The following is a 142994-nucleotide window of genomic DNA, read 5'->3' as shown; positions in this document are numbered from 1 at the left end:
ACCTAGCCCTGGAGGATTTGGGATCTGTTGTTTTTTCCAACCTGGTTTGTCAATTAATCAGATAATTTGCTATATCCTGTGTTAAAGATGTTTTCTTTCTGTTAGTTTTTTTACAGTTGATGTCTCTATTAATTGCTACACTCGGGTACTGATGCCAGTATTTCACTCCATTAAAGGTACTGTACAGTTACTTACAGTATATACTGTAGCACCTCACAACCTACAGTACTTTTATTAAATACTTAATAACAATAGAAGCTATGTAACCGAGAGCCTCTTGGTTTCCTAAATATTTCCTCACAGATGTAAAGTACTCAACTGATAATGTGTAGTGATACAGATATCCTTCAGGTGGTAGTTGTGTATATCTGTGTATATCCTTACCCACACTGTAAAGGTCCCCTTCACAGGAAGTCTCAAAAGAGTCCACCAATTTTTTGCTTTTATTAGTAGCATTAGCTACTGTCTGGCTGTCTTGTATTTGCATACAGTCTTGATAGCAATAAAATAGATGAGTCTGGATGTTTATTAATCCCCAGCAGTTGGTGTCAACTCATGTGAGTTACTGTATATGTCAGGATGGTCAGAGTAAGTGATGGGCACCGATTTTAAAGTTTTTTCTCTTTCTGAGCTTCTACAGTATGGAACTAATGCCAATAAAGACCCTCAAATGTGATTTTGCTGTGCTGTACGCACCAGTGGTGTCAGAGTTAGATTATGCCTGTCATGCCCAGTATACCTAGACGGCGCTCTACTTTCCTCCTGTTCCTACTTCCCTGTGATTATTCTTGTCTTTCTGGTGTGTCTTGTTGTGTAGCCTATTTATTTCCTGCTTCTGCTCTGCTACTCGCTCAGCGCTCAGCATTGACGTTCGGATGTCCTGAAACCCGCCTAGCACCAGGTCGCCCCACGTCCGCTACCTGAGGGCATAAGTTTCTATACGGCATTTCCTGAACAGCTGAGCCCGGGCTAACCCCCATCTCGCCGCTATGCATAGGGTCTTTTCGCTCTCCTGCCGTTCCACGGTTCGTCCTTTCCGACATCCCTGACAATGCCTCTTTGCAATTCATGCAGAATTTCTGTTTGCTAATTGGGCCTTGAGTTTGTTATAAGGAGGTAGACCCTATAGTAATGGCAAGCATGGAGGAGGTGAAAGTTATATGATGTAATCTCCTGCATTAAAATGAACAGTGAACTTCCAAGCTGTTAATTGATATTTGCACATGATTATTGACTGGTGCTGAAACAAGCTCAGATCGACACAGAGGGCATAGGAGGCAGGAAATCAAGTGTTGCATGCCTCAAAGAGCCTTTAACAGGCTACTCTGTCGTTTAAGATGTGCCTGTCAGCTTGAAGGACGCATGGTGAATAAATTGAAAAATATAGTCAACCTGTTATTTTGTTTTAAATCTGTTTTTTACAGGAGTATACTATGTAAAAATCACAGTTAAGTGTAATAAAGAAAAGTGAAATGGTGGTAGAATAGAAGGAGGTGTAGTAAGATGTACAGTAATACAAACTGGGGGAAATTGTATCAGTGTACAGTAAATGCACGTACATTTGCGAAAACTGCTAAATCAGTGCAGATTTACTGTGTTAGACTTTCTTATCAAGGATTACAATATGATGTTAGGAAGAGGCAATGCAGTCAGTCCCAGTTCCTGTGCATGATCGTTTTCCTCATCACACCAAAAATAAAACCATATTGTATCCAGTCTATTGCAATGCAGGTGGAGTTGTGTTGGAGCTGATGTCTTGTGATAGAAATTAAGAGATTGAGAGATGAGGCATCCACAATGCAATGGAGTACAAAATGCAGCTGTGCCCCAACTGAAGTGCACTATATAGATCTCTAGTGCATTGACACCATAGTTTAACTGCACTGAGCTCACGCTATACTGAGCAGTCTGAGAAAAAAGAAATTAGATTGAATACAGAGTGACAGCAAATGGAAACTGTTGGCATTAGTGCTTCTGGCAAAAATCTGTCTCAGTTTTTAAAATCTTGTTGAAAAAAAAATTTGTTTGAGAAGCTTTTAAAAAGTAATTTAGTCAGCTCCCTGTGTCTTATTGCTGGCCTAATCTGCTTTATTATGTCATATTGCATTGATGTCTTTTCTGCTGTGCTATTGCTGGAGTGAATTTTGAAACTCTATGGTAGTTCTTTTTTCTGCAAGTTTAAGAGGTTGCACTTCAGCAAAACAGCAAGACACGTTTGTGATGCTAATACTTGCTGCAGTTTCTGAAGTGTATCTTTTCTTGAACTGAAGTTATGTACAGTATGTAGGCTGCACTATGTGGATTCGCCCTGTTTTTTACCCTGACTGATTGTTGCCTGTTGCATCAGTTAGAGTCCCTTAGGCAAACTGTCTTAAACACAAATTCTCTCTCAATGGAGTCAGTTGGTTAAATATATTTAAATAATATACCTCGTATGGATGGGGGTTGAGAGGGGTGTTGTTCGGCATCATAGCTGTACAACAGCTGTTTCTATCAATAGCTGCAGTAGTCTGACACTGTGATTTACCTTAGAACCTGCCAGAACACAGCATCTGAGCAGCATGCTGTTGTGTTAACAGGCAGGGCCTATTGCAAGAACTTTAAAACAGCAAGCAGAACCTTCTCTACCTCCTGTCCTGTTGCGATGAAGCAGGATCCTAGCACAGCAGAGATATTGTAGGGTTGGTAAATATTCATGAACAGAAGAAAAAGGAAAAGCAACAAAGAACCACTCCAAAGAACTCTTAGCCAAACTCTGAATCTTGTTCAGTAGCCTGCAGCCCCACAGCCCACTGCACAAGACACTGGCATCAGACACATGACAGTGGCATCAATGTGGGTTAGTTAAGTATTGGCTTTTTCCACACTCCCACAACCCTTTGTGTAACGAAATACCCCCTGTTCTATGTTTCAAAATCACTTCCACAAGAAGTTTCCATCTGTGCCCAGCTGTGGTCTGTGTTTCACTTTATTTAAAATTATTTTATTTAGAGTGACTAGATGAAGACTCTGGCAAGCATGCCTCCACAGCTACTGTATGCTCTTTGGTGCCCTAGAATGAATTCTGATTTTCTTTACCTGTATCTTGTGTATCATATTATTACACAATTGTGGGGTGCTAATAGGTAAGTCTTTTAAATTAAATTAGATTTAATTAAATCACATACCTCAAATTGATAGAAATACAACCCTCTAACACTTTATTATTGAACATTTTCATCCTTAATTTTTTGTTTGTTTGTTTTGAATTGTCTGGAGGCTAATGGTTTACCGTGTTCACATGCTGTGGGTGCTGGTGAGTTCCAGGGTGAGCTTTCTGAGAGGAATTGTTAACTGACTGAAGTCAGCTGTTGAGTGCACTACAGCAGGGAGTACACATTGTTGCACTGCCTTTAAAGGCTTCAGTCACTGAAATTATCTGCAACAAAATTTCCTTTTGCTCTTACCCTGCATGTTGAAAAGATATTGCAAGTTATTGCTTTTTTTAAATTCACTTATTCGTGACTGTGTGTCTCCTCGCAGCATAGGAATAGAATGTGTTGCTGGTTTCTTCATTACTGTATGTATTGAATGCTAGGTTTCAGAACTGAGACCACTGGTTAATTGGTTTGCTACTGTTATAAAAGATAAACTAGGGCATTTACTGGTCTTCCTGTGCTTTACCTCAAACAGTGTTTCACACAATGGAGTTATGTACTGTACTGTTCAGAATGAGACAGACTGGCACGTCCTTTTACCTGAGGAGTTTGTGTGTTTGTGTGCCCACCTCAACCCACTCTCCCCTGTACAACATTGTACACTGGGCCCACATGTTTTATTATGCTTCTCATTCCTTCCTGTTTGCTGCTAAACAAAAACAACCAGGGGAGTTTAGGTCATTAAAAGTCCATGTTCTTTTCACATCAGACAACCTCAGTGTATCACCACAGTGTATCAACAATAAATCATTTAACCTCCCCAACTAAAGGCCGTGTGATGTGCATGACTGTAGACTGCAGTGTATCTCACCCTTCACTCTCTCTTTTGTTCTTCTTGTCCTAATGAACTTTTAACTGCCCTTGAAAAAATAGGCACAGTGCATATATCTATTTCCTTGTGTATACTAGCAAGAAAATATATATATTATTTTTTATTTTTTGCAGGGACCATTAGAAACAGGAAAATATCAGAAAGAAGTGGGTCATGTCTGTCCTCTCTTCCAGGCCTGCTCAACCTGGAGCGCTTGTTGAGACAGTTCCTGATCTCCAAAGAAACGCTATCTGTGCGCATGCTGGATGACAGCCAGGACCCCACTCCACTGCTGAAAGAGATCCGTGATGACAAGACGGCCACCATCATCGTGGACGCTAATGCCACCATGTCCCACATCATCCTGCAGAGGGTAGGTAGGCCTGTACAGTTGTCACCACAGCTTTGCCAAGGGCTGGATTTTTCACAGGATATGGTTCAGGTGATGCCCCAGTCATCTGCCCTTTGGGACCAAGACTTTCATTCAGATCCAGTTTGCAGGACATCCTGGGAGATTACCATGCACAGCATGACTTGGCCAGAGCTCCTCTTAAATTGTTTGGAACAAAAAAACATTGGTTGATGTCTGAGCATGTTGTCAGATCAGAAGGGGGAAAATTCAATGTGACACAGACAAAGTGATTAATTGCTGTTAGCAGGTCATGTTCACTGCACCACAGTGGGTCTCATTTCTTTGTGTTAAAATGTGGAAGAGAACTGGCAGCTCACCTGTGTACAATTTGATCTTAGTTGGATTCACAATTTAATTACATACTGAGAAAATACATTGTAATAAAAAATAGAAATTGCTGATTCCAGTCAAAACAAGGTGACTTGGAAGAGCATTAAGAGCAGGATGCTACTAGATCGATGCTGCTACTCGTTAAAAGAGGAACATGCAAAAAGATTGGCAAAGTAGGTAATGAAATTTGGCACCAGCTCCAAGGTTGTAGGATTAATCTTGATGTGACTTTATGAAGCTTAAACTCTTTAAGTCTTTAATTCCATGCCTTAGCTTGACCCTCCTCCCCTGCTTCCTTAACTAAAATTCTTTTTAAGGAATGCTGAACAAGAACCATCAGTTTTAATGACTAAATAAGAGCATGATAAACTCGGAGCTTATTATTGATTTTTATTTCCAGAGAGTGAGGCAAACAAAGGAGGAAAAAAAGATGCTGTAATGCAGTTAATGCAGCATCGTACTCTAAAGAAAGAGATGGCATAATTAATTACTGTACAAGCCATAGACAGGTGATTGTTATTCCATTGAAATGACCCCATCGCGCCACCCCAGCTTAATTAAACTGCACTGTAGTGTGGGCATTGCTGCTTCAAAGTCCTTGATTGAGTTGACAGTGACTGTCACGGGATGGCATACATGTGGTATCATTTAGATTATTCACAGTTTGTGAATTGAAGGTGCTGTCAAGAACAGTTCTTTCTGGGCCCTATGCAGACGACACAATCCGGAGAAGTGAGGAAACACTGGGGGTAAAGTCATGAAGAAGACGGGAACGGAGACAGGGGGAGTGAGTCCGGGACAAACAATCCAGGAAGAAGTCCAAACGGGGAATCCAAAACACAAGCATAAGTCCATGACCAGGCGATCCATCCAGGAGATTAAAAACTGGAACCGGGTCGGGACCAGCGGGGGGAACAGGAACAGAAAGTTAAAAACATAACGGAGCCAGACGTATCAGGACCCGGGCTCACATGAACTGGGAGTCATTGTAGAGCCCCGATTATCATCTGCGTCTGGCTTTTAAGGGGGAATTGAAAAGGGGCTGGAATAAGGAACAGGTGCGGGGAATGAGTCAGAATGAGGAAGGGCTGGAGGGCCCTTAAGAGGAGAGGTAGCGATCGTGACAGGTGCAGTATGGTGCATGTAAGGTCACTGTGACAGGGTGCTTGCTTTCTTTCCAAATGAATGTTAAATACTCCAGTACTCCAATCCTCTACCCTTCCTTGTGAGTGTGTATGTGATACATGTGAAGTATGAATGATACCCCTTTTTTTACCCCCAAATCACTGCAGTGTTCCCCATGGGAGTTTGGTATTGTGTTGGGCTAGATAGCCACCAGTCACCTTTCTGTTTGAAGTTTCCCACAATACCACATCAGCAGTACTAAAAAGAACTACTGACCGTACAGGATAAGGTTACTGGTAGGCCATCCATAAATAACTGATGTATGCTTATTTTTTCTTGCTTAAATGTATAAAAAGCCTCACATGACTTTGTTAAAGTTTATAAGTTTGTAAGTTATTCTGAATGTGTATTAAGTTACTTTGTTTGTTTAAAAAATGTCCACATCTGTGAAAGATATGAGCAAGTCCCTTTAAGGAAGGATGGCCCTGGAAAGCAGCAACTATAAAAGGGACTAGGAGAGCTCAGTAGAGAGAAGGTGCCTTGGAGGGAAGGTGGACTGAGAGGAGCTTCTGTGAGGGGGTTATTTTCTTGGTAATCACTGTCTGAAGGCAATAAATCCAGTTTAGTTTGCATTTGAAGACTTGTTTTGGGAGTGTTTGTTATAAAGCCAAACCTAGTTGCTTGGCTAGTGACAGTCACCCACCAAAATATTTCAAATGAATTATTTCTGGCCTATTTTTAATATGATAACAGGATAGTTTATTTCCAGTAACTTAATTACATTATCTAAATTCATGGAGTATTGCCATCAGTATGACATCTTCTGTTGTCTTACAGTATGTGTTCTGTCATCTTCATATGTTCTAGTTCTAGGACCTGTAGCTAAACTATCATCAGATTGCAGAGTGTGTTTCACTGAGATAGTTGCCAAGCGACACCCTGTCCTTAGATCTTTTGCACTTTTGAGTGCGGAGTCTTTTGTGAATCTTTCACAAGATTAATGTGTGTGGTGGGGTTTTGACATTGTCTATCTTTAGACACTGCAAGGAATATGAATTTACTGAAGTCTGTGCTCCTAGTGAAACACATGGAGACACACAATATCAACACAGTTTATAAGAGTGCAACTGCAGGCAGGGGAAGCACGATGGTGCAGAGGATAGCATAGAGCCCAAGGGTGCTGTCTGTATGGAGTTTGACTGTTCTCCATGTGCATGTGCATTTCCTCCCAAAGTCCAAAAACATACTGGAGAGTTAATTGATTTCTGGGAAAATTGACCAAGGTGTGAGTGTGTGCCTGTCTGTGTTTATGTCTCTGTGTGCGCTGCAGTGGACTGGCACCCATTGCTTACAGGGATAGGCTCTAGCTCCTCCATGACCTTAAACTGGAAGAAGCTGTTAAAAAGTTGATGAATGCAATTGCAGGCAGACAGACAGGTAACTTTTCCATCCGTTCTGACCTTGGAAGGAATACAGAACATGGTCACCAGAACATTTAAATGCATGTTTCATTGTCAATGTTGTGATTCAGAACATTGTGCAGGAGTGAACACTATGGAATGTCAGTAAAATGATTCTTGCACATACTGTAATGCTCTTTGTTTCCTTCCCGTTATAATATAAATTGATGTATTTAAGCATTTCTGAAATGGCAGAAAACTAGAAGAAGTAATAAGCACCTTAATATAAAAAACATTCTCTTAGCCAACCTGTGCGTGTCAGAAATCCATATGCCCGCACAGTGACAGAGGAGTCCTGGAATTGCACATGGCAGCATATGGCTGTGTATGATTAAACTATTGCTTGTTTAATTCCTCATTATTCCTTGTGGAGACAGATTAATAGGCACAGTGGTGTTATAATGGAGGTAGTTATTGTGGAACGGCTGTTGTGTGTGTAATGTGGCAGACTGTTCCCAGTTGAGGTGAGTGTAAATCTTATTTTTGGGCAGCTTAAAGAAGTGCAGTTGGTTTTGAAGCCAGTTCTTGATGCAGAGCTGCAGGATGTTTGGTGCTGTTGTTGTCTTAATGGGCTTTCTCAATACTTGACTCCTAAACCAGCCTCCAACATTAAGTACAGGGGTTGGTTCAAGTCTAGTCAGGTCTGCGGTCATGGTTTTATGTTGACAAGGGCTTCACCCGCAGCTGAACCCTGCTGTAGGATAGGCTGGTTATCTCAAACACATATTTAATGGTGGCAGCTGCCAAGCTCACTTCCCATTCCATGTGCAACAACTTTCATTTTCTCTTCATTTAGATATATTGCAATAATGTTTATTGAATTAGAATTTCTAACTAAAAATACAACTATAATGAAAATTAAACAGTTCTCACTGCTGCTTCTCGAGTTGTCGTTGAGACAAACCTTTCAGTTCTCTTCATTCCAGCAGCCATATCTTTGGAAATTTTCCAGGGGTCCAGGGGACCATTGAGCAGTGGTGTCTGAATGAGAAGCCATGTTGTTCTGGGCTGAAACCTAAATCTGCTTTCAAAACCTGAAACCATTTCTTCTCTAGCCTGCAAGTAAGACTTGCTTTCTGGAGTTAATGAAAGATTCTGATGGTCGTCGTAGGCCTTTCTTTTGCTCTCTGGTTACCATGGAGACTCCTGGGCAGAGCAGAACACTGCAGTCTTAATGGGAATGAGCTGCACAGCACAAAACGGGGTCTCATTCACCTCCCAGCATAAAAATACGGCTGTACCTCCGGGGTATGGGGGAATATGCATGTACTTCATGCATATCCCCCCATCATTCTTTCTCTGCCTCTTATAGCCTCTCTGACCTTAAGGTAGAAGTGGAAAAGGGGTACACATTAAATCTGTCAAGTGGGCATACATCCAATTCATAACAAAGGTTTTTTTTTTCCTCAGCAAATTAAAACCATGGGTCAATAGGCAATGCTATATTCATAAAGATCCGTTAGATGCTGCTATTAAATGTGCAGAAAGTCTGCTTTGCAGTGTTGTTAGCTCTTGTTGCCTTATAGTCCTGGGTTCGATTACTGGAGGGCCTTCTGTGTGCACTTTGCATGTTCTTATGTCCATATGCGACATAAACGTGTGTGCCCTGCCCTCCCGGGGTTTATTCCCCGTTGTGTCCTATGCTTTCAAATTAGACTCCAGGTTTTTTCGACCTTTACCAAGAATAAGAATCTTTCAGAAAATGGCTGGGCAGATCACCTGTTTCACTTTCGGAAACTGTGAAGTGAACAAAGTAATGAACCAAAGCATTTCCATCCTATTAAAAAAAAAACAGAGAAGCTGCTTTAGTTTAAAAAAAGGGTTAATTCTCATTGGACACACTGTAAAATGCCTTCAAGCCAGAGCCCTTTCACACAGTTGAGTAAGTGTACTTACTCTGATCCTAAGCCAGCATCTCTGCAGACCATGCAGACTGACAGAGCACTGCATTTCACAAAGTACTGACTTAGGGACTCTGTTCTTCAACTCAACCCAGCAGCCCACAAAGATCTAGTAATAGTACTGCCTTTTTGCCATGCTTCTCTTTTAAGATTTTAACATCATTCTTAAATCCTCGATAACTTGAAAATTGCTTACTGAAAAGTTATGATACTGTAAATAAATGAGACTCAGAGCATCAGTCTTTCAGGTTTCAAGTCTGAAACAGTTTCAGCTTTTAGGAAACAGGCTTGAGTACAGGCAGGGTGGTCATAAACAAACAGAGATCAGCAGTTACTAGAAAAGGCCTGTCTTTAGAGACTGACTTTAATTAGAGGGTTGAAAAAATTTAAGACCTACTGTAGCAGCAAGAAGACTATACATCACTCTATATTAAACTAGAGGTGATAAAATGAGAGAGTTTATTCCCATGTGGAATTAAGGTGTATTCCTTCTGATTGTATACCAGTGAAATCATTTCGGTTTTACAGCTGAAATTGGAAACAAAGCATGTTTTTGAATTATTTGAATGGAAAGCAAAGCTGGTTAATGGTGAAACTGGCATCAGAAGCGCTTCAGTCATTAAAAACAGGTCAGAGTGCAGCGTACTCTGTATTTTATGTCCTGTTTTGCACTTTTCTAGAGCTAAGGATTGAATGTTAAAAGAAGAAATTGATCCAGCAGTGTCAACTCCACATTAACCATTCCAATAAATAAATAAGAACATAATTAACTTTAATTGATAGAGGTATTGATTGCAGTTTTCAAGGGAACAAGATAAATGAAGGCAGAACATGACGGAAGTTATTTTATGTGAAAAATGAAATGGACCACAGATATACAGTATAAAGATAAAGACTAGCGAGGGGGATTTAATTTTTTTTTCTGCAAAAATGATATCTTAGTGGGTATCAAAATGAGAAATAGTGCCTCACTGGAACACGTGGAACAGCCCCGAGAGACCACCACACAACAGGAGAATTACTGATGAATGCAGTAATGGACAGAGGGAGACGTGGGCTGATCAGGCTTCTCTCATTTGCAGTCTTCTTCAGGATCTTACAGTGTTATTGCAAAGAAGGAATGTCTGGGCTATCTTTTCTTCCTCCAGGTGTTTTCTGGAATAGTTGTGAAGAGAGATGAAAAAAAACACAGTCTTAAAAAACATCACGCAAGTACTGTAAGTCATTTCCCTTTTGGGTTTGTTTGTGAGGGTCTTTTCCCCCAAAGTAATCCCGGTGCAGGATAATCACAGCTCCTGATATTCCCTGTCCAGTGCCACCCACTCACGAGCAGACAGCATGTGACAAGCTGTTTCCAAAGCCACACTGATTCTTTTTCCTCTTGCTCTTCCTCCGCAGGCCTCCGAATTGGGAATGCTTTCCATTTATTACACCTACATCTTCACCTCTCTGGTAAGGACACACAGGCAGCACCGCTCTAATGGATATTAATGACATTGGTAATACTTTGCATTAATGATTTCATTGAAATGATTCATATCCAGAAGATTTATGACTTGTTAATGAGGCATTAGCTAGATGTTTTTGTCCGGCCTGTGGCTCGTTTCCTATTTGCTCCCTGGGAGAAAGCACGACGGTATGCAGGGTAATCGTGAGTAACGCCATACCCCATGAGTCATGAGGATAGACAGGAGCATGATCTCCTCCACCTCTGGACACTGGAGCAGTACAGCTAAAACATTTTGATGATCTAGACATTTACAGTGCTGTGAAAAAGTATTATATACTGATTTCTTCTATTATTGCAGATTTTTTACACTGAATGTTTTCAGGTCTTCAACCAAAATCTAATATTAGATAAAGTGAACCTGAGTGAACAAATAACACTTTTTCTTTTTACTTATTTCATTTATTTAATGAACAAAGTTATCCAACAACAACTAGAGTCAGCTGATTGAACATAGCCTGGCTTGATTACAGCCAGCCCTGCTCAATATAAACCTTACTTATTTTTACCCTTACCATCAGAGTCAAGTTGCCAGCACAAAGATTCAACAAGCACATTATGCCAAGATCAAAGGAAATTCCTGAAGAGATCAGAAAAAACGTTGTTGATATCCATCACTCTGGAAAGGTTACAAAGTCATTTCTAAGTCTCTGGGACTCCACTGAACCAAAGTGAGAGCCATCATCTCCAAATGGAGAACACTTGGAACAGAAGTGAATCTTCCCAGGAGTGGTTGGCCTGCCAAAATTTCTCCAAGGGCGCAGCGTAAAATCATCCAGGAAGTCACAAAGGATCCTAAAAAAACATCCAAAGAACTGCAGGCTTCTCTTGCCTCAGCTAAGGGCAGTGTTCATGACTCCACAATCAGAAAAAGACTGGGCAAAAATGGGCTTCATGGGAGAGTAACAAGGCGGAAACTACTGCTAACCAAGAAGAACATGAATGCTTGTCTCATTTGCCAAAAAGCACCTGGATAATCTCCAACCCTTTTGGGAGAAGGTTCTATGGACAGATGAGTCAAAAGTGGAACTTTTTGGACGACATGGGCCCCATTATGTCTGGTGTAAAGCAAACACAACATTCCACAGTAAGAACATCATACCCACAGCCAAACATGGTGGTAGTAGTGGACCTGGGCAACTTGCCATAATTGAAGACACCATGAATTCTGCTCTGTATTAGAAAATTTTTAAGGAGAATGTCCGGTCATCTGTCCGTGAGCTAAAGCTGAAGCGTAATTGTGTCATGCAGCAAGACATTGATCCACAACACAAAAGCAAGTCCACATCAGAATGGCTGAAAAGAAGCAAAATTAAAGTTTTGGAGTGGCCTAGTCCAAGTCCAGACCTAAACCCAATAGAGATGCTGTGGCAGGACCTGAAACGAGCAGTTCATGCTGGAAAACCTGCACATGCTTCTGAATTCAAGCAGTTCTGTGCGGAAGAGTGGGCTAAAATTCCTCCACAGCGATGTGAAAGACTGATATTGAATTAAAGGAAGCGCTTGGTTGCAGTCATTGCAGCTAAAGGTGGCGCAACCAGTTATTAAGTATGGGGCATTTTCTTTTTCACACAGGGGATTTGGATGTTGGATATCTCTGTTTATTGAATAAATGAAATAATCATAATAAAAAAGTATTATTTGTTCACACAGGTTCCCTTTATCTAATATTAGATTTTTAATGTAAGCATGCCTAAAGGGGTTGGGCAGCCACTTGGCCTTAGACCACTAGAGGTTTTTTTTTCTCCTTACTAAGTAGTTTTTGGTTTCTCTCTTCTGGTCTTTTCTGTTCTGTATTCACAACATGTCACGTGCATTGTTAAGCGCCTTGGGGCAACCTTGTTGTGAAAGGAGCTATATAAAAATAAATTGAATTGAATTGTCTAAAGATCTGAAAACATCCAGTGTGACAAATATGCAATAATAGATTAAATACGTTACCCTGTAACATTTGAAACATTGAAACATTTGCAGCATTTCCGTAGATATGACTTAGGCCTTATAGTTAAGTTGCATGATGATATTTTATGGAAATGTGCTGTTTGTTTTTGTGCCAAAATATAGAAGTGCTATGTACTGTGTACTGAAGCACCATGCAAATGGTGTTGCAGCATTTTGTGAATTGCATCTCATCTCAAGAAAAAAGGTTCAAATAATTCGTTCTCTGGGTGACACAGTAGTAAAGCTGGAGCTTTGACCTGCAACATCCTACTAAAAAGTTATTCTATTTAAATGCTGGTCCATCTTGCTTGTTTCAAACAGTTTTTTGTTTCTAAGAACAAAGAAAGTAATTACAGGAAACTTGCTCAGTGTTAGCCTTCATAGTAGCAGCACTTGTTATGGTCGTGACCTATGGTTATGTGGTTGAGAATGTGTTGAGAATGTTGCACTCTCTTATTTTAATCTAGTGTGTCTTAGCCATGCTGTGGAGTATACATGGGCATCTAAAATTGTTTTTTATACAGTGGGTAAGCATTGAGCTATCAGGGGAAGGTGTTGGATACTTGAAAAAGGTGTTTTTAAGTCCATGTTTCTTTCTTCTGCAATGTGCTGATGCCTGCTTAATAGTGACAGATACTGTCCAAGACAGAAGCTGAAAGATTACAACAAATGAGACCGTTGACATTTTTTGTTCCTTGTACTGTATTAGGCCTGCATGTTTGAATCTCAGTTTAAGCCCTCACTGCAATCTGTAGCTGATTTTATTTATGACCATACTGACTGTCGGGTAAAAAAAAAAACATTCAGATGAATAAGTCCTGCAGACAGCGAGAGGAGAACTGAGTGCCTTCCTGTACTGAGGTAAATAAATGTGTAGGTGGAGCAGTAAGAAACAACAAATAAGCCAAAAAATCCATGAAATATTCATGATGTGAAAAATGGATGAAAAGAAAAGATTTAGTGCTCATTTCAGAAGGTAGGAAATGCACAGGTAAGCGAAGAAGGCTGTTGCTTTATTGGGTAAAAAACTTTTTTGCTTATTCAATATAGAAATCCTCACATCTATAGTATGACACACAACACTGAGCAGCAATCTCAGTGATCTTTTTGCTTTTGTTATTGCCACACAGACATTTTCATTCATTGCACTGCAGAACAGTTTGAAACCCCCATGGAGCACCAGGCTGCACTTGTTTAACAGGATGAGTGGCTGCCCATACGCGGAACAGTCCTTCATCATGAGACTAAATAAAGCACACTTTCGTGCACATCCCCCTACATTCCTCACATGTCCCACTGGGGCCGCATGGTTTTGTTTTTTTGTAAATTAAAACCTGGTGATCTAATGGCAGGATAGGATTTTCTTTAATAGTTTTGTTGTCAAAGAAGCAAGATTGGCAGTGAGGGAATGAGCTCAAGCTCTGCGGTGCTGTCTAAGGGATGCCACAAGTGCCTTTCAGCGTCCAGTCTGTCTTCTCTTTCAGGTTCGGGCTGACCGTGCCCTCTGGTCTTTTTCTGGATGGGGACGGGACTCTGGTTAAATTCAAGCTCAGTTCCGGAAACAGTGGTGTGCAGAATATGTTTCAAAGTTCTTTGGGACGCACTCCATCGTGAATTTTACCTTAACTCAGACCACCTCATTTACTAGGGAACAGCTTAGCTCTTTTGGAATGAGCTCTGCCTCGTTAACCTTGCTTTTGTTAGGCATTTCATAGACTGGTAAGAATAACTTTTCCTCATTAGTGCTTGTTCAGGTTTGAAGTGGGTAAATTGAAGTGCCAGCAAATATCTGTGGACTGCAGGTATGTCACAGTGGCTGAGAGAGGAAAAGAAAATTGCGAATTCAATATAAGAGCTAAACAGAGAATTCAATTCCCGTTCATTAAATCTTAAAAACCTCAGACCATTTTTGATAAGATAAAAAGTAGTGTCACATCACCATTCCACTTTTACCGCGTCAATTGCTGGTTATCACGATTTCTTTACCCATCATAGTGATTTTTCATCAGGTCAGGAAAGAGCTGCACCCAATGAGAATGTGTCTGTAAAACACATTTCTTTTAAAGAAGTATATTATGGCCTTCTGGCCAAATTTCCCATTGACCCTTACCAATCATGGCCTCCTAATAACCCCCATCTATGAATTGGCTTCATTACTCTGCTCTCCTCCCCACTGATAGCTGATGTGTGGTGAGCGTTCTGGCGCACTATGGCTGGTGGTGGAGGGTAGTCCCCATTATCTGTAAAGCGCTTTGAGTGGAGTGTCCAGAAAAGCGCTTTATAAGTATAAGCAATTATTATAATTATATTTCTCTTAGAATTTTTCAGTGCCATCATCCAGAACTCCAAAAGTGACATTACTCCTCCATTTGTATTTGTAGTTTTTGGAAAATGCCTACTCAAGAGTAGTCCTGAGTGTACTAGGGACATATTTAGCATAACAGCTGTTACATTTTGCAGTTTTAGATATTACTCTATTACTCCTAGCTTCAGAAACTGGTTGCCTTTGCATGTCGTACAAGGCTGTTGTTCTGCAGAGCATTTAAAACTAAGATGCCCAGCGGCTTGTACCAGGCTCCTTGCATTTTAGACAGATGGCGTTTTCTGCAGCAATCCGTCCAGTAGGGCAGCATTCTGTATGCATACAAAAGCGCTCTGGGAGATGAAGAGCTCCGCTCTGCACTGTGGCCTCTTTTCAGAGATTACGCTCTTCAAGGCCTTCAGACCTGGTGAAGAAAATGCTCAAAAGGAGGAGGTGCCATTGTTTTCTGTGCTTTAGGGCCTTTCATTTCATCTGTAGAAATCTCTCTTAAAGGTAGTGTGGTTTTACACTGTAGTAGCCTCTGAGCATGTCTGTTGGATTGTTTTCCTTGTAAAACAATAGAATTAAAGAACTTAGATTTTAGGAGAGTCAGCTATTGACTCTTTTGAGGTGCAGTATGAGATCTAGTGAAGGGACACATTTGGTCATTCCAAATTGTGTAGAATATTAGAACATAAGAGAGGTTACAAACAGGAGGAGGCCATTGCACCCATCTAGCTTGTTTGTTAGTTAGAAGCTATCTAAGGATGTCATCTAACCATCTCTGGAAAGAAGGCAGAGTATTAGTTTCAACAACATCGCTGGGTAGCTTTTTCCAGACCCCCACAACTCTTGGTCTGAAAAAATGTCGCTTTTCTCAGTTTAAACCACACATCTGTGTTGTTTTCATTTTAGCCCTGTAGTTCATGTTTCACTGCTGATTCTGAAGAAAACAACTGGGTTGTCAGTACCTGTGAGGATATTGCATACAAGTGTCAGGTCCCCTCACAGTCCTCTCTGTGCCTGATTATAAAGATTCAGCTTGTTTGGTCTGTGAGACTTGGCTCTTGGAATATACGCCACTCTTTTTTCTTGTTACAAGACAACTGTACACAGTATCATAAATGTAGTCTATACTATACATCCACAGATTCTGTGGCTTTTTTTTGCTACATTGTGTAGGACATGTGTAGAAAGTTGAAAACTCAGTATTTCTATTTGAAACCATTATCTGTTATTAATATATCCTGTTGTCATCTTACCCTAATAGTTTTTTTTCAAGGTTCTGTAATTTTATATTTATAGTAGTGTACTTTTTCAGATGGGCTGAAGTAGCAAAAGTAGGTACAGTAGCTGTGTCAGCATGCGTAGGCTGCAAAGGAGCAAGTAAAGGTTAATTCCATGCTGAAAAGGGAAGAAAAGAAACACAATGTTTTGTTCTAAGGAGCCTTCTTCTTCCACACCCAAAGAAGGCTCCACAGCTGAAAGATGTTTCTTTTCTTCTCTTTTCAGCATGGAATAAACCATACATGATATGGTAAAGTGTATAAAAAATGGGAAAAGAGGATTTACCACTTAGAGTATTCTTTTGCAGTTTTATCCTAAACTTAACAGCATGGCATGAGATAAGGAGACACATTAAAATCAGCTCAGCCAGTGCGCTTGTAACAGTAGTAAAACACAGGTGTGTGCATTTTATTTCAGGCTGTCTGTAGTTTAACAGTATTAAAGTAAAAGCATTCATAACTGCTTTGGTAAACGTCTCTTTTTCTGTTTTTCCCAGGACATTAATATGCCCCTGGCACTTTGTGATTGGTATGTGCTCTCAGGGGGATGGTAGTATTGAGTAAGATCCATGACTAAGGCAAGCCAAGATCTAGAGTGAGCACACATCCTGAAACATGTCCTTCACCTGTTTGGGTTGACAGTGAGGTGGAGGCTACACAGGCATCATTAACAAACTCTTTATTGCATCACCTTGGCTGACTAAGCCATTGACATTGACCCCCTTATTTACAGAGCTGCTCCAATTAAAGCACAAAGCAGCCCTTTAGAGCTTCAATCAAGGACACCTGATGGAAACACAGTCATCAAACAGATTATACACATGAAAACAGATGGCTGTATCTCAGTGAGCTTTTTCTCGGTGATAAAAACTGTAATTAAAGCTGTAAATCAAATGCCAGAAACTCAGTTGTTTTGTATAGTGTTCACTCAAGAATGAGAATGGCTGTAGTAATGATGGTAGATAGATGTGATGTTTTACTGCTCTGCATGAAGTCTATCCTGATTAACTTCTTGCTGGATTAGTACAGTACTAAGAATTAGAACAGTCACATCTGCAGAGTCTCCTGAACACAGATAGTAAATAGGTCAATATTTTTGCACTTAAATGTAACAGTTTAAAAGGCAACATCCAATTACATGAATTACAGAAGCTCTGGAAATGCTGAACGGCTAGTCTGCCCCTCTGACCTACAGAGGAGCAGTAGGTCAGCAGTTGCTGGAGTCTGATGTCTCTGACTTCAGATGAGCAGAGGTGACTGCTGAGTCACTGGCTGCCTGACATGAGCTGGCGTGTATGAAACAAACAGCCATTGTAGCACAGCTTGTGGCAGAAGAAGCAGCTCACAATAATATGAACTAGTTTTTAATTATTTCAGTGTGAATATTAAGAACACGAACAGAGGGGCCATTGAGTGTGGTTGCTAGGCGCAAATTGATCCAAGAACTTTCCCCTGCTGTTTCTTAAAGGATCCCAAGATACAGTCTTCCCCAGTATGGCTGAGCAGCATATTTCACATACAGCACCCTTTGTGTAAAGAAGTGTCTACTGTTCTTCTTTAGGTCTTACATAAACTTCCTCTTCTTCCATGTCTAAATTTTGTGAAGGGTGCACACAGATAAGCATCTGCCTGAAATCACTCAGATCTGTTTCATTGTACTGCTGTTTTATAAAGGCTGCACCAGCCCCCCCGCCCAGACTTCTCTGGGTTTGCAGAAGTCGCTGAGTTAGTAATGCACAACAGCTTCCCCAAGTCACCAACATCAGGTCTTTGGCTGTTACATGGCACATATATATCCATTTCCAGGCATTAATCTGCAAAGAGAGACTGATAAATGAGCTGCCACTCTATTTTGTGTGCATAATTTGTTTTCTCAAATCGTTTGGAGTCAGTAGTCAAAGAAAGACTTTGCAAATGATATATACGTTTATTGCTGTAGAGCCAGCTGCTGTTTTTCAAGTGGTTTTTTTTTGGGTTTGTTTTTTTAATGTAAATTTTTCTGAGATGAATTGTCTGGCATGTTCAGTTGATTTAACTGCAGACAGGGAAAGAGAGGATGCAATTCTTCTTCAATCTCAGGAATTCGATTTCAAAGATGCTGCCTAACTCACTGTCGTTCTAATGTAGGAAGAACTTTCCAGCGGAGTGTACCAAAACCTTGGGCTGGCAATGAATGACAGTTTTACTGGTTTCCAAGTATCTCTGCATTAATTGCAAGAAAGCACTGAACAAGATTTTTTTTTGTACTAACAGAAGCTGAAGGCATGCTGTTATGGAAAACGTGGGTCCCAAAATCTCGAAATCCTATGTTGAAAGTTAAAAGGTTCTCTTCTTGATAACAGGACTCTGAACTTGTGTGGGCTATTCCATTATCTGCTGCCATAGCTTTTCATTTGTGATCTTCTCTAAAAATCTTACTTGCAATTCTTTGTTTGTACATTAATTTATAGAGAAATGCAGTGCCTGAGTGCCTGCTGCTTCCCTTAGTTATAAAGGTTATTCTACTCCCAAGCCATTCAGCAGAATTAGAACCAAGATTTGGCATTTTGGATTTGTTCTGGACACTTAAAATTCAATTTTCTGGGGGAACAAATGATCTTGACTTTCCTGTGGAGCTCATGAAAGGCTGTGTGATCGATCATCTGAGATTGTGGGCAAGTTAGAAACTGCTTTACCCAAAATACAGTAGGAGTAGAGTGCGATATCTGACCCCATTCAAATCAAGATGACTGACTTGTGTGCTTGCACTGCCTGGCACAAATCACCAGCCAGATTGGGGTGTTTTTTTTTGTTTGTTTGCATAGTTTCGCTTGTTTATTCATTTTTATTGGTTCAGTTTTTATTTAGGATTGTGAAGAGACGAGGGGGACAGAAGCAGAAATTTGAAAAGACCTTTAGACATCACTAAGATAGGTGGCTCTGATTTCTGCAGATCCAGATGCACCCTCTTTCTATCCAGCTCACATCACACACATGGAGGTGGACGGGAGATGTGGGGGCAACAGATGTCTCAATCTTCCTGAACCCAACCATTACTCCATTCTGCTGTTCTTAAATTAATAATCTGAATTACTTTTAGCTTTTTTAATAATCTGAGATAAGGCTTTTTAAAGCAACTAAGTATTAACTAAGCTCCTTTTTGGTGTTTGGCTTATCCTTTTTATCTTTAGTGTAAAGGCAGAGTAAATATATAAGAAATGTTACAAATGACAGGAGGCCATAGAGCCCACCTACCTTGCTTGATAAATCAAATAATTATCTCTGAAAGTAAGCTACATCATATCTTTTAATTTTTTTTAATTGGTGCAGGAACTGGGAATTTTTATGCTCAGAAAGTTTTATTCTGTTGGTGATGCAGCTTTTTCTCCAACCCCATCTATCACAGGATGAAAAAGTCTGTGTGAAAATGGCTTTAAATGGGTAGTAATCTGAATAAAACTACTATTTTATCATCAAATGCAGGAACCCTTTCACTAGCAGATTCATAGTTTTAAAAAGGTACATTTAAGCATGTTTCTGCATAGGATAGTCTAGAAAATGCTGAAGAAAAATTGTAAATTGACCTTCAAAAAGATACCTCTGCATATATTTACCACACAGTAGGACATCACACTTATACATCTGACATGTTGACTAGTAATGAAATAAGTAGTCTGCTACTCTGATAGCAAATTAACTGTACATGATTTTCAAAGAGCAAAAATCTGCTTACAGTTTTCTTTGAGGTTTGAGGATATATGCAGGCAGTATATTTACTTGGAAAATTATTTGGACTTTTAACGAAACTTTCATTCTGCGCTGTGTTGTGCTGGAGCAGGACACTTTGAAAGCAGTTACCTTTGAGATTCCCAATTACTTTATGGACCTGATCTTCAGGAAACCCCTGCACTCTCAGATGTCACTCTCCGACGTTTTGTTCAGTCTGTGAGTGCGACATGAGTATGTGTTGGTCCCATGCTGCTGAGGCGGGTTAAACGAATGACTTCATTTCTGCCTGCGCTCGATAACCCATCCAGCGAGAGGAGTGAATGTCATCTGAAGGTTAGGCGAGCAGAGATCGGTTCCTGGCATCAGTCACTCTGAGCTACCACGGGAGCCGCTGACACATTATAGTGATCGAGCCCTGACATTTGTACCACTTGTTTTGTTCTTTACGTGTCATTTACTCGCCGTAAACTTATGATCTTTTTTGTCAAAGCTGTCAGTATTTCAGATTGCACAGCACACGCATGCTATCCGGATGGTGGACGTGAGCCCGGTGGATGCAGGCCAGAACAGTCTTGACGTAAACACGCCCCTCCAGACCCCAACATGACTCCAGCCAAAACTGTGATCTATTGTATGTGCCTTAAAGGACAGTACAGGGTCTTACGTAGCAGTTTTGACAAATAGAAAAGTAGAAGAGATAAATCTGTTGTTTTTAAGCTAAGAGCTGATAATTTCCCATCAGAGACCGAGTACCTGCCGCCTGCTCGATATACATAATACATGAATTAAGGCTATAATTGCATCTCGAGCTGTTTAAAAAAAGTGTCGCAATTCATCATCCTGACAAGAAAAAGTCAGAACTGAATTTTATATGACTCTTGATAATCTGTGTAAATAATCAAATGCAACCTGCCTTCCTCACCCAGGGAAGAGGTGTTTTCAACCACCAGAAACTAGAACTGATTGAAACTTGAATGAATAGCACCAAGAAAGTATTTTGGGGGAAAATGGAATTTTGTTATCCATGTGTTTCGTGTATGATAATAATAAATGCTTGTGTGTACACAAATGCATAATTTAATAGTAACAAAATGTAATCTTATTGGTGCTCCAAGTTGAAAGAAATGTAAATTTTACTGTAACTTCATTATCTTTCTCTCATAGATTAACAAGCAGATGTGTTTCAGGTGGTTTTACCCTTACTGGGGAGTCTCCAGACAGCATGACGCTCCCATTCTCTCTGGGGTTCCTCAAGACAGCAGAGCCCAGCTGCGTCCTGTGTCCTTGTAAAACAAAGCAAAATGTTTTTCTTCAAGCTGCTAAAAACAGCAGCCCTTCTGTCTCTTTCATCACAAGAGTGAAGTACAGAGAAGTCAAAGCAAATCATATACAGTACATACACTGACCTGGTGGTGACCAAACCGAGTATAGGATGCTCTCACTGAGGAATGTCGTCTGCTTCCACGTTTCTTAATTTGCTTCATAAGGCTCTCCCCTGGGAGGCATTTATTGTGAGATGCTCCTGGCCCTGCTAACATCTCAGACTGCTGACAGGCTTTGGCTGTTCCAGCTAACGGCCCTGAGATGATCCTCGATTTTTCTTGTGTTGCCTGAGCTACCTGAGAAAGTGCAGTGCAGCCATACACCAGAGACAGGGATTATGTTTAGCAGAAAACTAAGACAAATGAAGGCAGATGCTGATACTCTTTCATGCTCAGTGAAGTCTGACTGATCCCAATTGACGATACTGTGTCAGTAAAATCAGCTTTTAACTGCTACAATTATTAAAGATTTGTCAACTTTACAAATTTAAAACAAGGCATGGATTAGCTGATTCAGAATGTCTTCAAATGGCTTTCTTGTACCCTGCATCCCCTGAAATCGATCATTAATAAATTAATACTTGCATTAGCTGGTATTGACCATTACATCAGATAAAACTCTTCTCTCATGTATGTCTCTTTTGATTGTGTTGCAGTGGTACAGTAAGTTTAATTCTTGTATAAAAAAAACGTTGATGTCAACCTGTGGCTTTCCTGTGTAAATGCAGAAATATTCAGCCTCCATCCTTGCATGTGTGTAGATTTAATCAGCTGTAGTGCTCTGAACCCTGAGAGTATGTTGATTAATTTAAGGTAAACTTAAGTTAATTCTTAAGACAATAATTTAGCTTAAGAATTTTCACTGTATTTTTTAAGAATTTTAGCTATTGCGCTACTGTTGAGCCCAGAGACACTGAAATCAGTTGTGTAATGCTAGCTGTGTTAAACAAGGTAGGGAGGTTCAGAATATTATGCTATAATACACATATTTTTCTTTTTTTCTTTTTTTAAAAAGGATATCCTGGAAGTGATATCCCAGAACACAGACCAGGTTTTGTGCCACCCATGAACCTCTTAATATGGTGTGAACACAAAACAAAATTAAGACCTCAGTGCCACCTAAGGACCTTACCTGTAAACAGTTGGTAAACTTTCACATATTGAGTATTCAGCTGAAAATACAAGGCCATTCAGTTACTGTCATTCAGCTGTGAAACTGTGAAAATGATTAAGTAGGTAGGCTGAGGCTCAGGCTGAGGCTAAGGCTGCGGCTGCCATTCAGGGGATTTCCTGAAGGCCATATCCATAAAGCAATTGGGAATCTCAACAGTAACTGCTTGGTCAAGCACAGTTCTTTGATTTCAAAGCAGCAGTGATAAAAAATACAATGTGTGTAGGATTGTCATGATGTTGCTGTAAATTAGTTGTCAGCAATCGATAAACAGAGCAGTTTTTCTCTGCACTTTGAAACCTGTACCTTAACTTCTGATGCAACAGAGCTCCAAGGTTAATTTTTCATGTTCAACACTGACCCCAGTTGTCATGAAAGAACTGGGCTGCAAAAGCAGAGACAGACATAAATATTTCAGCATGCTCTTTCGCTCTCTCCTCCTCTGTATTCATGTCTTTGCTAGAGTATTCTCATTCAAAGAGGTTGGTAATTAGTAATTCGCTGAAGGATTGTACTGCTCTTCTGTTCAAGATTCTGATGTATTGCAGGTTTTTTTTATTTTTTTGTGTCCTGCTGGGACTGGAATGACTGGAATCAAGTTATCATGAGCTCAATTTTGTAGAAAAATCTTGTAGTTTAAAATATTAATGGAGCTCCTCCTCAGATCACTCTTGCTTGAGTGCATGTGGAGCTATAATGCATATTGTAGATACATATTATAAGGGCAGTGAGCCTTAAGTGGCACAGTGCAGTTTAACATGATACTACAGGGCAGTCAGGCATGAGTGGCACAGTGTAGTTTAACTTTACACTACAGGGCAGTGAGCCTTGAGTGGCATAGTGCAGTTTAACATCAAGCTTCAGGGCAGTCAGGCATCAGTGGCACAGAGGAGTTTGGCACAAATGTCTATACATTATTTTATGTTTCTTTAATTGTAGTTTCGGACCCCTAAAGATCAGTGCAGTGATGTATGAAAAGCTCTCAGTTATGAAAATGTCACATTTTTCACTCACTTTCTCGTTGTGCTCACACCTTGTAATGTATGCTACAGTACCTTCATTCACTCCATAATCCCGTGCGTGACTTTTTAACGTGTATTTTGCTAATTATGGAGTACATTATCTCAGGGATTAGCACCCACCGATACATTCTGCTTTCTCTCTATTTTTATATCTTTCTCTGGCAGCCTCCTTCAAACAGTTAGAAACCTTGTCCTTTTGTACCAGACTGTTATAAAGATATAAGATTGTCGCCATTCTCCTCAGGAGGAAAGCTAGTTCAGGGTGAGACGTGAGAGCCATCAAGCTGTCTTGGAGATCTGATAGCTAGAGGTCAGAGAGGGGATTCCCTAGGGAGCTCATTATTGGAGCTACTAGCAGTAAACTCTTTTCACACAGATAAATCAGGGGAAAGATGTGTCGGCAAAAAAAGAAAACTAGCAAGAAGAGAATAAGAAGATAACAACAATTAAAAAGCAACACAGCCAAGAATCAATTGGTCATGAACAGCAGTCCTAGCTCACAGTATTGCTGTCCTGTTTATGTTGGCTTGCTTATAGGTGACATTGCATTAGGCCTGTTTCTTACTTGTCAGCATTTCATGGTTAATGATGACGGTCTGGACAGTCAGCTAAGAGAGAAAGACAGGTGGCTGTACCGGCTGAGGAACAGGACAAGTGGTCAATCTGGTGGAGCTAGTGAGCCTCGCTGTCCTGGTTCTTTTTTTCTGTTGTTCACAATTCAGTACAAACAAAGTAACACTTGTATTCCCTTACAACAAAAGCAAACTGCTGATGGTCACCTTTTAAGGAATGTATTTTTCAAACATCTGTAGAATGTGCATCTAAAAGCTTCTGAAACAATAATTATTTTATTCAACTGGACTGGGCTGAACGATTAAAAACCGCTGATGGAAAACTTTATGATCTAATGAAAAAATAATGGCACAGCATTGTGCCACAACCTGCCAGTAAGTTTTCTGATAGCTTTCTAAAGGCCCAGTAGGATGTACCAGACATTACCAAAAAAATGGTGAGAGAGAGATAAGTTGACTCCACACTTTCAAGGATACCTTGTAGTGAACTTTTAGTAGAGCCCTAAATGTTTCTTCTCTGCGACAATTCTGCACTTCTATATATATATACCACATATTTGGTTGGCTGGACTTATTGCTGGCAAGCAAACTAATAGTCCATTTCTGGCTTCCTCCTGTTCAGTTATGAACCTCCTGTATGCCAGTTATGCCCTGGCATAACTAGATGCTTGTGCATTATGTGCTTGCATGGATGTTACTTTACTATGACTCTTCACAGCCAGCATAAGCCCTGCTGCTTCTTTTGTCCTTGACTCATGGGAAGAGGCTGATGATGTGGTTGGTTGGTACAATTGTCAGGTGGTTGTGGCAAGCTTGTATAGCAGGTTCTTCAAAGTATTAAGGAAGATATGCAGTCCCTGCTACCAAGTTTGTCCATTATGTGCTGTTGTTTCATGTTCAATTGCCCATTTCTCTGTATTAAACACAAGCTTAAGGTTGACAGTCTGACACGGGTGAGTTGAAGTCTTCTAAAAAGTGCTAGGGATGCAAAAAGAATCAAATGGTTATCACAGTAGTTTAGGCTTAGTAGATGGGAAGTCTGTGTGACTACATTATTGCCACTATGCGACATTAGCACCATGGCTCGTTAGAGAGATAGCACTGCTGCAGCATGTGAAATAGCTTTTTTTTTAAAAGCAAGACATGGACAGATTTACATTGAGGTGAAGCTGAGCCGTGGCATTTATTCATTTATTTATTCAACACTCTAGGTGCTACATTTGAGTTATTTTTATGTAATTTATCTTGAGCTGCAGTGGATCTGGTGGTGCAGAATGACTGGTGCGTATAACCCTGGTGGAGCTTTACTTCAGGGGGGATGATGTAAGACCACTCCCCGCTGCGTAAACTACTTTGGGGTCCTTCTTGAAAAGAAGTGCAGTAAAAAACAAACATATTTTATCAGATTGAACTGCGGTTGTAATACCTGCTGATGTCTTCATTGGCATCTTTTGCCAAGTCAGCTGAAAATCTTGGCACATTTCTTTGTAAACACAGCAGTATGGTATGAGCAAGTGTAGCGGAGCTAGTGCGGTGACGTCATCGCCCTCACTGCGCGTAGCAGGGACCTCAGCTGCCTGGGCTGAGGGAGGTCTCCTTTAGCTCACGCGGTTGGTGCCCTGTTGTGTTATGCCAGAGACCCGGGCTTGCGCCCCAGGTGTGCAGGACGGAACGGGCGGCAAGGGGTACGACACCGCGCGGAACTGCGGAGATCACATTGGTGCCGTGACCCGGGCGGGAGTGTGGTGTGTCCTTCGCCGAGGCAAAGTTCAGCAGGGGAGGGTGTAGTGGAGCTAGTTCGGATACGGTGACGTCAGCGCCCTCACTGTGCGTAGCAGGGACCTCAGCTGCCTGGCCTGAGGGAGGTCTCCTTTAGCTCACGCGGCTGGTTCCCTGTTGCGTTACGCTGGAGACCCGGGTTCGCGCCCCAGGTGCTGCGGGACGGAACGGGTGGTGGGGGACACGACACCCCGCGGAACCGCAACGATCACACAAGCTAGAAATGAGTCCCTTTCTTATTAATGAGATCTAGTGTGACCTGGCCTGCGGACCTCCAAGTTTTTAGCCTTTGACAAGCCCTCTGTTGTTATAACTGCAGTTCTTTCTGCAGTAAATATTCAGAGGTGAAAGCATAAAAGACTCGTCAAACTCCAGGTAACCAATCAGTGTGTATTGTAGGGAATACTTTTGTTTTTGTGATGAGCACCTCGTCAAAAGCTGTGATTCATGATACAATCTGTATTTCTGAAACCATAAAGAAATCCCCAACCCCCTGAAGCTCAGCAGGTGTGAGCCTGGCCAGTACCTGGCTGGGAGACTCCTGGGAAAAACTAAGGTTGCTGCTGGAAGAGGTGTTAGTGGGGCCAGCAGGGGGCACTCACCCTGTGGTCCATGTGGGTCCTAATGCCCCAGTATAGTGATGGGGACAATATATTGTAATCAGGCGCCGTCCTTTGGATGAGACGTAAAACAGAGGTCCTGACTCTCTGTGGTCATTAAAAATCCCAGGGTGTTTCTTGAAAAGAGTAGGGGTGTAACCCTGGTGTCCTGGACAAATTTCCCTTTGGCCCTTACCAATCATGGCCTCCTAATAATCCCCATTTATGAATTGGCTTCATTACTCTGCTCTCCTCCCCACTGATAGCTGATGTGTGGTGAGTGTTCTGGCGCACTATGGCTGCCGTCGCATCATCCAGGTGGATGCTGCACATTGGTGGTGGTGGAGGGGATCCCCATTACCTGTAAAGTGCTTTGAGTGGAGTGTCCAGGAAAGTGCTATATAAGTGTAAGCAATTATTATTATTATAATTAATTGAATTAGGTTAGAGAAGATTTACTAAAGGTTTATTGCTAATTGATGTGCCCTCTTTTCAGCTGTAATTGATACCCATTAGGCTTTTAATTAAAGCATTTAGGAATTAAAGTGATGTCAATATAGTGGGATATTGTTGTTCTGTGTGTGTTGTGTAATAGCTGTGTTGTGTTTGTTTCAGAAAAATTTTAAAAAATTCTTCAGAGGACTGCTGAATTCAGTCAGCAGTAAATTAATCACCTGTGACTTAGACACTCACCTAAGTGTCTTGCCAGCTCAATGGAAGGTTCAGTGCTTTTGGGGGGAAGGATCCCCATCCTGACCTGCTCGCTCTTTCAACTAACTGCCAGGACATCTGGCAGTGCGAGCACCATCACTGTCCACCGTGTGCTTTCCTCACCGGCACTAGGCGCCTTTCTCTCCTTGTTCTCTTCTATCTGGATGCTGTTGCTGTAGAAACAGCTGCACCCGTCTGAAATGACATTTATAAAATCCCTTTAAACTAGCTGGATCATTGAAACCTGGCTCTGTGTCCCACTCTGTGTCCTCTAAGGCGCTGTTCCACCCCAAGCCCTGAATGCCTGAATTGGAACTACAGTATATTATCTTAGGAACAGGTAAAAGTTTATTTCATGCTCTAAAGGAAAGGAACACAATGTTTTGGCTGTACACCTGAAAAAGGCTCCACAGCTGTGTTTTTTTTTATTTCAGAATGGAATAAACCTTTACCTGTCTTTTTGCAGCCTAAGCATGCTGATGCAGCTCCCTCCCCAAACTTCTATATTAGCTTAATTACCCAGTGTTCATAGGACTTCAGGAGTGTCTAGAGTTTCGATGCCAATAGGAGAGAGGACCGTACAGTATCCCAGCAGCGCTCAGGAGATCCCAGGTTACAGGGGGCCTGTGTATAAAGAGGGTGTGGAGCCCCTGCTGAGAGTGGAGGGCACGGTTTTGAACCAGATGCCCTGGGGGCACGGTGGCGCACTCTGGGTCAGCAGACACAGCAGTGGCAGAGAGCAAGAGTCGCTGTATGGTGTTTTTGCATCTCTTCATTCCGTCTCTGTTTTACAGCCCCCAAGGGCGCCGTACTGGACCTCTTTAATGAACAGCTCACTTAGTGCTGCTTTTTATTTTAATGATCTATTAAACGGCAGTTAGAGAACGATTATGGAAGACCTGATTTTGCAGTTGTCAGGGGAGAGCGTTTAGAGGGCAGGGAATTGACATAAAAGAAAAGAAAAATAAGAAAGTGACAGCTCTGTAAGTGATGTGAAGCACAGGACACCTGGCAGAAGGAACACAAGGTTTGGAAAGCCCATAGCTGTGATCCAAAGGACACAAGAGTGAGGAAAGATCTCAAGGGCTGCGTTACACAGTTTTTGTGCTGTTTAGTTTCTGTAGTTACTAATAGAAATACTTTTCAGTGTAATTGCACGGGCAGAGTAAGAGTAAGGAAGAGAAGACATGTCATGAAGGCCCAGTATAATTCTGGAAGCACCTCAAAGTATCTCTAGGTTTAGGATCCTGAAAATCAAGCATTGTTCTGCCATAAGATTTGTCTTACTTCAGCACACACAGTTAAAAGAAATGTATGAGCACGCTGAAAGTGTTTTCAAGTTTCAGATCTTCAATGGCAACAATGTTTGATTGATCTCTGTTTTTTCTATAGTGCAATTAATTCCTGGTTTGGAAACCAGCTGGGAATATCAGGGGCTGCTAAGTAGGGTGATGAGTATCTGAGCCAGGCTGTCCAGCCATATAATGAAGCCAGCATGAGATCCTCTGCTCAATTAACCCCATGGAGAAAGTGGGCCAAAGGATCTCCTCTCATTTCTAATCTTTCCTATGTTCTTTTTTCTCATCAGCTATTTCTCTCCACCTTTCTTTTTTTCCTTGTCTGGTCATCTCTCTTGTTTCATGGGTGCGCGGCCCTGTCCACCCATCTTCCACCATCACTCATTCCCTCTATATCTTTACCCTGTCTTTGTCTCTGCTTCCCTGAGCCATCCCAGCTTTTCCCTCATTTTATAATAATAATAATTCTTTATACTTACAGTATAAAGTGTTTTTCTGGACACTCCACTCAAAGCGCTTTACAGGTAATGGGGACTCCCCTCTACCACCATCAGTGTGCAGCACAACCTGGATGGTGTCATGGCAGCCAAAATGCACCAGTACTCTCAGTTCAGGGGGAAATTTGGCCAGGACACCTAAGGGGATAATATCCTTACTCTTTTTGAGAAATACGCTGAGATTTTTAATGACCTTAGAGAGTCAGGACCTCGCTTTTCTGTCTCATCCGAAGGATGACGCCTTTTTTACAGTATAATGTCCCCATCACTATCCTGGGGCATTAGGACCCACACAGACCACAGGGTGAGCACCCCCTACTGGCCCCACTAATACCACTTTCAGTGTTTATCTTAGCTTTCCCAGGAGTCTCCCATCCAGGTACTGACCAGGCTCACAGCTTCAGGGGGGTTGCCAGTTGTGACTTGCAGGGAGAAATAACTGCTGGCTATATACCCTCTGTTTTCTCACTCCCACCTTCTATCCCTTTGTTTTCCTCTGGCCTCTGAACCTCTTCCAGCTGCCAGGCTTTCTCTTAGTCCCATTTCTTAACAAAATCACGGGATAACTGCCTGTGCATTGTGACCCCCCCCCTCCTCCATTCTCTTCCAATGATGAGCCTTGATCTGAGTGTGCCGGCCGCTGACAGCACACAATGAGACTGTAATTTGCAGCTGTCAGCCCATGTTCTACTTAATAGGGAGGTCCCGATCATCTCCGTTCATGCTGTCCTTTTCTGTTTATTTTTCATTTCCCCTCATTTTCTTAGCATGTGGTGTCTGTCAGGGAGGATTACCTGGACTTTAAACAGCATGTCAGCACACTTTTCTCTGTCGCGGGGGGTGGACTTTTGGGGGGACAAGGTTGTTAATGGTAATTTTTAGACTACTAATGAAATGGCTACATTGCATGAGCAGGCAGAAAGTAATTAATTAGGAAGCAGTTCACAGCCGATGTCTTGGGTACACATGGCTCTGTTAATGAATCCATGGTAGCCAAGTTGTGGGAGGCTTATTTTAGGATTGCAGAGTGATCCTGAATTATTTATTGATTAGTTAAAAACAGCTTTAACTTTTTTGAGCTGGCTCTGGATTAAAGCAGGCTCACAAGAGAAGCTTAATATCTTGAGAAAATTAAAGGAGGTTTTCACTCACAGGTTCCAAAAACACAGTGTTAAGTCCTTTTATAAGTCTACAGTATAGTGAGTTATTTATAGTCCTGCTTTTTATATTATTCCTCAAATGCAAATTGTCTGGGGTTATTTATAGGCACTCAGGCAGTGAACAAGGAGAGTTTGTTAACAAATCTATGAGACGCTAATAGCACATATGCTGAAATTGACCTTTGTAAGGAATTATTGTTGTTACTGGAGAAATTGGTATTTGGTAGTGTTTCATGCTTCTCTGACTGCTGTACGAGTAACCTTAATACCGGCATCACTGTGAGATGCTGCCATGAAACTCTGAATGTGGAAGAGTCATGGATATCACAAGTAGTTTTTCGGAACCCATTGATTTTTACACTGAATCATACAGTATTTTTCTATTCTTATCCCTATTGAATTGAATTGAATTGAATTGAAGGACCTTGGATGGATGTTTGGGGTTTACTTAGCTGTCATATAGGCTGTGGTACAATCAGTCATATTCTTCTGTCAGCTCTACTCCCCTATTTCCAAGCCACTGTGAAGAGCAGAAGAAATCTTTTCTTGCTCATTTTCACACTAATTTCTTCCTGAGACAATGCCTAAGGGTTTTGGTATGTCTGTTTTTGTTTTTATTCATGTTTGCTTGCATTTTCTCAGTGAAATTTCATCTCTACCAGAAGTGCATGGTGCCCTCAAAAGCCTTCAGTTTAAATATTGTTAGAATTCATGAAAAGAGTACAGCTTTCAAAGTTACAGTAGGTGCACAAAATTTGAAACAATTTTATTTTGCTGCCTGTAAAGTTTAAATCACTATCTTGATATATTTCACAGCTAATCTTAGTATTTACATATACATGTATAGGGTATAGACTGTATTTGTCATACTTATTAAGCAATAATTTATTTTGAAGAAGCTTTTTTTCCTGGAAGATTAAGTGGAAGTACAGTAGTTGATGTTTTGAGTTTCTTATTACAATATTTATGTTTTCCTATATATTTCCTATACTTTCCTATAGGATGTATCACATCAAAGACAGGCTTGATCTCAATTTTTTACATTTTACAGTTTTGAGGATGGTGGGGGTGGCATGCACTTGTGTTAATTATGTCATGCAGGGATCTGTGAACAATTATGCATTTCTCTGAATGTTTTGCTTTTGGTAGCTGTCTGAATAGCTGAGTCCTTGAGCCTTCTTGAGCGGTCTGCCATTAGCCTGGCGTGTGCCGTTTCATCCCTAATGGCCTCTAATGGCCATTGTACTGCTGAGCCACAGGGTCAGTCTAAACAGAGCTGCCACAATGCTGGAGTGGCATGACACCCCTAACTGCAGACTGAGCCACTTGAGTGACGGCAGCTACAACAGCACTGTTAATACAGCCCAGAGGAGCCCTTCAGACTGCCACAAAATACCTGCAATCCCTACTTTGCACCCATGACCCAGGAGACCTTTACACTTGACCTGTCTGGAGTGTGTTTCTGCGGGAAGATTACTTCCATTTTAACTTTCTGATTAGTGTCTCCAAGGACTCTCCTGTGTGGTATCACTGTTTCCCAATGACAGTGCAGCTGGCACTGTCTGCTGCAGCTTGCTTGCCCCTGGTGAGCCATCGTGGTCAGCTGGGATCATTCAGAGAGCTGATCCTGGCTGATACTTAACATACTGTAGATCAGAGATCTGCTACTAAACACACTGAACTGGTCAGGAGAACCCTAAAAATTTGCTCAGTCACAAATGCAGCAAGTGGCTGAGAAGCAAATTTAGTTAAACTTGCTCCCGAGCTGCCTGAGAAGAAACTGGAAGGAAGTTTAAGTTTCTTAAATAATTTAACAGCAGGTTATTGTTCAAATGTTTTACATTAATCAGCACAAACATTTGCTCCGCTGACTATATGCAAATTTTGCTGCATGAAGAGAGGTTTATATAGTGCACCAGCGCCATAGGGAGAATAGAATATTGTCTTGTCGATATAAGAGTGCTCTTGTCCAGTCACAAGATATCAATGGAATCCAGGGCTGCAGTTCGTACCTTTCCCTCTTTGTAATGTGTTGTGCTGTATTACAGAAGCATTGTCAGAGAGACTGAAGGGTTGCTAGTGGGGCTGATTACAGATTCCTTGCCTCAGAATGATAATTTTAATATAGCTGTATAGGCTGGTAGGAATACTGTAGTTCAAAAATCATGTGCTGCGATATTCCTGATTATGGTAGTATCAGTTATCTCTCAGGAAATACATAATCATTAATCAATAATATTATACACAGCCAGCAGGCATATCAATCTGCAGTTCACAATTGACAACCCACTGCAGCTCAGCTGGTGTGAGCCTGGTCAGAACCTGGGAAAGCTAAGGTCGCTGCTGGAAGTGGTTTTAGAGGGGCCAGTAAGGGGAGATCACCTTGCTTACCCCTGGGTCCTATTCCCCAGTATAGTGAAGGGGACACTACACTATACTGTAAAAAGGCGCCGTCCTTCAGATGAGACGTAAAACTGAGGTCCTGGCTCTCTGTAGTCATTAAAAATCCCAGGAAGTTCCTTGAAAGGAGTAGGGGTGTAACCCTAACATACTGGCCAAATTTCCCATTGACCTTTAGCAATCATGGCCTCCTAGTAATCCCCAACTATGAATTGGCTTCATCACTCTGATGTCCTCCCCACTGATGTGTGGGGAGAGTACTGGTGTACTGTGGCTGCCGTTGATCATCCAGGTGGTACATCACATTGGTGGTGGTGGAGAGGAGTCCCCAGGTGAAAAAAGGAAAGGCAGCCCTGCGTTGTCTATATGTTCTGTGTTTTATCCAGTAAGGTTAAGGACAACTGACAGCTAAAAACAATGTGACATTAGAAGAACAGAGCTCACAATGAGAATGATTGGTTTTCTGTTTTAAGTTCAAGTGCTGAAATGTCAGACAACATTCGGGATTTTTTTATATTTAATTGTTGTTTCTCATTATTTGATCAAAGCAGAAGTTATCAGATCTGATCTTCTGGTTTGAGGTGTGATATACAGTATCTTGGGTTATAAAATATCTAGCAGTATTTAATTAAAAGTGCTGGACTCTTGATATTGTTTTCTATACTCAGCAACTTTTCTAAACTCAACAATGCTTTTTCTTATCAAGTAAAATAGCTTCATTTTTTTGGGACCAAAAAGTTTCAGTTATAGTTAGAGTTAGTAGTGATAGTATTAATTAATTAGCAATAGAAATTTTAATGATACATTGTAGTGTATAATCAATACATTCTCATTTTGAAGTCTAGTAGACTTTTCGTAGCTACTAGAAATATCACCATGACACAGATTAGACATAGAGTTTTTAATGACAGATGAGGCCTCACCGGCCTGGTTTGGCTGTCTGCTGCTGTCTCCAGTGTGTTGCACAGCACACTGACACACTGGCTACAGGCATGAGTGATGCAGGTCTTCTGTCCCAATCCTTTCCCTTCAGGAGTTCTCCCTGCTGCGGCTGGACCACGTGGCTGATGAGCGGGTCAACATCGTGGGCTTTTCCGTCTTCAACCGCACTCACCCCTTCTTCCAAGACTTCCTGCTGAGTCTAAATAGGTCCTGGCAGGAGAACTGTGACCACGCCCCCTTCGCTGGAGCCCCGGTAAGACCCTACGCCTTGTTCACAAGTTTTCATACACAGGATGAGCGAGAACACAGACTTAGCTCATTAATCTCTCATTTGTTACAGCTACTGTACCTGTACAAATACAGTAGATATGCAGAGGTCACAGAGATACAGTATGGGTATCTATATGAATTGGTCCTTTCTCCCTGAAGGCTTTGCCTCATTGCTATTCTAAGAAGCTGTGAGAGAGTTCCCAGAAGGAACTTGTCTGATCTAATAAATTATATGTTGACTGATGTCTCCTGACAAGTTCCTATAATTTCCCTTCGAATCTTAATCTTGAATCTTCCCTTCATCTTTGAGACTTCCCTTTGAATCTTCATCTTCTTCCCTGAATATTCTTTGAAGATTCAAATATCCCTTTGAATCTGAACTGTATTGAAGGGTACATATTGCTAGTTCAAATGTTCAAATTAACAGGCTCATTTCAGTTTAGATTTGTGACATATTGTATTCCAAGGGGAGTTATCCTGTGTTTTGTTATTAATTTTGTTAATTATCAGACTTAAAGAAAAAGTTGAGAAAACATACTCAGATGTTTATTTCCATTCCATTTTGATCTGCTCATTCTTTTCATGGTGGCCCTTAATTAATTTGATAACCAGCTGATCTTTCATTTTTTAAAAGTTCTGTATTTTTAATTAAGCATTCTAATGCTTTAAGAGCAAAATAAAAATAAGTCAATGCACGCTGCTGTGGAAATCATATTTTTTATGCTTGCATTTACTTTTAATTAAGACTCATTTTTAATTTATCAGATGATGGTGCCTGCAGGAGCCCATCAGTTTAATAAGGGAATAAATAGAACTTTTGAGTGGCAAAGTGGCTCACAGGTGTTTTTAAGGAAGACTTCTCTCAACTTGCAGTAGTGGCTGCATAAAGGGAGTTTTCCCCTTGACGTAATGGAAACTGGGTCTATCGCAGGTTTGAACAGGAAAGGGACTGCCAGGCTCCAGTGCTTATGTTAAGGCTGTTAAGGCTGTAAGAGTGAAGAGCAGATGTATCAAGCCTAGATGAAGAAGAAAAAAGAAACATTTTTTATAGTTAAAAACTAAATGAGTGCTGTCTGCCTGCATGTGTAAAGACAGATAAGCCTTGGGGTGTCAATGAGGGATTGTGCTTGCCCTCTGTTGTGGAGGAGTGTGGGCGTATCCACATTACTCCAAAGCAGAGCAGCACTGACATTTACCTCTCAGTGCAGTCTGACCTTCTGTGACGTGGTTGGTGCTGAAGCTGGTGGAGGCTGAACTCTATGTACCCTGGAGAGCTCACAAAGTGTTCACCAACTGCTGCGCATTATAAAGCAAACATGCAAGCAATAAAACAATTCTGTAGATTATAAACACACTGCATGCCAACAAGTCTGCCCTTCACAGAGCATCCTAGTTTGTGTGCTGTGCTTTACACAGTCTCAGCAGGCCTGTCCTCCTGTCCAGCAGGGGGGGATCAGGCCCTCTTTCTGTGCATGTCACCTTTTTCACCTTTATCACAAAAAGTAAACTGTTCACAGTGAGTAAAAGAGAAAATAAGGAATACAGTTTGGATTTTCACAACATTGTTGCATTGAGAGATGCAGAGAAAAATGTAGAGCCCAGTCCTGCAACTTTCACTGTGTCAGACACATCAAAGCCCATTCATTCTCCTGCACGCTCTGCACTGCCACGCTCCTGAGGTGCCCTCTGACCTCTCCTTACAGCTCTCCTCTGCCCTCATGTACGATGCTGTCCATGTCCTGGTCGCTGCTGTTCATGAGCTGAACCGCAGCCAGAACGTCGGGGCCATGCAGCTCTCCTGCAAGTACCCCAAGATCTGGGAGCACGGCACCAGTCTGATGAACTACCTGAGGATGGTGAGAGGACAGGCCTCCGGTTCCAAGAGCCAGCAAGATAAACAGTGTTGATAATGATATTGCTAAGTGTTTTTCCTTTGTTCCTCTCTTTTGAATGTTCTCATTATCCAATAGATAATTGCATGCATGGGCTTAAGAAAAAAAGTAAAGCTTAAAGCCCACTCAACTCACAAAGGTAGGCAACAAGATTTATTTAGAAAATGAAATGTGGAGGAGGCAGAAGATGACATGCAGTAAAAATTTAAGGATGTTGGAGTCTAATTATCATCTCATCACAGTAACCAAGGGGTTCTTGCTCTTCCGCAAAATGAGTAGACAATCAGACATCACTAGATTGAACAGTCATTTTGTTGTATTTGCCAGCTGAATAGAACCTCATTAAATGTCTGTTTGCGTCAACCAATTTCATTGCTTTTTTGTCCATGTAATGACTTGAGGAGTTTGGATGTGTCTAATCTGACAAACATCCTTGTGATCCTTCATTCTGACCTGGCAGCTCACGTCAGCTAACACAGAGGCCTGAGTGCTGCCAAACAAAGTGACTGTGCACCATGAAATACGTTTTGCAGTACACCTTGTTCCTGCACACATGACAACTTTTTGTGTATCGTGACCTTGTTTTTCCATGCTTTGGGATGCAATTTGTTCTCGTTCTGTCTCTCCTGGATAGGTAGAATTGGAAGGTCTAACTGGCCACATCGAATTCAACAGCAAAGGCCAAAGGTCCAACTATGCTCTGAGGATCATGCAGAACAGCAGAGAAGGGCTAAGGCAGGTAAAGTAACACACTTCCTACTGCAGTACGCTGGAGGTCAACCAGCTGTAGGGCTTGATCTCAGCAAAGGGAACAACCTTTACCTGAGGAAGAACAATCTTCTTGTGGTGAAGATCTTACTGATAAAAGATCTGCCAGGAACAGCTGGAGTCAGAAGGGAAATACTGTGGACAACATCAAAAGATTCAAAATGTAAACCCTTGACACTGCAGCAGAATCCTTGAGTCATGGTTTACTCATGGGAACTTTCCTTTTTTGTAATGTAAGTTTGTGTTTATTGCATCTTTTTTGTTTTTTTTTTCCATATTGTTTCCTGAATTGATTTTAGTCACATCATGGTGAAGTGTTTGATGTACCTTCTAAAAAATAAAGGCTGTCATCATTAGTGTTTAAAGATAAAGGGACCGAGTACCAGAAACTAAGATCCTGTGATCTTAACCCCTCCAACAGCCGCAGTCAGGCTGTATTAACACTGTCAGTACAAGTCTCTTTGATTTTAGGCAACACAACCTGCTAAAGTAAAAAAGCACATAAATTACAGTAAAGAACTAGAAAATGTTTTATTTAGACATTAAGCTAATACCTTTTTTAAGGAGTACTGTTACCAGTTAATCTTTCCTGTCATATGGAAGCAGTAGCCTTTTAAAATAACATTTTAGGGCTCAGTTCATAGACTGTCACAATAGTGTAACATAGTGCATATGTTTCACAATGTGTGCCAAGCAAGCTGCTGTACATGCAGAGAGCAGGGAAAGAATCTGTGTGCATCAGAAACCCCAGCACAGATAGAACAATAAAGAAATGCACAAATGGAAGCTGTTTTGTACTGATACCCAGATGAAAGGTGTTATTGCCTTGTTAAGAGGTTTTGTGAATGATTTTAGAGATGCATTAACAACACTATTTGTGTTATGGAAGGATCATTGCACCTATCATTAATTTCACTTCATTTTCCTTGTCATGCAAGATGGAAATCTCCTTTACTGACATTCGTTTCACTGTCTCCTATGTTATTCTGCAGAACTCAATCTATATAATTTATATTTAAAACCTAAGGATTGTAAAACAGCTTAATGGTTGGTAACACAGTGCCAATTATCTGGAAGAGAAAAGAAGCAGAAAAAGCTAAAAAGCTTGTTGAGTTTCTCCCAGAAGAGCAGCATGAATTACTCTGACTTGAAAACAGTCCTTGTGGTAGCCTACATCTGCCAGGACAGGACGGCCAGAGGCAACAAGCTGAAGAATAAACAATCTTTTATTTATACACAGCCCAGAAAATTAGCTATGTACAGGCTGGCCTATTAAGACAGGAGCCAAACAAATATGCGAGTGAAACATAGGCAGAGTGATCTGCAACAAACAAACATTGAGAATGAACTCCTTTTTCTAGAGAGAGGGTTGTTACAGTCATTCAGACAACCCAGACAATGCTTGCGTGGTGGCCTCCTGGTTTTAATGCTGAGGTCATTCCTGTTCTCAGAAGTTTCTTATCCTTGGATGTCATGCCTGTGCCCCAAGCAGGAATATGATTTGTAAGGCCAGAGCTATTTGGAGGAGCCAGCAGTAAACTTCAGTGCCTCTCTTGTTTGCTATTTGACCTCCAGAATGTAGGCTGGCCCAGGGACTGCATGGGCCTAGGTGAGGCATAGAACTCCCTCTCTTTCCCACAGTTCCACTCCGGAGTGTGTAACCCCTCAATGCAGCACCAGACCCCTGAAGCCTGCACTGCGCTTCACCTCAAGCTGACAGTGATGCAAATAGTGTACTTTGCTTCACACATGCCGACATCACTCCTATGTGTGCTTTATCCACTTTTACTAATGCATGTGTAGTAGTGTTGAAGTATCTGACTACAGCATTGTTTGTGCTTCAGACTAGGGGTAAATGCAAACATAGAGACATTATTAGGTTGTGCTTTTATTTACCTTTCTTCCTACTATGCAGTGGCTTTTCCAGTAGCCTCATGCAGTGATATTGATGAGATATTGTACTGCTAGCCCTGTCAGTCAAGCAAATATCTGAGACACCAAAGCAATGAATTGACTCCGAGAGATGGAGTAAGAAACTATAAACAATAAACAGCTGCTTTGGGATTTTCTAATGTGTTTAATCATGGTTTAGCATTATAATTTGAGGGTTGTTATCAAGGTTTGAGAAATTCAGCTGCTACTGTATGTTTCTTCATCAAACATATGGGCAATGCTACAGTTCGCACAAGCATAAATGTACAGTAAGAATGTGAGGACAGACCACTCAAAATAGTTTCCTTCGTTATGGATTTTTTTATTGAAAAATAATATTGAGGCAATTAATCTTTGTACCATGTTGTTTTTATGTATAAGGCTCTATGCGTTAGCCTTTGGTATCTTCCCGATTAAATGTTTAGCAGATTAATTAATTGTCATTCTCTTATAGCATAGTTGCCCACGTAGATCATTCATCAAAGTGTCATGCATAATTAAAGATGTGGGAAAGTAGTGAAGAATTCCAAATGTGAGCAGATTAACACGAAACACACAAGGATGAAGGAAACTTTTAATATATTAAATAATGAATGTGGAAATATTCCAGTCCGTTGTTTATGTCATCATCATTTGTTGCTTTTTGTATCCTCAGTTCCTAAATCTGCATTCTGGGTATTCAGGCAAAAACTCTTTCTGTAAAGAATTGCCAAGACCGATTGGGGGGAAATGCTCAAATGTAATTCAACTAATTGAGCTTTCCCACGTAGAGACTGAAACTCTAATAAACTATGCAGAAGTGAGGAAAATATGGATTGCATGTAGCTTATATAATGCATGTCCTTTGTTAGCTTTAGTAAAGTGAGGATACAACACAGAATACTAAAGGACTTATCAGCCATTTAGTGGATGTTTTCTACTGAGGATTTCTTGCATGTTTATAAGTTTTCCTGTAAAGTTCACTGCAGCTTGACACAAGTACAGTATGTGAGCAACTTTTGGAACAGAAGCACATGTATCCTTTTTACATTGTACACGAGAGACTGGTGGAGTGGTCAATTGCTGCAAACAGTTTGAACCTGTAAAGGTAGTACTGATTTAATTGAAAATGTACATGTAACGAACAGTTCTTTCCGGACCCTATGCGGACGACACAATCTGAAGAAGTGGGGAAACACTAGGAAACAGTCATGCAGGAATACGGGGCTGAAAACAGGGGGGGCGTGTCCAAAGTGCGCTGGTGCACAGGGGAGGTGTGGCCGAGGCAAACAATCCAAAAGTAATCCATAGAGGGAATCCAAAAACGTAAGAAAGTCCATAGCCAGGAGATCCATCCAAACAAGGAATTAAAAACACGAACCGGGTCGGAACCGGCGGACAAGGAACAGGAACAGAGGTTAAAACCTTAACGGGACCAGGCGCTTCCAGGTCCCGGACTCGCACGGTGCGGAAACCAGATGCAGTGCCAGGATGAACGTCAGCACCTGGCTTTTAAGGTGGGCTGGGAAAAGGGGTCAGGTGCACAGAATTAAGTCTGAAGTGAAAGGGCTGGAGCACCCTTAAGGAGGAGGGACTATACTCGTGACAGTACAGCACAATTTGTCCTTGGATAACAAAGGAGCTTTATAACCTTTTCATAATGACATTCTTTAAGAGCATTCATGTATTTGGCAGAGAGAAAAATAACAGTCTGTTACATTGTAAATTGAAGTTGTGTTGGGAAGACTGGAGATCTGCACCATTAATGCAAACCTGTTTGACCAGATCTCATGTTTGGCAGTAAAATGTGTTAATTAAAGTCTGTGAATCCAGACAGGTAATTTCCATTTATTTGGATGAACAGAGAGCACAGCAGAAAGCTTCAACACAGTGTGCACAGCACTGGAAACACCTAGCACTCCATCACAGTCTCCTCTAGATGAAATTTCTTTCAGCTGAAATAACAGATTGCAATTAGGCGAGAGTGGAGAAGGTTAATGAAGTTAAACTGATTACTTTTCAGGTGTGATAAGAAGATTGAGATGACTGATGTCAGACACCCTGTGGAGCCCCCTTGTTACAGTATATCATGTCAGCAGTACTGTCTGGATAGAGCAGACACCTCTATTAGACAGAGATGTGTGATGGGGAAAAATGGGCAAGGTGCACTAGTGTATATTTCTTTTGTTTCTATTTTGTTTTAAAGCCTCTGAATTTGTAAAGGGAGCCATACTGCTGTTTTGTGAATTAGCCAAGACTAGAGGTTAGGCAGTGTGAGCACTGCTGATAGCTTTGGCACGTGCTCTCCTTTCAGTGCCAGGGGAAGATCCAAGAGAATGGCAGTGAGAAAGAGAGGAGGGTGCCCACAGGCAGCACATAAACGACAGCTGCAGGGCAGGAGGCCTGAACAGCTACACCAACTCAGGAGTGGAGCTGCACACCCTTAATTATTTGTTTGCTCTGTATGAATATTGCAGAATGATTTCAAAGTATGAATTAGGTGAAGAAGCCTGAATGTCAAGATGCATTGAAACTGGATTGTGAGACAAATCTGAGGTTAACAGTCTCATTGCATTGTGACACCTGTGCAGTCCTCCTTAGTATCACAGGATTTCACCCTGTACTGTGAAGCTCACCCTCGCCCACGCAGGGCACAGCTTCAGAAAGCGAGCACTTTGCTTTAAAACAGCAGGTTTTCAGCATACAGTAAACCCTTAGTTTAACGGACTTTGCTTTAATGAACTTCAGATTTAATGGACAAAATTTGCTAAAGGGGAATTTTGTCCCCACAATAAGGAGGAAATGCACAAACATAAATAATAAATATACAAATAATAAATCAGGAAAAAAATGATCACTGCACAGGTTTATAATTCAGTGATATCAATGTTGCCCTATACAGGTAGGTCATTTAGCTACGATGGGTATTGTTTGTGTTTCGTATGCTTTATGAAAACCTCTGGTTTTAATAATTTTATTTACGACTTGAAATAAAGAGCTTGTACAGTCTATGTTTAGAAAAGGGAAGGGAATTTTCATTCTGTTGATTGAATTGCTACAAAATGTTAAAAGATTCAGTAAGCATATGTATATATTTTTATGTAATTGTGTTTTAGGGCTGAAAACACATTGATCATGATTTAATGGACACGCATGCCCCTTGTTAGTCCATTAAACCGAGAATTTCATTTCATCATTACTGCCAGTGTTACTGCCATGGTCTCAGGTACAGTATATCACACTGATTAACTGGACAGTGTTTTGAAACCCTGAGATTACCTGTATATTTATATGTACAGAAGGGTCTCAAAATTCACTAGGATTCAGTGCAGAAAACCATTGTGAATACCCAAATCCACATATAACCAATACTGTACTGTACACCCCTATACTGTCGCGTAATGTGCTACAGTGTATAGTATGTATGGTTTAAAGTCATAAGTAACCCTCCCTTATATAATTAAAGTACAAATACATTAGCTTTAAGGTAATTAACATTGATAATCTAAAAGAAATAGTAGTAATCACAAACGTTTAGTAATCCGTTAATATAAACAACACAAATCTTTCCTCTGCATCCAGCTTGCACTTTCACTCTGCCTCTATTATTAGCACGTCCAACTTTAATTAAAAGAGAAAAAAAAACAGGGATCGTGTAAAGTTGTCTCCAGCCTGTCATTGCCCAAGCTGCCAACACAGAACCTGGAGTGTTCATTATAATATAAAAACAAGACCAGCTTGACCTGCTTGGGAACTTGGGCAGGGGGCAGGGAGAGGCTCACTCACTAGCTAGATTTGTCTCAGAATCTTGGTCTGATGTGCAGCTAATTTGAAAGTTGCAGTAAATAGCCTCTGGCTTGGTTACATACCACTCTGCTTTTCTTCCATCAAAGACCCCGCCAACGAGATCAAATCGTTCAAATCATCGAGATCAACGAGATCAAATCTGCAAATAAGCATGTTCTCGAATGTTAAATTTACAGCTCCATGAAGTTGGCCCCCCTACAGACAGCACAAATGATGAAACCCACCTCATTCGTTAGTGCTATGTTTGTGCCGGTTTGTGCCGTTGCAAGTAGCGTTTGTGCTGCTTTCGTTTCCAAGATATAGTGCCTTGTTTTTCGGGGTCATGACGTCACTCAGCCCCCCTACAACGTCGTAGGGGAACCAGACTGGTCTCAGTCGTAAATGCTGCGTTTGTGCCGGTTTGTGCCGTTGAAAGTAGCGTTTGTGCTGCTTTCGTTCCCAAGATATAGCGCCTTGTTTTTCAGGTGATCACATGACTTTGACCTCCAGTGTCCCCGTCTGCCGAGTTCGAGCCCTCGGTTCCCGGCGCAAGAGTAACAATTCTGCAACTTTGTTCCTCTATTTGCCCTCGTGGAGGTACAGCGGTGGATTTTGCATTTCATATCATTATCTTCTATGCATTTGTGTGAACAGGAAAATTAAATTTGAATTTGCAACTTTCTGAACCACTGTTGCTCTTTTTTATGCAAAGCACATTCACCAATGTGAAAAGGAACCAGGACTTCAGGACTTTTTTTTTAATGGGGCACTATGTACGAATTTTTTCTCGCGCTGGGAAATGAGGGCTCGAACTCGACACACAGGGACACTGGAGGTCAAAGTCACATGATCACCGGAAAAACAAGGCACTATATCTTGGGAACGAAAGCAGCACAAACGTTACTTTCAACGGCACAAACCGGCACAAACGTAGCACTAACGAATGAGGTGGGTTTCATCGTTTGTGCTGTCTGTAGGGGGACCAACTTCACGGAGCTTAAATTTACAGGTGGTGAAACCCTGCTGTATACTGTGGCACAGGTTAAGAAAGGGCTGACGTTAAAGCTGAGCTGCCACTAGGGGCCACTAAACAGGTTCTATTTTTTGTAAATATCTATAGTGGTTGTTTATTATCTAAACATTGTAGAATGGGTGAAGTACTGATATATCCGCATTCTTACATGAGTGTAATTAAGCTTTGTGTTTGGTACTGTATACACAGATCCAGCCAATCAGAAAAATTAAATTCAATTAGAAATCAATCAGAAATCAAATTAATTTGGATCAAATTCATTTCAGAAATCAAATTCATTCAATTAAGCATTTCATTGCAGTTGTGCATATGATAAATAGACTGAACTTGAACTGAACAGAATGCACACAGGATAATGCAGCAGGTCGTGGTGCACACTCCCCAAACTTTTTCCAGTTACAGAATTTAAATTGTACAATGTTTAGACTTTTATAAATTTTATACTCTGTCATGTTAAACAAAATGTTTTAGATTTGTGTGTTTGCTTCTTGGTCTCCAAGATTCTGACCAATCTGACTTTCTGTTTATCTCATTTAGCTGAAACAAACAAGACTGTGATATGTAAAATTAATAAAAATGTCAGTATAGTATATGTAATTATTTCATTTAATTATAAGAGAATGACTATTTTTTTCATATTTTAATTATAGATATATATCCGGCATAGTTACTTTAAAAACGTCATATTTAAAAGACCAGATTAAAACCAGGAATTACTCAATAACCAGGAGACATACAGTAGATGCTGCTAGGAAGTAGTCCTGTGGGGTTCATGGGGATTGGATTTCCTAGGCTAAACCTGCATCAATGACTGTTGGGAATGTGTATTGATGCAGAGTGGAAATAAAAGCCCAAACCCAGTTTCCCTTCCCCCTGCTATGAGGAGATAATACACTGGCTGGCACAAAACAACCCCTCCAGTGGTACATAAGAAAAGGTCAGTGTAAATAGTGGATACGCACTACAAGTGCAACATTTTTGTTGTTCTGAATGCTGTATACACATATAAACTTTATTGCCATTTCTGTTTAAGAGCATCTTTAAATTCCCTTGCTCTTTCTGAGCATCCTATATATGGTTTGCGGGTTCATTCATGTTATTACTTTATCATTAATATTAATATTTGACATATTGTGATATTTATAATTATCATAAATGTGAATATAGTTTGCATATTATTTTATTGTGAGACAATTGCATTTATATATGTCATTGTATTAAGAGTTACAACAAATCTAAGATCTTTTAAGAAAGAAGACATTGCTTTGTGGCGATCATGAGTTTATGTGCATCCAGACTCCAAATGTCCCTGGTGAAGGATAGGGTCTGTTGCATATCCGTTTCTACCTCAGGGAATATTGCAAACCCTGAGATCAGCTTTCAGTTGCTTGTCTATCGCTTATATCTTATAAGAGTCACATAAACTTGTGGTCAGACTGTGTTTTCAACCCCGTGTCCATTTGAGTACATAGTCGGTGCAGAGGTAGAGTGTTTCAGATTAAATGTATTTATTTAAGCTTGTACGTGTATGTTTGATGTCTTGCTTCCCCGAAAATTGAGTTTGGTGCTATAATGAATTCTTGTGAAAGTGTCCACATTATTGGACTACCATTAGTTGTGAAATTGGCCAGTTGTAAACCATTATTTTGTGTCATGTACAATCACAGAACAGTGAAAAAGGTTTTCCTCTACTAAATTTGTTTTGAATTATAAAAATAATATATGAATATGAAAAATAGCAGTGTGTTTAAGATTTACAGTAAGTGCAAGTTCAGAGAAAACATACAGTCTATTTCCTGAAGTGGATCTCAGAATTTGTTTGATAAAAACTATTGCAGCAAATGAGTGTAGTACAGTATATTTAAATGTGTATTTCTGCTAAATTACTCCAGGCATTTTAAAGCAACATCAAATTAATTGATATTACAGTATGTGTGTGATTTAAACTAAGAAGTCCTTAGCAGTCCTTTTGAATTAAACATGTGACTTGCCTGCTGAAGGCAAAACGTTATCAGTTGTGCTGCCATTTGTACCAGAGGACACAAGTGGAAAGTACTGAATATGGAAGTGTATTTAAACCCGAGAACAGAAGGCACTATTTTATCTAAAAGGCTGTGGGATTGTGAAACAAGCTATGAAGCCATGTTGTTGAAGCTGATACCTTGGCTTCTTTCATGAACCAGCTGGATGAGATCCTGGAGATCAGTTAACGGCTAACTACCAAACGAGCGACATGGGCCAAATGGCTTCCACTCTTTTGTGACTGTTCTTTTTTTCCCAGAGCTCCATAATTGTGTTTGATACAAGACTTCCACTTAATGCATGTTACTGTTTAATCATGAAAAAGCAAAAAACAAAGTAGAGTAAGGGAAGGGAAAATTCCAGAAAAGGTGGCATTATCTTAAATCAACTCATGAGAAAAAAAAAACAGGTTATTCCAGTCTTCCCACTCTGTTCATTTCCTTAGTTGTTTTCATGTCTGAAAAAAAATCCACTTTGACAACAGGGCTTCCATACACCCATAAAGCCCATTCCACTTATTTGACTGAATTTGAGGGAATTGGTGTCATCTGCTGAGAAATTCTTTAGAAGTTTGCTCTCATCTTTTTTTTTCCGAAGGCATGAGTGAATCATCATAGTTTTATCGACCTGCTCCAGCACTTTTAGAACACACTTTGATCACCATCCCTAGGCTTGTTGGATAAATCAATGTGAAGGAACGGGGATACGAGTTAATGCAAGTCTGCAGTTGGCTCCAGTGCAATCCCACCCTCCTATAGCCTTAGGTACACTTGCTTTAGTAGACAGTGTTGTTCATTCCCAGCCTCCCCTTCACCTAAGAACATGGAAACAAAACATTGTGTATGTTAAATTCTACAACAGCTTGTTATTTGTTGGCAGGTTTCAATACCCATTATCATGATAGAGAAGAGCTGAACTCGACTTAACATTTTCAGTAATTTCATGTGAGACTCAAGCCCCAGAATTGTCTGAATTTCTGGCATTGTGTGCTTGTTTTTTACTGATTTCAAGACAGGAGTCATTATTATGTCTTGATAGTGTAACGGGGGCGTTCTTACCAGACCCTATGCAGACAACGCAATCTGGGGTAGAGTGAGGAAAACACGGGGGGAAATGCTACATGTCCCGGACTCACCTGGTACGGGAACCAATGCAGAGCCCGGAACAGAGTGAGCATCTGGCTTTTAAGGTGGGCTGAATAGGAGGCTGGAACAGGGGGCAGGTGCACAAAATCAACTCAGGAGTGAAAGAGCCGGAGCGCCCTTAAGGGGGATGGACTACGATCGTGACAGATAGTAGTGGATGAGATTTGCATTGGTTCATCCCCTTCCCTACATAAAGCTAAATCTGTTTCTCTCTGTGTATTAATTAAAGTTTTCTGAAATATTTTAAAAATCAGCTAGTGTGAGCCAGAGTTGGAGCCCCAGCGTCATATTATGATTTGAGAAGAATCTTTGTGACAAAAATGAGCTATGTCTCAAAAGCTCCTAAAATGTGTTTTGAGTCTTCTTCATTAAGAGTTTATATTAAATGAACAAGTAAAGGGTTGTTTCATGTTGAAAAGAGAAAAAAGAAACACAACGTTTCAGCTCTCACACACGAAGAAGGCTCCAAATCCGAAATGTTGTGTTTCTTTTCTTCTCTTTCCAGCATGGAATAAACCTTTACTTGTTCCTTTGCAGTCTATGCATACTGACACAGCTGCCTACTTGAACTTCTTTAGTTTATAATAAATGCCCTGCTATGGAGTTGTTGAACCTCCAGTACACCACAATTACAAGATATTTTATGTACATATATCAGGCTTTAAATTAATTTAGTCTCTTCATCAGTTAAGGAAAATCTTTCTAGTTCCTATGTTCCTTAGATATAAATGAACAATCAGTAGAAGTGTTAGAAGTGCTTAACTCCGAATAACTTTACACACGTAAAGCAAAACTTACTGCTTTAGTCTTAATTACAGTGGTGTGAAAAAGTGTTTGCCCCCTTCCTGATTTCTTATTTTTTTGCATGTTTGTCACACTGAAATGTTTCAGATCATCAAACAAATTGAAATATTAGACAAAGATAACACAAGTAAACACAAAATGCAGTTTTTAAATGAAGGTTTTTATTATTAAGGGGAAAAAAATATCCAAACCACATGGCCCTGTGTGAAAAAGTGATTGCCCCCTAAACCTAATAACTGGTTGGGCCACCCTTAGCAGCAACAACTGCAATCAAGCGTCTGCCATAACTGGCAATGAGTCTTTTACAGCACTGTGGAGGAATTTTGGCCCACTCATCTTTGCAGAATTGTTGTAATTCAGCCACATTGGAGGGTTTTCGAGCCTTAACCACTTTTTTAAGGTCATGCCACAACATCTCAATCGGATTCAGGTCAGGACTTTGACTAGGCCACTCCAAAGTCTTCTTTTTGTTTTTCTTAAGCCATTCAGAGGTGGACTTGCTGGTGTGTTTTGGATCATTGTCCTGCTGCAGAACCCAAGTGCGTTTCAGCTTGAGGTCACGAACAGATAGCTGGACATTCTCCTTCAGGATTTTTTGGTAGACAGCAGAATTCATGGTTCCATTTACCACAGCAAGTCTTCCAGGTCCTGAAGCAGCAAAACAGCCCCAGACTATCACACTACCACCACCATATTTTACTGTTGGTATGATGTTCCTTTTCTGAAATGCTGTGTTACTTTTACGCCAGATGTAATGGGACACACACCTCCCAAAAAGTTCAACTTTTGTCTCGTCAGTCCACAGAGTATTTTCCCAAAAGTCTTGGGGATCATCAAGATGTTTTCTGGCAAAACTGAGACGAGCCTTTATGTTCTTTTTGCTCAGCAGTAGTTTTCATCTTGGAACTCTGCCATGCAGGCCATTTTTGCCCAGTCTCTTTCTTATGGTGGAGTCATGAACACTGACCTTAACTGAGGCAAGTGAAGCCTGCAGTTCTTTGGATGTTGTTGTGGGGTTTTTTTCTGACCTCTTGGATGAGTCGTCGCTGAGCTCTTGGGGTAATTTTGGTCGGCCGGCCACTCCTGGGAAGGTTCACCACTGTTCCATGTTTTCGCCATTTGTATATAATGGTTCTCACTGTGGTTCGCTGGAGTCCCAAAGCTTTAGAAATGGCTTTATAACCTTTTCCAGACTGATAAATCTCAATTACTCTGTTTCTCATTTGTTCCTGAATTTCTTTGGATCACAGCATGATGTCTAGCTTTTGAGGATCTTTTGGTCTACTCCACTTTGTCAGGCAGGTCCTATTTAAGTGATTTCTTGATTGAGAACAGGTGTGGCAGTAATCAGGCCTGGGTGTGGCTAGAGAAATTTAACTCAGCTTTCCAAAGATGTGATAAACCACAGTTGATTTATGTTTTAACAGGGGGGGCAATCACTTTTTCACACAGGGCCATGTAGGTTTGGATTTTGTTTTTCCCTTAATAATAAAAACCTTCATTTAAAAACTGCATTTTGTGTTTACTTGTGTTATCTTTGTCTAATATTTCAATTTGTTTGATGATCTGAAACATTTCAGTGTGACAAACATGCAAAAAAATAAGAAATCAGGAAGGGGGCAAACACTTTTTCACACCACTGTAAGTCACTAATCCAAGAAACTTTGAGCAGTTTAATCTACTGCCATTTTTCCCTAAATGTCCTTTTTTGAGGAAATGCTGAAGTAGCGCTTGACAAGTGTTGTTAAGGATTGTTGGAGTTTGTGGTCTTGCAGCACATTTTGTAATAGTCCGCCAGGGCCATAATTCATTCATGCTTGTTTCCCTGACTCGTGAGACTCCAAAGCTTCTACAAGCTGCGCCCTTGGCATTCTGTTGCCTAGCAACAGTGCAAGAGCTGCCACTAAATACTAAATACTGCTGAAAACCAGCATGATACCAAATAATGGGCGGTGGTCAGGAAGGTGCCAAAGACTGGCTTGGTTCAGTATGAATATTCAGTTCGGTATCATTCTTGGTTCCTGCTGATCAAAAAAATTATATGCTTAATGTATCCCTTTTTTTGTGTTGTGACATTTGCAACTTTTCTGTGTTCCTAAGTTTCGAGGACTCCTGTTTCTGTCTGGAAGTACTCCACGGAGCCCTGACATGCTGTTTGGGAAACACTTCCTGTGCCCTCTGGACCTCAAGATCAGCTCCACTGTTTTGCTTTGAGTTTGGAGTTTATTAACCACTTAGGTTTAATTCCTTTTTTCCTTACCTATGCCAATTTACTAGATTTGCAAATTTGATATTCCCTTTGAGAATAACTGGATCCGATTATGCTGTAGAGCACGGCACCAAACACTTCTTCTATTTGATTCCAGTACAGGACACACCTAAGCATGCAGGGCGATTAACGACCTTGAACTACAGTATATGGATTATTACAACTATGCTTTTGGAGCCTTTTAAGAATCTTGAATATCAGATCTTCCCAATCCAGGTCCCCCATCTTCTACTGATTTGCGGTCCACCCCAGATTTAACTAAGTAATTAATTTACTGGTTGCACTTTGCTGAGTTATTTTCACTTCCAGGATTGTCAGAGATTTTTATTCACCTGTAAATCGCCTCTGAATTTCCAAAGTAAACTGGAAAACGGCAGCTTTCTAAGTTGCTCGAATCAATTAAAGAGATGTAATTAATCAAATGATCCAGTGCGTTAAGTAACTAAGAGCTCAGCTGGAATGAAAACCAGCAGTCAATGGGGCCTCAGGGTGATTGTGGTCAGTGGGGTGTGGAGAGGACTGCTGAGCGGTGTTTGTCCTCACCCAGGGCAGACTGGCCAGGCAGGGGTAATTGTTGAGCCTCATCCACTCCCAGACAGCTACTGTCTGAAACAAATGAAATTTGGACAGAAGTTCCAATATTGAAAAAGTTCTAAATTGCCTCCTTTGTTCTTGTCTGTCTTAAGGGGTAATCCGAATTGTGTTATTATAAATTACAAGAGGAAAACATTGTTACCAAGAAATAACATGCCAACATTATTTAGTTTTCCACATCAGTCTCTTCTAATCACCAATAAAATGATATTGCTTTCCCAGTGCAGCATATATTTTCCCTTGTACACGGTGTAATTCTAGATGATCATATGTCTTATTCATTTATGAGCTGGTGTAATGATCTACATAAAAAGTCATAACAGCAGTCTGTACCACAAAATATGTTTATGGTGCTCCATATGGAGTCTGCCTCTACTGTGCTGAAACTGTAAATTGACATTCTTTTGAAAATTGTGTTTATGGTGTTCATTTTTCTACAAAGTAATTCCTTGCAATTGCTTTCTGATAATTTTTAACTTGTTAAATACATATGCATTCCAAAAAGAAAAAAAAAGCAGTAATTGCTTCCACCAAATGTTAACTAAGGAGACTGAACACTTACACAATAATTAAATTTCACTTAGTGTTTCTTCTTCACAATTTTGAAAAATATGAAAAATATATGAGACGCATGTTCAGATTGATCACTGATTTGATATAAAAACGTTTTAGATATAATAAAAAGTTTCTCTTTTGCGTTGGCTGGTTGTAAACGTGTCAAAAACATAATGTCTTTGCAAAAGGATTTAAAAATGTAAGATGGGGAATTTAAGTGGTGGAAATACAGTATATTGCATGAGTTTTGTGCAGGCTCTCGTGCACCGAGCTTCTCTAGCAGACATCACTAAGAGCAAAGCTGATTTGCATCCCCATATCACTTCAGCTCAGGTTCTTGTATGAAGAGATCTGTGCCAGGCAAGATCCTGCAGCGTGGTAAATCTTCTGACCCCACTCTCCAATGTGGGATCACATCCATCAAACTTGTGGCAGGGAAGTAAGACATGACAGGGCATGACAGAGTGGAGAGGCCATGTGCCAGCTCCTCGCACCTGCCATTCCCTCCAGGCCCCATGCTGAAGCCAGGACAGGAGGGATGAAAATGAAATGAGCTTATTCTGGAAGGCTGCCAGGCTGTAGACAGCACCAGTCTTTAAGCGAGTCGGCACGCCAAGCTCCACATTGGTCACATATGCCAGCTTACACCAGTACACCCACACTCCCAGAGAACAGCACGCCAGGTGAGCACAGCAACGCCTAGTCATGCTGCTAATCTGCCAACTCGTTTCCTCGTTCCAAGGTGTTAATTTTACTGCCTGTGATTCAAACTGACATTAATGAATGAATCAATTAGTAGGAGGTTGTTTACTAATTGATCCTGGAAGAGAAAGAGGTAGAGGGATGGTATTTTGTGGCTTGTTTGATCATTTTTCTTTACCTTTGTTTTGCTCTGTCTAAGTGGGAGTGTGGCGAGGGAGCCTGTGCTTTATGTTCTGCTGTAGTGATGGGTGTCCAGTGTAGCTGTGGCAGACCAGAGCTAGTTTCCCCTGGCAACAATATCTACAAAGACTCCCGTGATGTGTTCTTTCTTCACTTTGTGTGTGCAATTTGCATTTTAATTGATCTCTGATTAGTTAGTTAGGCAGTGCTTTAGGCAGGGAATTGTGCTTCCATTTGATTTAATTGCTGCTCACAGTGCATGAGTGACAGTACTTTAGGGGGATAATCATATCCCACATTCACCTGGATCTTCCATCTTCATCTGGTTCACTTTGTTTGACCCAAGTACTCAGAGGTCTATCAGGTGCTGTTGGGCTGCCACAGATCTCAGAGTCATGAGGCCAGCTTTGACTGACAGTTTGGTGACAATCCTGATGATGCCAGAGCATTTGAAAGATTCCCAGTTATTGCCCTTGGATGGGAGTTATCCTCCCCATCTACTTTTTTTGCACATTTCAATGAAACCTTCTTGCGTCATCTTCCTGGTGGGGTCAAAACCATCCTGTTGGGCTTCAGTGTCTTGATGATGGGCACCACAGTAGAAACTGGGATGTCTTATGCACTTCTTCAACCACCGTTAGAGTTGATGAAGTTTATCTTTTCACCTTCAGCTTTTAAATAAAGACTCCAGCCAAACACACTCCTTTGAGCAAAGAAATATCTCTAGTTTTGGTGTTAAGTGTAGGTTTTGAAATGAACAGTGAGACTGATCAGCTTTGAATGATGGTATCACTGTAGGTCTCTGCAACCAGCCCTTGTGAAGCCCTTCACACTGGGAGTTAAAGATAGCAGCATGTGGTCTTGATTTATACACCTCGCAAAGTAAAAAACTGTTCCGTTTTCCTTCCACACCTAACTACATTATGACACATTTTCAGTTTCTGAACAGCTGTTACAAATATAGCTGCATTTTACTTTCATTTTGTAAAAAATGTGTGCAGTTTTTGCTCAAGATAAAGCAAAGCACATGCCTTGTAATGTCAAACAACATTAACAGATCCCTTTCATTTTTATGTTTTTTTCTTTAACAATGATGTCTTTTTAAGTTCTCGCAGGTAGAGCAGAAAGGCTTCAGAAGCCCACCAGCAAATTTAAAATCTCTTCACCCTTGTCTCCTGGCTTGAATTAAAAACCTTGATATTTAGCTTCTCTGTACGCAGTCACCAGTGAAATAGAAGAAATAAGAGCAGATAAACGTGGTTCATTGAAGACTGAATTGTTATTTGCACTATGGAAAGAAAAAAGTCTTTGGACAGAGTGATAAATGGGACAGTGAAACCTTTTCAAAGTGACAAAGGATGTCTCAGATCCAGAAAGGGCTGCTGAGAGCGATCTCCAGTGGTCAGAGGTCAGGCAACTGAAAGTCATCTGCCACTCTTCAGGTTAATCCTCACTTTTAAACTAGTTTCCCACGGCTTGGAAATTTATGAGAAGTGAAGGTTATTTGCAAAATGCTATTTCCAGTTTAAAACAAGATTATTATCTCTTTCATGCACTCTTTGGTGACAATCCAGACTGAATGTTAGGCAGTGCTGTGCCATTTGCTTTTACCTACTACTATTTCAGTACCTTGCTGCTGCATCCTAAACATAAACTAGTTATCTTTCCTTTTAAAATTATTGATTTGGTTCTTAGATACATACAAAACCCATTTGCACCCCATAAATATTTGAATAAGTTGTACAGTATGATGAAACATTTACCTGTTTTTGTCTGGATTTTTTTTTGTGTTGGCTTATTTGTTTTTTGTGTGGTTTACACCACCCAGTGGTGAACTTTATTGCCATATGTAACCGGTACATGTACTGGTACAATGGAATTATTACTTACAGAAAGTATCTCAATTGTTAAAACAAGTGTAAAAACACAAAGTGCAGACAGTGCATCAACACAATATACAAACAAACAGTAGACAATGTACAAGTAAACAGTTTAAATGTAAACAATGCAGACGTGTAAACAATGACTGGAGATGTGCAATAAATAAGAAATCATAATGAGGTAGATGGTGTAGGTGTGGTCCGAGGGGCATAGCACTGCTTGTGGATAGAAGCTATTGAAGAATCTAGTGGTAAGTGTCCGTATGCTTTTGTATCTCTTGCCTGAGGGCAGTGGGGTGATGCCCGGGGTGGTGACTGTCATCTGTGATGGCCAGAATTCTACCATGGCAGTGATCCTCATAGAGCTATACAATCTCGGAGAGACCACAGCCGATGATCTTCTGGGCCACATTCACCATTTTCTGCAGTGCCTTTCTTTCTTGAGAAGAGCTGTTGCCGTACCACATAGTGATCCCGTTGGTGAGGATGCTCTTGATGGTGCAGCTGTAGAAGTTCACCAGCACAGGTACTGGCATCCCCCATCGTTTGAGGCACCTCAGGAAATAGAGGCGCTGCTGAGCCTTCTTCAAGATAGAGTCCGTGTTCATAGTCCAGGTTAGATCATTAGAAATGTGAATTACCAAAAACCTAAAGCTGGTGACTGTTTCCACTTCCGTTCAGTCAATATTGAGTGGGCTGTGAGTGTGTGGCCTCTGTCTTCGAAAGTCCACTATTAGCTCTTTTGTTTTATTTACGTTCAAGTCCAGGTTATTGCTATGACACCACCTAAGCAGCTGTTCGACTTCATCCCTGTAAGTGGACTCGTCATCATCGCTGATCAGGCCTATTATAGTGGTGTCATCCGCAAATTTAATGATGCGGTTGTTGCTGCGTCTTGCTGTGCAGTCATGAGTGAATAGGGAGTACAGCCTTTGACTCCCATCCCATCAGGCCCTGCAGCCCTATGAAATTTCACTCAGACAGCAGCCTTGTGGGGTTCCAGTGCTCAGGGTGAGTGGTGTTGATGTTTTATTACCTATCCGCACTGCCTGTGGTCTCTCGATTAAGAAGTCCAGCAGCCAGTTGCAGACAGAGTTGCACAGACCTAATCCCCTGAGATTTGTCACCAGTTGACTGGGTATGATGGAATTGAATGCTGAGATTTAGTCCACAAACAACATTCTCACATATGAGTTCTTAGTGTCCAGGTGTTCCAAGGCTGTATGTAGAGCTAGGGAGACAGCATCATCTACTGATCTGTTGTTCTAGTAGGCGAACTGTAAGGAGTCCAGGGACTCTGTGATGGAGGAGTTGATGTGTGACAACACCAGTTTCTCCAGACATTTCATCACCACAGATGTTAATGCAACTGGGCAGTAATCGTTCAGGCATGTCACTTTTGCCTTTTTGGGGAGTGGAACAATAGTGTTTTTTTAAGCAGGTGGGGACAATGGATTGTGACAGGGAGGAGTTAAAGATGTCTGTAAACACTGTGGTCAACTGGGCTGCACATGTCCTAAAGACGCGGGGTGGTATCCCATCAGGCCCTGCAGCCCTATAGATTTTCACCCTAGTCAGAGTCTTCTGCACATCCTGCTCTGAGAGTTTCAGAACAAACCCGCCCTGTACACTTGGGGTCTTCTCAGCAGTGCCCATGTTTAGAGCATCAAAGCGGGCATAGAAGTGGTTCAGCTCGTCAGGCAGGGATGTGTTGTTCGTGTCGATCTCCTGGCTGCAGCCCTTGTAGCCTGTGATTGACTGTAATCTTTGCCACAGCGTCCGGGTGTCAGCGCACTGCGTTTCAAGCTGCACTCTGTAGCTCCGTTTAGCGCGTTTTATGGCTTTCTGTGCATACCATGATTCCCTGTACAGCTCTTTGTCCCCCGATTTGAATGCGGTGGATCTATCTTTTATTTTATTGCAAATTTTCTTTTCTGGTACACAAATGTCGGTGCAATATTTAATATAGCTGGTGACCACGTCCATATACTCATTTAAATCTGTGTCGGGAGCTCTGAATGCATCCCAGTCTGTATAGTGTCCTGCTAGTGGAGGAGACTTTTTGGGGAGATTTAAAAACCTCTGTGCTTAGAAGTCTGGAAAGTATTTTAACAGATTAAGCTAACAAACCCAAGTTCTCTGCTCAGTCACTTTAGGACCAGACAGCTATAGTAGACCATAGGTTCAGAAACAAAATATTGAAGGATTATTCCTCAGTTTATTTTATTTGATTGTGTTTTGTTTTACATAAAAATAGTCAAAGACTATTGTTTAAAACAGCACAGAGTATTGTACAGCTCTGTTCTGTTTGCTCCATTGTTCAAGGACTGAGAGCTTGTCACCATTCAGAAAATTGAATGGAAAGTAATTTATGAGATAGCCAGCCTTTTCCAGAGCTAGTCTGCTTGTGTGTAGGGCACTCAACTAACATTGTGGCCTCTTCCAGATGGGGTTTTTGCTAGCTGTGCTCTTCTTTCTCTTCTTTTTCATCATTTTGTTTTAAAACTTTACAGCAGACGGGTGTATGTGGGAGGGACAGGGTGGAATATAAAGCTAAAATCTAAATTTTTCTGCCTTGCTATGGCTTTCTCTTGTGCTCTGATTCTTACCCTTCAAGTAAATGAATAATAGACAGATATACATATTGTAGTAGTGTCAACATTTTCAGGGGTTTCAAAACAAGTAGAAACAATGTATGGGAGATGAGGTGTTTGCAGAGCTTTAGGTGGGCCCCCAGACACTTTGATCAAAGAAACAGTCTGGTTTACCTGAGTTGTTTAAGTTCTTGGTAAATCATTAAGAGTCATCAACAGTCCAGGAAAAGAGTATGAAAAGACAGGAGAGAGGATGGACAAAAAGATAGAAGAGAGAAGAGCAGTGTCAGGTGAGAGGTCCGTGCTTGGATCAACCATAAGGACCAGATTTTTTTTCTGGTTGGTCAGGATGTACTATAGGCCTTTGAGACATGTTTATAAATAGAGTAACTTATATGATGTATGTTGTGTTGTGTATTGTTTAGTCTGTCTCATTATCATTGTTAATAAATATTTCTTTAGCCCAGTGTGCCTTATTTTGTACTCTTTTGCCAAAGCTGTTCCCAGAGAACAAGGAACTAAAGGTGTATCCTCTTTACAATTTGAGGGTTATGTTTATTTATTTAACTTGCTCTAATTATGATACTCAGTATTTTCTGTAATTATTTATTTTAGCAATATGTTTGTCCACAAAACATCTTTAAAGCATTAATACTGCTCATTTTTAAAGGCCCCGTGGTTTTAAAAATCATGAAGAGCTTGGCTCTTTTTCTTTTTTGGTCAATGGTACCTTTTCTGTTAGTGCTGCTGTGGTATTCCTCCTTGACCCACAGATTTGGTGAGGCTAATTGGCGATGGTTACAGGAACATCAGAAACCTGGATAAGAACCTTATCAACAGCACATTGGTAAAAGCAGATATTCAGTAATCAACTTTCGAATCAGCAGAATTAAGCCATATCACACACATTTGAAATACCAGCCATGATCCAACTCAGATTGATGGTCTAGTGTTAATTTACTCAACATATAGTCAATTCATGAGCCTCTGACTCACTCTATAGAGCAGCTAACTTCTTGGGTCAGACATCACCATTATTTTAGTGTTTTTCTAGTTGTTTATACCAGAATTGTCATGGTTGGTAAATGGGCAGAAATGTGAACTCAAAGAAAAAAATAACAAGTGCTCCAGCAATTATAGAAGTAATAAAAAAGGCCTTTGGTCTCAATAGATTCTGTTTGTGCAGTTTAAGTTTAGATTGCATTGAAAGGTCACATGTTGTCAGGTTGAAAATCATTTTGACCTTTTTATGACCTTTAGTTTACTAATTTTAAGATATCTAAAACATTCTATAACAAGCAGAACACAAACACATTGCCCACACTGAAAGGTCCGGTTTGAATGTTATTTTCATGTTATTTCTGAAGTAATGTATTCCTCTAAATGACCTTTTACAGGTATATCGTCAAAACACCTTTAGTCCAGTTATGCATGCATTAAGGGACACAACCTTCTAAGTTCATTTGCTACGTTTGTCTTTCAGACAATTCAGTGCCTCAGTATGGTGACACTGTGTTGTATGGACACACGGTGTGTAGGGGTGCAGTATAGGCACGTTCTGTTGTAGGGGCACAGTATATGTACTGTGCTGTAGCAGAACATTATGGGCTCTGTGTTCTAGTGGCACAGTGTGGGTATCTTGTTTGTTGTGGCACAGTGTGGACACATCATGTTGTAGCAATGTTTTGTAGCAGAACAGTATGAGCACCCTGTTTAAGGGGCAGCGTATGGGCACTATGTTGTAGGGCGCAGTGTGAGCACATTGTATTGTAGGTGCACAGTGTGGGCTCGTGCTGTAGCAGGGCAGTGTTGGCACATCATGTTGTAGGTGCACAGTGTGGGCTCATGCTGCAGCAGCAAAGTATCAGCACACTGTGCTTTAAGAGGTGCCATTCTTTGGATAAGATGTTTTCCAAGATCCTGACTAATTTGACATTAGCAATACCAGGACACTGATTGGAAGAAGGTGTGTGAAGAGGTTTTTTTAAAGGCAGCAACAATGGGTGACCCCAGTACTTACATCTAGTTAGGGTCAGCAAATGGTAACAACTGGGAATGTGTTTAAAAGCCAGTTTTACAGTGATAACACTGGGATTTACTAATGCAGAAAATCCAATCTGAGCTTGATGCAGCAACAGAATAAGAAGATGACCAGCAATGAATGCCATATATTTATCTGTAAGTATTGTAATATTCTTGTAAAATGAAAAATATTGGGAAAGTAAGAAAGAAGAGAATAAATGTGTTGCTGTTGCTGAAAGCTTCCTTTATCAGTATGAACTTTTATACCAATCTCTGCTTGTGGATCACAGCATCCAGATTAAAATGTAAATTCATTGACCAGGACTGTGGAAGTCCTGTACTTCATGATTGGGGGTGGTTTTGGACTGAAGTGATTGTTTTCTTGTGCTGAAGGAAGGAAGCGGGAGTCTTGCACTGCTTGACTTGTCCCTTAATGAGCTCAGAAGAACCTTGGAGCACAGCCAGGTCTGAGCCATGGATACCATCTGAAATAACGGGAGTAATCAGCATGCATCTGAGAGCTAGGACTGTTGTTTAGTATTTTGGCATTTCCTTGCCATAATATAGGGTTTATAAAGAATTTTAGCAATACCATGGTTAAAAAAGGATCAGAGTTGCTTACTCTGTAACCAATACTATAATAAGCTGGAAGATCTGTGCATTAACTGTGTAGCTGGAACAACTCTTAATATTAGTCACCATTGTTTCTGAAACCAAGTGTGTTATTCAGTAATTTATAGTCCCAATACACTACTTGCAATTGCTGAAAACAATCACCAGTCCTTGCAAGTAGCAAATTTCTCCTCACTACTCTTGACTTGACTTTTACTTTACTTTGCTTTACTTACTAAGCTTACTAGGCAGCATTCAAGACAGTAATAGATTATGCTCCCGGAATCCTTTTCTCTTCTATGTGTTTTTTTTATAACTCAGACACTCAGACAACAGGCAGCGGTGATCTGTGTAAAAATGATGCTCCATACAGCTGAGTGAGCTCTGCAGTGACTTCACACATTAATAGCGCTCATTCACCTCTGTAGGTTGCTTCCACTGTCTGGGCCTGAAAATTATCACATGAGTTAAGGGAACACAAGAGCAGACTCTGAAAGTAATTGTTCACACATCAGCCTCCATGCCATGGTTAAAATTAATTCATGTTGTTAGCTGTTTATGTGTGAGTGTATAAATATGTGCAATAGAAGAAATATTAATTTTGTGAAGTGAATCACAGTACATAAAATGAGTAATCAACAGACCATAAGGCGGATCTGGAGGAGCTAAAGTCGACAACGGTATCCTGAATTGAAACAGGACAAAGCGTGTCACTGCAGCAGAGAGAGGGAAAACTCAGTTTTAATCATGACCACTGTAGGGGATTCATCAACTTAAGAGTGTTACCAGGTAGATGGGCTATTTGATATCAAAGGAAAATTATTGGACGCCAGAGTGTCTGGGATAAAAGAGTTGAGGTCGGTGAGTAATTGCTGCATTCGGCTGCACAGAAATAAAAATAAATAGCTTGTTCCTCAACCTTTGGCTGGAGAGAGGGTTGTGTGTTTAATAGTATTATTGTTCAGCAGAGGCTCATTATAAAGCTGAACTGTTGTCCTGAGCCTGATGGGTGGCCTTTGAAATGAAAAATGAAAACCATTTAAAAGAGCTTTTACCACACACGAATATTGTGTTCAATTGCTGCTAAGATTCATGTTGTGTCATGGAGTTTCTGGTTCAGAAAACACAGCCCTCCTCTTTGGGAAGCTTCACTATACTCATTTCAGGTGAGAGAAGGTGAAAGTGCATTTCGGCACCCTAACTAAGTTTTATAGCACCATAATTCACTGTCGGAAAGCAAAGTACAAGAATAGTTTCCAGAAATAAACTATAATTTTAATCATGCTATGAACCAAGTTAAGCATTGGCTTCTCTTTATAAGCAACCATATCATACAGAATACAGCAAAATATAAATGCTACAAGAACAGCTATTCCTACAAAAATGTGCTGTATGTTCTCTTACAGTAAGAAACTATTAAACTATGCTATTAAACAAGTGTTTGCACTTGTTAGCATGCTCACCCCAAATGGAATTTATGAAGAGCAAACACAAAGCTGGTTCACAGCAAAGATGGTAAACTTAACAAAGGCGGCTCTAGCTATATTAATTCAAGGACATTTCTAGCTGTCCCAGTAAAGGCGTAGGCAAGAGGCCTTTTCATCCTGCTGCTTTTCAATATGTTGTGTGTTAAGACTTCATTTAGCCTTAGTCACAGAACACTCAGCAGCCCTTTATCAGCACTGAGTGGAATGAATGTGGAAAAAAAGTGGTGCAAAGTGATAATGATGTCATTCATAACATCTGTTTTTTTTAGCAATTATCTCATCTCTTTATTTCTTCATGTCCTACTGGGGTTCTGCGTGGGAGTATTGCTCAGATTATCATTCACCAGTGTCTCTTTCCATTCTGACTGCCCCTGAACATAATGGGGGGGTGCAAGGAAAAGGGGAAGGGATCTGGGTGTTGCAGTGCTGCAGTACACTCAGTAAATGGGATTCAGAGCACTGAGCAATCTCTGTTTCCATCCCCAGTGTCCTTCCTCACAGTGCACTTGAAAGAGATTTTACAGAAAGTATTTTTGGCATAGGAGCTGGCTAGCATAACAGGGTGGTATTGCATTACAAACATGGGTATTGTAGCATTGGGTGTAAAACACAAGTGAATTCTCATTTAAAAATATAGTAACCACAGTTGTTTTAGTTCTAGTGTAAATCCTGAAAAAGATTGTCCGGTATTTGGTTCATGGACTGTTTCAGGATAGGTTGGGAAGCCATGACTCAAATCTTTTTAAGCTTTATTTTTTTGACAGTTAAACTAGTGATTTACAAAGGAGTATCTCTAAAAATCTTCACGTTTTCAGAAGCAGAGAGACCTCAGCCTATTTCTGATAGCAGGACCACGAGGCTTCTTCTGCAGCTGTGTGATATTTCTCTCAGCTGTGTTCAGAGGGTGCATAACTGTAACACGATTGGAATTTGCACTTCATAATTTAGAAAATGTGTACAAGATTATTTACGCAAGTTAGATAAATGAAAATGGTTATTTTTACTATTTGATATTGTTTTATTATTTAGAGACATTACTGGATTATTATTGGCAAAGAAAGAAGGAATTTTGGAAATACAATAAATTGGCTTGTAGGAAACACATCTTTTCAAGTGCCATTCTAGTTATTTTAGGTTTTGATTTTTAAAAAACAAATCTTGCTATTCCAAATCTATTCTGCTGTAATGTGGAAGGCTGCCATGACTAAATCTATTAAAAGAAATTACATCATTTAGACCAATATTAACCCACACTTGTGAGTTTAAAAATCATCACATTGCTTTTTTGTGAATCTCTGATTGTCTGTGACTCCTGAAATTTTGAAAATGTCCGAACATAAAATTGTTCTCTGGGATTAAAATCAAAAGGGGAATGAGCTACGTCTTGGCATTCATCTTGATATACATCTTAGGGATTAATGAAGGAAATCTGTCTGCTTTGATTAATCATAGTTGTTTTTAATTGTCTTGTTCTGGTCAAAATTCAGTCAATTCATTTGTTTTACCTTGGGTTCTTTAATGAAGATAGTTTTGCACTAGGTTGCCAGTACTGCTACTACCTTTGCCTACAACAAAAAAGTATTTTTCAGCTAAATTTCAGCACATGGGTTTGGGCACATCTAGTGACAGACAATATACTTACAGCGATAAGAACAATAAGGATTTATTTTAGTCTTCAATTTCAGTCTGTAAAAAGTCCTGATGCAGTGTTATGCACCACCTAAAAGCATGTGTGGTGCACAGAGAAAAACTAAAACTTCAGGGACTCCAGATCACTGAGACTAACAGAGATGTGGATTTCCAGGTAAACGTTATTTTTTCATTTTGTCTTGTAACTACAGTGATTTGAGTGAATGATGTCTGTTGCACCTGCTTGCTTTGCCTTTCTTAGTTGGTATGTGTTATGGCCGATGTTGTGTGCAGGTGCTGTGGGATAGTTGCCCAACGGATCCAAGTAAATCCTTTTCCTTTGTCTCGGCTGGCAGAAAGGAGACTCTGCGAGTCCTGCTGAGCGTGCCAGCTCTGCCCGGATTTGGCAGCACTTGCCCAGTTTTTCAGCTTAACATGCAGATATAGTCCTCAGGTTTATTCACGTCTCGCCATGTAGAATCACAAATGCCTCCTCTTCTTTTGCTGTCACGGTTTTGAGGTTTTAGCTGGAACTGCCCAATCAGCGCCAAACAGAAATCAAAGACACCTGCTCACCCCCTCCTGCACCTCCCCCGGGGCAGAACAAGAGACGTTCATCTTTTTATGACACCTGGATTTTCTTAAGATGTCACCTGCTCTACCAAAACCAGTCTTAATCAGGATTACGTTCTGATTCCAGACTTTTTTTTCAAATATCCTGATTTTATGTGGGCTTTTCTTTAAAACTAACAAAGTAAAAATGTTTGTTATTGCACTTTTCCAGTTCTCATTTAGAATTTGTGAGAAAGATCAGTGATGATAGGGATTAACCTGACTCTGGGAAAGAAGGTTGGGTGGCACAGTTAAAGCTGATGCCTTGCTGCTCTTGGGTCCTGGGTTTGATTCTGTCCTGTTGAGCCTACTGTGTGGTACTGCATGTTCTCCCTGTGTCTCTGTGAGTTTTCTTTGAGTGCTCCAGTTTCCTCCCACATCCCTGCGTGTATGTTCACTGGCATTCTGGCCATAGTGTATCTTACCTTCTGCCTTCTGCTTCCAGAGCGGGCTTTTGAGTTTCCCTCTCAGAAATAATTGGCTTCCTGATAATGGAGGAATGGAAAGGTCTTGTATGTTTGCAGTTCAATAGAAAATGAATTTATGTGATGAAGCAACAGATGGACTGAGATTTAGTTTTCAAACAGGATAAAAAATAATGACACTTCAGAACCATTGACTGTATTGAGGGAGGATTATTTAAATTGTGAATGAGCATGGTGTTGTTGTGCGATTTGCTAAATGGCTGTCAAATTAAGGCTCTGATTGATTTAAGCAAGCTGCCGCTCTTTAAGGGATTTCTGTGGTTCAACATGTTAACAAGATGAAACTTTCAGAGGCAAAATTAATTTTAAGTCTCGCTTGAGTGTGCTCTGTATTACACTGCATAGCCTGAGAGCTGTCTCCACCTGTTCACTACTCTTGTCTTTTGTACTGGCAGTTTAGTATTTTCTTTTTGAAAGTTCTTTTTTCTTAATTTTCTTACCACATTTTGCTACAAGTCATACCTTGCCCATTTGGTAATCAGTAGCTAATTGATCGGAGGATCTCACCCAGCTGTTTCTTGAAGGAAACCAAGGTATCGGATTCAACCACATGGCTGTGTAGCTTTGGGTAAAGAAGTAACTCTTGTTCTCAATTTTTAAATGTGCTTCCATGTCAAAAGTTACGTTATTGATCATATTAATAAATTGTTCAACAAAGTTATTACATTGTAATGTTGATACAGTGCAAACAGTACATTGAGTCTGCCTTTTTTAAATGCCTCAGTCATTCTGTCGGTCCCCTTCTGCAAAGTGGTCTACAGGAACACCGACCTTTACAGTCACTAGCCTCTCTCTGCTAGAGCCTCATTAAAATACATGCTTCTGTGTTTTTTTAATGAACTGATACCCCTGATTGAGACGCCTAATGAAGATTGATGTGAAGGGACAGGCAGACCATTTCTAATTGAACAATCCTACTGTTCCAGACTTCAACCAGAGCAGCAAATTAACTAGTCTGTGAACTGTCACTAAAATGTGAAATACTAAATATATTAATATTTAATCCTCCACACCACCATCAAAGATATCTCAGTGGTGTATGTATTCTGTGATGGAATGACCTTACATATGTTTAAGCACTTTGAGATTGTTTAATATTATACTAATGGTAATGAAGAGAGCTCATGCTTCTATGAGTTAGATGTAATTGAGTAAATGGATGCAGTTCACTGGGGTGATTAAATGTACTTCCTTTGTACTTGTTACACATCCGATTTCCCGTAAAATATTTTTGGGCATTTAAACTCGGCGATTTCTTGTGGATAGGCATTTTAGAAGTGCTGCAGGCTGTCAATGACAAATGCCTCTTTTTTTCAGATGATCACCCCACACACATAGTAGAATTGTTGATCTTTCTTGGTGCAGATGATTTCACATTAAAACAAAGGTGTTAGTATTGGTGTTGAACCAGGGGTTTCTAACCCATCCCCCTGAAACACCCCAGTGAATCAGAGCCTAGAGCCCGTGCTCTGACAGTCCTTTCTGTTTCCTGTGTGCTTCCTGTCTACTGCCCCAAATCTACAGGCTGACACTACAAGATCCTTTAAGAAACATCTGTCAAATCCCTGCTAGATTTCAAATCAACTCACCGATCCAAGCAGCCTCCACTCGTTTGTAGCTTCCTTGTAGAGGTTTTTCCAGCTTTCGGTCCTGCCACTGGAGCCGCCCTGACTCTCCTGTCCCGGTGTGTTTGGTCCCTGCAGATTGGCCAGTGGCACTCGGAGGAGGGCCTGTTGATGGAGAAGAAGCTGCGGCCCCTCAATGTGTCCGACACACTCTTCAACACCACGCTCACCGTCACCACCATCCTGGTGAGTGCAGCTCCTTCGCGGGAGCATCTCCTCTTTTGTTGCAGACTTAACCCCCTTGTTTCTTGCTCACTAATTCTCTTGTCCAGGGTAATATTCAGAGTAATCATACTCACTTGCATCTATATAGATTTTTTTATTCCAAAGGACCTCAATTTAGGATTGCATTTTAGGAGCATGTAGGGAGGGGACCCACCTCATCCAACAGCTCCATCATGCACCAGCGGCCCAACTGCACAGCATATCAGTTGATTTAATGGCATAATCAAGGGACGCCTTATTGTACCTTAACCTACATATTCCTAGGGATAGTACCATGGGTTCTTCAATGAGCATGTAGACAAGATCCCAGGCTCCTCCAGTGTCCATGGTCACTATATTGGGGCAAAGGTTTGGAAATTCTGGTACAAAGGGAAGAGCATCACCTACTGGTCCGTCAACACCCATAGAGGTCTTCTATCACAGTGCTGACCAGGCCCAGTCATGTTTAGTTTTTGAGGATGGTCAACCAGTTAGTGGCTATTGACTTACAGCCCTCTCTCTGTATGTAGTCCTGATGCAGCGCTTAGTATACAGTGTGTTTATTACTGGAGGAAATCACAGGAAAAGTGTGGCAAAGTAGTATGAATCATATGTTCAGGTGGGTAGCTGCGTCAGCATGCGTAGGCTGCAAAGGAACAAGTAATAGGTTTATTCCATGCTGAAAAAAAGAAGAAAGAGAACACAACGTTTCGGCCGTGGAGCCTTCTTCAGGTGTGAGAGAGACAGGGCAGTAGGCAAAGGTAAAGTAGCGGGAGAACCGCTACTTAGTTCTCCCGCTACTTTACCTTTGCCTACTGCCCTGTCTCTCTCACACCTGAAGAAGGCTCCACGGCCGAAACGTTGTGTTCTCTTTCTTCTTTTTTTCAGCATGGAATAAACCTATTACTTGTTCCTTTGAATCATATGTTAACAATGTCAAAATTCCCATGTAAGTACAGCTTGGTTAATCTTCTCAATGACCTAAAAAATACATTTGTATTTTGTAGTGTACCTTTGTAATATGTAGTGTTCCTAGATGTACAGTATGTTTTGTCATGAATGTGCATAGCATAAAAAGAGTGCCTGATTCTGGTACCTTTGAGTTACCTTATGTATTTTATTTTATCAGGTTAATTTCTTTTTTAGCATGGCCTGCGAAAATCTTGAAATCTTTGTTTCAGAGACTGCAGCACACTGGGCATATCTCTATTAATGTCAGCAGCAGTATACACGCTGCATAAAAAAATCAAACATATCGGGGGTGAGTTTCCCGAAAGCATCGTAGCGCTAAGAACATCGTAAACTTGCTCTTAAAATCGATCGTTAATTTACGAGTGTTTCCCAAAACCTATCGTAACTAAAGTAGAACGTTAAATCCTTCGTAATCTACGTGCTCCCCGACCCACTCGTTAATCACTAAGTGCTTCTTAAACTGGCTACCTCTTGCGCCAACCTTAGCGACAGAGATCGCCAGAGTACATTCAATTCACGTCATGGGAATTCTCTGGAAACATAGAATACTAAGATTTTATATTAAGGATTTTGATATTTTGCTGTACTATGTAAGAGGAAATTCGAAAAAAGAACATTTATTTATACAGTAATGAATTTATTAGGCATCTTGGGTAAATTTCATATTCATAAGTCAAATGTTTTAATAATACTCCCTCTTTTAGTACTTTTGGGGTGGGGTTTAAATTGTATTTAAATTCCATAAAGACCGTGAAACATGTAACATGTATTACAATGTAGCGCCACGCAGGGCGGGCTGAGAACAGCACCTGGGGACTACCGGACTGTATATAGTGGGACGGAGGCTGGGATAGTCTCTTCCCTTCGTGTGTGTGTACTGTATGTTAGTGTAGGTGCAACGCTGTAACCCCTGTCCCTGTGTGTGTACCTTTCCTGATTCGAGTTAATACATTCGAGTTAATGTGTTGTTCAACCCCATTCCCTGAGTCCCACGCCTGCTCCATTCCGTACTGAAACCCGCGGTCGATACAATATTTTAAGTTCGAATACCGTTTTATGTTCTGTCTTGATTGTTGACGGTAAAGCTTAGACCTACAATACTTGTTTTTAAATTTGATTATTGGTCCTGTATTTGGTGAGTGGCACGTGCCAAGCTTAGTAGTTAATTTTTCCAGATGTCATGTTAATAAGACCAATTAAAATTAAAAAGAGTTCCAACACACCCAACAACTTTAAATAACAACAGTATTTTCTCATGAAACACTGTGATTCTTAACGATGGCAGCGTGACAAAAAATATTGCTTTAAATCAAAGACGTTGTACAGGATGCATACACTGTCCACGCAGTTAAACTTGGTTTTCTTTTACGGCATGTCAGTCATTTATTTTCTTTTCTCTAAGAAACAATAAGTGTCCTATTTTGTGCCTATCTATACGCTTTCGCTTAAATGGTTGTTAAATTATGATGTCATGTTTACTTCATATTCCTTTTCACAACTTTATTTCATCCCACTGAAGGACCAAAACCGACACCATATAATGAAAGTATTGTCAATCGATTGTTTGTCAATCGACTTGTGATGCTTTTTGCTAAGCGACTTCAGGGGCGGGGTTAACAAAGAAGTACTTTATACTCGCTCGTTAAATGATCGATTAAGAGGGGTTCTGGGAAACCCACGGAAAAGTAGCTCATACGTTACGTACGTACATCGTAAAGTTGCTCGTTAGTCTCTAAGATTAATCGTTTTCTGGAAACTCACCCCGGCGGTTTGAGATGAAAGGAGAGCAGTGCTCTTTAGTGAAGTTGTTAATGCTTAATGTTGCCATGTAAAAGACGGGTCTCCTTTGCACTCTTGCTTAGTGGTGGCTCTGTGTTAATCTGTATGTGAAGTTTGGCTTTACTGTTCTCTGACGATTTTCTTGTCAGAAGCCCTGTGGCATGCTAAGATTTTGAGAAGTGCTGACGCCTTCACGTGCTGGAAAGAAAGCTTCCTTTTCTGCTAGAGATAAATGGGGTGAATGGCTGTGATCTCAGCATCACAGCCATCGTATTTGAGTTTGCAGCATCTTTGAATTATGACTAGTCTGGTCATGCAGTGAGATGCTCTACTACTGATGCTGAAGGTCATGGGGTCTTCGCTGATGTTGGAGCCACTGCAATGCTGCCAAGTTGTAATGAGGGTTATGTTGTAATATATTTAAATATTTGGAGCTTTCGGTGGAGATGATGAATCCACATCCTCTGTGTAAACATAGCTTGTGGATTCATCATCTCCACCGAAAGCCCATTCAGAATGCTGGTGGCCTTCAGCTTTATTTTGATCAGTGCAGTATTTGACCTGTGATATAATTTCATGATCGGTTGCTTGAACGTTTGATGCAGTTACGTTCCATCATACTTCATTTTCAAGAATATCTGATACTCAAAAAAAGCATTGTTACATGTACTTGGAAAATAGAAGGCAGGTGGGGCCACCAAAAACATCTCTGGCGAGTCTACATCACCCGTACTACAGACTTGACAGCGAGCACTGGTACCAATCTAACCTTTTTTTTTTCAATAATACAGGGTGTAATGTGCATGTGATCATATGTACAGTAGTTATTGTGCTTTCATAAGGACAAAATGTCCTTGCAAGAGTCACAGGTTGCTGCAAATGAACCCATACCTTTTCCAGTGTTTAACGAGAGCAGGGTTGAGTAAAATATACTGTATTCTCATAGTGTGAATATAGTGTGACACAACTTCTCTCAAAGCTTCTCACTGAACTGTTAATGCACAGGGATTGCAGTGGTGTCAAGCGTATGAGGAGACAGCCTAAGGTGCTGGATTAATAACTTTAATCAACCATCAGCAGAGCACTCTTGTAACCATAGCACTCCAGCACTGAAAAGAACTCTCTGTCAGAGGGCAGACAGGGCAGTATAAGATAAAGCATTCCCATAATCCCCACACATTAAAGATCCACCAGAAAAGTCTGCTATGATGTTACAATTACTACTATATGTCATCTGCAGCCACTGTGAATGGTTTGATATGAGCTACTGTACAAAAGGGAATCTGTTTACTGTACTGTTGTTTAGTGTTGAGCATAAACTGAATGATATGGTGCATCAGAGGGAAAAGGAGTCCAAATACAGATTTATCTTTAAATATATTACAGTCACCAAGGAACAGTTTCAATGCTCTTTCCCCTCATTTTTCACTGTAGTGACATTTTTATCTAAGCAAAGGCCAGTAGAAATTCATGTTGAGCTGTAGATGTCAGAACAGGTTAGAGCAGGGGTCTAAAACTCAAATGAATATGGGGGCCGCATTAGATAAAATGCGCTAATCGACAGGCCTCATTCATACTTATTAGAGCTGTTGGAAGAATTAGTTGGCATTGGCCTCTTGTTAAGATGTGACTTTGATATACTGTAAACAAGCTCCCATTAAGTCTTTCCACTTTTCATCAACAAGTACTGTTATATTGGAAACTAGTACAGTATATAACCATAATGTCACCCCTCATAATTCTATTATATGGAACAACATATACATCCTGCAAAAAAAAAGAGCTTTTTTCATGGTTCCTGGTTTGATTAAGGTATCTGGTCAATTGTGCATCTATTAGAAGCTAATGGAGAAGTATATAAGAATTTGATTTTGTTAAGAAATACGACATCGAGTGCAACCCAAAGCAATTTAAAGAAATTATTGATACAATTCCACCTGCTCTACTGACTTTGGTAAACAATTCCATAATCCGGAGTCATATACTTCCCCTACTGCCGGAGATCAAAATTGGTTCTATCAATATTTTAGATAAAAAGTGCAATAATAAATACATCTGTACAATTATGGAAGAGATTCTTCCCGGCCATTAAGGAGAAAATAGTTTTTAATGATGTAGACGAGGATTCTCTCATCTCTGCTAGAAGGGAATACATCACTCTCCCCACGCCACCAAAAACCAAAGACGTTGGTTTTAAAATATTAAATAACATATACCTCTCCAAAGAATTTCTGAGAAAAAGGTTCAACTATGATTGTAACACCTGTACCTTCTGCAAATCAGATATTGAAACAATAGAACACTCTGGAAGCCTCTGCTTCCTTTAGCTTCCTATCTTCCTTTAGCGTGACTGGCTGCACTTTCTCTTTTGACTGAGAACCTACTGCAGGAACATGCAAGCTGTGTTTCTCCCAGAGGGACAGTTCTGTGCATTTTTACTTTGAGAATGAGTGTGATCTAATTAATTAAAATGTATTGTAGTATCAGTTTCCTTTTTATGAAGAGGCTGGGACCATTTTGTCATATGCCTCTAATGTTTGAGGGATCCATTGTAAGTTATTAAAAACAATCAGATTAATTCTCTGATTTGCACATTTATGAATTATGTTTTTTTTTAAATAGAAAACATTTATTTTAGTTTTCCTAATCAGATTTAGCAAGAGCGAGACTAAAAGAGTTAAGATCGATCTACTTTCAAGAAACATCTGGATGAGATTCCAGACTTTGCGTGTGTGAGCCCTTTGCCTCTTCAGCACAAAACATAAAAAAGACTCAAATGCATTCACCTAGTCACATCTAATTAAAAAGTGTTTAACTGTTGGCAGCAAAAAGTGCTGGGTTGTGGTGTAGGTGAGCATTTACTCTAGGGAATGACTATATGAGTGTTGACACACTAATTAATTCAACTGTAATAAATCACCAGAAGCACCATTCTGGATTATCTTTGCATTTATCATTGCAACTTCTTTGGCTTTTTATTTAGACCAGTAGGAACTTTCCCTTGGATTTCATTGCTGACTGTATGTGTGGCCTTGTTTTCTGTCTTCTCTAACTGAGAACCCCTCAGGGCTTTTTTTTTTAATGGCCAGATCCCAGTACAGCATTAACTCATTTCAGATCACATTCACGTATCTGGCTATATTCAGGATTTCTCATGGAATAAAAAGAAGCCTGTTGCACAAGTAATAGAATCATCGGCCTCCCTGTCTCTTTTACTTTTCTTGATGTGCACCGTGTCGCTGAAGGGCTTGGCCGCAGATGGGCTGAAACGGCTGTGTAATGGGATGTTCACTCAGTCCTCTCCTGCAGCCTCTCATCCCTAAGCCTGTGTAAAAGCAAAAAGTGACGTCTGCAGCTCCAGCCTGTGAGAAGATTCTGTTATCTGCCGAGGACAAACAGCAGGTCCACCAGAGACTTTCCTGCTGCTTTGCAGATGAATCCTGGCCACAGTGCTGGGGAGCAAGAGCAGTGCATGGATACAGGCCTCTCTGTGCACCACAGATAGACACACAGAGTGACCGCGGACTGAAGCCTAGTGATATGCCTGAAACAGATTGTGAGGTTTATCTCTGCTTGCCAAGTGCATTTGAAGATGCAGACTCTTCTGCTCCATGCTCTTGGAGAATAGCACACTGCGCGTTCCCAGCCAGAGCTGAGTTGTCACTGTCAGAGAGGCGCTGCATTACTGAATGTATGAGTGCAGCAAGCAAATGTAAAATAAAGTAACTGAAGCTGATGAAGAATTTTCACACCAGCTGGTGTGCGTCATGTACAGGGATGGTGCTGAGTAGTAGTTATTTACCTGGACTCGTCACTGGAAGGATCTGGGTTCAGGTGTCTTCTGCAGACACTGCTGTCATACTCTTGAATAACGTAACTTGTCCCCATTGCTAAAGTAGCTGTCAGTAGCTAAAGCTGACAGTTCTCTTAACACTTAATCCGCTTTTCTACATAGCAGCAGAGCACTAATGTTAATAGCAGTGTTATTTCCTGAAAGCTGTGTGTGTCTGCTGAGGTCCAGAGGCCACAGGCTCAAAGTCCCATGTGAGACCCCAAACCAACAGGATTATTATTACCAGCTGTTGGAGCAGAGAGGTGATAGCATTGTGTCAGAGCAAGTTCCTGGCATGACTTCCAGTGGAGGACCTGCAGCTTCTCCAGATGAGATTCCACATTTTCCTTAAAGGGCTAGTACACAGTGACATCTGTGTAGCGCTCTCCATTTCTGGGTCTGTGATGCGCAACCGCTGGATGATTCAGAGGTTTGATGTCACCTAGGTCCTAGTTTAAATAAAATGACAAGTTTTAATTTCTCTAAGCAGCAGGTAGACAACTGTTAATCCTGATGCACCGTCCTGTGCAGAAAACTCATTTTTGCCTTGTGAGACCAATAAGGCTATTAAGAGTATTTTTTGCTATGGCCAATAATTGCAAACAGCATATTGATCGATGGCATGAAATGTTTCTATGATTGATGATATCTCCTTTTTGTTTATAGTGAACTGGGTCTGTCTTGAAGAAACGATTGCCCTCTCAGCAAAGTGTCGTGATTATATATAGTATTATTTTAAAGCAAATAAACTGAATCTGCCTCTTCCCCTGCTCATCAATCACTCAGCTCCATTATCCAGTGCTGCAGTCAACATTTCATTAACGTGTGCTGCACACTTCCTCTCTGTGTGGTGGACAAGGAAGACCTATTAATTGAAAGCAGAAGGTTTGTTTATTAGTTTCTCACCCCTGTTGTAACCCACAGCAAAGTGTGTGATGGGCCTATCAGACATGGTCCTTTAATAAACCTAGTTTGCAGGGACCTTTCCTGTTACAGAGCTTGATCAGTTCTGCTACGTTGCAAGAAGTGAAATTTGCATTTATATTGCGCCTTATACGCATTGCAGCGTAACCACTTCTGAAGCGTGAGTTAAGGGCCAAGGAGGCAGCACATGTGAATGATTAGATGAGGTAATGAAATGGAAGAAACTGGCAATTATACAGCGTTGTGCATGAGCCCAAGGTTTGGGTTTCTTGGTCAGGAGGCATGGTTAAACACAATACGATCAGATTTTTCTGTCCAACTGTTGGAACGGGGAGCTGTGCAGGGATTTTTCCTGGGGTTAATACTGTACATGCTCTCTCCAAGTGGTTCCTTTTCTCAAAGCCAGCTTAACCTGCTCTTCAAAATGCCTATGACAGACCACTGCCATGCACGCTGGCTGAAGTCCTGGGGTTCCATCAAAGTTTAGATAAGTTCTGTGCTTACAATTAATGGTGTTCCCTGTTTTTTTTTAACTTTTTTTAACCTTGGAGACTAGATGTTTGAACTATTTTTTCCCCTTTATAGGCGTGTATGCTGCTCTGTAAGGCTGTGGTGAGAAAATCCCAGTCTGTATCAGTAGGCGGAAGGATTTTCCCCACTCCAATAAAAAAAAATCAGTGGGAATAAAGGAAGTTTTTGCTTGGAACAATGTACCATGCCTGGACTGTGATGAGTAGTCATTTTCTATTCTTACTCAGTCTTCTGAAAAGGGTTATATTCCTGTATGGCTAGTTAAAAGCTATCGAGGCATAACTGGAAATTCGGCACTGAATCATCCGTTTTCTGTACCTGGGGATTTGCTGATTAAGCAGCTGTAAAATGAGTTTGCTTAGGTAAAATCCACTCCCTGGGTTGGTTTTGTGCTTGATATTGTGTCTCCTCCAGCTTGTAACTGTAGTGTTGGTTATTATTGGGCACACTGTTTTCATTTTTAAACCGCATTATGCTGATTCCTGTTTTACTGCTTCTGTTTTGAGAGATTATCACCAGGACATCAACAGGCTCTGTAGTAATGAGAGATGGAATATGAGGTGGGGGGAGGCCTTCCTACATTCAGCAGGCTTTCATTACACAGCCCACACTGGTGGGCATCAGGTACAGCTCAGATTCACTGCTGTGCCAGACACATCCCCACGTTCACTTCAAAATCAAAAGTAATAATCCAAACAAATTTAGCTCACAGAATATTCCTAACTGCTAACGAGAAATAACTAGCTTTATTGTGGAGCTTCAGGTAGATTTTATTTTTTTAAAGAGCCTTCAGCGATGTCTAAATATAAATGCAAGTCTGAGAAGAAGAAAGGCATGTCAGCGAAAGGGAGAGCACAGCTATGGTAATCACAGGTAGGAAATGCTTGTGGCTGCCTTGCTTATTACCTCTTTAGCTATTGCGCCAGAGCTGCCAAGGCTGGGCAACATAATTAATTGCAGGTATTGCACTAATTTGTTGCTACAAATTGGTTGTAAAACTGGCTGGAGAAAGTATTTATCATATGAAATGTGCCAAGTACCCCAGCTACACAACTTAATATGTCGTCAGAAAGTCAAGAACCGTGTTAGGTGTTTTAGAAAAGTATGGCAAAACTACTATTGCCAACATTGGTCTGTAAGCTGAAACACTGTGTGTTACATGGCTCTGCGAGTGGCAGGAGGGTGAGGGGAGTGTGCTCTGTTTGTACGGTGTAGATTTGACCCACTGATACATCTAAACTTTTGTGAAGTAAATGTAATTTGCTAGCAGTACTCTTAAGTATTGTAGTCTTAGGTATTAAGTATTAAGAGGCACAGGTTCAAATTCCCCCTGAACCGAGCTCTGAAGAAAGGGAATTTTGGTGTTCTGCTCAGAGCCACTACTGCAAATTAGTCTGCAAGAAAAGATACATTTCCTATGGTAAATATTTCAGTGTTCATTGGTTTCTCAGTGGTAAAATGCAGGTAAAAAGGACCACAAGCTGCAGTAGTTCTGCAGACAAAATCAAATTCTGAACCAAGGTAAAGACTAGGTTTGTTTGTTTGTGCTTTTACATCCCTGCTCAGCATTTTAAGAACCAGCACAGAAATTAACATGTTTTCCTCCTCGGCCACATGTGACCAGTTTTTTAAAAACACTGACGCATCATAATTACTGTCTGCTTCTTAAATGCAAAAAATAAGAAAGCGAGCTGACAGGAAAGATGGAGAAAGTCTAGTAGCTTTTAGAGCACCGCTCTGCTCTGATGATTACTTCTGAGGTGACAACACATGCCAGTCTCGTTGTAGGAGAACCCCTACGTCATGCTAAAGAAGAACCACCAGGACCTGGAGGGCAACGAGCGCTACGAAGGCTTCTGCGTGGACATGCTGCGGGAACTGGCCGACATCCTCAAGTTCAACTACAAGATCCGGCTGGTGGGGGACGGGCTGTATGGCGTCCCGGAGGCCAATGGCACCTGGACGGGCATGGTGGGCGAGCTCATCTCCAGGGTCAGTACTGCGGCTCTCACTGGTACCCAAGGCCAGTCCAAAACTCCCTCTCACACCTGTTTCTGCCTGTACCACTCTCACAAGGCTGGGCTTGAAACAGTACATTAGGAAACTTAATGTCTGTCCATTAAGCTTTCAAAAATAGAACACAGCTTTCACAGTAAAAATAAATTATTTGAGCCTCACAAAGGAAAGCAAGCTGTAGTTGTTTGCAAGCTTTAACACAAAAACAATTAAAATTAGAGCTAAGGTCTTCAGCCCAGGAGATTCATTGTGATTTGCTAAATATATATTGCTTGCATCAGGGTGCGTTCTTTAAATCCTGCTGACCATTGACACGAACACAAGGTGCACTGAAATCAATGCTGTTCCCAGGTGCAGGTTTGTGTGAGTGTGCTGCTTCGACTATGGATGCATTCTAACACACTTACTAATCTTGAGAAAGCTCTTGCCTTTGCAGCTGAATATTTGTTATCAGAACATGAATGTTCTAAAAAGCACTAGCAGTGTCCCAGGTGAGCCTGACTCATCAACATCCTTGATGCCTCAGTTCCCTGGGTATATTGTTGAGTATACAGACGTGTGCGCATGCTCTTTAATGATTGCCAGTGGCAACACCCATAGCGGTGGAGTTAGGTAATAATTGAAAGTGCTAAAAATATTTTTAAAATCATTTTTATGAAGATGTGCTATGGGCAGGCTAGAGGTAGAGATGCAGCTATGCAGATAATCAGTAGAGTAGTGACATGGTGATTTCAAAACTCCACAGCCATCTGTCCAGGGTGTGTGTAAAGGGGCCTCCTGTAAGGTCTCTCACTTTGGGAGGAAAACTGGGGGTCACTCTATTGCCGAACCAGTGTGAACTGTGTAACACTGACATGCTTCCCCAACTTGGTTTCTTGCATTCCTGTAGATGTGATGATAGTCCAATCTCCGTGACCTTCTCTCTCTCTGCTTGCCATTGGCCTTAGCAACTATAAGAGAACGTGCATTACTTACATTAATTATAGATAGCGATGACTTTCAAAGTCAGGTTCTGAGCAGTGCAGTGCAGGCACTCCTCAGGGGCAGGGGTTTTGCAGTGGTTATCTTCTGGACTGCAGAGCAGACTGGGTGTGAGAACAATGCACAGAAACACACATTCTCTTTATGGAGTCTTTCATGTTCCACTGTGTAAAGTCATTTTTCTATAAATTGTTTTTGCCAACCTTTTTCATAAGAAACTGCTCTGCTGCTCGTTTCTCATCTGTTATGTTATAGTATGTGCTAGAAAGGACCATCTCTCACCTTGAAGACATTGATTACTTCACATTTTAGCCAAGAATATGGGGTGCTGTATGTACTGTACCAGTGCAGTACAAAGCATCTGTCATGTTGACGTTCACTGAAAAAGCACTGTTGAATCAGGATCTGCAGTGGAAAACAAGCATTGTTGTTCACAGACAGCTCTTGACCTGACTTCAATGCAGTGAGCTGTGTTATAGGACACCAATACTACACAAAGTACTGTATTGTGTAAAAGTACAGTGAAATTCATTTTAAAAGCCCTTGTTCAGAAACGGTATACAAAATATACAATATTTTTGTTCTCTCGTCTTGGAGAAAGAAATTGTTAGAATGGGAATTGGGGAATGGAAGAAACCAGGACAGAAGGCAAGGAGGGTCATTAATTGGTTATCCATCTTAATTCACTGGTCTACTGGAGGGCATTAACAACTAGCAAAAGATACAAAGAGAAACTGCCTCTTCTTATTATTGCCACGATTTGTTTCTCTTTAAGTTTGTTCCCTTGTCGTGACCTTGCAAAGTGGCGTCTTGTTAGTAGAGTCCCATGAGCTGCTGCAGGAGGCAGTGTGAGGTCTGTAGGGATGCAGTCAGATTGTGGCACAGGTGTTTAGGGAAGAGATGTGGGCAGTTTCACATTTGGTTGCTCTGTTCATACGTTGCAGGGAAGTGTGTCACTGCCAGTGACATGGGAACCTGTGACAGGTTCTGGCCATTCCCCTCCCTCTAGCTTTATGGAGGAATGAAAGGCATTTGTTGCTGTTTAGGCCTCAGCCCCCTTTCTACAGCCAGAGCAATTATAAACAGTCCACAGAGAGATGTACCTCCTGATAAACAGCTTAGCTTCATTGCAGGCAGGAAGTGTTTTTGTCTAGTGCTGAGGTTTCAGTGAGACCAGGGACATGGTGGTTAAGCCAGTGAAGTGCATTTGGCTATATGTGAATAGAGGACTCGACTCTCCTCCTAGTAGCTGAGGGGTCAGGATCTCTCCTGATAATTGAGATGAGAAGTTCACCGTTCATCGTTGTTCACAGATCGCCCTTAACCTGACTGTTGCTTTAATAAAATGAGCTGTGTTATAGGATACCAGTACTGCACAAAATACAGTCCTATAGTACTGTACAGTGAAAAAGTTGTGAAGTTCATTTGAAAGGCCCTCTTAGAAAGAACACATCAATTCAATTCAGTTTATTTTTATATAGCGCCTTTCACAACAAGGTTGCCCCAAGGCGCTTAACAAGGTTGTCCCAAGGTGCTCGACAGCGTATTCAGCAGAGCTGCTTTGACTCAATGTGCTAATGTTGTTGCTGGACAGTGTGTTAGGATTAAATGTAATTAAGCACACCCACGTAAGGAAGACCCCAAGGTAAAGAAACAAATACATTACTGAGAAAAAAGCATGGGGGGCATGATCATTTTTTTAATCATGAGAGTTTAGTGTTTCTTGTATTAACATTGTTTCATAAGATCCTATGCCTATCAAGTTTTCTAAAGCTCCTGTCTTCTGAAGCAGTTTGTCTGTCTGATAGCATTCCCAGAGACTGGCACAGAGAATGGTTTATGCATCTGCTGATAAAAATTGTTGGAGAAAACATGAAAGAAATTTCCAGTCCCACTAACACGAATGAGGCACCTGGGGAAATTCCTTTATATTGTAATGTAAACCCAACTGCTACAAGGCTGTTATGTGTCTTAGGGGAGCAATGCTCAAACAAAACTGGTTTGTGTTAAAGTGATCTCTTCTTTTTCATGATTCTTGCTGCCAGTGGAACAAGAGAAAAACACTCTTTGTGCACACAAAGAAAAAAGCTCCCAAGTTTGGAAATAATAAACTTGCAGCAAGTAATATGCTGATTACCTCAACATATGAACAAATGATGTTAAACCTCTGTGTAAACTGTTCTCTAGTGATGTAACTACTTTGGAACAAAGTTCATGTAATAAATTGTTGCATTTAGTCTTTCCTCTACAGCCTCACAGATTTTGAAGACCTGTGGGTGAGGAAAATCCACCAGCTCACCTTGCTCAGTGGAAGTCTTATATATATACTGTATATATTATATTACCCCGATCACTTTCAGTTGCTAATTGTAGATTTGGATGCTCCGCTTGCTTTTAACCACTTAAGACAAGAATAGTAACAGAGCAACTCATTTGGAGCTCGCTTGCCCCCCACTGAAATTGGACAAATTTATCAGTGTCAGGATGAGCTGTGAAAATGTCCCCAAGTGTTTCAGCCTCTGCAGTATGGTTTGGTACTTTATTCTATGCATTCTATGTAAAAAAATGTATCCCTCTGTAACTGCACTGAGTACAATACTTAAGAGAAAAATTAACCCCTCCACAGATGTTATTTTAAACTCTCATCTGATTGGGGGATGTGTGAAGAGGATGGCAACCAAGGTCACATAGCATTCTGGAGACTGCTGAAGAACCAGTGTGAGCTGTGTAAAACTGAGATACTTCTTCACCTTAGTCCTTTTGCATTCAAAGATCATGAGAAGTGGGTGAACTGTGTCCACTTGAAACTGAAATGAAAGGAGAAAATAATGAAAGAAAAAAGCCTGTGGCAGGAAATTACAGGAAGTGGAACAGACTAATGGGGATCTATCTGTGAGACAAGATCTCCTGAATTGACAAGAATAGACTGTGGACCTCCTCCCTTCTCCAAGGGGAAGGGACAAGGTCCACAGCCAATTAGTACAGAGTTTAATAGGAGAAACTACAACAGGCAGATGTTTTGAAAACTCTGAAAGGAAAGGTAGAGAGCAGATGAGTTCTTGTTAATGAGCTTTGTATTGGAAGACGTTGCTGAGCCTTTTACAGCTGAGCCCCTACAATCATAGAAAGAATAAACACACCATTATCACTTCCAGATGCCCCCGGGCTTTTTTATTTCTTATCAATAGAAGATATTATTTTCCTGCTACACCTAGATAAGGCTAATAGATGACCCAGGTCAGTTCAGGAGTGGTTACAGTGTAATGAACATGAGTGTGAGTCTCAATTTAATGTTGAGCCTCTGTACAGTGAAGTTCAGTATCTGGCTTACTAATTGTGTAAGGAATATAAATCCAATTTCCTCCTTAAACACGGCCCCAGCAGATTGCCAAGCACAGGACATGTCACCATTTGTCTCCATGTTATAGAGTCTGCATCTGTATCAAAACTGGATTAAACAAAACTATTTGGCCTACATTTAACTATTGTTATGCTCTTTGCAAGGATAAAGCTCACTGATATTCCAAAGTTTCCATCTGTCACTGGAAGCTGGAAGCAGGGTTAACTGAGGGTTAACCCTGTGCTACCTTACGTATCTTTCAGAAAGCAGACCTGGCAGTGGCTGGACTGACCATCACTGCCGAGCGGGAGAAGGTCATCGATTTCTCCAAACCCTTCATGACCCTGGGGATCAGCATCATGTACAGAGTCCACATGGTGAGTGAGGATTCACCTTTGACCCCTTGCCTGAGGCCTGATGTCATGTTAACTCCTTTGTCAAATTAAGTTGGACTTGCTTACAAGATGTGTATAAGCAAGCCACTCCAATCCTCTGTGGAATTGACAGCAGTATTGCTACTGGCTGCAAAATGTGTAAATTTCATTCTGCATTTCATATTGCCCCAGTAGTTAAATATGGGAACCACTTCTGCACCCTCAGTGTTATGGAGCAGAGCTGTGCATCCTATAGAAAATAGCTGCCTAATCGTTGTTCTGCTTCCGATTAATGTTGACCTGTCCAGCACACCAATGCTACCCTGGCCATTAGAACAAGGTTACGCTAAAATTCCAATACCTTTTTTTTAAGAACAGCAGACCATTAATCAAATTCTCTTCTTAAACTGAAGGTGACATGCCAATCTTGGATCTGTATGTGCTTGAGGCAGCTTGTGATGCAGCTTGTGCTAACAAATATAGCCTCTCAGAAGGGTATTTTCTCCAATTTGTATGAGCAGTAGATACTTCTGGTGAGGACTTCATTGACCAGGCAGCTGTGTGCAATCGATAGTAATGATGTCACAGTTAAAGTTCACACCGTTAAAGCTCACCCCATGGACAACCCTAGGTGCATTCAACACCAATCCTTCTTGCATTACAAAAAGTTTTAACTTTATCTCTCTTAGAAAAAGCTTTGTGTTTGAAATCAGCAGAATATTTTATCTAATAAAATAAGATGGCTCAAGAAGTTCAAAGAAGAAGGTTAAAATCTTAAGCATTTTAGTATGCAAATTATAATGTGATGCCACAAGCGGTGTTGAGGGACTGGATTTTCCCCCAGAACAAGGTCCCTAATGGCATCACAATGTATAATGATGATGTCCTAATGTTCTGAAGAAGGAGACAAACTGGTAACAAATTTTAGAAGATTGGGAGGAGGAAAGAAGAAAGGGACAGCTAAGCAAGGGACAGAATGAAGGAAACCACAGAGAGGAGCAGAGATGCCGCAGGGCCACAGTGAGGATGGAGCAGAGAGGCAGCACGGCCACAGAAAGAGGAGCAGAGACCCCACAGGGTCACTCTGAGAGAGGAGTAGACACTGCAGTGCCAAGGTGAAGGAGGGGCAGAAATGCTGCAGGGTCGCAGTGAGGGAGGGGCAGAGATGCCTTGGGGCCATGGTGAGAGAGAAGCAGAAACACTACAGGGTCATGGTGAGAGAGTTAGAAGACAGGAGAGGGCTGCAGAAAGGACATTAGAGACAGGGATGAGCAGGAAAGAAATAGTGAGAATGAAATGAGAAAAATTAGATTTGTTCTGGAGTGGAGGTTGGGGGTGGTGAATAAGATGAGGAAAATGTCATTTTCACCTTGATGAAACACACTGTCACGCTGACACATGTTAAATGCTGGAACATATTGGATTTGTCAGAAAAAAAGGTGGTGAGATGAATAAGTGGATTTTGCTGATTTGTTTTCTCTACACTTTGTTTTTCTACGAAGATAATGGGCATTTCAATCACAGGAGCATGCCAGCACCGACACTATCAGGTGCTGATGTATTCCTCTTAGATGCTCCTCTGCAGCAGCGCAGTTTGAGTGACGGGGCAGAGAAAGGTCACCGTAATATGACCATGACTTTCTTCCGATATCTCTCCCACAAGCTTAGTTCTTCAGGCTATTCATCAAGAGCAAAGACGCCACTCATGCGTCTCAACAGAAACGCGGCTTGTGCTTTCAACCACAGGAATGTCTCTCCTTTAACTGAACCAGGTTGTCATTCCTTCATTACAGGCCTGCTATGTTTCTATTAACATCCCTTTTGGCTGAAGAGGAGTTTGACTGTTTTCTTTTTTCCGTTCACAGAAAATGTCAGACAATTGTAATAATGGTAAAATTTTAATTTTGCTTCTGCCCTTCAGAATTCAGCCTGTAGACACCAGAACAGTTCAGGTAACACACTACAGTCTTCTTGTTAAGATCTGTGTTGATGACAAAATGTGTAACAGTGAAAATACATGTATTAATGCTGTCCAGATATACACCTTCCCCACCAGCAGGCACAGCCCACCCTTCAGCTGCCATGCCTAGGGTACAGAGGATGACCTGGCAATCCATAATAATACCCTGTGCTCCTGGCCACCAACACTTTGTTACTGTTGCACCAAGTGTCCTTTTATTTATTTTTTGCTACACTATTTCAGTTTTAATCCAATATTGATTTCAGACGCCATTACCTCTGTAGTTCTCCTGTGCCTATATCTGACTCCAAATGAAAACTTTACCCCCAATCAATAGTGAAGAAGAATGGATCCGAAGAAAAATTGATCTTTTTTTAATTATTTATATGTATTTCTTTCATTTAAAATTTCATTTAAAAAGAAGTTCCTATCCCATCTGCTCTGCTCGTGGTTTAGTGGAGGCATGTTTACCCAGCTCTTCCCAGAAAGACTGTGGTTTGTTGTCTCCACTCCACACATAGAAAAACATCCTCTCAAAACCAGGCAGGTATGTCTGACTTCAAGTCTTACTTACGAACACTCTAATTTTCAGTGGCATTTTCATACATTCCTGTGATATCACTCACTCTTGCTGTGGCTTCTGATGGTTATTTGGAAATAAGAACTTGAGTGACAAACTAAGACAGATGAGACGAGTCCAACTACCTTGTTTGGTAGTCAGTACGTAATTGATCCCAGGATCACACCCAGCCATTTCTAGAAAGCTGTCAGGGCATAGGCTTCAATAACATAGTTGGGTAGCTTGTTCCACACTCCCACAACCCTCTGTGTAAAGAAGTGCCTCCTGTTCTAAGTTTTAAATGCACTCCGCTGTAGTTTTCGCTTGTATGTGTGATTTGTTTTCACTGTTGGTTCAGGAGAAGCCCACTGCATTGGCTCTAAGAAGACACCATCACTTAGTTTTATTAGGGAAGACTGTGCCAATGTACCTTTGTGTGATTATTTAGATTAAGACATTGAAATCTATGGAAACTGTAGTAAAGGTAAGACACTATGATATATATGTTGTGGTTATATATAAGGTTTACAGGACTTCTTCCAAAGTCACAAGCCATTAAAACAATACACCATATTAAACACTATGTGATACACCATGACTATAATAAAGGAGCACATCTACAGGTTCTGCTGTGTTCTCGGATAAGATAATGAAATTATTGTCAGCATTAGCGTGTATCAGCCTCCAAAATGTATTCCTTGTTATATTTCAAAAGTGCGGCCTCTCCTATCATCATACTGAGAATATACAAACGCTCTGCTTTCTCATCTCACAGATGCAGGGATTGTGGGAGGCTGGGACAGTGTGTGAATTAGCTTCACTCCTCTCTGCTAGGTGCACAAAACTGCTTACACTCTGCCCTTGATGCCTGCAAACTTGAAAATAACATTGATGGGAGCTGTGTATCAATCTGACATGGGTTTTGAAGGTGTCAGATGCAAAACTGGCACCCTTCCTTTATCCTCTTCTTCTTTGCCGCAGGCTGCCCAGCACAGTAATGTGCTCGCACATAAAGAGAATTCAATTCAAACTGAGAAAGATGTACTTCCCATGTAGAGAAACAGACAACATGCTTAGCTTAAACATCACCTCCGCTCTGCTGTGGTCTCTTTGTGAGCAACAGGACAGAAATGACATTTTGGAGCCAGGTGTCTCTCAGCAGGTATGCTGCTCACAAAATGTAAATCACTTAAAGCTTTATCCCAGAATTTAAGTTAATGGGACAAAAATGTAAACAGTTTCTCCTGGTTTTCTAGTGCCTTGCAATACAGATTTGAAATCCAAGAAGATGCTTTTGTTTTAGAACCCCAAGGATTAGATAAAATTCCTGTAGAAGGAAGTAGAAATACTCTTTTTCTGGTGTTGAAGTGATGGTGAGATTTTTAAAAGGGCAGCATTTCACTGTTAGAAAACCAGCTTGTCCAAGATTATGTGTTCTTTATTGTTTGAAAGAGTGCAGATCTAGTAATGAAAAGATCAACATCAAGACCTAAAAAGATTTATTCTGAAGTTAATGCATGTTTATTTCTGTGATTCTGAAAGATTTTAAGTCTGAGCCCTTTTTTACAGGCCTGAGTATGAATGCTACAGATAAAGATAATTAGTTATCCCAGTATTGATCAAAAGCAAAACAATTTGCTAGACCTGTCACTCAGGAAGAGTGACGGCTTCACTGCCTGTCACATCCAATCAGGCTTTGATCTGACCTGTGGAATTATAACAGCTGCTAAACCATCGGTTCAAAGCTTTTTTGTGAGCTAGCTTGCAAAGAAGGACTGATGGTAAAAAGCATGTCTCTTAATGGAGTTTCAGAGAGGAAACAGTCCTTACTTCCCCTGCTCAGAATATACAATATACAGTAGGAAGGGCACACAGAGACAGAACAGCCTGGTGTGAAAGCACTCATAAGAGACAAATATACTTCAGTCAGGCAAAAATATTTACAGATTGAGGAACAGGACGCAGGTACAATTCACTGTGTCATCAATATAATATGGACTTGGTTGCATGGTACAGGTTAGCAGCACGGATCTTCACATCTCACTCTAAATAATCAATCCTCTGTGTGATACAGTACCTCCTGTCATGTTATAGTGGTCATTGCATCACTGTGGCAAAATACCAAGCACAAAACATTCAGATACACACAAGCACATACAGTACATTGACCTTGGGCACCAAGATGGCTGAAGGCTTAGTTGGCCAATATGCTGTAGGAGAATTGGGCATTCCTTTTGTGTCCTGCTTTGAAAATGACAAGACTCTGCACCAAAGTCCAGGCACATATTTACTGTGTTAGCTGCTGCAGTGTAGTGACAGTTAAAATTTGTAAAAATCATGTATGTATAAAAATACAAGAAATGGTCCCTTTGACACACAGCTCTCCTTTATCCTGCGATATATCCACATTAGCACAGAACTGCATGAAGCATTGTGCAGAGCAGGCACACTCCCCACAGGTATCTCCTTTTGGGTAATATATATAGAGAGAAATCTTGCAGACACATGCACACCACAAATACTGGGATTATACCAAATCTGCAGGGATCTGTGTTCATCATAAACGATACTAACAGTAATCTTCGGTCTCAGTAAGCCTACATCACAGTCATTGGCAAGAGAAGCACGAAAACTGACACAAGGTGCAGGGCTGTGAATTTTTAACCTGCTGCTCGCAAGATTGCACACAAACAGCTCACACACTGCCCCCCATGTCAGACATGTCAGATCCGTCTTCTACACATGTGGTTTCCCTCAGTAAACTGGCATTGAGCTTGACATTGCTGGCTGCAAATGCCAGACTAGCCAATAGCTACAGCCTACCAAGACCACAAAGCTGCCAATATCACCCAGATGTCAAGTGCTTTCCTTTGCACGGCCCCATTGATTTTATCGGGTACTGCTCAGCTCTGTTTCAGCATTGCTAATAACAAGACAAGGGTTCATTTTCTTTTGAAAAAGTACAATGTTTTTTTGGTTTTCTGTCAAAGTGTATTTTTGAATGGTTAGTTGTTCTTTTATTGCTGTAAACTGTTTTAATGAATAATGTTTCAGGATAGGTGACGTAGAGTGAAATTAAGCTCAGTAGAAAAAATATAGGGATTTTGCACCCATCGTCCGTGGAAAACTGATTGCCAAGGAAAATTCTGAATTTCCAGATTCTGAGCTTAGTCACCATGATAAAGGAATTGCAGTTCCAGGGTGAACACAATCCATTAGAAATGTTTGATGCAGTAAGATGCATTATAAATGGTAGCTGCAGTAAAAGCAGGGTAGCGAGTGATAACTTCACACAGTGAAGTCATGGTGTATAGAGAAGTTCACAGAGGTGTGGTACACCTGATTGAAACCATGAGACATCTGCTAAGGCACATGTGGAGAACACATGGTCCATTCACACAGCACCCAACCACACAGCCACCCCATTCTAAGACAGGATAATGCACACCTTTTCTTTTATGGCATCATGAAAGCAGCATGAGAGCTCCAAGCTGAACTTCTGAAATCCTGGTGTGTCAGCCTCTGCAGTGTAGAATGGCAGTTCATCCCATGCATTATTATATAATCCCCTGTGTAAAATGCTGCCTTTCATGCAGGGTCAAAGTTTCACAGTGATGTGCGTGTCTGTGTGTCACAGGGCCGCAGGCCGGGATACTTCTCCTTCCTGGACCCCTTCTCCCCTGGAGTGTGGCTCTTCATGCTGCTGGCTTACCTGGCTGTCAGCTGTGTGCTGTTTCTGGTGGCCAGGTATGTGCTGTGTGATTCCACATCACCATCTGGTGGCACACGTGGAGTATTGTGGTTGGGAAGAGAATGTTGAGAACATGGGGAGGAAACATTTCTTATGTGTGTGGTGATATTAAAATGAGCTAATCTGTTCGCTCCCCCATGGTAGCCTTAGGCAATCTGCTTTCAAATGTCTTTAGCGTTGAGCTGTTTCATGAGTGCTGGTTTTCAGTTTTGAAATGTACTAGTTTCCCACTAGTTCTTGTTCAGCCTCCAAACCCTGGATTGCAGTGGTATCAGATAGATTGAAGAGGTGATCAGGTGCTTTACTGGCCACAATAGTGTCTTCATCCCATCCAGTTTCCATGAGTAGGACGCTAAGTCCGGCTGGTACTGAGCTGGGTCTGGGCCCCGGTCAGTGTAGCTGTTATTTGCTTTACAAATTGGTGGGAGTGCTGTGCAGCAAAACTACAGATGCAATAAAACCTACACCATCAGTTTTTCTGTAGCTGATTTACACTGTTTTATCTGGGCAGTCAGGCAGCATCTGGTCAGGATTTGTAGCTGTATGTCTTTTTCTGTCCCACAGCAGCAGTAACACCACTTAGATGAAATAAGAGGGTGGTGATTTGAGAAGAGCAGGAGCCCTCCCCCCACCCTGATTGTAAAATATTATTTAATTGCTTTCATCAAGGCACATAAAACAGCACATTTCACAAAGCACAGTGTAAACCAAATAACTGTGAATATCAAGCATGTGAATTGCATCTGACTGACAAAGCAAGTCAATAATAATCACTAATCACTAATCATTATAATTACCAATAATAATTTCTAAATAATTAGAAAAGTAATGTACATAGTGAATGCTTAAGTAGGTACAGCAGACTGTACAGAACATAATGCTCCAGATGTCCGTTGTTTATCAGAAGCCACTTATTCTTGATAAGGGTCACAGCAAGAGTAACCCTAAGCCCATCCTGGAAGCACAGGGCACAAGACAGAGCTACACCTTGGATGGGACGCCCGTCCAGCACAGGACATGCAAAGACATGGACAGCTTGGAGATACCAGCTAACCCAGGCTGCATGCCTTTGACATGTGGGAGGAAACTAGAGCACCTGGGAAATGAACGTGGGGGGAACATGCAGTCTCTACACAGAATGTCACTTAAGCTACAACCAAACCAAGTACCCAAGACCCTGTAAGGTATGGGTGCTAATCATCGTGCCACCCAGCTGCTGCACTTTGATTTTTTTAATATATTAATGAATTGTATCAATATTGAAATTCTTCAGCAGGGGAACAGGAGACAGCCTTCTGCTGATTCGGCTTTTACAGAACTCAGTATACACATCAGTGTTGGGTCTGACCTGCATAACAGACAAATTGCAAAAGTTTTCCAATTCTTTTTATACACTACAGCTTCCCTTTGACCCTGTGGGAAATTTTCTGGTTTGTTTTTCATTTTAAAATAATACCCCTGTTAAAAGTCTGAGTCTATTTTTGTCCCTCTATTACATTCCAAACCCCACTCCATCTTTTTCTCTCTGCAGACTGACCCCGTATGAGTGGTACAATCCACACCCCTGCCTTAAGGGACGCTGTAACCTGCTGATCAACCAGTACTCACTGGGGAACAGCTTCTGGTTCCCAGTGGGTGGATTCATGCAACAGGGCTCCACCATCGCACCTCGGGCCCTCTCCACACGCTGTGTCAGTGGAGTCTGGTGAGACACACACCTGGACTGCTCTGTCTGGGGTCCCTAACTGCTAGGACAGCTTAAGACTTGAGGAGGAGGGTTAAATCAGTCCAGTCAAACCTTAAATCACCCCTAGGGGTATAAGATGCCCTTTCTGGGCGTTACTGTAAATTATCAAAAACATAATTTACGCACAGACATGCAATTACTACTGTTTTATTTGATTAAATCTAGGTAGTGTTTAAGGTAATCATAAAAAAGAGTATAATTTTTCATGTGTTCTTCATTTTACTGTGAAATTAAAATAAATATATAATAAATGTGTTTTCATCCTATGGTTATTACTGTGTATAGTTTAGGTTTAAAGAACTGATCTACTTCAATGATATTTGATAAGAGGTGCAGAACAGATTTTGAGAACCAAAGGGGGATGCAGGCTGCAGTAAAAGGTTAAGAATCACTCTCTCATCCTAGCGTTAATCCCGCATCAGCAGGGTCCACTTGTCAGCACGCCTGTCTCCATTTGGTGGTTTGAACCAAATCTTTGCGCTGACGTTGCCATTAAATGCGACCGAGAATACTCCAACCAGCGCATCGCTCCGCCTGCCTTCGGAGTGGGGGGGAGGAGAACAAAGTAATATAGCCAATTCATAGTGAGGATTATTAGGAGGCATAGGAAATTTGGCCAGGTTACACCCCTACGCTTTTCGAGAAACACCCTGGGATTTTTAATGACCACAGAGAGTCAGGACCTCGGCTTTACATCTCATCCAAAAGATGGCACCTGTTTACAGTATAGTGTCCCCATCACTATACTGGGGCATTAGGACCCACATGGACCACAGGGTGAGTGCCCCCTGCTGGCCCCACTAACACCTCTTCCAGCAGCAACCTTAGTTTTTCCCAGGAGGTCTCCCATCCAGGTACTGACCAGGCTCATACCTGCTGAGCAGCAGTAGGCTGCTAGCTGTGAGTTGCAGGGTGACATGGCTGCTGGCTAAAGGTTAAGAATCACTGACTTAAATTAATTATGTTAATAATTGTCCTGAGGTCCAGAACTGTTCATGGCTAAATGAGACTTTGAAAGCATTCTGGTTTGTGACTCTCAAGGGCTATAATAATGTATTTTATAAACCCCAAAAAAAGTTACAAACATGCTAAATGTAAGGTTTTTTGTTTGATTTCAACTTTTGGAGAGTAGTAATATGAATCTTAATGTACTGTAACATGGTGAAATGCACAGGAATACATGGTGACATGGTCAGGAATCGTACAGAAGTATTGTTTCCCTGAAGCATGTGTGCTGAAATGTGCTGTTGCAGAGTCAGTGTTCCTCTGTTCCAGGTGGGCCTTCACCCTGATCATCATCTCCTCCTACACTGCCAACCTGGCAGCCTTCCTAACCGTCCAGAGGATGGAGGTGCCCATCGAGTCTGTGGATGACCTGGCTGACCAGACAGCCATCGAGTATGGAACCATGCAGGGGGGCTCCACCATGACCTTCTTCCAGGTAACCCCCCTCGAGCAGACCATACCAGGTGTCTTGCTGCATGACATCAGCACTTATCCACAGCATACCCCAGCATGTCTCCATGAGACACACTTGCTTGGGGTCAGAGCACAGGGTCAGCCATTTAACTTAACGAAACATAACTTTATTAGCCCTATACAATTTCTTGCATTAGGAATTTGTCTTTTTGCATACCTCAGCTTGCTCTCCATGAGACAGAGACACACAGATAGGGAGGGAAGCTTGGGGTCAGAGCGCAGGGTCAGCCATCGTACAGCGCCCCTGAAGCAGTTGGGTTTAAGGGCCTTGCTCAGGGGACCAGTGGAGTAGGATTGTATATATATAATCATAAATAAATAATTATATACTTATAAATATATAAGCATACCAGTTATTCTCAGGCTTTTTTAAAAAAATGTCCATAAGTCCTAGATGTTGCTAGTTCAAACTTTGTTCCTGTGGAACAAAACCCATAGTTATTAAGAGCTCTGTGGTCCATTCCATTCTCAGTCTGATCTGTCTTGTGATGGCCTTACATGTTTCCTTTCACTTATCATTCTCTCCAGATTTTTCAGTCATGATTTTTTTTTTATATGTACTTTACCCACAAAGGACTTTCCTCCTCACCTCCCACAACCACCTCTCTCACTCTTCCTGCCTGTCCACAGAACTCACGCTACCAGACATACCAGCGGATGTGGAACTTCATGCACTCCAAGCAGCCCAGCGTGTTTGTGAAGAGCACAGAAGAGGGCATCGCCCGTGTGCTCAACTCCAACTACGCTTACCTGCTGGAGAGCACTATGAACGAGTACTACCGCCAGCGCAACTGCAACCTCACCCAGATTGGGGGGCTGCTTGACACCAAGGGCTATGGCATCGGCATGCCACTGGGTACGGAAGGCTGGTGCTGAATCATAATCTGAAAGATAAGCCTCATAAGAAAAAGGACTGTACACACCATACATAAGCCCCTCCTCTATCTGCCCACATGCCAGCAGGACTGTGCATCATCACAGACAGATATATGTGATGGTCCTCTAGTGGGAACCAAATATCTCTACTTTCTGCTGCTCAACTGCAGTGTAAAGAGAAAAACCAAGTAGATGCCTGCTTGTAATGTGGTTCAAGTAGGTAGCTGTGTCAGCATGCATAGGCAAGGAACAAGTGAAGATGTACAGTATTCCATGCTTAAAAAAGGGAAGAAAAGATACACAATATTTCAGCTGTGGAGCCTTCTTTGGGTGTGAGAAAGAGGGAAAAGCTGCTTGTAATGTGTACGTTCCAGGTAGCAGTGAGCTGTGCAGAGTAGTAAATTCCTCTTTGGGGAAGCTTTAACATAGGAAAAAGAACTTCTCACCATCTATTCTGTAATTCCGTTTCCTACGACTGGAAGGTTGTGAGTTATTACTATCTGTAATAGTTTCCTACCTGTAATAGGGCAGCTATTTTTAACAGACTGTACTCTGTCCATGTTTTACTGCTTGTAAAATAAAATGCGGTGTATGCTGATATATTTTATTACACTGACACAGGACAGAAAGACATGTGACACTGTACAAATCCCCATCTCCCCCTCTCTCCCTCACCCAGGCTCTGTGTACCGGGATGAGTTTGACCTGGCCATCCTCAAACTGCAGGAAGAGAACCGTCTGGAGATCCTGAAGAGGAAGTGGTGGGAGGGGGGCAAGTGCCCCAAAGAGGAGGACCACAGAGCCAAAGGTACCAGCATGCCACCTTCCTCACTCCACACCAGGGATGAACAGGCAGGGCATGCGAAACCTCTCTCTTTAATGAAATTCTGCAGGGACCTGAGACAAGGGGTCTGCAAGAAAGAGGGTTTTATTTATTCTGTCACTGACAAAGCTGTTCTGTCAAGCATGGGGCTGGTAGCTCAGAATTTTTATCCAGCAGGCATTACCAAAGGCCTGTTGGTTGCCACAGTGTGACACTTCATAACAAGATTCGCACAAGCTGCCCATGTGGATGGTGTGATATTGACACTGTTTCTTCATTAAAAATGCTCCTGCATTTTCAAGAGAAAATATTACTAAAAATGATTACTAACTAACTTATTACTAAGTTATTACTAAAAATAGTGGTATACAAAATAAGTTGCTAAGTGATAATGCTACCCTGTCAGTATAGTGCCTTATTCTCACCATCTGGAGCACTGTCAGAGCTTCTTTTGTGGTTCCTGCTAATCTGCACTGTGTAGCACAGTGGATGTGTTTCTGGAGCTGCTTTGCATTTAAAGCAGGTCATTTTCACAGCTTTCATGCAATTCAACAATTTGTGATTGGTTTGTGCTCCAGAGAACTGCTGGAGTTTTATGCCCCCTGGTAACTACATTGCAGACCTCTCATGGGGGCAGCAACAGGTCAGGGCATGTGCTGGACTCCAGTGCTGATAACGAGAAGGGAAGATTTCTGTGTGTCTCTCCTACAGCCTGTTATTTTATCAGTGCCCTCTTGCCCTCAGTGATGAACCCCCAGATGAAAAAAACTGTACTGCTTGACACCCGAAATCTGAGGCCTGAAATTGTTTTGGCAGAAATCATTTTTTATATGACAAACGAACATGTTTTCAAGTAGGTAGCTGCGTCAGCATGCGTAGGCTGTAACGGAACAAGTACAGGTTTATTCCATGCTGAAAAGAGAAAAAAAGAAACACAACCTTTTTATTGTGGAGCCAGCCAGTAGAAGGCTGACACCTGAAGAAGGCTTCACAGCCAAAATGTTTATTTTCTTCTCTTTTCAGCATGAAATAAACCTTAACTTGTTCCTTTGCAACATGTTTTCATTTCATTCTTCTGTTATTTTTAATATAGAGATGCTCAGGTTACATTGGATTTTTAGATGTCACACACGCACACAAATAGCAGATTTCAGCTTGAAGTTATTGGTGTTACTCACACAGAGCTTGACATTTCTTCACCAATAAGAATTTCTGCTGTGGGCCCTAAAAGAACAGTTCTAACCTTTCCATCTAACCTTGAATAACAATACAAAACTTAATTTCTCTCCTAGACAGAACACTATTAGAGCAGTTCAAACAGTCTCTGAACCCATGTCCTGAAAATACCTGTGTGGCATCTGTGTGCGCAAGGTAACAAAGATAAAATAACATTACAGGTTTATAAAGTCTGCTTTTACCGGGCTAGAGTTAGGGTGTAATTCTTCCATGTGGCATCCACCACATCCTTTCGGTCTTCACCCAAAGTTCACGGCCATAAGTAAGATTGGAACTGGGAACAGTGACTGTGTTGGTTATCAGGGCCTGGATGGACTTCAGTGTGCAGCAGTCCACCATCAAGGAGGTGCTTGCAAAGCCTCCTGGTCTGTGGTAAACCTCACTACAAAGTCAGTAACATATTTCATACCTCACAAAACGTGTTATACCATGATTAGAAGTGTAGCAAATCAGAAGGAAGTCATGGTTAAGGTTTAAAGGATGGAGATCTCTGGTAAACCATGTTTCAGACTGCTAGAGACCACATGAAAGTGTGTTAAGCAGACCCAGGAAAACAGATCTTGTGAGCTGTGAGGAGGGACGGACTAATGTTAATATGTTTTGCTGAGCCGGGGTGGCTGAAGTTACGTGTCTGTGTGCCGTCCGCAGGCCTGGGCATGGAGAACATCGGCGGCATCTTCGTGGTGCTGGTGTGTGGGCTGCTGGTGGCGATCTTCATGGCCGTGCTGGAGTTCATCTGGATGCTGCGGCAGACGCCTGGAACAGAGGTGAGAGGAGGCACCCTGACCTGCGTCTGCCTCGCGAGCCTCTCCCACTCGTGAGAAGAGCATGCCTTCTCTGGAGGCCAGTGGAGATACAGGGCAGGCTGTGAAGAAGACACCAGCACACAGATATGAGATTTTTGGTGAAGGGAAGTGAGCAAGTTAAGTCAGAAATATGAACTGAACCTGCAGTATGGTGAACTAAAGCTGCAAACGAACTAGAGGTTAGTTCCACGAGAGCAGTGCGGAGGCCCAGTCAGGGCCCTGCACTTGTAACTGGAAGGTTGTGAGTTTAAATCCCATGTATACTGGATACACTTAGAGACAAGGTACTCCACTCAGGAAAAATATGGCAGCTTGAAAATTTAATAATACTACCACACTTAGAAGTGGAGGAATGCTCTATGGTAGTAACTCCATGTATTTCATTAATTATTTTCACTTGTCAATGTGGAACTTACCCCTGCCTGTTCCTCAGCACTAAGTGCCTGCTGTCTTTTACTGTTGTGATAGTGAAGTATAGGTGATATGGCCAACACCTTCCAGGTGATCCTGTTCTTCTTGCACGCTTTGGAAAACTTTGATGAATTCCCACTATTTTTTTCAATATCTGTTCCTAACACAATTCTTCCAAGATTCTAGGTATACACTCAGTCAGTTGACATAATTCTGTAACATAACAGTTTCTTGTGTATTTATAGAGGTGGTAGGACTATAAGCATATAATGCAGTCTGTAAATATTAGAGAACCAGATCGTGATAACTTTTTTTAAATAAAGCCATCGAATGTGCTGCAGCTACAGTAGAAGAATTCCATTTCATTTAATGTGACGCTAAAGTTAACCAGACAGAGAAGAAATGTCAGAGGTCCAAGTCCAAATAATATTTGAATTCACATGTTCATTCATTTTAACTTTTAAGTATGTAGTGACAGCCAGTTAAATCTCAGTTCATTACCTGATTACTGTTACTTTCCTTGTTCACCATCATTAATTCAAGTCCACCGTAGTGTTCTCTATTCCTTTGACTGCCTCCTGCCTGATAAAGCTGAGGAAATATGAATCTGGTCAGCTGGAAAACTGAAGCTCCTGCAAGTCACTTAACACTGTCCCATGCAATTCAGCATATTGATATGACACGCTGAATAATTTGGGAATGTTTTCTTTATATCTTTTTGCTGTTTTGTTTTTTTTTTTTACCATGGATCATTGATGAATACCAAACACTGTCCTTTTCATCAAAACACAACCACCAGGGCACTTTATTATTTTGTTAACAATTCACTGATTATAGACCAAATCTGATTTTTAAATCAGATTTAAATCAGGAGAACCTCCCGACTCTCTCACTGTATATTGGATTGCACTTACCCTTGCTAAGATGAATACTCCGCAATTGCCGTCACAGTAACAGCACTTATCAACACTTAGTGCTATACAAATGCACATTTCACGAGGAATGACAATGCCCCAAAATCAAAGCGTAACAAACAATTGCAGAGTGAATATTTGACTTAACCCACTTGGCTGAGGGCCGACCTCCTGGCCATAGGACGAGGAGGCCAGGACCCCCCCACAAGGTAACCAAGGGGTAGCTGCAGAGGTGGAGTTGGGGTGCAAAAGTCACAAGCAAGGGAGAGAGATATCACATTTGGTATCTATAGTGTTCGGTGGAGGAAGGACGAAGGGAGTGATTGCTAATCACTGACGGCTGGGAATGATTGAGCGAGGTTGTTGTCATCCCTCCCGAACTTTAGTTAAATAAACTCCATTTCATGAGGAATGACAACGCCCCAAAATCGAAGCGTAACAAACAACTGTGGAGTGAATATTTGGCTTAACCCGCTTGGCTGAGAGCCAACCTCCTGGCCGTAGGACGAGGAGGCCAGGACCCCCAAAAGAACCAAGCGGGACTGCAAACCGCCAATGCAGAATTTGGAAGAGCTTGGAGAAGGAAAGAAGGTGTGATCTGAGGCGCTTGGGTCGTGCAGCGGTAGGGCAGTCGGAGTGCCTGTCTGTGTTCTGTATAGGTTTACTGTACGGAAGGTCGCTTCTGTTGGCCTAGGTGAGTCATTTAATATGGATACGTGTTGAGGCGTTGACAAAAGGGAATTCGAACGGAGGTGGGGTCTAAGTGATGAGGAACCGTGTAAGCTCTTCGTGGATGGGAATGAAAATCACTGCTAATATTGGAATGGGTTAGTGGTGCCAGCGTTATCTGGATGGGTATGGGCCCGTGTTTGTCCCCCAAAAGCAGCGGTGGATATTGGAGACTCCTGCGCTTGATTCGCACGGTGATCGGGAGGAGGAATGGAAGTAGACAGTAGCAACTTGGCCTTTTATAGCCATTAACTTTGATGAGGGTTTCCTGGATGGACGGAGTGGCCAGCTCGAAGGAAGTGTGGAGGCTTGTAAACCTTATGGCAAGTGCCACCTTGCTATCAGATGATAAATTGAGTATAAGGAGCTGGCTGCTGGGACTCTTATGGAACCTGGAACTGGATGGTGAGCATTGATGGCCTTATGACAGATCCATGTGGGCGCTGTGGAGAGGAAAACAAAAACTCCCGTTGGGAGAAAATAAACCTCTAGGGGTCCCGGCCCAATGGATGCCCTCCCTCCGGGCAGCTAGGCATTTTTTTGAAAAGCTCCAGACTCCAGCTGTGGTACTGTAGCTCATGGAATTTGTGTGAAGTGAGGGCGGTACTGGATCGGAGAAGTAGGTCCAGAGTGGGAGAAATGATCCCGGTGCTGGACTGGATGTCGGGGGGCGATTGTTGCGTAGGCAGACGTAGGTGGCTGGGCGGACCTGGGCCGAGAGGTGGTGGCGACAGCCGGGGAGGATGAGAGGAAGAGAAATGGGCCTGGGGTTGGATTGGGTGCCAGGGATAAAACGCGCATGAGATGGGGGAATGGGGTGAGGGACTTAGCTGTGCGGATGTCGGGGGGGTGGCTCTGGTAGCAACAGAGGACAGAAGGGATAAGATTTAGGCTGGATAGGAGAAGAGGGGTAAAGAGGCGATGAGACAGGGACGCAAAACGTAGGGCAACTGGCAGGAGAAATGAACTTGGAGGGTGCCAGGGATGGGGAAGCAAACGAAGGAGGAGCAGATTGGACACATGGGGGGGGGGGGTAAGGGACAAAGGACACCTGTTGGTGGGGTGGTACCAGGCGGCGGCAGGCAGGCGAGGGAAAAAACAAAGTCGAGACTGAGACACGAGACGTGGGACTTACCTGTAGGGACGTGGTGCCGGTAGTGCCGGGAATGAACAGACTAGACTCGTGACGGCTACAGATTTGGCCAGAGGTAGGACACCGGACAGACCCGGGGCCGAGGAGATGGCCGCAGTAGCAGCAGAGATGAAGCGAATAGGTCCGGGGCCTAATTGGAGGCCAGGGATAGGGAAAATGAGACGCAGATTTTGAAAATGCACGCTTCCGAGACGAAGACCCGACTCCATGAGCGGTTCCATCTGAGCCTGGGAGAAATGCAGTCGTGCGGCAGCCTGGGATGTGTTTTGTTTTTATAAATGGAACACGGGGGATCAGGACGACGAGACAAGGACACGAAACATGAGGGTTGGGTTGGACAGAACATGAATAGGACAGGGACGCAAGAAGAGGGACAACTGCTGACTGGGCCGGAGATAGGACGGCGGGCAGATACGGCACCAAGGAGGTGGCCGCAGTAGCAGCAGAGGGGGAACTAGATTGGAATTGGGGGCTAGATTGAATGCCAGGTACGGGGACACGAGACGGGACGACTGCTGGCTGGGCCGGAGGTAGGACGCTGGACAGGCCCAGGGCTGAGGAGATGGCCGCAGCAGCAGCTGAGACGGGAGGAATGGGCCGGGGCTAAATTGAACGCCAAAGGTTCTTCATCGGAGCAGAAAATTTACGGGTCCGAAGGCGATCGAAACGCAAGAGAAAAAGCACGAGCTTGTGCAACGCGAAAGACGCACACGAATATGCAAAAGTCTCAAACGATGAAGAGAGATATCGCATTTGGTATTTATAGTGTTCGGTGGAGGAAGGACGAAGGGAGTGATTGCTAATCAATGACGGCTGGGAATGATTGAGCGTGGTCGTTGTCATTCCTCCCGAACTTTAGTTAAATAAACTCAGTTTTAAGCCCAGATTTAACTTTTTGGTTTTCCCATCACAAAAAGAAAATTTTATTCTTAGTCTGTTTTATTCAGGGAATGCTTAAAGGACAGGTCATAAATCAATTCAGACTAAACAGCAGTTATTAAATACATTAATTTTTAATCATGAACAGGAGAAAATGTGGCGTGCTGGTTAGTGCTGCTGCGCACACAGTGATCCTGGGTTTGATTCTGGCCACATTCTGTGCGGAGTTTGCATGGTCTCCCCATTGTTTGCATGAATTTCATCGTGTGCTCATCGGAACACGTCCTGCACATCCTACAGGGAATCCTGTGCATCTGGATCTGCACTTCTGCACCTTATTCTGGGAGTAAGCGGGTAGGCTGTGAGTCTGATGAATATGGGTGATCAAGCCCTTGCGCTGGTGTACGATGTCTCCCAGCCTCTCTCTCTGTCTCTCTCTTCCTCATAGTTGTCCATGTGTGAGGAGATGTTCCAGGAGCTGCGCGGGATCGTGCTGTGCCGGGACAGCCTACAGCTGCGTCGCCGGCGCAGTGGGGGTGTCCCGCGGGCGCGGCCCCTGCCCCTCGAAGAGCGAAGAGCCCGTGCCGCCACCAGCCTTAGCAACGGCAAGCTGTGCGGAGGCAGCGGGACTCCCGAGCCTCTGGCACACAGACTGGCGCAGGAGGCGGCCTTGGTGGCACGGGGCTGCACCCACATCCGCGTCTGCCCAGAGTGCCGGCGCTTCCAAGGCCTGAGAGCCAGACCCCCAGGGGCCAGCGGCGCCTCCCCCGTCCACAGTGAGGAGAGCCTGGAGTGGGAGAAGGCCACCAACAGCAGTGAACCTGAGTAAGCGCCACCCTGCTGCCCACCAGCCGCTCACACAAGAATCTGGGGATTGTTGGGTTGCAGGGCACTAGCGGACCAGTCCCCTCCTGCCCTGAAGAAGAGAGGTCAGGAGCCTGGCCAGGCGACTCATGGGGAGGTGGCGCCCTCCTTGGCACACTGTCCCCCCCACCCCACACCCACCCAGGAGGGAGCTTCCTTTTGGCTCTCCCAACAGCCTGCCAGGCAATAGCCAGGCCCCAGACACCCAGCCCAGCAGGGTCCATAGCGGACAGTCACCCTACTATGCAGTTTTCACTCCAGGGGTCTTTTCCTTTTTTTCCATTGTTTTCTTTCTAAATTATTTTTGCTGAAAAGTTTTAAATTAGCGTTATCGTTTTTATGAATGTTATTTTGATTTCCTCGTGGAGCACTGGGCCTAGTCCCCAAGACAACAGCCTTTTCAAACTGCAGCTTTTGGGGAAAAAAAAATAAAAGCATCATGAACCGTGACTTCAGATTTTTAAAAAGTGCCAAAAAAAAACAACACTGGGGGACCCTGCACTGGTGTCGCTGCACCGCGAGGGGGCTCTCTCTCCTTGCCGACGACACAGGAGCACCGGGGCTCCCTCACTGCCTGGTGGAGAGCAGCCCCGTTCCAGCGGAAAACTGGAAACTAGAATGTGATGCGAGTTTTTTTTTAAACCATGATAATTGCATTAAAAAAGTTTTAAAGATATTTTTTGAAAGACAAAGAAGCAGAAGTAACGTGAGAACAACAGACGCAGAGGTACAGCAGCTGTGTATTTGAAGTGTTGCCTTGTTTTTAGAATCTGTCTTACAGGCCCTAACAGGCCAGAACCATCCAGTGGCTCCTCTTACCTGTCTCCGTCCTGTCCTGTAATCTTCCAGACACTCTGATGGGACTCCTGGTCACATGCGGCACTGTGTACTGTGTGCTCTGTACTGTACTATATGTACCTGCCTTGACTCTCATGATGGTGGTCCTGAACGCTTCCTCATGCCTTATTGCCACATTGAGTTTATATGTGTTTTTTTGTCTATGTCACTGTCCACACAGGCACATGTTTCTCTGAGGTGTAGTTTTCATTCACGATAAGACCGGAGATCTTTTTTTTAATTTTAATTACAAAAATTCTAGCACATTATATTTTATTTTACTGTGCAGTTCTCAGCTGAACAGTTCTGGCAGTTTAGGAAGGCTGTCTCCTTCCTGCTTCTTCACTTCACCCAATCTTTACATTGGAGCAACCCCAAGTTTGTGATCTCATTATGGTCCCAGCCAGCACTCTGAGACCGGGGGGGCACTATCAGTCTGGGGGTCTCTCTGTAAATAGAAACAGGGTATGAGACAGAACATTGTGGCCACCATCTCTTGAGTCCTGTATTCTGTGTGCTGTGAGATGTCAGGAAGCTGCTGTCTTCCCGTCTGATGTGGTTTCGGAATGGGGAGGGGAGGATTCAGAGGTCTGTGGTTAGTCATGCATTCTGTGCTGTTTCTGGTGCCTGCCAGAGAGGTGAAGAATGACTGACCAGGAGTGACAGGGGAACAGACAGATGAGTCCAGAAACGCATCCACAGTCCTGCAGTCATTTGGTTAATGTCACTCGCTCATCCTGCTTTCCCTTTGAAATTTGGAACAAACCCGTTTTAAACTGGGTGATGGTAGAACAAATTTGGTTGTAACTGGGAATTTTCTATTTAAAGAGGGGGAGCTTTGTTATCCAGCATCCTTGGGGAACGGAGTATGTTGGTGAAGCAGAGAAGCTGGTTAATAAAACTATTACTGCAGAATGTTCAGGAATATACTGTAGATTTGAAATAAGTCTATATTTAATCTCTGAAAAAAAATTAAAAGTGCTTTAAAATATTGTTATATGCTCACCAGTGACATATTAGACATTTAAATCAGGAGTGTTGTAATGTGATAACTATACCCTACACTAATGACTACACATGATTTCTCACTTTCACTTCTCTGGGCTGTGCTGTTTAACTGAAAAATTCAGTGAAAAAGATTCATACAAAACTTCTAACTGTGTTGTTTTATGCAAAATCTGACTTTTTTAAAATCACTTTCTCTCTTTGAGAACATCGACCACAAACTTTGGAAAATCTGTTTTCTGGGTTTTAATATTGTTTGTCTGCGATGAGCCAGTGTTAAATTCCTTCATCATCACGTTGCGATTATCTCCTCTTTTAAGGCACTTTATAATGTCCAGTTTTTGGCTGATAGTTAATCCCGCACTATTCCTTTTCCCTCCAGCATTGTGGAAGCTTCCCGAAGTGGGGACTGCACCAATTGTGAATTAGTCGGGGAGTTGCTGGAAGCTTTTAAGCTTTTCAAGCTGGTTAACAAAGCTTTCTGGATGAAAAACTGCCAGTAAAGATAGCTTTTATACATTTTAATTTATGATTCTCAGATCTCACGTATTCCTGTGAATAAGATTTTAGCTTTTTATTTGTTTCAAAGGTCACCCCTCCACATACACACACACACAATATAAATGACTGTGTAACATAAATGATTAATGGTTTAGGTGTTTAGCTGAGATAAAACTGTTGCCATGACTCAGTTCCAGGCCTTTTTGAATGATAACTTTCTATTTAAAATATAAATTATACATTTCTGAAGCCAACGTTAATCTCTAGGAAAGTGTGGTGAGAGTGTTCAGAACAAATCACTGGAGCATTTCGTACTTTAGCAAGAAGACGAAAAGTCATGGACTGAACAAAGCTCTGCTCTTGCTGTGCAGTTGAGGTTGGCTCTGGATCAGCTGGAGCTTATCCTCGGTCTGCGGCAGAAAGAGAATGGAAACTAGGAGGGGCCCCTTGCCTTGATCTTGATTGGGTTGAGTGCAGGACTTCTTTACTGTAGCCATTGCTGTCAGATATTTCAGAGTGTCTTTTAATGTCGCTAAAAACCCATCAGAAGCAAGTCTGTCTTTGTTGGGTGTAGATACCAGATGGCAGTGTGTTCAGCTTTATCAGCCTATCTGTTCCCAAGGTTTGGAAGCTGATCTCTCAGGTTTCTCCAAAGAGCCAAACTGGACAGCGCTTAGTGACAGGAGGCTAGGTGCTCTCTTTGTTTGTATGGCCAGTCCTGTGCCAGTTTCTTCCTCAGACATCTGCAGCAATAGTTAGCTGAGAGAGTGAAGCTCAGGCCTGCAGGTAGAAGTGCCGCCTAGAAAAAAACAGAAGACTGTGCTGTGCATGGAAGCAAAAGTGCTGCGTGGAAGGTACTGCAGTGTCATATAGATGCTCCATGTGGAACTCAATACTGCATTCAGTGTTGTACAATTCCACGAGGGACTTTGTCACATTGAATGCATCCTTTTATCATACTACAGCATCCCTAAGCCATTTCCTTTGAAAACCCTTAGCTGGTTTGCGTAGTGTTCCCCTCCTACTCCTCTGCAGCTTTGACAAATCAAGTAAGGGCGCTACATTGCTCTTTCGTGTGTAGGGCTCTCTGACAGCAGGGCAAAGGCCCAGGGCCAGCTTGTGGATTGGGGCTAATTATGTTTGGAAGGAATACCTGGTAGTAAGTAACTCAAAACATGTTTTCAACAATCAGGAATCAATGAACATGGAAGAAATCTGTAAAAAAAAACTCATTATTTGCCAGAATACATCCCCATGGATTAATTCCTTCATTTTCAGTCTTCAGGGTTTTTGTTTGACTTTCTACTGCTCATTAATAAATGGGCAACGTGACTTCTGGGTATCTGTATTATAGGTAAGAACTGCTCTTTGCATATCAAAAGGTCTAATTAATGAGTTAGTTACCATGTATCTGTGGTACATAGCCTGAAGTTTATCAAGCTGAATGCTTTTAACCAATCAAGATTCAGAGATTTAAGTAACATTTTCTATATACAAGCATTTTAAAATATGCAAAAGTTTTCTTAAAATTGCATTTGATTTGCTGTTGCATGCATTTGTGAGGATTGCACTTCTGCTGCATAAGGTTAATAAAGTTAAATAGCCATTTTCGGGGGCTGTCTGCAAAAATAGTGTGCATACAGAAATGATGTAGCCCATAGAAAGGCAATTAATTTCCTTTTGCAATTACGAGATAAAAGATTTCTCCACTGTTAAGTGAAATCTAATGGGTAGAGGTGTGTTCAAGATTCCTGTCCAGCCCGGTACCACTGGACCCTCTTTACAAGCCGGCCCTACAGCTGAACGGGAGCTGTAACTGAAGTGTCAAGAACAGTTCTTTCCGGACCCTATGCGGATGACACAATCTGAAGAAGTGAGGAAACACTGGGGAAAAAGTCATGCAGCAATACGGGGATGAAAACAGGGGGGCGTGTGCATGCAGTGCTGGTGATCTGGGGAGGTGTGGCCGAGGCAAACAATCCTAGAAAAAGTCCAAAGGAGAATCCAAACAAAAGCAAAAGTCCATGGCCAGGTGAGACATCCAAAACAAGAGATTAAAAACAGGTGCCGGGTCGGAACCGGCGGGGGGAACAGGAGCAGAGAGTTAAAAGCATAACGGAGCCAGATGAATCCAGGTCCCGGGCTCACACGATGCGGAAATGAGATGCAGAGCCTCATGGCACATGGCTCAGCCAGTCTCATTCGAACCTCCTTCAGACTGGGGTCATCCGTCATCTTCATCAGACCTGCACTCAGTGGGCACCAACAAAGTCTCTAGACTGACGCTTGCTGAAGTACAGAGCGTGCTGAGGAATGCTGGGTGGTCCTTCCAATGGCAGAAGGGAGACGCAATGGCAGTGGGAACAGTGTTGGAAATCTCCCATGGTGGCTGCTTGTGCTTTTTGTAATTTGTAAAATTCCTTCCCCAGCTACAAATTCAGAAGTAAATTATTCAGAAGAGATATTCAAAGTTAAGAGTTTAGTATTCCAAAAAACCCATTTGGGCTATTTTATCATTCATATGAATAGAAGCTGTTCAAAGCCTGCATTGCACTTTCTGTGGGTTCCACCTTCTACAGTATCTCATTCCCAATTGTCTCTGGCAGCCTTGATGCAGGGGCTAGAGTTTGTAGGTCTGCTTGTAGGATTTAGTGGCAAAGCTGTTCAAAATCGACTTCTGGCAATATACCTTGTGCAGCAGATTGCATGCAGTGACATTGAGAACTCCAGACATCATCAGGGTGCATTTTAAGGCATTCTTAGAGATGAATATTAAGTAACTTGTAATTTAGCCCTGTGAATAGAAGGTCCTTTGTTTTTTGCTTCCCTTACAGGTATTGTTTCTGTTTAATTTATTTAAGTGCTATCAAATTACTGAATTGCATTGACAGACTATGACATCTCTATTATATGATTTTAGGGTATGCAGTGAGGCAATCTGACACCTTCTCTCTGCTCTGTGCTCACCCCAGAGAGATTGTCTGTGCCCAAGTTAGAGATCACCTGTGCCCATGCTTCAGACATTGCCTGGGCCTGCCCTTATAAGATTGCCCGTGCCCATCCTAAAGAGATCGCCTGTGCTCGCCCTAGAGACACCGCTTGTGCTCATGCTTCAGAAATCGCCTGTGTCCACCCTAGAGACATCACCTGTGCTCATCCTTCGGAGATCGCTTGTGCTTGTGCCGGCATGCTTCAGAGATTGCCTGTGCCCACTCTAGAGAGGTCAGTGCAGAGACTCTTCATTGTTGCATCATCAGGTAGTGAGACGGTTTGCAGAATCTTCAGTGTTATAGCACCCTCATGGCTCAGTAACATCTTTGTCCTTCATGGTCAATTGGGGGGAGGGGGTGCTAATGAGGTGCTTGTCATTGTAAAGGGGATTATTTTATACTCCACTTGGCGGATGCCCAAGAGAAGGGTGCCCCTTGTTTACATACGAGCTGTTGGGGATCAGGATATATGAATGTGCTCCCCACCCGAGTCTAGAAACAGGGATCCATGACAAAGCACCCGGTCAGCCAAGATCAGCAACCAGTGTCTTTAACCTGAATTTACATAACAGATTGGTTTATAAATCACTCATAATAGTAGTGCAGTGCTGTTTCATCATGCTACATGATGGGCCCATCCAGTGAAAAGTCGCATTCGTACCTCATACCCCAAAAACCCATGAGCAGGTTTTCCAGAATGCACTTGGAGAGCAGTGGATTTCATGTGTGTTGTGGACATAGCTCTTCTTTAATGAGAGAGATCTTCCTGTCATTTCTGCATTTTATGCAGGTTTATATTTCTTTTCTAACGTATTTTGCTACAGATAATCAAAATCATGCTGTTAATTTTCAGATCAAGTTCAGTTGCCAAAATATCATTCTAAATCTTCCAGCAGGCTGTTGTTCAGTATGTGATGCAGAATCAGTTCATAAATCGTTCATGTTTTGGGAGAGCAGAATCATATTCAACTTGCCACCCAATTCAGATGCTCAGCAATCATGAGGGATGGTAGATTGTCATTCTTAAGCAAACAGAAAGTTACGCATTGTTCATTAAACAGAATGTATGTCTGCCTGTAAAATGACAAACCTCTTCATTTCTAGATGCATAGAACAACCTATGGCATCTGCTCCATTTACCTTTCACTCTTCCTTATTGTAAGTGGTGCAGGGGTATAGTGGATAGCACTGCTGCCTCAGAACACTTAGATTCTGGACTGGGATGCTTTCTGTGTGGAGCTTGGTTAATAGGTTAGTTGATGTAGATGGAGCCTCAAGGTGTGTGCATGCATGACCCTGTGATAGACCTGGTATACTGTCCAGGGTGTAGTTCTGCCTTGAGCCCTGTGCTTCCAGGAAAGGGTTCAGGTCGCTGAGACTCTCAGCAGGAATAAATGGCTTTCCATTATGCATCATCCTGATTGTAGCAGTATAGCTACAGCAAGAAGTCCCACTGACCCTGGAGTCTCGGGGGTTCAGTGCAGTGAAGATCCCTGGTTTGCATCTGGCTTTCTCATACTTCCATGTATTTTACCACAGCTGCATCACACTATATGCACTACATTATACCTTACACTGCTTACACCATAGTGCTCATCAAGCGCTCACAACTTTGATGAGGAGTGAGGCAGATAATGGCTAGGGTTTGCAGCTCTTTAACAGGAATTTCTGTAGCCCAAGGAACTTCGAATAGGAGCATGGAATATTACAAGTCTTTTTAATGAGTGAATAACCTGATCCCCAGTTTAAGAATGCACAATATTGTCTACCAATACATTAAGTGTTCTTATTCTTAGGGAACTTTTTAACATGCTTTTATCAAGCCTAAAGCAATGAAAATATCTACAATTTCAAGCCACATTCTCTGGTCTTTAAACAATGTTGTGCTTTTGGTGAAATGCCATTAAAAACACAACAATATATTAACAGATCATGCTAATTTATTCAGAAATTGTATCCCAGTTTCTGTCAACGTTTCCCTTCCTAAGGACTGAATTGGGGCGGAAAATGAAACATTGGTTAATGTGAAGTTTGTTCTGCTGTCAAAGGTGCAGAAGAGGACGTGGGTCTCTCTCCAATTTCCACACCACCCTATGCAATTACCAGTTTAAAAACAAATGGGAGTTTTAAAAGAAAGTTTTTTTTTGTTCAAAATTAGACACTCAAAGAAAATGTGGCTTTTTTTGAAGGTGAAGCTCTTGGATTGTTTTGCCTGTCTCTTTGTTCTCACAGTCTCTTGAATGTACTGAACAAAATTCTTGACATTGTTTGTCTTTCAAGAAAATAAAATAGGAGTGTATTTGCTTTGTTTACTCCCTGTGCTGTTCCTTCTCGGTGTAATCAATTTCTCTTGGGGGCAGTGGGTGGCACTGAAAGCCAAAACTGTCTTACAAAGACGTGAGCCTGCAAATTAATTCACTGGTGCCATTTACTGCTTTTCCAATTCACAGAAGCCACCAGGGAGGCACAGAAGGCTTAGGAACTTGTGCAGGATGAACCATTGAGTCACGCACGGCTGTTCGCTGAAATGTGCATCATGTTTCAGAACTGTCACCAGCCCAGAATGAACATGGCAAAGCAGAGTGTATGTTGAAGAGAACTCCAGACACTTCCCCTGTCAAATCATGTCTGTTCAAGCAAGTAACTCAACAGAAACAACATCTGTGCTGACACTTTTCGTAGATCACTACATTTGCAGAGGGCACATCTGATTGGTTAGATTGTTGATTCATGTCTGCAGGACTACGTAAGGACTAGTTTAGGACAGCACGCACACCTACTTACTGGGATTTATGCCTGGTGCTTAGCCATGCTATGACACTAACAAGCAGCACTGACATTTAAACTCAATGTGAACTTTTTTAATTAGAGCCTTAATGAAAACTCATGCTGAGAAACACTTCAAGGCAGTGGTTCTTAGTCTTGGTCCTGTGTCTACTGGTTTGTGTTCCCTGCTTTTAATTGTCAGTGTTAATTGGTGTCAGGTACTGATCAGCTTGCTTGTTGAGAATTGTTTCTGCACTCAGGCCTTGATTTGAAAAAATATACCCTCCCAGTGCAGTGCTTATCAACCATGGTGCTGGGAATCTCTCTTCTCCTATTTTCTCAACCCAAATTCTAATTTGCAATTGTCTATTTGAATCCTTTATTTAAATTTGTGCTCGGCTTTTAAATATCTGAGATATTGTAATTGGGAAGATACCTGTGCTAGTAAAATGAGTTTCAGAACTGCCTTCATTCATATAAATATAACGAGCTAGACTGAAGCAGAATGAAAAACACTGGCTCACTTCACGAGGTGTCTGATCATCAGCAATTTCTCTGCTATAAAGCTTAAGAGCTGTTTAGTCTGAAATAAGGGAGCAAATTCTTAATTAGCAAGTTGTGGATAGATACTTTATTGATCCTGTGAGGAAAATTGCAGTGGAGTGACTGCATAAAGTACAGTATCCTGAAGTTGACAGGGTATTTCATGGTACCTAGGGTATAGGCATAGGTACAGATAGTTAAAATTAACAAATTTTGTTTTAAACCAAGGACTGAAAAGAACTCTAAAGCAGCAAATAGATCTGTTATAGACACGTGCGGTGTGTCTACAGATTTTCAGTCCATCTCTGCGCTTAATACATTTAATCAACTCATTACTGGCATAATGGGACAAATCAAACAGCTTCTTCCGGCTCTTCAGCCTTCCAGGACCGCTACTGGGGACCCCTGCACTAAGGTCTGTTTTACTGGGTCAGTTAACCTTAAAACAAGAACTATGAGTTCCCTGAGCAACTATACCACAAGGCCTTCTCCTCTAGCTATTTTCCCACGGTGCTTCCTTCAATATCTCCATTCTTCCACAAGTCAGGATTCTCCGGAGATTCTCCTGATTTTCCAGCATTCCCAACCCCTGGCCTTGGGAGCAGGGACGTCGCTGTGACAACCGGAACACTGGACACACAGTGTGGCTTCACCTCTGTGTTGCACCCCCTGGGGTCAGGAGGATGGGGGCTGTGCTATACTGACTCCAGCGAACCCCCTGTGAACACAACACCACTGCGCTTGTACTACTGCTGTTACTTACCCATAGGGGCCTAGGAAGCCACATTAAAAAGGCTGAAAGATGGAATGTCTGGTGCAGAGGTATAGTAAACAGTGTGCTGCATGAAATGCAGTTAATAAAATGCAGCTTTTCTAATATTTTATTAATATTTAAAACAAATTTTCATTTGTTTACAGCAGGGGTCTTGGAGTCCCGGTGTCTTCTGTTTTCTGTTCCACCCAGTTTCTCAGTTACATGGTTGTTCTAGCTATTTAGTTAGCTGCATGATGGTGATACTCCTAACCTGATCATGAGGTGATTTATGTTAATGCACCTGAAATGAAAAGAATGTCTTGTTTAATCAACTGTAAAAGACTTTAAGAAAAATATATGTAGGCCTAATGTAGAAAATAATTAGGTTAATTGTTTAATTGACTACTTAGGTAGTACCAGAAGCCAGAGGATGCAAGGCCCTCCAGGATCTGCGTTTGAGAGCCCTGGACTAGATGATACCCGATTGACGTCTCCTTTCATCTCTTCTCTAGGGTCCAGACAAGCTTGAAAATGCAGCACCACCTTCTGGAGTGGTGGAGGAGAAGTTAGACAGATGGGGATAGTGCAGTTATAAAAAGAGGGTGTCCTACTCACAATAAACAGTAAGCTATTATTCAATTAGAAGACTCCTGGGCTCATCCACCAATAAAGCACTTAGTCTCCTACTTCCTACTAAGAAAGTCCAGGAAGTTTGTAGTATGTTCTGTCATTGTAGCTGAAGGCATGAACACTCTGAGTAGGTTGTTTTTTTTTAGTTGGGATTACTATTACTTTAAGTAGTAACATTCATAAAGTAACAGAGACGTTTTTCCAAGAGCTCATCTCACAAATATAAAGCTCTGCTGCTGATGATATAACTGAACAACCTCCCCTTCCACATAACAGTTAGGGTCTCTTTCCTGGCTGGTGAGGAAAGGGAGACCCAGCACAAATGTACCAGGACACACAGAGGGGACTTGTGACAGGGGAGTGTCTCCTCGAACCTGAAGTTTAGTGTGCTGCAGAGGTGCTGTACCGCTGTCATGTAGTTTGGGCAGGTGGAGGAGTGTCACCTCAGAGAGAGACCCCAGACCTTCTCTCCTACTGGGGTGTATGTGCCAGTCAGGCAGGCCACCTTCTGTGTTGTACTGACTCCAGCGAACCCCCTTTTCTAACACAACATCACGGAATACAGCCTCAGACAGGTCAGCTGTAAGTTCTTCTCTTTCCATCTTTCCTTACAATGAAGCATCCACGTTTTATAAAAAGATCTCATTATTCCTCAGTTCAGATTTTACCTGGCTGTTTTTTCTCACATGTGTGAAGGGCAACATGCTTCAGCCTGAAGTGTCCCAGGATTGCAAGAGCTGCAGATCATAGTGTTGAAGCCGACACGCAGCATGTAATTTCTCAACTGGTCCATCTGTGTGGACGAATGCAGCACCTGGGGCCTGCAGGTTGGAATGCCTGGGGTGGCTCACCCTGCTGTTCTCTGCCTGTCAAGGGGAGGGAGTTACACTTGATTGCCAAGCTTCGTGTGGCAGTGCTGCCTGCAGCAGGCCTGTCACTATCCCGAGCACTGGGGGCCGTCGCACAAATGTCCCTTCAGCTGGTAGGCATAGGTGAACCCGTCTCCGCACTGGGCGCAGTGGTAGGGGGTCTTTCCGGCGTGGGCTCGGCGGTGGTGCATGTTGAGGGCACCACCATGGATGAACCTGCGGCCGCACTCGTTGCAATGGTAGGGCATCTCACCCGTGTGGATGCGCTGGTGCCTCTTCAGCGCCCCTGACTGGTTGAAGCTCTTGCCGCAGTCGCCGCAGCGGTAGGGTGTTTCTCCCGAGTGGATCCTGCGGTGGTTGCGCAGGTGCTGCGCCCGGCTGAAACTCTTCCCGCAGACCAGGCAGTGGAACAGGCGCTCCCCGGTGTGCTCCCTCTGGTGATACTTCAGCGCCACCATGGTGCTGAAGCTGGCCTTGCACTGGCCGCAGCTGTAGGGCGTCTCCCTCACCGGCACGCTCTGGCAGATCTCCACGCTGCCCAAGTCCCTGGCCAAGCGCTTGCAGGCCGGGCAGCGCAGCTGGCTCTCATTGGTGTGCACGCGCTGGTGAGATTTGAAGTTGCCCAACTGGATAAAGGAGTCCCCGCACTCTGGGCAGCGGTATGGGGGGTCTCCAGTCAGGAACAAGGGTCTGGAGGCAGCAGTGTCCCCAGGGGAAAAGCTCTGCCCACACTTCGTGCACTGCTGGACAGCAGGCAAGATTCCTGCTCCGTCCTGCTGCTCCATTTTCATCCTTGGCTTGGCGTCGGAGCGGAGGGCTTCAGACAGAGCCCTGGAGCCATCTCTCCATGAGCCTGCAGTGGACGAGAGCAGGACACTGCAGTCACTGTCGGAACATGAACGGAAAGGAAGTGAATACAGTCCTGTGAGTGCACACTGCCACCTGCTGGCGCTTCTATGGGTTACAAAAGGATCTTACATTTGGAGGTTATAACTGAAAATAAGTACAGTAGGTGTTTCCCAAAACACAATTGTAAGCCTGAAAAATGCTCTACTGTAAAAGAGAGGCTTTTATATGTTTTACCTGCCTTGAAATAAACCCTGTGCACAGCCTGTCTTTAATCAGTTACAGTCATTACAGGTTATATACTTGTTTTTAGTTACTTTAAGGATATTAGATAGGAGCTCCAAGATTAACCATCTGCATGCATCTTAAACAGCTCATAAAGAACTTTTGCGATTATGCACCTTGGTGGAGTCCTTGAGCTACATGAAGAGGCTGAAGCCCAGTGCTGAGCTCCAGACTGTGCTGTTTCTCCTCTGTCCCATCCTCTGGCTCATCGGGACACAGATCCCAAGCCTTCTCTTCTTTAGTGCCTTCCTCTTTCAGGTCAGGAACCTCTCCCACAATACAGATGTGTCCCAGCTCCCCCACAGTCTCAGCAGTGCTGTGAGTTCCATGCTCAGAGGGCTCTTCTTTTATCCAGGGGCTCCCCAGATCAGGGGTCTCCTGCCTGGAATCTGCCTCAATCTCCTCCTGCTTCACCCAGCTGAGCTCCAGGTCAGGGGTCTCCTCCTTGATTTGGATGCCCATCTTCCCCCCTGATCAGAAGTGCATTATTATGTTTATTATTAATATTTGAGCCAGCAGTGCTACCTCAAATATTAAACCTGATGTGCTGCGCCAGGCCAGAATACAGCTGGTTAATGAAACGTCTTGTAGATGCCTGTTTAACACAATTAATTGAGCCCTTTGAGAGATAATTAAAATTTTAACTCATATTCTGCGTCTGCGGTAACTGTTTAAAAGCGATCATAAACATGTTGGCCAGGATGCAGAGAGCCAGCTCTCCATGCGTAGGCAGGTCTTAGCCAGCCGCAGGCTACTGTCTATAAGAGTGCCAAGACGCCAAGACCTCCAGCCAGGAACCTTGCAGACCTGCACAAATGCCGAGGCAGGTGGGATCAGTTTGCACGGTGGAAGACACAGGCACTTGTATAGACAGAAATATGGAGATAACTTACGTTGAAAATATATTTACTTGGACAGAGGCCTCTACCACTTAATTAGGATAAAATTACTAGGTTCCACAGCTGAAATGTTGCATCTGTTACTCTGTATTACTGAGTTACTGTTACTTTTCAGCAGGGAACTAACCTGTCCAGTTAGTCCAGTTACAACCAGTAATAACCTGAGACAGGTAAACACTCCAACCCTCCAGGACCAGAACTGGGGACTCTCGTACATAAAAACTACTATGAGCCACATGGCGTTGCCACTATACACAACTTTAGTTTGAAGTATGTCGTGTTATCCGTTTCCAGTCGACGCTCGTTTTCATGAATTCAAAGAAGTATGATCAAACGCGACATAAACCAGAAATAATCCCACTGTTTTATTCACAAGGGTTAGTATCAGTTGAGCACAGCGCAGCGATTTATGTTGTTAAAAAAAAATATTCGTAGGAATTCCTTTGGAAAAATACATTCTACAATAAAAAGCGGTAGCATAAATAAAAAAAAAAACAATTATAAATTGTTCAGTGCCTTCATATCTAACCAGGGAGATCTCGAGTATGTCGTGTCCGGAAATAAAAATACATAAATTACGAACAGCAAAATGGTTAAGCACAGCCTCCAGGTACATCATCTTGTGTTGAGCTCACTGTTTGTGTGTTCTCTAAATTGTAAAACTAAACTAACAGAGAGCACCCATAGTAATAGAAGATATAGGACTGCGATTTCAGGATCCCGGCACTGTTTAGACAACAATAACAGCGCTGCAACTGAAAAATTGAGGACCGACATCGCAAGAGAAAATCGGTAATACATATTTTACAGTCAAATTTTTTGACCACTTGCAGCTTTTTATCAGCCATGTTAGGAGCCAAGCCAGCTGTCTCTGAAAGGTCAGACGTTTAAATAACTACACGCTCCATTTTCACTGTCCAAATGCATGAAACTGTAATTCGAGTGAATAAATCGGCATAATTAATAAGTGATGTCACTTACATTCCATGCTTCGTCGATATGTTTCCGGTACAATAATGGACCACGTGTCACTGGCCCGCCCACCTCGAGTCTCATTGGCTACTTGGCGGAGTTCAAGACAACTGAAAGGCGATTGGCTGGATTGAGAGTCACTGAGTAGTGCATCTGTGATTTTCACAATTTTTGTAAAAGATAATGCCGTGTCATACTTGTCTTCCAGATGTAAGTTTACTGTAGGAAATTCAGCCTACCAAAATGTTAGAGATCGGTAAGATGTCCTGTAGCATACGGTTTTAATGAATGTCTGCCTGCAAAATGAGTTTAGCTATAAAGTTACACTTCTCGGGTAAATCTGCCTTTTTTTTAGGTATTATAGCTTATTGATTAGACTACTCTTTCTGAAACAGAAATTTCAGTTCAATCTCTGCGTTCTGTTCTTATCATGTATGTCAAAGCAGAGATGTATGCTTCTTATTGATAATTATTAGACCTCGTGTAGAGGTTATGTGCTATTTTATAAATAACAGAGAGCACACACAGTAATAGAAGAGTGTTTTTTTTTTTACAATCATATTTTGCAGTGCAGGGTTTTCAAATGCATTACTAATACCTTACTCAGGATTCATCACATTTTACTAAGGGTTGCATTTGGCATTTTGGCATTGTGCACATTTACTTTGGAATCTGTATGGTATCTGCTGTTAGACATAGCCCATGTTTCTCAGCCCTTATCCAGCCTCCAGAACTAAAACAAGGCTAGGTCTTAATTAGGTGTGATCAATCACAGCTGAGGATAACTTAGTCCTTCCATTGCATCTGTGTTCCTCTGGATTTTGTTTCTTGGCTACGTGTGTACAGGATTTGGCATTTCAAACTAAACCCAGTATTTAATGCTAGCTTTTGTCTGCCAAAGAACTTTTTTGTTTATCCCTGCGAGAATTCCAGAGAGCACCAGTTTCAAAACTTGAAATTTGGTTCCAATTTCAGCTCTGTGTTAACACCCCGCATTCCTTGAACTCTTCTCTGCTGCTTCTTCTGCAGTGTGTGCTGGCAAGTTGTGTTGGTAATTGGTTGTTTTCATTATGGACAGCATCTCGCAGTCCTCCTTAAATTAAAAGATCAACAGCGGAAGAAAAACTGTGTGGTCACCCTTTTCCCTCTTCCCCAGCTCCAGTCAGTTCGCCCTGCCCATCTCCATAAGGTCACACATCATGCCAAGAATAAGGAACAAGGCGTGTGCACGTGAATCATCTTTTATTTTTTTTTACAGCCAAAGAGAATAAAAAAGTGCATCCATCATTTGAGAGTGATGAAATTAGCTCATCTTGTTTTTACATCCTCTCACTCCCTCTCCTGCCCCCCACAACCTCCTGCCAGTTCTGGGACCCACAGTAGCCTCGGGCTGGCAGGGCGGCACTGTCTCACCCCACACAGAACCAGCCAGGCTTGTTCTGCTTCTGTTTTCTGGTGCTGCTCTGACCTTCTTAAGACACTTCAGAAAGAAGGGCCCTACCAGGTAAGAGAGAACAGAGCAGCAAGCACACACCTGAAGGCTTGGGAACTGCTTTCTTAATGCCATGATGAGTGGCTTGTTGTACAACTAGACAGACTTGACACAAGTGTTGTTTTTTTTGTCTTTTGTCTGAAGGTAGAACACTGGTCCCTTTTGGGAATTTAGGCACAGTTTAAATTTCTTTTCAGAGGATATTTTCTGTGAGTATGTCTTTAAACACCCAGGCCCGAATTCTTAATACTTCAAACAAGGCGCTAAGTTAACTTTTTGTTCACCCAAGGAAGCATCACAAAAAAATAGTTTCTTACTACACAGCTAAATACAGCTGCCACATAAATCTTTCAGAATGCCAGTTTACAAGTTACTAAAAGAAGTGTAAATGAGTCGGTCCGATAAAGTAGCATGTTAGTTCTTCCTTTCTCAACAACTGAGCAATAACCTTAATATGATGTAGAAGAGTTCTGGATACAGAACGCCAGTGACGGAGCGAAACTCGAGTGTCTTTTCTTCCTGTGCGCTCATGAGATTCATTTTGTCCCCACACAACAGGCAGAGGTGAATTCCAGTGAAGTCCTTGAGGGCAGTTCTTGCTCACAACAAAAAACGGGGTGCAGAAACAAGGTGTGCTGGAGTGGGGCGCTCTCCCTCCCTCTGTGTCTGCAGGGTGCAGCCCCACTGACTCAGCTGCTCTGCTGTTCCTTGTGCTGAATGAGCCCCTTGGCAATGAGGTCAGGGATCTCCACAGCCAGCCAGGGCCCCAGCTAAGGGCGAGAGGAGAGAGAAAAAGAGAAAATCGCTCAGTCTTTTTGTACTCCCTCCCATCCCACACATTCCTCTGTGCAAACCCAGAACCTCTCCACTTCCCCTCCGTTTCAAACAGCTCCCGGCCTTTAAAGGAGAAAAAGACACTGCTGAGGTCAGTACAGAGTCCGTTCACAAGAGAAGTCAGTGCATCACAGTTAAAACATTGCTGATGCCGGTTTTGTCTCCGCTCTTGCCAGAGATGCAGGGCAGAGATCTCCTCTGACACCCACCCCAAGGGCCATCAGGTGAGCCAGGCCGAATTTAGGGACATTCCGGGCCCAAAGAGGCTTGAAGTGGTCCGTCAGGCAAATCTTCCCACCCCTGTGGAGATAAGGACCAGACTAAGACTCCCCACACACTCCAGCCACAAAAAGCTCTGCAAAAAGTAAGCTCCCGCTGCAACCATAATCCTGCGATTCCTTTAAAATCGCCAGAAGAAGGTTGTGCCTTTTACGGAAATATATCACTATTTCACTGCAAGCAGTAAACATCATGTTTGAGAAGTGTTGCTGTATAAAGCTGCTGACTCACACAATGGCTCCCTATATGTGAAAGTTTTCCACTGACATATCGAGTTTAATTGATATTGATAAATTATGACTATTTGCAAACAATACCTCTTGTAAGTTCCATCAAGTGAGAGTAACAACAATCTGATGAATTAAAAATAAAATCATAAAGAAAGAATAGGACGAATATCTGTTTAAAACCAGAATCCTCAAAAAAATACTGGTGTGTGATGAATGCTGATTCAAAAAGTGCTTGCTCTGTTGTGAATGCCTGTAACGTAGTGATCAGCTCTCTTACCTGTACATTTTGGCTGTCTTCCCATCCAGCTCTGGGATTGCCACTTCTGGAGCTGTGGTGGGATAAGTGACAGGAATCTGGAAAAGAGGAAAAGCGGGAGACAACCTCAGGCAAGCATGGGGACATGCTGTACAGATGATCATTATTATTAAAGAAAAGACACCATGGTCAGCCTAATGATAGACATAAAAAAATCAGTCAATATAGACAGACTGACAACCACAATGACATCTGGTGAGGTTTAATTTCCATACTCACGTCAAACTCCATGTCAAATTCATACTTCAGCAAATCGTGAATGTACCAGCATTTCCCAAACCACCTGCCGCAGAGAAGAAAAAAATAAATATTTCTGATAATTTGCAGGATATTAATTTAAACATGTCTACTTAACCTCCACACTGAACTCTATGTGTGGATAATGTTTCAGAGCAACACCTCATCATCAAAATTCTGCAACAGTAAAAACAAGATGTGTCAAAAGCCCCTCAAAGAGAAATCTTGATAATATTTGCAATATTATATTTGCAAATAGTACATTTGCATATCTTTAAACAATTAAGAGCACCCAAAAAAGCACCTTATTTCCTGTACTTTTACCTTCACTAGTTTTTATAAGACTACTTTGTAACCTGTCACTCTCCCCACTTGCCTGGTGCCCTCCTTGTTGGACTCCAGTCTGAACCAGTCGTTGTCAGCCTTCTTGTTGTTCTCCACGTACTGGAGAGATTAAGAGAATGGACATCTTTGGTCAGTTGTTTTGGGAGAAAATTTTACACGGTCAGGTAAATAACGAGTGCATGATAGATAACACAGTTCAATAGACAGCCAAAGATACTAAGCGCCCCAGGACTCTCAGCCTGTGGCATATGGTTCTTCACTTTGTATAAAGCCCTGGAACATTCCCATGGTGTTACGTAGGATAGTATAGCCGATTTTTCTTCACTAGTACCAGACTTACTTAAGTTTCAGTATATAAAAAATAAATTTGGTTCCAGAAATAGTCTGCTTAGCTACTGCCTCTACACAGATGACGTGTGGATGTATCCTACGGGCTGATATTTTTGACAGAACTACACGAATCCCTCAGAAGACGCATATGTCATTCTTCATATCCTAAAGGCTGACATTATCTTCATATATAATTATTACAGTGTCGTTTTTTTCTAATCGTGACAAACATTCTTTACTTGATTTCGTTTTGTAGTTCTTACGCGATGATTGCAGCAATTAAGGGTCGCTTTTCTTAAGTGTTTAAAATAAAGTCCAAGATTTGAGGCAACGCCATCTCTTACTTTAATCAGAGCCAGGTATTCCTCCCGGAGCCTCTGCACCCACAGCTCCTTGTCTCTTGGCCCGGAGTTGGTTTTCAACAGCGGGATCTCGGACACAGCTTTGCGAGTGGCTTCGTCTGCCATCTTGCTCGGGGAAAAGGAAGGAAGCAGGAGGAGGAAGCCGACGTTAACGTGAGCTGTCACTCTGCTAGGAGGTCGGAGGTAAATAAAGAACGGACACACGGAGATCGGAGAATTTATCAAGTAATAGGATTGTGTGTAGCCCATAGTTTTATTAATCGAAAATAAAATGAAACGAGCAATTTGCGTTTTTGGAAGATATATTTACTAGTTCATATTTTATCTTAAGAGTGCGCAGAACTACGTTGTGGGGGGTGTTTCAGCTGGGGAAGGATTTGCGGTTGGCGACTGACTGACGTACTGTGCAGTATAATGACCGTCCGTTTATTTTTTATCTCGTTTCTCTAACGGGCAGTTCCTTTTAATCTATCTGTAATGCAGTTTGCACGAAGAAGGCTTAGCGCCATGTCTATTGTAGAGAAAAATGAACATTTAAAAACGTAAGTATGCTACACAACGAGAATATCATATGGGGGAAATCTGTGGATACCGTCATTGTTTCGTGGTACCCATTTTTCAGACGAATTACTAAATTATAGCTCGGAGGTATTAAGGTTTGAATGTTTACAGTGGATCTGAAACATTAACATATGAAAAGTGAGCTGCTCAATTGTTTTCTTGTAACCCGTTTCCTAGAATGCAAATGAAATGTTGTCCTAAAATGCTGGACAACCACAGATGCGCTCTGTGGAGGCATTTTTTTCTTCTCTGTTAAATGTCAAGAAAATTTAAAACATTTCAATAACGCCCAGTCTCCGTCTGAAACAAAAAACGTCCCCTGTGTCCAACACAATCCAGGAGAATGTTTTTTTTTAAATAATAACGACTGTGCCTGAACAATGAAACAGATAATGTGGTGTATTTTGACGTGTAAATACAGAAGAGAGAAAAACACGGGAGGTGTGACTAGTGTTAATGTCTCTAATCGTAGAATAATTTATATGAATTAAAAAAATTAAAATATTTTAGTCTTACGTTTTTACAAATGACACTTCATGTGGTGTACGTGAATTGCAAATGCGCTACACTAGGTAGTAAAATGACTGGTATTTAATTGCCTTAGTGAGATTTAAAAGCCTTTTAATTCCGTATTTTTATCAGTATTGATTTTTAAGACCAACCTTTATTTTATGTAGACGTCTGAAGAGGTTCTGCAGTTTAAATGTTGTTTTTGTTTCCTTGTAGCGTGGAATTAACTTCTGAACATGCCTCTGCAAATCTCATGGTGTAGCCAGACATGTCCTTCAGGTCATGTTTGATTGCCTGGGAAATCAGGCAGCTACTGCTTAACGACTAAGGTACATTATCTCATATTCCACTTTTATGGTGTTTTCTAAATTGGTGCTTTGACCGCAGTACGTTCGTCCCGTGTTTCTTCCAGAAACTTGCTTTGAAATTGTGAGGGACACTGTCGCCCCCTTCTGGCCCCCATGGGCAGCGTCCTAGCCCTGTCCTCTCGCCCTGCTCGCCAGAACTCGCCGTTCCCACACGACAGCATCCACTCACGATGGGACAAGAGAGATGGCCGCCTGACCAACCCTGGTGGCTTCGACGGTCTGCATCGTAGCTGCAAAGGTATCAGAGGAGATGACCTGAAGAAGAGGGGTGTGTCACCACAGGAACATTAGAGCAAAACCTCCTGCAAGCTTTTGTGTGTATTGCACTGATAAAGCAGATATTCACATGTGCTTAATATTAAATTTTAGCTTGCTGTTCTGTAGAGAAGTAAAAAGCCACAGCGCAGTTCAATGAAGGTTTGAGATGAGGTTTAATTTATGATTACAGTGGCCATTTCTGGAGATCACTGAAGAACACACAAAAGGTGTAGTCCCCATAGTGTCCCGACAGTGTTACATATAGTCATATAGTCCACGTACACATATGGTTACCCTATGTTGCTATTATGGATAGGTATTTATGAGTGACCATTACCTACATATGTATATATAACTATTGGGAAAAAATCATGGCATAGTGGTTATTCCTGGCAATGTTATCTCTGCCTTTCAGTAATTTCTAAAGTGTCCCATTCAACAGGTCTCTTTAAAATTCACTCAAGTCAGGTCAGAGGAGTGACCCCTGGCCATGGTCAGATTTCTACCATTCTGATGACCTAGTTGTTGTTATCTTGTCACAACAAGATAAATTTCATGTATAAGCAAGCCTGCAGTGAGTATACCCTGAAATACCCCTCTTACCATGCGTAGCTTTAGCTCTGTTTTCTTCCTCAAATTGGAACATCTTTTTTTTGGGATGAAATCTGCAAGTTGAAGCAAAGACATAGACCATCACCAAGCTGCAAAGAGTTTTTCAGTCCACTGAGAGCATTTTGCTCTATTTCTCTATTTAACACAAGTAATTAGAGAAAAGTTATACTCGACGTCTCAAACCACCCTATATTACTTCCACATCATTCTGACTTAAACTGCAAAGTCCGAGTACTTAAAACACCATCTTCTCTGCCTTCTCCAGATGTCTTCCCACAACAGATCGAAGGAATCAAGCTCATTATTAACAAGACCCTGAGCAGTTTTTTTAAGGTGAGTCAGTATTTTCTTCGTGTGGTTTTTTTATTTGGTACGATTGGTTCTGCATGAAATTGGGGAAGAACTCTGGCTGCTAATTACCAAAAACAATCATTTTAGTTTGATCAAACAGGAATCATTCCAGAACTCCATGATATCAATTTTCTTTAATTCTGCATGTCATGGTAGCCACAAGATTGATGTGAGCTCTTTTACCTCTGCTGACTCAGTCACTGTGTGTGAGTTAGTCTGTGGTAGCCCAGTGCTAAATGTAGCCCAGGTAACTGGTCTATTCTTGAAGTGTAGGAATTAAGGTATGAGAGGACCAGGCAGTGATGAATTGGGAATCATTCAAAAGACAGAATCAAAAATGAATGTTACATTCTGGTAAGAATATTCAGCATCTTGTTCATTGTTTAAAATGGTATTTTCCTACACTTTGTTTCAGAAAATATTTGTCTCTTCATTCTTTAGAAATATACAATCATATGAAAAAATTACTCCCTGTGCTCCATGTTGTTCAATAGCAATCACGCATAATCAGCTAAAGCAACTGAGTATTGCTACTTTGTCAGGAAGAAGACAGCAGATGGTAGCATAGAACAGCATATACAGTCCAGAACAGAAAAAATAAGTGAAGCAGGCTCTTTTTCTTTTGAGGGTGTGACTCAGGCATTGTTGTTTTATTAGACAGGAAGGAAGTGCACTAATGTATGCAGATAGGTTATCATACCTTGAAGTGATCTTCATCTTATTGTATTTCAACCTAACTGTAGAGTGCCATTAACATTAATAAAGACAGTACTAACGACTGGGTACTTTGTAACTACATTCTGGGGGTGAAACAGACCTTGGTTATTGCCCAGGTGGTTTAAAGTCTTTTGCACTGATTTTTGCTCTTTGCGTACTTCCAGGTGAGACACACTTTGCACCTGAGCACTGTTGGGCCATCTAACTACCATTTCCATGCCTCCTACCTCCAGTCCGACACTGACAGCAAGGAAGTGGTAAGCAGTTGCTCAGCTTTTATGAGTCAGGGGCTTCAGGTGGTTTTCTTCTCATGCAGAAGTCTGCTGGTTTTGTAAAACTGGAGAACAGATGTGAAGCCATAGAGATCTCCCTCCAGAATCAGAAGGCTACCTGTGTCCTTTCCCAGTTCCCTGGGAGATTTTGCAGTCATAATGTCACCAGAGAAGCACAATTCTTAAATCTACTACATGTGCCTAGAGGAATTGAACCCAAAGGTTGATTTTTTTACAGTCTCTGCTTAATAACGCATCACAGGTGCACATCTGGTTTTCAGAAATGTTTCTGTTTTTTTGTTTTGCAGCTTTGTGATGTTCTTCAATTTGATTAAAGAAATTCCTTATACTTTTCTGTGAACTTTTCTCTGTGTCTAGGGAGCTGAGGTTGACGGACGGGTTCCCTAATGGTGTTTATGTAGATAACCATTTATAAGCTGATTTTTTGTCAAGGGATTTAATATCTGAAACGCCCAGAACCTACTGTGTTCACTGTTGCCGTATGCATGTGATTACCAACACTGAAGTGTAGTAAACAAAATACCTGATGATCTTTCTGGAAACTGGCTCGTCCGCATAGATGAACCAGTCTGCAGCAGAAATAAACACTTCAGTGCTCAAGAAGTTCCTCATACGGATTCAAAATGAATTAACCTGCACTTTTAACTTTTAATGTTAAGATCACCAGGCGTAGTCTGCATTTTTTATTTTTACTGCTTCTCGCCAATAACAACCTTTTAAAAATGTTAAAGAGAAAAAAATGCTAAATTTGACTTTTGCATTTGAACATTGAATGGTGTCAGAACAACATTGTGTAAATATAATCTTATTAAGAACACTTTAGTGAGGAGATAAAGTAGTTCCCTCCTATATGTAAAGCACTTTGGGATCCTGGAAACAAACTGTGCTATACAAAAGCAAGCAACTATGATTTACCAAAAAGCAGCTGCATGTCAATGTGTAATTTTAAAGTTTTTTTGTTTTTCTCCAGTTTTAACCTGGGGCTTTAGGTGGAATCATAAACTCCAAACAATACCTGAATTTTTTAAATTGAAAAGCATTGCAAATGCAGGACACTTTACTAATCACCAATGATCTTAAATGTGGATTGTGCGGATTGAGAAGATTAGACACCCTGCCTCACTCTCACTCTGTCTGTCCAGGACTCCCCCATGCTCATCGGGGAAATGGACTCTTCCGGCAGTCTGAACGCCCATTCGCTCCTGCGCCTGAGCGAGCGAATCCGAACCAAGGCTGTTTTCCAAGTGAGCCAGTCCTGTTCTCCGTCTCTGTGTCACACTCCTGCAATCTCTTTTCCGTGCTTTCATATCCTGTAACTTCCAGTTCATTTAGACCAAATATCATATGCGCTGTGCATTCTCTTTTATTTAACTCTGTTATCTCATAGCTTTAACATGAGCTTTAATCAGTACATAAGAAGGAATTAGAAAACTTGTGAAAGGCAAGTACAGAAGTAGACATATGAAGAATGTTCATCCCTTATACTTTCTGCTGGTAACATACATACAGTATAAAAAGCTTATTCAGCTTTTTGCTGATCTTCATTTCTAACTAAATGGAACTCGCTGATAAATTCCAGTCTATGTCCGCTTCATCTGTTAGATATGAGGTATTACATATTAGGTATGAGAAAATAGTTTACATGGACTGTGGCCTCCCCAAGATGTTAGGATTTCTTTATGAGTCTGTGTCAGGAGTATAAAATCTCTCGCAAAATCTTTCTTCTCCCTCTTCTTTTGGGGTCTCTGTCCTTCTGTTATTGTGTACTCTCTTCTGCTCCTCCTCTGTCTCCTCTCAAGACCCAGCAGTCTCAGTTTGTGACCTGGCAGTTTGAGACAGAATATCGAGGCAATGACTTCACAGCTGCCTGCACTCTGGCCAACCCAGACATCCTGAAGGAGTCAGGTGAGAGCCGACAGCTCAGCTCACTCTCCCTCTGTCTAGTCGCACAGTGGTCTTGGGATCTTGCCCAACTACTCTGTGACAGGGCTTCAGATGTGACATTTAATCACTGCGGTACTGCATGCATAAAAATGTTCTATAAGGTACTTTGTTTATAATTCAGTAAGCCAAGAACTTTTAACATTTTAACTTCATAGACAGTATGTGTTAAGAGTTCTCCCAAGCCTGGAGAACATCTTTTTTTAAAGAATGACAGTTATTGGCTGTTTTAGCATTTTTAAAAATTTCACTTTAGAAATAATCTAACTAAAACCATCATTGTGAGATGAGAAAATGTTCACAAGGTTTCATTAGGCTTTCATACTTCACTGAGTTCTGAACTTAGAACTATGTATTTCTTTTCCCTTAATAATGAAAAACGCCTCACGTGTTCATATTCTTTGTAGCAACATCAAATGTTTTTGCTATAAACTGGTTGTTTTTTGTTAGGCTGGTATGTGAGTGTGTCATGTGATTGTAGGGTTTGTTTTCTAGAGTTGGTTAACACTTTTTATTCTGTGGGTGTTTCCCTGGGGACAGTAATCATGGTTGCACACTTCCTTCAGAGCGTGTCACCTCATCTGGTGCTGGGCGGAGAGCTGGTGTACCATCGGGGTCGGGCAGAGGAGGGCGGGATCCTCACACTAGCAGGGCAGTACTCAGGTAGGTTTAGGACAGTGAATTACAATGCAGTAAACTGCAGTAAACAGTATTAACTGTCATTCTATAGCACAGAAATCCTGTTCAATCACAAACAAAACAAGAAAGATTTTTTTTAAATGGAAGCCTTGTAAAGCACGTAGCAGTGCGGTTTTTACAGTTCTTGTCATTGCAGTGCAGCAAATTACAAAAGAGTGCTGCAAAAACATTTTTGAAAAATGTAGGAATAAGAGCCAGCGGCAGTCTGGGCATCTTTGCTGTTTAAAACCTGATGTACTCTGTTTCTTCTAACAAGGTCCGAACTGGGTGGCGACTTTAAATGCTGGCAGGGGAGGTGCCCATGCCAGCTACTACCACAGAGCCAACAAGCAGGTACAGTACAGGAGGGTCCCAACCAGACAGTCTCGGCTCATACAAGAGTGTCACTCACATGTCACTATGCAGTCTTTGATGTATACAAAAGATCAGTTCCTGAAACCATTCTGTAATTCACATTTCGCACTTGAGTCATGTGAACCTTTTTTATTTTATACTTGGATGGTAATGAGTTCCTGTTTTGTCTAGTTCTGTGCTCTGCTTAACACACATGAGCATGTTTTGAAATAAGCTGAATCTTATATGTTTTGCAATAAAATAAAAAATTGGATTAAAATAGAACCTTTAGGAATAAAAATAGAAAACTCACAGATTAAAAAACAGAATTAAAATAGAAGTTGTGTAAGGAAACACTACACAGCCATAAGTAGTTCCCATTTCTGTATACAAATCTGTAAAAGAATCTGCAAATCTGATTTTTTAAACAATTAACCTCATGTTGACACTGCAATATCCTACTGTTGTGATTTTTCTTCTTTTAATTTAAAAATATAAGAGATTCAGACAAAAGAGAATCTTGATTTAAAATGAGTGGTGTACACAATTGACCAGCACAAGAAAGTCAGACATTTCAGGTGCTGGCTTAAAGCTGTACCAGATGTGGTAAATTTGTAACAGAGGGCAAATTTCATTTCTATATGAATGGTAAAAATATAGATTTGAGTGGGGAGCTGCATCAGCATGGCTGGCTCCAGTAAGAAAACATAGTGTAACTAGGTTATGGACCTATTATGTACTGTACAGAGACATTTAACACTTGTAATCTTACGTTGACTTGAAAAATATTGTTACAGGGTGATTCTTGTGGTCATGCACTAAGAGAAACATGACATTTCTAAACAGTGAGAAAGGAAAAAATGCAAAATGCAAAAGCAAAATGAAAAAAGCTGATTAACTGGGATCAATGTGATGCGGCTCAGTGTTGTTCCTCGATCGATTAGAGTAATATGGAAGTGGTTGGGAGCCACCTGCTCTTGGATCTCACTCCTATGTTACTGTGTCCATGTGTACAGATCCAGGTAGGCGTGGAGTTTGAGGCGAGCACAAGGACTCAGGAGACCATCTTCAGCTTTGGTTACCAGCTGGAGCTACCAGAAGCCAACATGACCTTCAGAGGTAGGGAACTGCTGTCCAGCACAGAAAGCCATGTGACTTCCTCTTGTTGTTTAAAATCATGGGCTGCTTGTGCTTTGGATGTAAGGATTTGTCTTTGAAGCTCCATGACTTTGGTTAAATTCCCCAGTATGCCACCTCTGTTCGTACCAAACCTACTTGCCTTTCAGTGTCTGTTTTAAAGAATTTTCCCTGTTGGTGGAATTTCATGGTTTATGTCCTTATGGGTTTTGGATTATAAGTATGTCTTTGCAGTTGTGTTTCCTTTTTCCATGCTATGCCAAGCATGTGCCATCTGGACTGTGTGTGCTCTCGCTGTTGCCTGCGCTGTTTGGGCTGAGGGGATTTTGAAATTGCCAGTGCGAAGGGAAACATATATTTCTGTTCTGTGTTGGGCGACCTCTTTCAGGAATGCTCGACAGTAGGTGCATCATTGGGGGGGTCCTGGAGAAGCGTCTGTCCCCGCTTCCAGCCATCCTGATGATGGGGGCATTTGTCAACCACCGCGGGGACAAGGTGCAGTGTGGACTGGGCGTCACCGTGGGCTAGACTCGGGACAACAGGTGGCAGCTGCTCTGTGGGCCTCTGGAGCCTAGATACACTGTGGGAACACTGAGGAATCCCCCCTCCCACCCTCCTCTCCAGGAACACTGCAGGGCAGGGGGAGCCGAGTGATGCGACCCAGGAGATGGCCAATCCAGGGAGAGTTCGTTTTGCAGTTCCAGTGGCTGTGCTGAATTTCCATGGGAAGAGGCTTTGCTCCAGATGATCTGCATGGGGTCAGCCTGTGTCCAGCCCAGCCCAGCACTGTTGAACAGGTTCCTCCTGCAGCGCACTGTCCACAAGGGGTGGGTTCCAGAGGGCCAATGCCATAATGTGTCTGTGCTGGCCGATTGTGCCAGGTGACGCAGTGCATCTAGGCCTTAATCTGAAGCTAGTGAAGGACCAATTAAATTGTACCCTTGACAGTGTTCTCAAAGCCAGCATTCCACACATAAATGGCAGCTGCTCCAAGTGCTCCGGCTTCTTTACATCAAAATCCAAACATAGCTTTGAAGCTGCAGGCATGCATCCCCAGACATATTTTTGAGGAAGACGCACTTGGTCTACAGATCAAACCAGATAGCGCCTCTTGTGTCAGCTGTAGAGGTCACGTAGGCACCGGCCTGGGACTGTTCTTGAGTGTTTTTGTGTAATAAACATGTCCTGAAGCTGGAAGTTTTTTTGATGTAGTTTAAAGACTCGTATGCTCGTATGAAGCAGTTTGTCAAGGCTGGTGCAAACAGCCTGTTGGAAAAGTGCCTCCAATTTGAAGCATGCTATGGAGTTCTGCTTCTTACACTTGTTAAGCAGTGGATCTAGATCTCCTTATATATCTTTTTTTTTCCCCAGAGTCCTCAATATCACTTCAGGTATCAGTTAAACAGGCAAACAAATCTCTAAAGCACTGGAGGTGTGTTTTCTGAATTGTTGTCAAGGTCAGAAGCAGTTCTACCGGTCTGGGATTTTGTTTACCGCATTTGTACTGCAGGCGAACTGCTGCTAAATATAATAACTAACATTTCAATTCAAAAGAGCTTTCAAGCTGGTGCAAAGGGAACAGTAGAACCACTGAAAAGTACAATGCTTTGTGCAGCCGCTGTTGACATGGTGCAGTAGCTCAACAGTGTGGTGAAGCAGATTTGCATTTATACGTTGATGTGTCCAAGGAGTGTCTATATTGTCCTTTTTGAGTTGCAGGGATAAAACATTGTTGTCATGTGGGAGTCCTACTGCACCTAAAGCAGATTTTGTTTATTTCTTACCCCATTTGCTGTGCTCTGAGATTTATTACTTTGCTTAGCTCTGTAAAAACACATATCCCAAGATTATGGTTCTTGACCTAAGAATTGCGTAAGTGTCAGTGCGTGCCCCTGAAGGCTGCCCTGCCCTGATAACCTTCCAGCCTGTGTCTCTTTCTAAACGTCAAATAACTAGTAGGTATGACTGAACAGAACAGGGGTAAAAATTGGATAAAACTGACACCATGTGAAAATTAGCAAACACATGAAGTATCAGGAATGGAAGTTGATAATCAAGTGGAGTGTAATAGTCTTAAACACAGACTACAGTTGCTTAGTTATTTAATGGAATTTATTTGAAATGGCATCCATGTTGCACACATTACCTACTGTTCATTAGATCTCATGTTCAGCTTGTCAAAAGCATATCTGTACACAGTTGCAATTGTTTTTAATTATGTACTTCTTAATTTATTCAGATATTTTTATCCTGTCATCATTGCTTTTGATAATTCTGAGATCATTGTTGGTATTTAATGGGGTAAAGGCACAAACAGGAAATGGAATTATATCTAGCTGTTCCTGTCCCCACAGCCTCCTTCAAGAATAAGTAAAAACTAATGCCCAATGTGAAATAAAGTTTTAGAAACTGTTCTCAATGTGTGGGTTATTGCTGTTTTAAGATGAATGTTATAATAGTGAAGTGCTTGACCATTTCAAAATCATGATTTTTAAATTTTCCCAGAACTGTTCATTTTTAATTTAAGCATTTAAATAAAAAAATATTTATTTTGCTTAATTGTTTGAGTAATAATACTAGCTGGAATATGTATTTTATGGGTAATATGTTGTTGTTTTACTTTGCAACTGCTTGTTGTTTTTACATTTACTAATTTGAGGAATAACAACTTAGCTTTTCCCATCCATCCACTATTGGAAAGGAGCCTTTTTCTGGCAGGGATCAGGGCAACCCTACCAACAACTCTTCCATAAGCACATGGCTCAAAGTGGACAAAATCCAATATTAAATATAGTTTCCCTTCTTTCTGAAAGGCATAGTGCAATTTGACTATAAAAGGGTGATTTACTTCCACAAGTATGTCCCTTTCCATTTTTGGATCGATCCCTCACTTTCAAACATTTTCTTCAGCACTCCCTGGACGGGCAGCACTTTACTGCAGGACACACGCAAGAACATGGGGCTAATGCAGAGATGCCATCATATACACAGCACCTCTCCAACCAAATTGGTCTTTAAGCCTCTGGTGGTCTTCACCTTTCTGTTTCAGGGCAGGGTTTCAATGCCAGCTTGTCTCGAAGCACCCCAGTGAACATGGAGCCTTGCGGTGAACCTGACCATCACCCTGGTGTAAAAATACTAAATACCTTCTGTCCTTCTGTGTGGGAAAAGGAAGAGATTCCAGAATTAAATTGCTTAGGCCACTTCTGTACCAGGCTTTTCTCCCCCTCCTCAGGGAAGTACCAGGCCCTGCTATAAACTCCTGGGGCAAGCGAGCACAGTATCTCAAGCCTGCGTTATTCAGGTGCTATCACACCACCACCACCAGTTCTGTGCCTGTGGTCAGAAACCAAATTTTGTAACACTGTTCCCACCCAAATAATGTGGAAGGTTAAAGTCTCACCAAGAAAAAACATGCATCTCTTCCATGTTGTCTTACTACGCATGTTTGCATAAACATCTCGATACTGTTACTCAACTAAATCTAAATTGGAATAGCATGTGTTGCAGCAGAAATACCACCCCCTCATCCCCATTATGCTCATAAATTCTTTCTCTACAAGTATAGCCAGTGATTCACACACAAATCACCTGCGAAGGTGTTTTAATGAGGCGTCTATATCCCGGGCCATTTGGAATGTGCTTTGTGAGTTGCTGAAGTGCACTGCATAAAAAGGTCACATATTTCAGGCTGTGAATCTCAACACTGTGACATTTGTGTGTCACTAACAAGCTCTGCAGGCATGGTCCCCTGAACTTTTCAATCTGGAGTTGTCTCAAGGCTACATGTGAAACTAAGAGAAATACCACAAAGCTCAGTGACGCATAGTCTTGGCCTATTTGCCTAAACACATGAATTAAAACCAGTGGAACATGAATTTCCACATGTAAATGTGTGAAAACCCCAAGAATGATTTGGAACCTGTTTTTCAGTTTTGAAAGCTCTCAGTTTCCAGTGTTTAGCCCCAGGCTGCAAATGTATCTTGCAGATTACAGCCCAGTAGATGGGATTGGAAAGCAACAATACTTGCACTTAATAATATTGCTTAAAGAGCTGTAACAGATTAAAAAAAACACTAATGGGATCACTGTAGCCCTATTCCAATTCATGTTTTTTTAATATACCGTATGTACTGAAGGTTGAAGAGCTGGTTTATCTGGTCCCATACTGTAGATTTATAAGGAAAAATAACGAGTCATTCCTCTTAGTTCCGTGTTCTCTGTTTATCTTTATCTGTTTGGCAGTTCAGTACTCTGTTTCAGGAACAGTCCATTCAGGTCTCTGTTCTCTGTCTCTGCTCTATGAAGGTGATATTTCTCTTGGTTGGGTTTACTGCAGCTGAATTTGTTTGCAGCGTGAAGCACATACATGTTCTGTGCTGAATGTGAGGCTGTCCTGTGGGCTTGTCTCTCTCATCACAGCACAATCACGCTTCCTCATTCCTCCTTGGTGACACACTGCCCCACTCTCTGCTGCACGTTCAGGACACATTCAGCCTCCACACCCTCTAGCTCTCCCATCTTCTTGTTCCCTCTCTCGGCATCGCCCGGCAGACACCCTGGAGATCAGCTGGAGGTCTGCAGCTGCTGATGAGCCTCTCGATGTCCAGCCTGATCTTCTGGAAGAGGGACTGACACCTGAACCCCTGGAAATCTGATGATCTGATATGCCAGTGTTGGGTGAGCTGAATAATTTTTAAATTATGATGGAAATTCAAAGCATTCTAAAGAGATGTTTACCAGATTTAGTTTCACTGCTGTCAGTCTTCCTCATATATGGTTGTGGTGTAAGTGTTGCTGTTATTCATAAGGATGGCCAAGATCCTCATGATCATTGTCGTCAGATGAGTGAGAGTTCCCAACTGAAGGCTGTCTCTTACATCTCTCAACACTTGAAGACAATACTCCTGGCCCTCCTATTTAAACATTCCTGAAAATTACACACACGTGCATCACTCACATGAGCAGTTCAGGCTACTAGAGATCGCAATGAATAGTGCTCCTCAACGTACCTCTCTAATTTTGTAATGGTCACTGATTAAATTGATTCTAGTTTTGTACGGCTATGTCTGTGTATTTAATTTGCCCAATTATAAAAATCCTTAGTTCTAAACAAAGCCTTATTATGCACTTTGTTTTATTGATGATCTCTAACAAATCGCAGTGCTGACGCTGGATGTGTGCCGAGAGATGAAAACTATTTAAATGAGCGTATAAGTAAAAATGTTTTTCCTATAACTCTAGTCCCTAGTGCCTCAGGAACATGTGACTGTGTGTGTGTGTGTGTTCAAATCCGTACACTATCCTAACCTGTCGCTTGCTGTAATTAATCACTAGGGCCTCTGCAACTTGAGGGGGCTCCAGACTGCTAAAAGTAACACGGGAGTCTGTGTTTTGTTCAGTCATGTGTCAAAATATAAAAAGCTGGATTTAAAAAATGTTCTGGTCATGAAGTTTGAATTTTGATCCTGAAGCATGAATTCATGTCCATGTCCTGCTTGCTTTGATTTAAGCTTAGCCAAGCACATGGAGCTTGTTTTTGTCTTTTCCTCCGATCTGCTCTTGCTCTGGTGTGACACAGAGGATGAGAAATGCAGATGAGAAAGAGAGCAGTTGTTCACAGACAGTGAGGTCCACTGCAGTTCTGCCAGGGTTGTGTACTTGAGAGTGTTTTGTACCTCTAAACTCCTGGAAGAAGGATGGCTGCGCACACCTGGCCAAGTTGCATCTGTTTAATTTAGTCCTTGCACTGTGTTATTTCACGGTTATGAATGCACGGTTGTCTTTGTGCATTCTGTTACAGCAGGGCTCTGTACCTTTCCTGCAGTGCAATGCTGTAATCCTGCTGGATGGATCGTGTGGGCAGGATGCACCCCAGATCATCTGTCCCAGATGCCATGAGGGGACCCCAGCCTCAGCCCTGCAATCTGCGGAGAACAGCCTGCACAGAGAGAAGGGAGCAGCCCCCTTTCTGCACGCTGCCAGAATGAGGCGGTTCTTCCCCACAGCGGCAGTGTTCCTCTGTCTCCTCTGCTGCAACGTCACACCCTCGGGTAAAGCAGCTTTGCAGTGTTTTTCAATAAAATAATTCCCATTAGAGCTGCTGGTCCACACACACGCGTTCATCCTGAATTTTGCTTTTTAAAGCTGTTTTGAATGATGTACAGTGTGAGTAAGACCTTGTGCTTGGCCTGAGATGGCGCAGTTCTTTGTGTGCTGATGTGCTGATTCTGTGCTCAATGCCTGATGAAACACAGCCTCGGGAAGCAGATGGTTCCTGAGCTCCTGTCCCTCTCTTCAGCAGGCGGGCTCTCTCCCCCAGTGAACCTGAACGTGTCCATAGTGGATTTCGTCAGCAAAGTCCAGTGGACCCCAGGACTAGGGGCCCGCCCGGGCACTCTCTACTCATTACAGATGAAAAACATATTACTGGGGTGAGTCCTGCAGAGACATTGACTTTACTGGCAGACCCAGAAATTTGGAGCTTTGCCTGGGATTAGCATCAAAGCAAGGAAACCATACGGATTTCACTCAGTCATTTAGGGCAGGAGTCCCAATTTCTTTGTCCCTCTGCCTTTCAGTAGTGACTCTTATGGGTAATGTCTTTCATGAGCTTTTTTGTGATGGTGGGCTGGGGAAAGCCCGAAGGCTTTATGAGGACAAGTGGAGGAACTCAGATAAATCCATATCTGTTATTTATATTTTAGAAAACTTGGCTCTAAAAGTGTGCTGAAACTTCCACTCCTGCGGGGTTTTTCTTTCTAGCTTAAATCAGACGTGGGAGCAGGTTGAAGACTGCACTGCCATTGAGTCCATGAGTTGCAGGCTGCCACTGTCGTTTGACGACATCTACGGGTACTTCTTCATCAGAGTGAGAGCCACCTGGAACAGGAGAGACTCAAACTGGTCCCAGACGAAGCAGTTCCAGCCCTACAGAGATTGTAAGGGTCTTCCCCTCTTCTGTAGTCTGTCACTTAGGTTAGTGTCTGCTACAGGGATATCCGAGAGCTCTTTGAAATCCCAGTCAAATCTGGCTTCTCCCCGTAGCCCGACCCTGTGTAGCTGTAAGAAATTGTGACATTAACACACATACCTATTTGCACTTTGATTTTGGGGATTTTTCAGTTTTTTCAGACTTGGGATACACCCCCGTACAAGATATCATGAATAAAGACCCCCTCCGCGGACACCCCTGCCTGTCAGAGCTGTTTGTCGCTTGGCACGGAGCACCTGACAGGAGGGGGGGACATCTCTCACTGACCTCACTGTCGCATGCTGGTCACAGGAGTCACTGTTACAGCAGAACCTGGCCTTGGCAGTGCCCCTCTTTGCATTTACAGCACCATGAACAGAATTCCATTTGCAGTTGGATACTACTACTGCTGTACTAATAATAATAATAATAATTCATAGAACTTTAATTTAACACTACTATGTAATGATTAAAAAACAGTACAGAAATAAAATACAATTCATAAAAGACATAGGCCCCAGTAAAAAGATGTTTTAAGTTTAGATATAAAAACAGTCAAAGAATCTGCCTCTTGAAGAGTCGCAGGAAGGGCATCAGAGCAGTGAGAGAAAAGGCAGTCGTCCGAGATTTAGTCCCAGGTACACCGAGCAGTGGATCAGCCTCATCTGACCACAGCCTTCGGGAAGCTGGGCATACATGAAGGAGTTCAGAAATGTATGATGGAGCCAAATTACTCAGAGCCTTATTTGTCAGTATCAAGATCTTATATTGAATATGTGACTTTATGGGCAACCAATGAAGAGATTAAGGGCTTGACCTGTATAAAATAGCACTTGTTCAGTCTGGGGCCACTCCTTTCTGTGACTCCTGCACTCCTCAGTAGTCCTCACAGCTGTCCTTTGGTGCTGGACAGCCCTCTGCAGGGCTTTCATGTCCTTCCATTTTCCCATTTTTATTTCAGTGGGAGACCTGCAGAGTTTTTGAAGCAGGCATTTTTTTACTTCTTTTTGTTGCTGCTGCATTGCTAGATGTTGAAATAACTGAGGCCTTGCAAGACTGAACTTCCCATTCTCTCTATCTGTCTTGGCAGCTGACATGAGTCCCCCCATCACCTTCCTGTCATTCAGCGAGCAGTCCATCTCTGTGCGCGTTCACCACCAAATAGCGCTACTCTGGAGAAGCCTCCAGTATGTCATTGAGATGTATGAAACCAGGAAGCCAAAGACAGTGCAGGTAAGGACACCTTGGATAAAGGCATCTGTTCAGTAATGAGCTGACAGTGATAATGCTAGTCAGTGTGGTATGGAGATGCTTGTTCTGTGTTTTATAACTCTAGACTGGTAGAGACGTGGGTTCATCTCATTACTTTCATTACTTTTAATCCAGCTCTTAAGAGCTGAAGATAAACCGTTTTTGTCTGTGTTCAAATATCGTTCTCCACCGCTAGTAATAAGTCCTACAAGGACCTGTACAGACAAGTTCAGCCACTGGGTTTCTCTGCTGTTCTTGCAGCTGGAGTACCTGTCGAACGTCTCCGGGCAAGCCATGCACCGCTTCGAGGGACTGATCCCACAGTACCGCTACTGTGTGAGAGCCAAGGTCATCGCCCACAGAGAGAGCCCGCCGTCCCCTGAGAAGTGCATCTCGCTGCCCAGCAAGAGTGCAGGTTAGTCTCCCAGTAACATCCCAGTAACATCTGTTTTCCGTACTTCCTTCCCTGCCTGCAGGCTTTCCCAGTCACCCACATCTCCCACATCTGGAACAAAAGAGATTCTCTTGCATTTAAAACCAAGAACAGGAGATACTTCTTTACCCGAAAAGCGAGTGTGGAACAAGCTACCTAGCCATGTGGTTGATGCCGATGCCTTGGCTTCTTTCAAGGATCAACGTGATAGAAAGCTCAATTAACTAACAGCTAGTTGAATGGCCTCTGCTCGTGATCATGTTTTTATGACATACAGTATATGTGCTAAATGCTGTTTGTTGAGCTACAACCAGTGTGTTTGTCCTGCTGAGTGTCAGCCCGTGATGTGTGAAGTGGGAGAGCAGGAGGTCCTGTTTGTCCATAGTCATGCTGTACTGCACATCCTCTCTGACTTACAGGCAATTCACATCTGGGTTTGTTTTCTCTCCCGCTACCCCAGTCCACAACTGGCAAACGGCGAGCGCTGTGAGCTGTGCCCTCCTCCTGCTTGCCTTCCTGGCAGTGACCTCCATCCTGCTACTGTTGTGCTACCTGCGGCCCAGGCCTTCGGCGTGCCAGACACCCCGCACACTGGTATGTCATTAAGAGGCTCACTGGCTGCACTGCCAGCAGGTGGCGCTAAAAGGGTTTTGTCCTACTGATAGGGTTCTTCTCTATAATGAAGGCTTAGCTGTCTTATTTCATGAGATGAGCAGATCACAGAACTAGGACTAGGAGGGTGGCAAGCTTTAAAATATGCAAGTTTATAATATCATAATATGTGAGGTATGTATTTGTTGCATGTGTTTAATTGGAAAATCATAGTCTGGCTTCTTGACACAGCTATCCTTTTGCTTAAACTATTTTTCCTACAAGGATTCTTCTCTGCATTTAAAAAGAAAGCACGTTGCAGCAGTGTTGTCAGCACCAGTAGCATCAATAACATCCCCATCTATGAATTGGCTTCATTACTCTGCTCTCCTCCCCACTAATAGCTGGTGTGGGGTGAGCGTTCTGGCGCACTATGGCTGCCGTCACATGATTTCAGGTGGATGCTGCACATTGGTGGTGGTGGAGAGGATTTCCCATTACCTGTAAAGCGCTTTGAGTGGAGTGTCCAGAAAAGCGCTATATAAGTATAAGCAATTAATTAAATTAAATCTCTTTTGTGACCAGATGATTTTCAGTGAGGATCCATGCTGGAGACAAAACCTCAAGAATGTGGTCTGGAATCCGAAAGGCACACTGGTATCCAGCCCTGCAGTGTCTGCATGGCACTGCTCCACTGCGCTGGGCAAGTGGGAGACACAGGATGATCAGTTCCTCTCTGACACCGTGGTCTCCAGTGAAGTGCCCGATTCCCCCACCAGTCTGCACGTGTACTGCAAGAGGTGCTCGCTGTTCCTGGCACAGGGAGAGGAGGAGCCGAGCCCCACGGAGAAGCTGCCTGAGGGCTTCTTTAAGAGGTTGGAGCCACAAGAGCCTCCAACCTCTGGACATGACACAGATGAACAGGAACTAGGTCCTAGCTACAAGCAGGAATTTGGGACTGATGTGGCTGGACAGCCATCTGATAAAATCTTAGAGGACAGTGGGGGCTTCTCTGAGCTTCCTAGTTCCAATCTGCCTCTGGATCATGGACCTGCTGAAGGTCCTCAACCCAAGTTCAGTGAAATCTACTACAAGACCGCTGGTGACTGGGATACAAGTGCCAGTGGTATGATGTATGGCGACCCACAGCTCTGCATCAGTGTCCTGGGACTCTGTCAGGAGGCCTCAGAGGAGCCTGTTTCCCCCCCTGCTTTGCTGGAGTCAGAGGCCTGTGAGCAGACCCTGCTGGGCACAGCTAATCGCGTCTTGTCCACTGGGTATGAATGGCGCCCAGACCCTTGTGCACTTTGATGTCCCATCTCACTGTGACAGTTCCTGCATGGTCTGACCTGGTTTGATACCTCCTCCGCACCTGGCAAGTTCTCAGAGCAGTTGTCAGAGCATGGTCCTTGTCCACTCCTGAGGGCATGTCTGCTAGATAGCAGAGGAGCACCAGAATAGGCTGGCAGCTGGATTAAAAGCGATGAGGTGAACCTATGTTGTAACATCAACTGGACAATGCATTCCTAGCCAGGAATTCCAAGTCTTAATAATCTCTGACTACTAAATAAATCACTCCTAACCTGTATGTTAATGAGTGTGCTAGTGCATTAGACACAATTCTTTGACAAAATTCTTTGCAGCTTTAGTGCTGCCTGCATTTTTCCAGGAGGTCAGTGAAAGAGGAAGATTTTTAGGGGACCTGCCTGACCAATTCATTCCTCAGTCTGTCTCACTTGGACTTGAGGTTGGGGTCACACATGGGCATCAGACTACCTCACACCCATTCTCCTACCAGGCAAAGAGAGGCAGTGGCACAAAGCTTGGACAGATTCCCACCCAGGGGACAGCCAGGGCTCCCAAGACAGGAGAAAGCCTTTAGAAGACACTGAGTAAACCTGCTGGCACCATACTGAAAATTTCAGCGTACAGCTATTGCAACACATTCATGTTCAGGTTGGGGTCAAGCACTTTTATGCGATGCATTTTAATTCTGGGTGCTGTATTGTAAATGTGGTCCCCATGGGAGGGCACTGACATTGTTGCATCTCTTCAGAACACTGCACACAGCAGATATTTTCTGTGGCAGACGTTGGACAGCAGCAGCTCCAGCAGGAAGCAGGATTGTTTCCTGATGGTGTTGCTGAATATTTGCATCAAAGGCCTGGATTAAGAACAGGCTAGCTAGATAACAAAATACAATGGGGTGGAGACTCTAGACTTTGTCTAACTACAGTATGTCTGGGTTCCTGCTTTTTCTTCAATGGGCTCTGGCTCCTGAGACCCAGCCTGTTTGGAGCAGTGGATCCTCAGCAGGTGAAATGGGAAGACTAGCACTGGCGTCTGCAGAGCAGGACCAGTTGGCTGTCCTGCAGGCCTTTGAAGAAACGTGCTGCACTGCTTGGAAGTAAAAACCTTTCCCAGCAGCATAATTCTCATATAGAAATTAGAGGTAAACCGCAGTTCTTTAGTCACGCGGTACGTACCGTGGTACGCTCGGTAATTTCCATCAGCGGTTTAATTTTTTTTTAACTTTCCACTGTTTGCATTCATAAAATAAAATTTGATTCAAAGAACAAAATGACTGCAATAAAATGTCGTTAATTTTAAAAGAGTGGGTAAAAAAGTCATACTAAAGGTATTTCGTGCATATCTAGCCAGTAAGTTTAGAAATACGAAGTGATTTTAGAAATCACAGGGAAATAATCGCAGCTGATTGGTTCAGAACAACCTTGACTTTCAACGATACGGGCATTCCCAATGACCTATTGAACATGTGCTGTTTTTTCTAGTTTTTCTGATTCTACTATAACTCTAGTCTAATCATGTTTTTAATTCCATTACTACCATTAGACATGCTTTGAGTTTTTTTTCTTTTTTGCAAGCAAGATTGTCTTAAGCTGTTTAAGTCAATATAGAATGTCGTGTCTCAGCAATGTTTTAAACAAGTATTGAGGATTTTATTAAATTTTAGATGAAATAGCCAAGGGCAATCGAACATGCTTAACATGTTTCATAAAGTCAATAATATAATAACATAGTGTCAACTTTCCTCATTGTAAAGAAAAAAATGTTACAACTTATAAACATTTTGAATTTTACATTGTTATCTTGCAAAGCAAAATTAACCTCCAGTACCTTGTGAAAAAAGATTTAATCATTTAACGATTGATGAAAATCTGCATGTTGTTAAATTGTTCTGTTACACTGTTCAGTGTTATTTCTAGTTCTTTGGTTCCAGTAAAACAACATGATTTTCATTATTTTGTATACAACTCAATATGCTTTACTAATCATGAAATAAACTATGAGAGAGTCTCATAGTGCAAACTTGCAAAATAGTTCGCGGTATACTGCGGTGCGTATCGCGGTATGTTTTCCAGAGGCGGTACCCAACCCTAATGGAAACTGATAAAAAGAACAATTTTGCCCTGTATGCAGGTCACTCAAGCTGGTGCTAATCTTTTCTGAAGCTCCCCTCTCTGTCAGGGGCCCAGTAGTACCAGTCCAGAGCTCTTTGCTCTTTGTTTTGTGTTTTGTCAAAATTCATGGTGCAAAAAAACGATATGTGAAAGGATTCATCCTGTCCATGTGACTTGTGCAGCTATGATCTATGATCTTCTACTGTCAAGTAGGAGGTCCACGGGAGAGTGTTCTGTTTGCTCATAGATTCAGATCAGACATTTTTGTCAGGTCTGATCTGTATCTATGAGCAAACAACACTTTCCCGTGAACCTTCTACTTGACAGTGCTTTCGTGTAATGAAGAGATTTACATCCCTGCTGCTGTAGGAGGCTGCACATTGCCTCATAGCCCAGGGAGCCTGGTGAAACTGGCTGTGCACAGTACATATAGACATATATATGTAACTGCCTTTGCTACCTCTGGCTTTTTAAATGTGTTGTTTTATTTTTGGTGCACCTGTTCCTTAGCAGTCAATAGGCATCCACGGTAAAGGGAAAAGCTCCAGGTTTTACTTACCTGCTGCATCTGCTTCTTGCAATGGTTCCAGTGAAAAGACAGGTGCTCACAGGTGTCTTCCCATTTTTCTCTAGGTCTTTGTGCTCTTCTTTGTGCTCTTCTTTGTGCTTCGTTAGTGAAGCTTCTAAACCCCAGCTTCACTAACGGACAGTTACAAATGAGAATATGCCATTCGGCCCATCTGGCCTGTTTGGTAATTAGTAGCTACTGTAATTGATCCCAGGATCCTGTTGGTTGTCGATCAGGTGCCTCTTCTTTCTGAATTTATTCTTAAGTTAAATTAAGTGAAGTTAAAAAAAATGTGGAACAGAAGGCTTTGGAAGAAAACATTCTGCTTGATCAAAGCAAAATTGTATTATGAATCTAATTTTGTCATCAGTGTTTTCTTTGTGTTGTCTGATAGTACACTTTTATGCACTAGATTTTTATTCCAGTTTGCTGTTAATTTGTAAAGAATGTTTCAATTTTCAGTTATAAATATTGACTGTGTTATTATTTTGCTTGTATCTGTCTCTGTTGTCTTTGCCCTGGTATTGTTTTACACTAAAATGTTTTGAGATTGTCAAATAAAATAAAGATTATTTTTACAATAGCCACCCCCAAAACATAAATCACTTTCCTTCACAAACTTCAAGCCACTGTTGTGCTGACTAAGCCCTCCCTCCAGGTCCTGCACTCTTAAAAGAACGTCTCAAAATTGCAGAAGAGGGGCGAATGTTTCCATTTTCAGTTATAAAAATTGTCCTGGTTTCTCAGTACTGGGGACAGCCCCATAAAAACACAAATGAGGCATTTGTCTCCATTGTTCCTTTATGATTGCAGCACCTGCAGTGAAGTTCCACTGGGATTTCAATGAAAACACAAGCATTCCAAATAAAGAATGAAGGAAGTGCATGTTTCACATTCTATAAGATGATTTCCACTGAATTTGACGGTAACCCCACTGTTGTCTGTGTTTTAACCCCTGTGGTACTGAGCTGACTGATTGGGTTCTGTCACAGACTGTCTGAGACCCACTGCAGTGAATGACGCAGAGCAGTACATTGCAGTTACATTGTGTAACTTACATTGCAGTTACACAAAGCTCATCTCATATTAATTATCACATCAAACTGCCAAGCTGTTCGAAACAGCATAATCACCTGTTACCATATCTGACTTCAGAATTGCACCTCCGAAGTTCCTCCGTTGTGGCAGCATTACATCATTCAGCAGAGAGTGATCTTGTTTTGGAAGAGAGTTCCAAATATGGTTTTCTACGATACAACCGGGGCAGGACAGCAGTAATTAGCCTATTTCAGCTGACAGCTAATAGTGGCAACTAGAGGTCAGGATGTAAAGGTCTCTCTTGTGTAAATAGATTCAAAAATGGTTAATTACATAATTGGTGAAGGGCTGAGAGACATTCTCAGATGGGTTTAATCTAGAATAGTTTGGTATAGAAAGAGATTCCTGGTAATAGCTGGTATTGGGTATTGCTGGTAGCTGTTATGGTGTAGCTGGTATTGGGTATTGGTAAGTGAGTGTACTGTATATATACACTGTATACTAAATGTATATATTCTAGAGCTTTTCTACAATACATTCTCATTGCACATTGTTCTTCATGTTCTGAGCATGTGCTCATGCCTCTCGCCACCTTAGGAGAGGTAGGCCTATCACAGAAATATGCAGGAGCAGAGTTAGTAATCACAGCTGAGAGGTGAAAAGCTCTAAATACAATTCTAGTGAAGGAATTAATTGACTTGGGTATCTGGTTACACTCATTCTGTCCTTTACTCTCTGACTCCCAGAAAGCCTCTCCCTTTCCCAAGACTTCAGTGTTCAGATCCCTGCTGCTGTCATCTTTATTGTAAGGAGTGTGACAGATTTCCATTCATTCTGCATGCCCTCCCGCACCTACCTCAAGAAACACACTTTAAAGAGTGTTGGAAGATTTTATTCAGCTTTATAGATAGTGGAGGAGGATTTTGCCATATGTACATGAACATTGCAGTTCTTATATAACTATACATCTGCAAAATACTTTGTTCTACATATAAAAATATTTTTAGATAAATAACATTGGCTTCCATAATATTAATAAATCGTGCAAATATTTTCAAGGGTTGGAAAAATGTGAGCTGGTGCTTGTGTTTTTTTTTTCCCTCGGATCGGTTGTTTTGCCTTTTTGTAAATGATAACACAGGGTAGACCCTAGAAACCGTGACACCATCTCTTATTTCACCCAGGTGTTTAACGGACTGCCACACAACAAGCTAATCAGGGGGTTTTAGTCTGATTCTAAAGTTGTAAGTATGAAATGAGCAGGATAAGATTTTTTTTTTTCATTGTTCAAGTGGCTACCATTTTTGAGGTTCTCTGGTTTGGTTACTGCTTAGTCTTGGTTCAAGCTGCAACAGTTTCTGAGGGGAAGGGGGAAATAAATGGGGGTTGCATAAGTCTCTGAGGCTCATTGGTGAAGCACTGTTAACTTTCTAACATAATTTTCTACTGTAGTTCTTCCTCATTCCCTTTCTGACCCTCTTCTCTTACATCCTCATTTTCTTTTATTTCATCCCTGCTTTCCTTGTTTTTTTCCCTATTTTTTTTCCAATTTTCTGTCCTCTCTCATCTGTTTGCCTGTATCTTTCTCACCTCTGTCCCCCAGTGCCTCTTCCATTTTCCCTCAGCTCTTATTGAAGAGGGAGGAGAAGAAGCTACCCGTGCCTCTCTCCTCCTCTTCGCCTCTCCTCGCCGGCAGCCTGAAAGACCTGCTGGTCCTGGCATTCCGCCTGATGGACGCCCTCTTCTCCTTTGCTCTCTCCTCCTCGCCCTGCGACTGCGAGCGCACTTGTTGGCCGATGAGCAAACTCATGTCCTCCTTAGAGGGAGAGGAAGAGAGTCAGACTCTGGATGGGTGAAACGTAGATTAAAATAATTTGAAACTGCCAGATCAGCTCATTGGGTGTTAGTCGGATGACAAAAAAATGCAGGTCAGCGCTCTTTTCATTTCTCAGTAAATCACAGTTCCTGTTTTTGTTTTTTTTCTTTAAGAGAAAACATTGTGTAATCCTGTTGAAAGAGTTAGCCCTGAGAGGGAATGGAGGACAAAGCAAACCCTACAGGCGCGATGTGTTTTTCTGGGTCTGTCACCACCTGTAATGCCCAATTAGCTGAAATGTGTCACCAGCAATGCCAATATAGTTTCTGCAGATAAAGCCTACTGACTGCTGTTATTTTCTAGTGGTATAAAATCTTTACTATTATTGATCCTAATCAGATGGTGCAGGGCCATGTTCACCATGCTATACCAGACAGCCCTGAATGAACCCTGAAAGCAACAGCTTTCTTTACAAAAGTCTGCATCAGACCTTGCATGACATACAAGGCTGAGCCACACCCCAGAACTGCGGTGTTTGGTTCTGCTCTGGTTTGTGTCAAGTGTTCTCTCGGTGTTGCTCACTTCGTGACAGAGCTGCATGTTGGGAATGTCACAGACGTGTGCAGGAATGTCAGGGGAATTTGTTGTTCATGAATTGTTTTCAAGAGCAGTGCCCTCTCTGTACCTGCCAGGCCTCCAGCTCCTGAGACAGCGCCACCTTGTGACGGATAGTGTTGAGCAGCTGCTGGTTGAGGGAGTCTCTCTCTTCTCTGACACGATTCAGTTCCTCTTCTAGAGCACTGGAAGGAGTAAGGGAGAAAGAGCTCTTTAATATGATGTTTACTCTGAAAAGATGTACTGTGCCAGAAAGACTAACTGCAAGTCATCTAGGCTTCTAGATGATCTGATCTAGGCATCTAGATCTAGAGACTGAGGAGTTTACCAATGTTTAAAATATTAGGACTCCTAAGGAATCTCATTCTTGCTGTTGTTATGTACAATTCAGACTGAGTATGCTGAAACATCCCTGTGACTGGCTGTGTTATTTATGGATTCTGTGTTTTTTACACATATTGCCATAAAAGATATTGAACCTAAAAATCAAGAGTCATGTATGCCAAGGAACAATTCCACTGTTTTTATACATTCATTAATTTTCATTTTTTCATACATTCTCTTTGGTTCAGGATCCTCTGATTTTGCAACAGCATGATGCTTGATTTCCATGATTGTCAGCTCTGGTTCTGATCCAGGAAGGCAGAGCACCAAGAAAGAATGGCACCATCTTGAATACTGTGCCTCACAACAGCACTGCCGGACTCAGAGCCCCTCTCTCTGTCCTCTTGTGTCCTTACCTGTAACTCGGCTGCTCAGAGAGCTGCCTCACTTCCTTTCTCAAAGACTCCAGTTCTCTCTCTTTGGACTCAAGCTGAGGAGATAGTAGCAAATCACAATGTGAGCTGATTTTAATAATGTTAGTGATGTATACAGCTGGGAGTTCAACCCACAACCATCCCGTTAGTGCTTTCTCTTCACTGCAGCCTACAACTGCTGTTCACGTGAAGTTCAGCTACATCCTCTTTCTCTTCATATCACTCTGCTAGTTTAGCTGTTGCTCTTAACTACCCTGTAGGGTTTTCTCTAAATCCACAGTAGTTTTTTCAGAATGACACTAGTTTTGGACAGAGGACTCCCCATCAATTGAAACATCTCTACCATTTCTCAGTCATGAGGCCCATGACAAGACCTAGTTTTTGCCCTTTCCTCATCCTGTGATGCCATGAACCTTGTTGTCCACTTTATATGTCCAAGACTCTCTGGAGTCCTGGTAAGGAGCTGGTGGGGACTAATAATGTGGTTGAGGTTCCATGAAGAGGAAGATAAATTATTTTTCAGCAATGTGATGATCTGACATCAGTTAGAGGTGAGCTCACGCTCTGCAGGAGGACTAGGAAGGGCTGTCTCCAGTACAGGACAGGCTGGGGAAGGCTTTGCTGTGATTGTGTGCTTCGTCTTGTGCTAGAGATGGAGCCCTCCTTGAACAGGAAAAGGCAGAGAGAGGTGCTTGAGAGAAGACCTAACCTCTTCCTTCAGCTGATGGATTTCCTCCTCCCTTTCTCTCAGGTTCTCCACTGGGACAAAGCTGCTGTCCTGTGCCTGAAAAAAGGACATTTTTTATCCTTGGAAACGGTAAGATTGTTAATCTGATTGATAATTGTATACGCTTCTGCAAAATGCATTTTTTTGCTTGACTGATTATTCTTGCATTAACCTTGAGAATACTGTACAGTGTTATTTTAATTGTAATGTCACCACAGTAGATACATTCATTGTTTCTCTTTGCTAGCTGCTTTTCAGTGGAAGAAATGTCAAAGGGAAATACAGGTCATCACCTCCTCCAGCCTGCTACTCAGGACAACTTTGCTGCAGGCTCTGTGCTGACCCTCGAATCGTGAGTCTGGTTTCTGTGCACTTACTCCCTTTGCAAATTAATGCCGACACCCAAATTGCAAAACCTGGGCTCAAAGCAGTAACGATCCGTGTTCAGCATGGCGGTTACCTGGGTCTGCTCGATCTCGGACTTCAGCGACCTGGCCAGGGAGGCGGGTCCCGCGAGGCTGATCTTCTCCCCCAGTGCCTGGACTCGGCTCTGCAGGCTGTGGTTCAAAGTCTGTAGCTCGAACGCCTCGCTCCTTTCCTGGGCGAGCTGAGCACACACACACACAGAGAGATCCGCAGCCGGCTTGATTACACAAGGCCAGCGGGCTGCGGAGACAGGGGAGGCAGCAGCGAGGTAAGTAGTGCCACCTCCTTTTTTAAAGCCCAGTGAAAACTGCAGTGAATTGCCCGTCACTTTGGCCAAGTCTTTCTTCGTAGACGTGAGCTGCTCTTCCCTCCGCCACCCCCTTACCTCTCTCTCCCGCTCCCGGTCCCTCTCCTGCAGCTCCAGGACTCTGTCCCGCAGCCCTGCGCTCTCGGCACGCAGCCGCACGTTGTCCTCATGCAGGGCCGCCAGCCGTCGCTCCCCAAGGGCAGCCCTCTCCTGCAGCACGCGGTTCTGAGAGGTGGGGGAAGAGCACAGTGTGTCATCCAAGCAAACTTGCAGAAACTACGCTCTGCACCATCCACCTCCAGGCACAGCTGCACAGCTGCTTGATTTCACCATGCTCCAGTGCAGACTTACTAAAAAACCTTAAGAAAGACTTTTTCAATAACCTCTTAGAGAAATTAACAACACATATAACATGACATTACCACCTTTCCAAGGAAAATAACAAGCACGTTCATTAAGTACTGCATTGAGAAATAATATTCTAACAATAAAGGTCT

The 142994-nt window shown here is 42.1% G+C and overlaps 6 protein-coding genes across 13 annotated transcripts in view; 3 read left to right on the top strand and 3 right to left on the bottom strand.

The window, feature by feature from the left end:
* The first annotated feature begins 74351 nt into the window (after positions 1 to 74351).
* Positions 74352 to 94801, top strand: LOC148816718 (glutamate receptor ionotropic, kainate 4-like). The gene is made up of 9 exons (XM_088939457.1): positions 74352 to 74564; positions 79173 to 79286; positions 85440 to 85549; positions 87085 to 87258; positions 88576 to 88741; positions 89410 to 89635; positions 90335 to 90463; positions 92363 to 92531; positions 94729 to 94801. Exons 1-9 carry the CDS (start codon positions 74376 to 74378, stop codon positions 94799 to 94801), a joined length of 1350 nt encoding a protein of 449 aa, XP_088795583.1. The 5' UTR covers positions 74352 to 74375.
* Positions 94802 to 106170: 11369 nt separating this feature from the next.
* Positions 106171 to 111398, bottom strand: LOC148816717 (uncharacterized). 2 transcript variants are annotated; one of them, XR_016094687.1, is made up of 4 exons: positions 111377 to 111398; positions 109613 to 109966; positions 107284 to 109218; positions 106171 to 107167 (listed from the first exon to the last, which is right to left on the bottom strand). XR_016094687.1 is itself a non-coding variant. In XM_088939887.1 (3 exons), exons 1-3 carry the CDS (start codon positions 111381 to 111383, stop codon positions 108434 to 108436), a joined length of 1146 nt encoding a protein of 381 aa, XP_088796013.1. In that variant the 5' UTR covers positions 111384 to 111398; the 3' UTR covers positions 106171 to 108433. The 2 variants fall into 2 exon arrangements, 1 of the variants encoding a protein (XP_088796013.1); XM_088939887.1 differs by having other exon boundaries at positions 106171 to 109218.
* Positions 111399 to 112592: 1194 nt separating this feature from the next.
* Positions 112593 to 115924, bottom strand: ufc1 (ubiquitin-fold modifier conjugating enzyme 1). The gene is made up of 6 exons (XM_088939387.1): positions 115775 to 115924; positions 115132 to 115199; positions 114738 to 114801; positions 114480 to 114556; positions 113903 to 113993; positions 112593 to 113629 (listed from the first exon to the last, which is right to left on the bottom strand). Exons 1-6 carry the CDS (start codon positions 115895 to 115897, stop codon positions 113549 to 113551), a joined length of 504 nt encoding a protein of 167 aa, XP_088795513.1. The 5' UTR covers positions 115898 to 115924; the 3' UTR covers positions 112593 to 113548.
* A 241-nt stretch (positions 115925 to 116165) lies between these two features.
* LOC148816715 (mitochondrial import receptor subunit TOM40B) lies at positions 116166 to 125985 on the top strand. Its single transcript, XM_088939386.1, has 11 exons — positions 116166 to 116334; positions 117080 to 117192; positions 117276 to 117469; positions 118367 to 118434; positions 119334 to 119426; positions 120605 to 120706; positions 121262 to 121367; positions 121944 to 122066; positions 122359 to 122435; positions 123452 to 123554; positions 123961 to 125985. Exons 3-11 carry the CDS (start codon positions 117325 to 117327, stop codon positions 124098 to 124100), a joined length of 957 nt encoding a protein of 318 aa, XP_088795512.1. The 5' UTR covers positions 116166 to 116334; positions 117080 to 117192; positions 117276 to 117324; the 3' UTR covers positions 124101 to 125985.
* Positions 125986 to 128078: 2093 nt separating this feature from the next.
* On the top strand, positions 128079 to 134405 carry crfb12 (cytokine receptor family member B12). Of its 5 annotated transcripts, none has more exons than XM_088939767.1 (8): positions 128079 to 128252; positions 129379 to 129625; positions 129877 to 130006; positions 130338 to 130513; positions 131636 to 131778; positions 132058 to 132211; positions 132690 to 132823; positions 133406 to 134405. In XM_088939767.1, the coding sequence occupies exons 2-8, from the start codon at positions 129559 to 129561 to the stop codon at positions 134129 to 134131; spliced, it is 1530 nt and encodes a 509-aa protein (XP_088795893.1). In that variant the 5' UTR covers positions 128079 to 128252; positions 129379 to 129558; the 3' UTR covers positions 134132 to 134405. The 5 variants fall into 5 exon arrangements, with proteins under 5 accessions (XP_088795893.1, XP_088795890.1, XP_088795892.1 ...); XM_088939764.1 differs by having other exon boundaries at positions 129874 to 130006; XM_088939766.1 differs by having other exon boundaries at positions 129376 to 129625.
* A 4313-nt stretch (positions 134406 to 138718) lies between these two features.
* The window catches only part of bicdl2 (BICD family like cargo adaptor 2), a 10272-nt gene continuing 5996 nt past the window's right edge, over positions 138719 to 142994 (bottom strand). For all 3 annotated transcript variants that reach the window (XM_088939634.1, XM_088939633.1, XM_088939636.1), the window contains 6 exons: positions 142576 to 142722; positions 142225 to 142371; positions 141747 to 141821; positions 141020 to 141093; positions 140350 to 140464; positions 138719 to 139664 (listed from right to left, as the gene is read on the bottom strand). In XM_088939634.1, the coding sequence (XP_088795760.1) occupies positions 139470 to 139664; positions 140350 to 140464; positions 141020 to 141093; positions 141747 to 141821; positions 142225 to 142371; positions 142576 to 142722 (753 nt within the window). In that variant the 3' untranslated portion in view covers positions 138719 to 139469. The remainder of the gene's footprint in view (positions 139665 to 140349; positions 140465 to 141019; positions 141094 to 141746; positions 141822 to 142224; positions 142372 to 142575; positions 142723 to 142994) is intronic.

Source organism: Atractosteus spatula, chromosome 22 (assembly GCF_055471065.1).
Source record: "Atractosteus spatula isolate fAtrSpa1 chromosome 22, fAtrSpa1.hap1, whole genome shotgun sequence".
Classification (NCBI taxonomy): Eukaryota; Metazoa; Chordata; class Actinopteri; order Semionotiformes; family Lepisosteidae; genus Atractosteus; species Atractosteus spatula.
This window is presented reverse-complemented; position numbering and strand designations above follow the sequence as displayed.

What these genes read in the sequence shown, in the direction of transcription:
- LOC148816715 (XM_088939386.1), top strand. Translation starts at nt 117,325, where the DNA reads ATGGGCAGCGTCCTAGCCCTGTCCTCTCGCCCTGCTCGCCAGAACTCG. An exon ending in TCTGCATCGTAGCTGCAAAG is followed by an intron (nt 117,470 to 118,366) that starts GTATCAGAGGAG and finishes TGCCTTCTCCAG; the next exon opens with ATGTCTTCCCACAACAGATC. An exon ending in AGACATCCTGAAGGAGTCAG is followed by an intron (nt 121,368 to 121,943) that starts GTGAGAGCCGAC and finishes CCCTGGGGACAG; the next exon opens with TAATCATGGTTGCACACTTC.
- ufc1 (XM_088939387.1), bottom strand. Translation starts at nt 115,897, where the DNA reads ATGGCAGACGAAGCCACTCGCAAAGCTGTGTCCGAGATCCCGCTGTTG. An exon ending in AAGACAGCCAAAATGTACAG is followed by an intron (nt 113,994 to 114,479) that starts GTAAGAGAGCTG and finishes TTATCTCCACAG; the next exon opens with GGGTGGGAAGATTTGCCTGA. An exon ending in CTCACCTGATGGCCCTTGGG is followed by an intron (nt 113,630 to 113,902) that starts GTGGGTGTCAGA and finishes TCTCGCCCTTAG; the next exon opens with CTGGGGCCCTGGCTGGCTGT.
- LOC148816718 (XM_088939457.1), top strand. Translation starts at nt 74,376, where the DNA reads ATGCTAAAGAAGAACCACCAGGACCTGGAGGGCAACGAGCGCTACGAA. An exon ending in CGCTGTGTCAGTGGAGTCTG is followed by an intron (nt 87,259 to 88,575) that starts GTGAGACACACA and finishes CCTCTGTTCCAG; the next exon opens with GTGGGCCTTCACCCTGATCA. An exon ending in CCACCATGACCTTCTTCCAG is followed by an intron (nt 88,742 to 89,409) that starts GTAACCCCCCTC and finishes GCCTGTCCACAG; the next exon opens with AACTCACGCTACCAGACATA.
- crfb12 (XM_088939764.1), top strand. Translation starts at nt 129,559, where the DNA reads ATGAGGCGGTTCTTCCCCACAGCGGCAGTGTTCCTCTGTCTCCTCTGC. An exon ending in CTGCAACGTCACACCCTCGG is followed by an intron (nt 129,626 to 129,873) that starts GTAAAGCAGCTT and finishes CCCTCTCTTCAG; the next exon opens with CAGGCGGGCTCTCTCCCCCA. An exon ending in ATGAAAAACATATTACTGGG is followed by an intron (nt 130,007 to 130,337) that starts GTGAGTCCTGCA and finishes TTTTCTTTCTAG; the next exon opens with CTTAAATCAGACGTGGGAGC.
- LOC148816717 (XM_088939887.1), bottom strand. An exon ending in AGCTCAAGGACTCCACCAAG is followed by an intron (nt 109,219 to 109,612) that starts GTGCATAATCGC and finishes CGTCCACTGCAG; the next exon opens with GCTCATGGAGAGATGGCTCC.